The 144179-nt window shown below is 40.3% G+C and overlaps 3 protein-coding genes across 7 annotated transcripts in view; 2 read left to right on the top strand and 1 right to left on the bottom strand.

Annotated features, from left to right (window-relative positions):
• The window catches only part of MAP1B (microtubule associated protein 1B), a 74730-nt gene extending 28498 nt beyond the window's left edge, over positions 1-46232 (top strand). The window contains exons 1-6 of one of the 3 annotated variants that reach the window (XM_027807503.2): positions 20585-20731; positions 23270-23352; positions 27364-27504; positions 31784-38336; positions 40506-40744; positions 41472-46232. In XM_027807503.2, the coding sequence (XP_027663304.2) occupies positions 20677-20731; positions 23270-23352; positions 27364-27504; positions 31784-38336; positions 40506-40744; positions 41472-41627 (7227 nt within the window). In that variant the 5' untranslated portion in view covers positions 20585-20676 and the 3' untranslated portion in view covers positions 41628-46232. Of the gene's footprint in view, positions 1-20584; positions 20732-22653; positions 22973-23269; positions 23353-27363; positions 27505-31783; positions 38337-40505; positions 40745-41471 lie in introns of those variants that run through there. The other 2 variants (XM_027807504.2, XM_055699630.1) reach the window with 2 other exon arrangements.
• A 7741-nt stretch (positions 46233-53973) lies between these two features.
• On the bottom strand, positions 53974-100458 carry MRPS27 (mitochondrial ribosomal protein S27). Of its 2 annotated transcripts, XM_055698511.1 has the most exons (11): positions 100323-100458; positions 98350-98427; positions 92645-92715; positions 90623-90681; positions 69253-69367; positions 68674-68752; positions 67261-67376; positions 64318-64420; positions 61973-62115; positions 58426-58581; positions 53974-54354 (listed from the first exon to the last, which is right to left on the bottom strand). In XM_055698511.1, exons 1-11 carry the CDS (start codon positions 100384-100386, stop codon positions 54115-54117), a joined length of 1224 nt encoding a protein of 407 aa, XP_055554486.1. In that variant the 5' UTR covers positions 100387-100458; the 3' UTR covers positions 53974-54114. The 2 variants fall into 2 exon arrangements, with proteins under 2 accessions (XP_055554486.1, XP_027663300.1); XM_027807499.2 differs by lacking the exons at positions 98350-98427; positions 100323-100458 and adding an exon at positions 97987-98006.
• On the top strand, positions 100452-116381 carry PTCD2 (pentatricopeptide repeat domain 2). Of its 2 annotated transcripts, XM_055698512.1 has the most exons (10): positions 100452-100578; positions 102676-102768; positions 105198-105327; positions 106160-106277; positions 107719-107797; positions 108954-109045; positions 112012-112125; positions 113671-113745; positions 114564-114677; positions 115972-116381. In XM_055698512.1, the coding sequence occupies exons 1-10, from the start codon at positions 100473-100475 to the stop codon at positions 116194-116196; spliced, it is 1146 nt and encodes a 381-aa protein (XP_055554487.1). In that variant the 5' UTR covers positions 100452-100472; the 3' UTR covers positions 116197-116381. The 2 variants fall into 2 exon arrangements, with proteins under 2 accessions (XP_055554487.1, XP_055554488.1); XM_055698513.1 differs by lacking the exon at positions 112012-112125.
• Positions 116382-144179: the final 27798 nt, after the last annotated feature.

Here is a 144179-nt window from a genome sequence, read left to right as displayed (position 1 = left end):
CAGCGCTTCCCTGTGTGCAAACAGCAGGCCCAGCGGGACATCTCCCCTGGCTGGCTCACTGACAGCTGTGTCAGGCAGGCATCTGCCGCACACTCAGGAACCTCCTGGTCTGTGTCCTATCCGCTGTGCTGTATTTCCAGCAGACATTGGTAGGTTGAAGTCCCACACAAGAACAAGGGCTAGTGATCGGGAGACTTCTCCCAGCTGCTTGCAGAATGTTTCAGCTGCCTCTGTCCTGGCTGGGTGGTCTATAACAGACTCTCACCATGATGTCCACCCTGTTGGCCCTTCTGCTGGTCCTTACCCGCAAACAGGCAATCCTACTGTCCCCATCGTTCAGCTTTAGGCACTCAAAACCCTCCCTGACATAGAGAGATACCCCTCTCCTTCCTTGCCTGTCCCTTCTGAGGAGTTTGTAGCCATCCCTTGCAGCACTCTCATTGTGCAAGTTCATTTTAAAGTAGCTCTGTGTAGGAACTGTTGCCTTTTTTATCTATTGACACTCAAGACATCTGAGAACTGGACTAACTACTATTTGCTAGTAGTGCTTGAGGCAGTGCTGCAAGAAGTTGAGAGATGTCAGAAGACAGCAGTATTTGTCTGTGGGGATGAGGGTGGAAGACTGACCAGACAGTTTGTTTATATTTAGCAAAACCCTTTCTCTGCTCTTGTAAAATATTTATTATGCAGGGGGGGTTGTGTGTCATTTGATAAGCTGTATGCTGTACAACAAAAGACAGACATGAATAAAATCAGACATGCTAAGGAGGGTAGGAGAGGAAAGTGAAATAACTTTTCATCTTTCACTTGTCCTGAAGTTGTCACTGGGTAAGTATCTGATATGTTAAACTACAAGGTACTGTTTCTTTGTGGACTGAAGAAGGGTGGCAATCTGGATGGCGATTTGCACATATACTCAGAGAAATAAGCACCTGTGAGAGTTAAAAGGCAGTGATTTAAAATAGTTAGCACCTTCCCAAGTATATTTCTTAAAGATATGTTTTAAACTTTAAGACACAATAAAAAGCTAATACATGGCATGAATAGATATCAAAGCAAGAGATTGTTTTCTGAAATTTTTAGAACATCTTTAGCATCCCAACAGCTATACTAATGCATGGTTGGATCTACTTCTGAACTTCTTGCTCTAGTGACTCATTCAGTGGACTTACAGATTGGCTGGTTCCTGTCCTTCAAAGACTGAAGCATTTGCTTATATTTTTAGCATTATAATTTTACAGAGATTTTTAAAAATAGCACTTTGAAGTGTGTAGTTTTTTAAACTTTCCCTTTGTCTTCTGATTTGTCTCCTTAGTCTGATCTTGTTGAGAAAAGCTTGAATGAGATGATAAAAAAGGACACACATATCTGCAGATGCTTGGACCTAAAGTAGTAAAATTAGACCAATGCCTTTAATTTAAGTTGTTTTTAAGCAATATACTGAAATACTGACTTTTCTTTATACTGTTTACTTACAGCTCTTAATTCATCTGGTAGATGAACAAGAGCATTTATGCTGCGACCACTGCTGCATGTGTATGTTACAAAATTCTGTTCACAGAAGCTGTTTGGTTATTAAAGACATTCTTGAGTGGAATTTCTTAGGCCTATTGCTAAGTGCATGCTAAACACAGGATAACTGTGAATTCACTGTTGCTATGCCAATTTACATTAGGTGGAATCTGAGCCGGGGGTAATTTCCATGTAACTTGCAGATGGGATATAGAACTGTAAGAAAGAGGATGAATAATGTATGCCTGTGTTCACAGTATTAGACCAAGAACCAGAATTAACTTATTCTTGAAGCCGTGGGAAAATTCACATTGTGGTGCATGGTGAATGTATTAAATCTCTGAAAATCTGTCAGCGTTCGTTTCCTCGGTATTGCTAATTAGCAAGTTTAAATGGTTTTGGCAGTGTGAAAAATATTGTATTTTTATCTTGTAATACGTATTTTCTAGACTGTTTTTTTTTAATTACTCTAGTGAGTTTGTCCAGCTCCTACTGAAGTCAGTGGAAAAAGTTATGTTGCCTGAAGACCAGAAGGATCAGCCCTTGATGTTTCTTCTGTTTGCAGCATCTGATAGATGGTGCATGAGAAATATACACAGCTGAATAATCTCTGTACAGAAGAACAGTATCTCATATTTGGTAGTACTTCTATTATGTTTTTTTTACAAATCATGCACAATAGCCATAACTGGAACAAAGCCATTGTGCACAGCAGGTTATAAAATACAAGTACTTCCAAAACGATCATTAAACAACTTTACAAACAGAAATGCAAACAGTAAACAGATGTTGCCTTATTTGAAATGAAGCTGTGAAGCAAAATGGGTGATGACTTCATTAACAGCACCCAGAAAATTAATCACAAAAACTAGCAAATATGTTATCCAGGGAGATACTAAGCAGGTAGAAAACAAACTACTGGGTACAAATTCATTTGTGAGACACAAACTATCATGCCAGATGCCAAGAGGTGCTTTGTGGACGGGGCCTTGGTTTTGTATCTAGCTGAGTCACCACAGCCATAGTGGATCCTGATATCAGTGAAGAGATGAGTCCCTGAAGGATCTAGCTATCCTTTGAACATTTCCCATCACGGACTGAAAGGCAGTCTAGTAACCTGGATTCTGCGACTGTTTTGCAAAGATGATTTGTCTAGGCCTACCTCAACTCTTGAAGAGTTAAAAAAAAAGGGAAAGAGAGTCTAGGGAAGGACTAATGCCTAACTGTTCACACTGAGAGTGCACTGAGAAACCCAGAGGTCCATTAAGGAAAAAAGCACTCTTGCTATTAGTGTCCCAGCCATCAGCTTAAGAGGTTGGGTGTCATAGCCACAAGCTCAGTATGGTAATTTCAAATCCTGGTGCTCCCCCACTGTCCCACTCCCCAGGGAATAGGGTTCTTTTTGCCAGAAATGTTCTTTGGTATTTGGAGGCAATGATGTATATCATTTGGAGGTACAGCAGGGCATGGATGACAGTGCCGTTCGAAAGCAGTGGGGAACAAAAGGGGTTAAGTGACACTCAAGACTGTTATGAGGAGTAGGACCAAATGCTGCCTTTACAGCAAGAGTGGCTGGAGTGGTTAGTTTTGGTAAGGATGGGAGAGTATCTTCATTCTGCTCCCTGCAGAAGATGTGCCCACTTGTAGACATGCTAGCACAGTAGGAACACCTTGCGGAAGTGCTGCCATGCCACAATGAAGCATATAAACTGGGGCTGAGTTTAATCATCGTTACAGTCAACATTCATGAAGTTTGCACAATGATGTCACAGCTTCTCTCTGACTCTGCTGCCTTTTTTATTCCCTTCAAGAATCTTGATTTATAACACTGCCTGCAGTTGCTCTGTTGTATCTGACACTAGCATTCAAAGTTCCAAAGTAAGTTTCCAATTATGGATCAGTGTATGTGAGAAATAGCCTAAAGGACATGGGTATAGGGCTGAGCTAGGTATGAATCTGTGAATTACAAATCAAACTTCCAACTAGGAAATGCAGACTTTATAGCATGTGAAACACTGGGGGAAGAAAAGAGGAAGAGATATTAAGCTTCAATTTCTTTTCTGTTGCACTGTTTTTGGAATCATATTTAATGTGTTTAAGCTGGGCAACAAAAGTGATTACCTATTGAAAACCAGGTTATGACGCGCTGTACAAAAAGTTTCCTTTTTAAATTACAGTTTTTGACACATAAATACTGTTGATCTCACCTGAAGTGGTACTTGGCATTAGGGACTGTGCAATTTTGCCAAGTTTTCCATGTTTCAGTACTTCAGCAGCTGAGTCAGATTAATAAAAGTAATTTGTTCTCTATGCAGAACTTCAATTCATTTTGTAGTTCATTGCTTCCATTGATTCTGTTTGAAATGCAAATAATGGCAGAAATGGTAGGCTAACACTGCAGCTGTGAAATGTGGCACTCCTTCCAAATATAAATGCGGCACACGGGGCCTAACACCCCCACCCTGCCCCGTCCCCGTGGCCTGGAGGGGTTTTGTCAAGAATAAAGCAAGCAAGTGCTCCCAGGAACTAGAGGAGTAAGCTGGGAGGAGCGCTGGAAGGCAACGCAAAAGTAGAGTTTTGACCTGTGTCACTAAAAATTAAGATTGCAAAGCTGGTCAAAGTTTTTAGCTAAGTGTATCTTAATTGAAGATACCCTTTAAATAAAATCCACATTCTGCTAAAATTTCTTTATTTTTCCTTAGATGAATGATTTTTCAGATATAAGCAAAATGTGACAAATCTTATTTTCCTTTTGCTGCCCCTATTGAACATGGTGTAAAAATTCAGTTCCATTTCAAAAATATTACCAGAAAAGTATTGTTTTCCATACCGTGTAAGACTGACATTATCAGGGACATTTGTACCAAGGCTTCCTTTCTCCCAGTCTGTTCAGGGAGTGGGACGAAGGAGGAAGGTCTGCACAGCTGAGGCATGGGCATTTACTCAGGTCATAAAGTAGTAGCAACAGCTGTGGCCTGATCTGCTAATACTGCCCACGCCTACTCCCCTGGGGGACCTGCAGCCAGAGGATGTCCTGGACATCTACGTGGCCTCAACGCACCTAATACGTGCTAGGCTTATGGCCAGCATGTGCTGCTCTGGTGTTACTTGTTTACATTGCACATTTGTGTCAGCTCACATACTTCTCACAAGGGTTTTTGCCCCTGGAAATTACAATTAAGACAGAAAGGAGACAAAGGACAAGTGGAGAAAGGTTGAAAGTTTTGTAATTTACTAGCACAAATGTGTTCAATGTTTTGCACTGCTGGTGGTGCAAAGGAAAGGAAATTCCGGGGCGGGGGGGGTGGGGGTGTGGGGTGGGCATCTCAGCCTCATTGTAAGATAAGAGAGCCATACCTTCCCAGGGGATCTGGTTTCTTACCACTTCCCTGTTTGCTTCCAAGTCACCAGGAGCTGCAGGTGCCCAGCACTGCGTTTGGGCAGTGATCCTTGCAAACCACCAGGCTGTATCTGAATGGTGGCAATTCCTCTGACTAGGGAGGTTCAGACCTTGGGTTTGCAAACAGGTAAGAGGCAAATGCTGGAATCAATTTTTTTAGAGCCAGAAGATCTTTCATGATTCAGAAAGGTCTAGTATTTACTGCCATACAAAGTGTGAAGATGTACTGCAATCCATAATTGAAATGAACCTGTCCTTTAATATATCATCTGATGCCAAGATGGGCAGTGATTTTTCTTGGAGATTACAATGACAGAAGGGGTGGTGCTACAGGAACTGTGAATATGTACATGGATGCAGAATAGGATATATGGTAAGTCTGCCAGTGGTGGGGTGATAAGTGCTTACATATTTGGAGTGGATGGGGAAAATGTAGGCACAGATCAACTTTCAGACAAATGAGAATGAAGCACCATCTCATAGGTATGTTAATATATAGGAATGTTAATACATAAAAGTCAAATGGAGGAAAACAATTTCTGATATAGGATGGACCAAACTGTATCAATGTAATTAAAACTTCAAGTCAGACCTACTGATTGTTTTTGTGATCATGAACATGTCCTTCCCCCAAGCATCGTCTGCATACAAAACTCATGTGGCTTGAAAACTGTCACATACTCTGAAGATATAAATGAGCCCTTAACGCTTTTAAGAACTGTCTGGTCTGCCCTATTTGAATGTTAAAAAGCATTTCTGAGAGTTTCATGCATTAAATGAAATATTACAATGCCAGCTGAATTCTCAGCATCCCAAAGCTGATCATGAAGGTGATTTACAGCATTCAAAGAACAGTGGCATGGGACATTTTATACATAGGTGGAAATAACAGCAACATGCTGTAGCTTGATGATATATCTATAAAGTATAAGTCCACATGTTTTGACCTGTGGTTAAAAGCAGATATGTGCTTATAGTTGCATATCAAGATCTAATATTCAATAACAGCAAGTAGATTAAATCTATACACAATGAAATCTGTGCCAAAGAACTTGTGGTTTTGTTTAATAGGAACCAAGCCAAGGACAGTCTGTAAATAAATGTGCCAGTTTTATTGGGATTCTTTCATTTTGTTGTTGTTGTTGTTGTATTTTGGCACATGACAGAGAAAATATTTCCCTTGGTTGTAACTATCATTATGAGGGTTTTATTGATGAACATATGAAATATTAGTGTCAGGGCCTAATATTCATAGTAGACAATATCTGTGCTTAGAATTTGATTGTACTCTAGCCCATGCTTCTTTGTCTTCTGAATTAAAAAACAAAAGCATATGTACTGTCTCACAATATTTGGGGAAAACAGGGCAAGGAAGACCTGTTAGAAATCTGGGAATTTGCTGAGACCTTCAGGCTTGGAAGTAGGGGGTGCTAGGGAGGAGGCCAGAAGCATTGTTTAGAAATCTAAACCTAACTTATTCCCATGCTGTTGGTGATTACTTAAAGCACTGGAAAGTGTGGCTCTGACCCGACAGGGAAGCAAATTTACCTACCTCAGGAGATCTTTCTCATCACAGCCAAGCCCAGTGCCTATCATCACAGAGGATGGGTCCTGAAACTGGGATGCAATCTCCCAGTGGATTCCTGGTGTGAACTGTCCTGAGGCTGTGACAGGGCCCTCTAACATCTGGGTGCTACATGCTCTCCTTGAGGGTGACCTTGGTTTGTTTCTAAAATCCCCACACCTTGCAGATCAGTAAATGGGTCTTCTGGTTCTCTCCTTTAACTGGGTGTATACAAGCAACTTTAGGATAAGTGCTGAATGTTCCCAGCAGTGCAGTCTCCATGTAAGGGTTTTTCTTTTTGTCTTTCTTAGCTATATGCAAAGAATAAATAACCTCTGTATAAAGATACAATCACATCACTTTCCCTATGACTACTAGCAGTCACAGGCAGTTTTTCCTTAAGCATTCACAGAAAATGAACGAAATTTTGTCCAGTGAGGTATTAAAAATTGAGTAGCAGCATATGGGATTTCACTCACACTGCTAAACTTATGTGGAGAAAGCCACTGTAACTAGCAGCCCTTTTATATTCACTGGGTTTTGGGTTTTTTCCCCAGGTGCTTAAAAATCAGCTATTTCAGCGTTGTGTTATGTCAGTTCTGTTTCAAATGAGGAAGGTACACGCTTGTCAGGACTGGGTGAGGTGTTCCTTGGTCTAGGTAGGACTGTGTAGTAACGGGGGATGTGGGATACGGAGAACATCCTGCAGCACCATGTGGGCTACAAGTTGAATAAGAGAGCCATTTTATGTATCAGCTAAAAACTTAAAACAAAAAAAACCCCAAAAAAACCAAACCTGTGCACTGACTGTTCTTCGAAGAGGAGGTCTCCAGAAACTACTTTTAAGTTAAGCAATGCAGGCAATATAGAATATTCTTTTTCTTAGGAGAACACAGTGAAATCTTGCCCATTGTGCAAAGGTGATGCTGCCTTGCTTTCTGTCATATGTGCAGACCTAGTGCAAACTGTTCACCATAAGACAGATGTGGCTTGAGGCACATTCAGTCTGAATTTTTAAAGCACTTGACTGTCCTAAAGCTACTTTTGGACTGGACTCTCTTCATTTACACTGTACACATCTGTTCTTAGACAACATACAACATAACACCATCATACCCAAATCAGGAAAATGTTTTTCTCTTTATTTTTCAGAGGTCTTCAAAATACCTTGGAATGGGCCTCCTCTTGTGCATGCCTGTCCAAGGGCACGGTATTAAAACTTATGAATATCCTCAGGGAGGCTTGACTAATGCTATAAAATTCCCACTTTAGCTGCTCTAGATTCTGCAGAATTTTGGGGGGAAAACCCTACAGGAATTTTTGAGACAAGCTAGATCAAAATGAAGGTGTTAGTTATTGATAAATAACTTATACGTATAAAATGCCAACAATGCCATCCTCTATCTACCGCGTTTACCACACTCCCTCATTCTCATCTACGTGAGAGCTGAGATATTTTTCCCCTGTTAGCTGGATTTTCGGTGTATCATCTTCTTTTAAGTCACTACCAAGACCTGTTTTATTTCTGGCTTTTGTGCTCCCCAGCTGTTTTATCTGGGTAAACACAGCATGAAGACAATTTCAACCCTGTGATCCTTGGGGCTACAGGGAAGAGCTTCCAGGCTTGAGGACTCCTGGAACATGTTTCCAGGGCAATCAGTGCACAGAGATAAAAGCAAAGCCTGGAGCCTGCTGGGAAGAGGGGCCAGAGACTTGGAGCCCGAGACTTGGAGCCCATCTTTATAAATGAGAAAGTGGGATGACTCTTTAAATATCTGAACTGTTTTAGAACCCCTGATTTAAACAGAACCTTTACATCTCTAGGATCCACCCAGTATTGCTCAAGAGCTACCACTTCAATAAATTATCAATCATTATGAAATCCACAAATGGTATATGGATACAACACATCTTTAAAATACATGAAATAAAACAATGTACATTTCTTTCCTCAGTGTTTCCATTTTAATTGCAGCCCTCATTTCTCTATGTCCATATCAACACATCAGCTCTATCAATAATATTCTGCCAGCACACCTCTAGATTTCAGTTTTGACACATTTGTAAGTGCATCTTCTCTAATTGAGAAAAGTGTCATCTTGGCAATCCATTGCTGGAGCTACTTGGTGTCAATTGCCAGAAGTAATTAGAAAGATGAAATTTGTTTAAAAAGTTGATGATTACCATTCTTCCTGCTTGTACCCTAAAGCATCACAACTGGATGCAAGCCAGAGGAATTAATTCTAATGCCAAGCCTAGTGTGAATGAGTCTTTTTTTTTAGTTTGATTTTTGTAAATTTCTAGATTTCAGATACAGAAACAGGGGTTGCCAGTGGTAATTTTTTTTTTTAACAGCATGATGAAACCAGCTTTAATTATTCGGTTGGTGCCTGCAAACAGTTGCTTAGTGTGCCTGCAAACAGTTGCTTAGTGATTGGTGGCCTTTCTGTTCAAATCTGCAGTAAAACTGATCTGTGGGCTAGGTCACTGGCTGTTTTAAGTCAGCATGACTCTGCTGATTTAACTGGTATGCACTAAGTCAATCCAGATAAAAATACCTCTGTATATTTAAGAATAGTATGGATAGCTTCTATATTCAAGACTGCTGACCATTAAAAGAGACATCTCATAGGGTTTTCAGTGTACTAATTTCTCTTTTACAGATGTCTATTTTCTCTGATTGCTGTCTTGTGGAGTACTTAAAAACAGCCCTGCAGAGATTTTAGTTTTGGCAAGTACTAGGTGGTCGATCGTATGCTAGCTCAAGAAGACAAGCCTGTGTGAAGTTTGCACTGAAAAGCATCACAGTATATTAATTCCTAACTAAACACCTTTGTATCTGAATCTGTGAATCTTAAAAAAAAAAATATTTAAGGATTTGTGTAGTTAAAAATTAATGAAAAATGCTCTATTGTTTAGTTACATATAATCAAACTGAAAATAAAAACACATGTTGTTCTCAGTGGGGGAGAAAGTGTCAGGAGAATAGATTCGTAACAGCTTACAGATTAATCTCCTAAGAAGAGACTGGTCTGTGCATGTGTTGTGGAAACAGCTTTCTAGTTACAGGGCGCCAGGTGGTCACCTATGGTTAACTGAAGAAGCAAACACTGCCATAAATGCTATTAGTAGCGTGTAATGAGATCAACTCCCCGTAGTACTTGCAGTATCCTTAAGGTTTTTCCCTAAAGCAGCACAGGGCTGATCACCACCTCTTAAACAATGAAAAGTTTAATCTTTCCTTGTTGTATGCACACAACTCCTATCGGCATTAATAGTGATTAAGTATGCACCTAAAGGGAGAAATAGACCTAAAAGTTTAAGTAATTGTGGTATGCTAAAGGTTTCCAATTATTTCACAAAGGCCAAAATTGTATGACTTCCCACTGGGTGACGTTAAGTATTTTCAGAGACTTGTATTGTTGAGGCCTAAAGCCTGATTAGAGGTTCCAAAACAACCATGGAGATTTAGGAAAAGGTAAGAAGACTTAGATGCAAGATACAGAACCTGAGACAGAAGTCTTACTTAATCGCTTTCCTTTCTATGACAGAGGGAGCTTTTGCTTTCTTTCATTTTAAAGTAACTAGCTGTGATGTTTGCTGAGCATTGCAGTAGACCTCCTGGGAGTCTGGTGGATGTTTATCTAGAGATGGCACAGTTCTCCGCAGCAGTTCTCGCGTATGCAGGAGGAAGCTGTTTCGCTAGGTGCAGACTCTGTGCCCTCCTGTAAAAGCTTGCTGTAGCTGTGTAAGCAGAAAGGATCCTCCCATTATGGTCATGAACAGAAGTCCTCTGTGCCTCAGCTTAGAGGCCACCTGAACTATTTCTAGGGGCACCTGCTTCTTCCTATGAAGAAGACTGGGAGTACAAAAGGGTATCAGAAATGGTAACTCAAAGACTTGAAGATTAAAACAGGTGTTTTCAGAACTAGATCTGTTCCTCACTTATTTTTCCGTACAGAAGTTGCTGCAGGGACTGTGTACAGGACCAGTAAGGAAAAAAACAATAATCCCAGCTAGACTCTTGACTGGCCTCTGGAGCCTGCCCACTTCATCCTTTAGAGGGCCAGCTTTTGGTTTCACACTTGCTGGGTCACTGATTTCCGATTTCTAAGACCTTTGCCTTCTTTTAGTGGGTATTTTTCACTTGTATCCTATCGGTGGATATGAGCTATCACTATTTGTTGTTCATACATTGCTTTTTGATATTTCTGTTTACACCACTGGTTAGGGTAATAGCTTTGTTAAATTTTAGAGTTTAGGTGTTAGAAGACCTTGACTTTTCAAGATAGTATGTGGAATATGGTTTTCTGTTTCCTGAAGATACTTCTTGGTTTTTTCCTCCCTCCCTGTTTTTGATGTTCTAATTACATGATAGCATTGATTTTTTCATTCTTAGAATGTAGTCCAATTGGTTGTACTTAAGCACACCATCAGAAAAGTTAAGACCAAATACTGGAGGGACTACCTTATGGCTTGTTTTAATTCCAGAAATGAAAGCTAGAAGAACGTTCCCTTTGTGCGGAAATACTAGTTGGCAGGCGTGCCTTCTCATTTTCTTCTTTGTAAAACCTCAAATTAGTTAATAGTACTTGCCTGTATACCTGAGATTAGTTAATAGCACTTGCCTGTATGGTACACAGAGGCAATAAATTTCATATTACGTTTGCTATTTGTATAAAACCATCACAGTGGAGAACTGGACCCATCCAGTAGAGAACTGGAGGATGGAACTGTTTTGAGGCTTTCAAGTGACTCTCTCTCTCTTGGCAGAGCAAGAACTCTGCCTTTGGGTAGAACAGTTGCCCTGCTTTTTCAGACCAGGAAAGCCGTTGCTGCTAGAATAAAGCAGTGAATTCACATCCAGAAGTTGATCAGCAACACTGCTTATCATCATGGCTTTTTTCACTGACTATACATAAAGCAAAATAAAAGCTTTGGGCAAATAGTCCTGTGGAGCTGGGAAGCCAGATGGTTGCCAGGGAAAAAGCTTAAACCTGGTTCTCATTAAGGTCTCACAAACAGAGCATCTTGTTAGTAGTTGCAAAGGCTTGAGGTTATTCCACAGCTGGTAGATTAGTTGATAGTAACTTTTTTTTATTTGTCATTTAAAATCATTTAACAGAAGGACAAGTTTCTAAAGTACACAAAAGTAAACGCAAGTATTAAAAAATATAACTTTTCCACTGTAATACAGTTATTATGATTGTGTGATTCTTCAGGAAACAGCAATAAAGCTGTGATGTTAATTGTGGAAGAAGAACTTCACAGTTCTTCAAAGAGCATCACTAGGTGAATTATGTTTAAGGAGGTATTTTGGCAAACAACCTCAGATTTTTCTTGTACATAATAAACATTGCAGTACAAGTATCAAGGGCAGGTTATAAACTGTGGGTTTCTTCCCAAGAAAATTTACGATTGCCAGATTGTAGCAAGACTCAACCGTAAATAATTTTCTATACTGCTACTGTTAACAAAGTTAAGTGTCTAATCTGGAGTGCAAGGCTCCCTGCAACAGCCCTTAATGCTTGCAAACAGACCTGTCATTCATTATTCATGGACTGCCAAAGCAATGAAATCCTTCTTTGATTTGAACTAAGAGGAAGGACAGAAATTATATTTAAGCTGAGAAACTTTAATAAACACATGTCAAAGAAAATGTGCTTGAGGGAAAGAATGGATTCCCCATGTGTGAAATCCCTATAGGTTGTATTGACTTGTCTGACAGATATGGCAGACGAACTTAAAACTAAGTTGCATATGCAGTAATGACCCCAAGACCAGAAATACCACTCAGAGGATTTTGACTGGAGCTTTGGGTTTGACTTCAGCTGCCATAGTGATGAAAACCCACTAGTAAGTAGGCTGTGGCAATTTGGAAACATTAACAGAGACCTTCTGAAATGATCAAAATTCAGGGACTTCTCCCTGAAGAGAGGGAGTAAAAGACTAAAACTGTATTCACGTAGAGATGTCTACAAAGAGGAATGGCAGACTTCTGAAATTATTTTTTTCTGAAATATTCATTTCAGTATTTATCCCTTTGCTGCACATTTTGCATTGTCATCAGCTTTTCCCTGATGCTGCTGTGCTCCATTTTCCGTATCAAGGTGGGAGTTACAGTGAAGTAAAAGAAAGCGTCTGCACAGTGTACTGCAGAGAAAAGGAAAAAACTGAGCAAACTTCCCTTCCCGACCAGTAAGGATGGTGAGGGCAAAATGGTACAGCCAGGCACTGCAGCACAGGAAGGTAACACAGAAGGATGTAAAAAGGAGGTTATAGCAACAGCAACATCTGAAAGGAAGTAAAGTACATTTACAGAGTTTTTTTGGGTTTTTCAAATACAGGAAGGATCTTGGCTACTGGCTTAAAATCCATGAAGGAGAAACACAGTGCTGATGTTCCCTATCTTATTTTCAACAGCAGACATTTATAATCAGAGAACCTTTACTATTCCTCATTGGCTCTGTAGCAATTTTCCTGTGGCGTGCACTTGGCTTTGAGTTAGACACTGTGTTATTTAATGCAGATTGGCACAATCATATTTTGTATAATCTGATGTTTGTTTTCCATAAAAAGCAGCCCATGGAAAAAGTCCCAAGTACTTTTCCTTTGATACACACATTTGCTTAGCATGTTTAACAGCCTAGTAAATGGTTTTGTTTGCAACGTGAATATACTGGGCAGTTCATATAACAAAAGAACACTTAAGCCTCTGACCAGTCCTGTGAATTATGATACATGTGCTGTTCAATAAACAGTGGAGTGTGAGGTAGTGAGCCACAGAGGTATTAAGAAAGAAGTAGTATTTTTTCCAAATAAGATTTTGTTTGGCTATTTGACGGTTAACACCAAGCTGGGATGTGAAGGAGAGACTCCTTTTCTGAATAAATGAGCAAAGTTAAAAGTTTAACATTGTGAAAGTATCACATTGTAAAAGTATCACATTGTGGGGACTACTGCAAATAAATTATAGTGGGAAGTGGTCTGCTCTGCTCAGGATTATTTTAGTTTCTGGGTTCAAAATGTTTTCCAGTGCTAATAGAAGAAATTTCCTTCATTGTAGACAGAGAATGTTGTTTCTGGAAGTGGTCTGATGTTCTGCAGTTCTCGTTCTCTTCCCTGGTTAGTAATACTCCAAGATGCAGGCTCAGATGAGGACTTTCATTGACCTTCAGGACTGATGAGTCAGCTCTGCATCATCACTGCAGTCTCCCAGTCGTGGTGCATGCTGGCTGCCAGTTTCTACACAGAATGGGGGCAATGTGCTATGCAGCTGAAAACTAAAGCTCCAGATCCATGGATAGTTCTGCAGTGTATCGTAGAGCTGCCCTTGCCATTATCTATACATTTAAGATTTAAGTGTAGGAGACATTAATGTGAGACAATGAAGTGATTACAGCCTAAAAATATATGGGACTGACCATACTATACATGCCATTAATTTACTAACTTGCTGTTAACAGCTTTTTAAGATTATTACTTGTAATGAAGATGTGTAACTCAAGACAACTGCTGACAGAAAAGCTCACATTTGCCTACCTGCTTGCCTCAAGTTTATAAAATACAGAAATTGAGAGAGGAAAAGATGAAACTGTTTTGCTTTTGCCTAGATAGTCCTGCATAAATTTTTCATGAATTGCAGTGGGTGTTTTCTGTTGCCATTTGTAGCTAGTTTCAAGGCCTACAGTGATAACATTATTTTTTAAAATAATATAGATATCTTAATAATCAGGCAAGTGGTTTATGGAAGAGTTTCAGCTCTGGGAAGTAGTTAGAAGTGACTTAGGGGTTCATCTAAAAAGCCAGTTGATTATGCATAGCTTTTTAGGTGTTCAGTATTTTCTGATGCACAACACAGTGATGTACCTTGGAGAACCAAAAGGATTTTGTAGCTGCAGCATTCTGGTTGACTTCAGGTTTTTGTTTCTGTATGACCTTGGAAATTGTTTCCTTATCTCTACTTTATGGGGTTAAAATCCTCTCAGATGTGTTCTAAAGATAAAATTCATTGTGAAAATAGTTCAGAGATCACAGTGTCTCTAGAGTTTTAATCTACAAAACCACTATGTGGAAATATTCCTAAAGAACATTAAAATAGGCATTGCAGGAAGCCACTTGAACTGTGAATATTTTGGAGGAAAGAGCCTAAGTTTTGTTTATATGGAGCATTAATAAGTGCTGCATATTGCCTTAAATAATGGAAAAGACTAAAACATTTATCTTAAAAGTCTTTAAGGGCAAAACAAAGAATAAGAAAAAGGTGCATAAGAAGATGTCCGTGTTGATGGGTGCAGTAGTCTTCCAGCTGAAACCTCTCCTTTCAAGGTTGGAGGGGTGATTTCTGATGGAGGTGGTGAATTCAGGTGAACAAATTGTTGGTAAAAACCCGTGTCAGACACCTGGGATGGGATGAGCTTCTCAAAGCGACACTGACTACAGCCATGACATTGAACAAGGCAGTTCTTATGACTAGGGACATTGCATGCCCCCCTGGTAAAAAGCCCTCACTCTTCCATCTTTCTGCCGAGATGTTAAACTGCTCTGCTTTCTAAACACTTTTTTTTTTTTCTTTCCATAATTACAGATCTTTTCTTGGAGTAGGGTCATCAAGCTGCACTCACCTGTCTGCAAAGCATAATTCCAGCTGTGCCAGTTCAGATTTCTGTCATTCACTTGCCATCCTCTCAGTGAAATTGCAGTGCTGCCAAATAGTGGTGGACAAGGCTTCTGGGATTTGAGCTTTATTCACCATGTGGCTTGTCAATGACACAGGTCAACAAAAGAACAGAAATGGCAGAGTTCAGAGACAGTCAGTGCCTGACCACAGCAACAATTAGGCATCAAATGAGATAGTAAAGACTGCTGTCAGGGGCCCACTATCTTTGCAGCTGGTTCAAGATATTGGGTAGTTCTCCCACAAATAGGAAATCTTAGGTATTGGGAATGATTCGTTATCACAGGATGGTTAAGGAATGTTTGGATTCCTAGTCAAAGAAGTATTCCAATCATTAAAGACAGTAACACACTTCAAGAGGCTTAGCTTTTTCCTGTCGGTAGCGAATTTTTATGCTCGATAGCAATAACTTGCAACTGAACATACTGAACAGATTGGTGCTGCTGACTGACTGCTGGATTTATTTTTTCTTAAGCAAAGTCAGGGGTGAACCCATTTATCAGGAGCATTGTATTCCACTACTGTTGCAACTTCAGTATATAAACAGCAGGTGTATTCTTGTCTTTGACTCTGATTTTATTGAGGTCTTCAGCAATCTTAAATTTCACTCCTGTCCACAGTCTTGGTGAAATCGATAATGAAATCCCTGGGGTATTTGGTTCATTTTTTTGTGGCATATCCCCTTTTGGGGAGATAAACCTATTTTAATAGGCATTAAAAATGCAAGATATAAACTTCTATTGTTATTATTCTTTAGACCAATTTGCTTCAACTTTTTCTTCAGACTACTTTTTGTAGTACTACTTTGTTCAGAAGAGATTTTTAATGCTTTAGCAGTCCTTCATAGAGCCCTGAAATTGCAAAACATCAAAACTTATATGAAAAATACTGTTTCTGAAGGTGAAGAATGACACTTGAGGATAATAATTTCCCCCTGACAGTAACAGATGGGAACACAAGGCCAGCAGTTTGGTTCCACTTGAGAAAGGGCTGTATTTTGAGAGCAAATCAGATGTTACATGAAGTTGGCAAACAGTGTAAGAAATCAGTATTTAGTGTGAGAAGTTGATGCAATTAGCCTGTTGATCAACAGGGTGTGTGGAAACATGATTTAATGTCTTGAATTTACTTTAGGAGATTTCAGTGGGAATGGGTCACACAGCAGTGAAGTCCCCTGCAACCTCTGGTAGTTCTTGCAGCAGCTCCTAGCACAGCTCAGTTTACAAGTCTGCAAGTATTAGAGATTCAAGTTTGAGGCAGAAAGTATGAATCCAGCTACAAATATTAGCACAAAGAGGTTGGCTTTCTTTCCCTCACTGCTGTTCAAGAGTCCTGAGCAAGGATTGGTGGACTGGTTTTGTGTACAGTAACTGGAGGCTAAATCTTGCAGTTACTGTTCAGGCTGCATCATCATCTTCGTCTAGCCTTCCACTTTCAAGGCTCTATTATTACCTGGAAGTATAAACCCAAATGAGATCTGACAGATAAGGACTTACCCAAGAACTAAAGTGAAATTATATGCAACTAGCTTTATTCATTAAATAAACGTGAGCTAAAAAATCCTAAAATACAATACACTGCACAACATTGCTTCTCAGGACTTGTAATTAATGAATTGTTGCAAGTCAGGTACAAGTAGGAAAAATGTTTAACTATCACCAGGCTGCAGCTGAACCATATGAAACTTGCATATGAATTCCATTTATGCAGGGAGAGAGAGAGAGGATAAAATGAGATTTGTGCTTCCTTTGGAGTCACAATAGTTTTGTATTCCAGCAGATCAGATGCAAGAAAGATTAACCTAACTTTGTGGAGACAACACATAATCTGCTTTAAAAAGCATGTAACATTAGATATGGATATGAATATGAACTATCCATTGCAGTCAGAGCAGGCAGGTTTAAATAATTACAAGGAAAACAGTCACAATCTGTCATCACTGTCACTCTTCCAAAATTTTGTCATCATCAGAGGTCTCAGTAGTGTTAGTAGAGCTGACTTTTTGTTCACAGTTGTCGCACCAACTCGGCATCCTAGCAGGTATGTGGAATTTATTTTCACCTAGAAATGTGTAAAGTACTCCAATATTCATACATATGTAAGAGTTCTTGCTAGAAAAAGTTTCTATAGATTCCTCGTACCCAGCTTAAATTTAAGAAGTCAGCAGAGTTGGTGAATTTATCTTCTGTGACGTAAATGGAGTTGTGCCTATGTTATGCACTCCCCATCGGGTCAGCTAGTTACAAGAGTGACTGATAAGCCTCTGCATCCCCTGTCATCACCTGTAGGGCTTTCAGAGCGTGCCTGGAAGGGGCTTTCTGAAGTCAGCTCTCACAATCTGATACTTAGACATTACACAGACATTTCTCCATCAAGTCTGCAAATCATTTTCTTCTTACTTACAGATACCTGAACTCCAGATTTTTACAACATCAGAGTTTGCTTTGGCAACTTAATGCTGTAGACTTACCTATTTCTCAGCTTGCGGTTTAGGTCAGCAGAAAACTTAATGTGCTCTGGTGGCCCAGTCTCAACAGACAAAGTAAAAGGGATGAAGTGCTCCATACCATTATGCAAGATTTCTTCAGATAATTGATAATCTGCTGTAAAAGGAGATCTTGATCCTTTCTCCTTGGTCTGGAATCAGATACTGGTTGCAATGTAGTGCCTCCAGGTTGACAGCAGGGAGGTTTGGGGGCTGGCCACAATTACAGCATTATTTGACACTTTATACCCATTGATTGCTGTGCTGAAAACAAGAAAAAAACCCAGATTTATTCGATTAGTGTAAGGAATAGCAACTGTCAGATGATGAGAACTCTGAATACTCTGTTGATAACATAGAACAACCATGCTGAACACAAAGTTAACACATCATTTTTGGAGGACAAATTTGAAGGTCCCCACTAGAAAAAGAAGATGAAACAATGAGCCATTTGAAGTTATTTTAAAAGTATGGGTTACTGTTGTCTAGGCAAAAAGTTCATTTTTTTCCAAAGGAATTTATTGCTTTAAATATGTCATGTGCAAAGGATATGATAACCTTCCAATAACTTTCATCAGACATGGCAAATCTGAAACAGATGTAATTGGGATGATTCTTGAACATGAGTAACTGCTGTCCAGCATAGTAACCGACAAGCCCCAGTACTGTCTTTCAGAGTCTTAGCAGCTCAAAGACCATGCTTTGTCGGACCTCTTGTTCAGTGGTGAACACCTTCGTTGTGTTCCTCAGGTTATTTATTACTTCTGGTTTTGCTAAAGGCATATTTTCTTATACCAAATTACTTAAATGTAAAAGAGTGTCTGATGTGCCCATGCATTGACCTTTAGTGCTTGGATGCATAGCAATGGAGTGTAAACCCCCTCCTCTCCTCCCCCACCTGGCCTCCACGCCCCCATATACTCACATATATGAAATACTTGTTAGCAATATTTTTCAGTCAACTAGCTCTTGCTTATATGGGTGTAAAGGCAACAAGGACTTAAAGCTATTAAGATGTTACCCTGTGTGGATATCAATAAACGGGGTGTTGTCCTGAGTAAAAGCTAAAATACACCAAGCCTTTCCTGCCACCTAGTCCCAGAAATGTCAAGGAAAAAAGGTTGCATGTTGCTGCTCCTCAAACACAGTGTTGTCCTGTTGGGAAAATGCCTTTTCTTCAGTGATCGTATTTGTCTGTTAAAGACATTTTCTTAGAGCTGAAGAATGAAATCAAGGAATGGACATTCTATGGTTCATTTTGGAATTTTTCTCCCCTCACTGTCCATTTCCTTCGGAAGACAGGGCCAGCTGGGGGGTCATGGGCATTGGCTGGCAAGTGCAGAGCAGTGAATGTTTCCAGCTGCAGAGAGTTCACTGTCTAGTCATAGCTTGTGGGAAATTTTGTTAGCAAGCCTTGAAACCTGTGCCATCGCTAATGCCACCCAGCACAGTGACTAGCGTAACACAGCAGTCATGTCTTCTGACAGTGAAATGATAATTTAAAGTTCTGTACAATGAAAAAAACCCACATGTTCTAAGTAGCCAAAGAGCTGTGTTTGAATGCCAGCTCAGGTGTCAAACATCATCTTCAGGGAAACCATATTCTCCCTTTACCCTTTCTGCCAAGAATCATCACAGGAAAAGATTTGCTTGCTTCTGCTGTGTTTATTTTCTGCAGGAATGGCATTGACGGGGAGCAAGTGAGCAATGGTGTCCATCTGGGGTGGTGGGGAGGGCTGATGGGAACCCCTCTTTTGAGTACCATGTTGCCTACAGCGTGCACACTCATGGGGGTGGTGCTGCACAGGCATGCCAAGTGAGAAGTGTATCGGTAGTGATCCCTGGTTAAACAACACTTGAAGAAGGGCTTCCTGGCTTCCTTCCTTTCCCATGCCCTTCATATACATTTTGTGTTTGCACAAATTTAATGTAATAACTGTTAAAAGTGGGCCTTATGATCGAGCTGCTTGATTGGTCTGAAGAGGTGAACTGTGTAAATTAGGAAATCTGTTCAGTCACTTCTAGGAAATGTTATTGACACCATCTCCATCTCATTAATCGTACTATAAATGCCATTGGTATTTGGCTGCGTAAGGGAGCAATGGGATCCTATGGCAATAGGAACTGGGATGCTGCATGTGGAAATTGCCCTTTAAGCAAATGTCGCATGCTGTTGACTTCTCCTTTCTGTTCTGGTTCTGAATCAAACAGCTGCCAAGACTCTATTTGTGTCTGGTTTTAATTTGAAGCTTTACTTAATGAAATCAAGGATGAGTCAATAAATTAAAAAAAAAATATATTTATTCCAAACACAATGAATATTTATTTTTTAAAGCCTTTAGATAGGACTTCGACTTGCTTTCCAGAAACTATAAGCAGGTAAAATCTATCCACTCAACCACTTCTGTGCAACCTGGAAGTTTCTTCCTTTCTTCCTCTGACACATCACAGAAATGTTCTGTCAAATGTGTAGAGTAGGGCTGCAAGTATCCAGTAGAGTTAATTTAAAGCAACCTGAGATCTTCTCCGATTCAGTGAGTCTCAGGTTCTCCCACTTCATCAGTAGCTTAGTAAGTGGCAGTCTCTCGCTAGTTTGTGAAACGCTGTTGCTGCTTTCTGTTCCCACACTGTGTTAATTCATTTCTGTTTGATAAAACTGTTCCTGTGGGAGACTTTCCTTCACTCTAGCTGAGCATCTCAAGGTATCAATCTGGCCAGTAAGCCTGTGTTTCTCTTACAAAACTGTAAATAGTTTTTTAAAGGACATAATTTTTTATTTTTCAAGCAGTGTTACAGGACCTTCTTACTGATATCAGCAAGCAGACACAAACTTCCCACATTTTACAGTGGGATGGGAGCCCTGGTGGTGACTCACACCCTGCCAGTGCTGGGTCCCCACCCTGTATGATAAGCAGTAACACATGTTGATGCTGAGGAGTTGGAAGGATGAGGCAGTCACGCATGCAGCTCTGAACAGGCACCATGGTGTACATGGTGCAGACCTCTACGCTTGCCTCTGGAAATCAGTCTCAAGCTGCATGACACCATGCAACCACTGGGACCTGTGGTGTCTGGCCCATGGGAGCGCAGGATGTAAGTAACCACCGTTGTCACTGCTGGTCATAGGAGCTGTGACTCCTCATGCCAAATCCCTCCCAGCTACACAGATGCTTGACTCGGAGTAGCTTCGGTTAAGTCCAGAGTGGGTGTTTTGACTCAGGTGGACACTATGCATCATTGTCTAACTTTGCATGTGGCTAAATGCATTTCTTTTCTACCTGTGTTTAAATATGTTAATGCCTAATCATTTGTAAGGCTTATAAATACTTATAAATTCTGGCCTGAACAAAGTGTGTGCTCTGTATCACCAACTATTAAGTGACAAATTTCTGTGGCAACTAAAGGGTGGCAGTTTGTTTACTTAACAACAGTAAAGACAAGATTCAATAAACTGTGCCTAATCTTTAATTTGAAGGAACTCTGCAGAACAACTTAAGTATCAGATCACTGAGCACCTTCTGAAGGTGTCTGTAGTAACACAGCCATCTGGACGTTGAATTGAATATAGCTTTATATATGCATTCCTGTTAGGCAAGTAGAGCTATAAAAATAAATTGAATTACAAAGCGTAATACCAGAACGATGCTGCAGAGAGAGTTGCCCTCCTCTCTTTTCGTAATACACAGTCTGTCTCCTCCTTTCAAGGAAACATAGCAAAAAAAGATGTATGTTAAGAAAACTAGGTTTCTTCAAACAAACCAGACCAGTATCCACAAGTCTCTAGGCACTGTCATGCACAGAGAGTAAACTACACCCCCGTCTCACATTTTACATGAGAACACTGAAGTTTTTTCCTTCTTCACTATGTCATTTGATTGTAAGCTCTCAGGCTTATAAATGCAGAGCTTCCCCCGAGCAACAGCGGAGGACAGCAGGTTGGAAGCCCGGTGGGCGAGGAGCAGGCGGGCAGAGGCTGCCAGGCAGGGCGAGGACGAGCAGGAACAGGAACAGGAGCAGGAGCAGGAGCAGGGCGGCACCGCTGGCGCAGGCGGGGCGGAGGGGGAAGCTGCCCGCCCCTCCCCCAGGCTGCCCATCCCCCCCCCCCCCCCCCCGCACGGCTGCCCATCCCCCCAGAAGGCTGCCCACCCTCCCCCCAGGCTGCCCACCCCCCAAGGCTGGCCGCCCTCCCAGGCTGCCCGCCGCAGCCGGGCTCCCTTCGGCGTGTCCCAGCTCGGTTTTTTGCTTCTCTTTACAGGGTAGTTTTTCTGAGCAGGCAAATAGGTGACTTGTCCTGAATCCCTCGTACACCCTTTTAAGCGCAATTAATTATTTTAATGGATTAATATTACACAGAGCGGTTTGCTTGGAAGGGACGGGTCTTCTGGTTTGGTTGGTGGTTTTTTTGGAACTAATTACCAGACTGGATTTCTGAATGACAGTACGGCTGCTAATTAAGCTCACTGCAAGTTCTTACAGAAAGAGACCTTGATAAGAACTTGCTAATTAACATAACAAAAAAAATATGTCAAGAGTCCTGTTGTGTTTCCCTGGCATCCACTCCCAGTCAGATGAAAATCACTATTGAATACAGGTACTGACTCACTAAGCGTGAAGGCCAGTGGTCTGCGAGGCTGCTCCAGACTTGCCCAGACGTTCTTTCAGGATCTGGCTGGTATTTGTATGCCCATTCACTCTGGTTGCCCAGCGTTGCTCGCCATGGCTTTTGTAAGCAGGAGGAAGATGAAGCAGGGCAGTGCACGTGGGCGTGTGTCCGACCATCCCCATAGGGAGTTTCTCACAGTGTCATCTGTGACATTAATCAATATTAGCAGAAGGCTGAAAGGGGAGTTTTGGCAGGGTGGGTCCCAGCTTTCACTCGATTCATCTGGTGGGGCCGGAGACCTGGCTGGTTTGTCTGGTGCAGCCAGGGACTCAGTGTGTGCATGGCGTGCAGCCCAGCGTGGAGCACTCCCATGGTACATGACGTGCCATACGTGGTGGGACAGTGCTGGTGGTGGTAGGCCAGAGGGACACCCCTGAGCTCCTTTGCTTGTCTCACTAATCATGCTTACTAGCCACCAGCATACAGCGCAAGTATTCACTTTTTTCTTGCAGGGAAAGTTTGCAGCCTGTGTTGACTTTCCTGCTGCTGCAGCTAAGCTGCTAATAGTTCTTGGAAGAGGAACTATTAATTTAAAACTACCTGGGCATGTTATAGAAGTGTGTAATCTCAGCTGTATCTGGTGTAGATACATCCATGAAAATACAGGCCCAGATGTTCAGCTGGTGATCGTTAATCCAGTCCCTGATTCACACCAGCTCTGTGAGACCAAGGTGAGTTACACGGACTCCTCTGGCAAAGGGGAAGGAACAGGACCTGGTGCTGTTACCTGTTTGTTTCATTACCTTGAATTTTCCAGAGCAGTGTTTCTGGCCCGCAGGACCACATGCTATGGGTGCCTCTGAAGAGATGAGCAGCATAGCAGTTGCTGTGGCAGATGTGCACTGTGCTGGGTGACCACAGAGCTGTTGCACGGTAGGACGTGCAACAAGCTCATGGAAAGTGTGGGTTTAAACCATACTGATCTAATTTAATTTCTTTTTTTTTTCTTTTTCTCTCTGTGCTTGCAGGTCAGAAGATTCTCCACCACAGAAGTGATGTCTTGGAAACTGTGGTCCTGATCAATCCCTCAGATGAAGCAGTTAGTACTGAGGTAAATCAGCAATGAATGTGTCATAAAAGCTTCATTAAGCGGAGAGGATGAGAGCAGTGAAGCAGATGTAGTTGAGGTGATAGCTGAACATCAGTTACTGCCTTTGAGCTTAGTGATTGACAAACGCCAGCACTGTCTTTCGCAGTCTTGGCAGACTAAAAGCAGGTCCTAACTAAGGGTGAAAAGACATGTTAGGAGCAAATACTGTTAAAAACATCAGGCATACCTTGATTTTCTCCCGGGTTTCCCAGAACCCTAGTAAAACATCAGAGGCATGGGACAGAAACACACCTCTGATGCCAGCACTCCTTTCCTCATAGTGCTCCAGGTTCCTTCTTGATGAAATGGAGGCAATTATGCTTAAACTGCATCTGCTTTTCTTCTGCTCCACCATTGTTTGGTAGCTCTGGATGCCTATTTTACACATGAAGAAAGTGCCTGAAGGTGCCCTGAGACAAATTTATCTCTTTGAGAGGAATTGTCAGCTTGTGGTGGTGACTCTAGGTTGATCTATCTGGCCTTCAAAAGGCATGTGACATGATCAATGGGCTCTGGAGAGTGTCCCAGCAGAGGACTACCAATTCCTCATGGACTTGCTGGAGCAGCGTCACAGAACTGAGCAAGTAGCTCAAACACAAAATTGCCAAATTTAGCTAGTAAGACTGAAGGTTTAAAAAATAGGGATAATTGCATTACTAGCCTGTGCTGAGAAGCACTGACATAGTACCATTTCTGGTACTATGGGAAGTGAAGTGTATTTTATTATATTCTGAATATATAGTCTGAATAATATATTCAGAATAAATATTCTGGTACTGGGAAGTGAAGTGGCTGTGCTTGCAGTACATAGTGAAACATCTGTTTTGTTGCCAGCCTTGAATGACATTAAACACAAACAGGAGGAAGGACTCTGAAACAAATGACATTTCTGAAGTTGTAGCAGTTTAAGTAAGTCAGTCACTTTAGTTAACGACAGCTCATTCACTAAAAAAAATGTGTGAAAATCTCTTACAAGGCCTTGGAGTTACTTGGTAAGGAAAAGGGACAGCTGGGTAACAGCTCTTAATACGCTCAGGCATTCAGAGCAAAAAGCTGTAATGTGTGTGAGTGTGGAGGGGAGGAAGAGCTGAAGGAACTGCCAAGAGTGTGGAAATGCCGTTTCTGTCGCTGTTGCTTGCCATACCTTTGGTGGATGACCTCATGGAAGAACACGGTCTGGGGCCCATCGATGACTTCTGAACCCTGGCTTTACTCCTTTGGCTCCGGAAGATGTTTGGCTAGGTTATTGTTAATTTCCTCTTGCTGGATGTGGGACACAATCTTTTCTTCGCTTTCGTCTTGCCAAGCTGGTCACAGCCAGAGGTTACAAGCTGAGATTTACCTTGGCTGGCTAAGCAAGACTGACTGAACAGAAGCCAGAAAAAGACAGTAAGAATGAGGCTGGAGAATTAAACTGGAGGTTGGAATATATGTGATTTACCCATTATGGCAAATAGAATGCTTCTCTTCATGTATCAGGAGATCTTCACGTTGCATCTGGGGAGACCATGACATATATACCATGGAGCTCTGACTTCACCAGTAGAGAAACTTGAATCTCTCTGTTCAGGAAAAACAAAGAAAAATGATGCTTTAAGAAATTCCTGGTAATGCGGCTGGTAGTAGCCACAGAGCAGCATGGTTCTGCCCAAAGCTCCTGTCTTGTTCTGTCAAATGCCAAAACACCTCCCAAAAGAGAGAGGCCTAAAGGGAGCGAGACTGTAGTTTCCCAAAGAAAACAAGTTTCTGAAACCCCCATGAACAGTTACTGCCTTCTTAAGAAGACCGACTCTGTTGCTCCCATCTCCTGCAGCTGTACTTTAAGTCTGAGAAACTGCTGATCGGCTGATGCTTCTGTCTCCATTCACATTCCATCTTTCCTCTGTTTTGACTGAGGCTGCATTTTGCTGTTCACTTCCTTCAGACAGTTTGGAACATCAGACAAGGGTAAACTGGAACACAATCACCACCTTGCAGTATTTCTTCTGAAGTGGTGTGGTCTTGAAGTCAGGAGACAAATTTCTGGTCGTCCTTCAGGAAGCCTTTGTTATACCCAGACACAGAATTTATGTGTCTCTTGGTCTTCTGTGTATAGCATAAATTACATGCTGTAGTCTGCAAGTGTTTGTTTACTTTTTTGCCTGCCATAGTTTGCTAGCTCTGCAGAACATATTTCATCATCAATTAATAGTCACGTATCAGTGATTCACAAGTCAGGGAATAATTCTGTGGTTGGAAAACCTGGTGAGTTTACACATAATTTGGCAGACTGTCCAGCACTGCTGCCAGCAACAAGAAAAAAATATACATGAGGAAGCCAGTTCTTTTATGGTTTTAATACAGCTAGAACAGACAAGATTTGAACACCACACATCAGGACAGTCGGCTGCATTTATCTGTATTTTTGTCTGAAGCAGAAATAGATACACTTGATCCAGCAAGGACTTTGCTGAATTTAGAATTATTTAGTGCAATTAGCGACCAGCGAGCATTAGTCCTGTGTTTAATTAAAGGAACTTTCGGCTGCTTAGTATCAGGGTCACTTATTTAATAAAATAACAATGAAAATGTAGAGTTGGGATCTTCTTTCAGGTACATACTTTTCAATGCCTCTTTTCTACTTGTACTGAAAATGCTAGTTATTCACTAGAGATTCAGGTCAAGTCTTCCTGCTCAGCCTCCCTGATGTGTGTGGGAATTACTTAGAGTGACTGATTGCTTAACAATCAATATAAAAATTTGAAAGAATAGCTTGCTAGGAGAGCTGATTATGTCATCTCCATGGAGATGGAGCTTGGATGCAATATCATGTGGAGCTGTTCCAGATGGACTCTGCTCAGTTAGTTTGATACGTGGATAGCCTTGTTCTGGAATCACTATTCTGGTTTAACTGAATTCCTCCTTAAACAGAGGAATTAGTGCACTTGAAATTCATACCTTACCATAGGCTGATGAATTGATTTTTCAGTGTTGGACAAGACTTTTGAAGTATTTGCGAAAAATTTACTCAACTGTACAGAATCTTACACAGGTTTTGTTTAGTTTTGTTCTTAAGTTTAATTCAGCCAACAGGATTATACTGAATACATGGATTTTTCTTAGTATGCAAATAAATCTTCCCCTAGGCGGGGAAACAGGAATTATTAGTAATGTAGTAAGGGTCAAGTAAAGTAAGGAGCATCTACTTGAAAATAGTTAAGAGTTATTTAAAAATGCAGGTTATTTTTCCGTAGCAAGCTCATTTCTGCCATCAGGCATCCACTTAATTTACTACTGTATATTGAAATAGGTCTTGCATTGGCACATTTTAAAAACTTAATGTCCATAGTGACATAATGAGATATCAATAGTGTGTGTGACTGTACCTGAGTGCTTGAAGCTCAAGTTTATCATTATGGTGAAGCAGAATTTTCCCTTGACTTTCTAGATGATTCAGGTTACAGCAGAATGACAGACTAAATATGACGCTTTTATGTGTGATTTGTGGCTGTTACTTTTCAATGACTTTTCTCAACTGTACCCTGGGAAAAGAAAAGCAGCCTCCCAAAACCTGAGTCTAACACATGCAGTTGTCCTTCATTTATGTGGGACACAGTCTACCAAGGCTGCCCTAATACAATGCTATTAAAATTCACCAAGAGTTACACAGGGAATGTATTTGTTCATTGAAAATACTATTTTTTCATTCAGATTTTGTTCTGTTCTGCTCCTTGCTCTTTTTTAACGTGTTATTAGCTTAGTTTATTCATCAGACGTTCTCACTAATTGCTTCTTGTCCCTTCTTTTTTCTCTTTTGCACCTTTCTCATTGTCTTTTGTAAACAGCACTGTAATTTGGTAATTTTTCAACAGCCCTGGGAGACTCTGGTGCAAAATATGTTTTAAATTAGGAGACATAAATTGCACATTCTCAGTGGAATATAGAAACACATGGTAACTCCCATTATTGATGTATTTCTCTCCTTCACTCTAGGTGCGCTTAATGATCACAGACGCTGCAAGACACAAGCTCCTTGTACTAACTGGACAGTGCTTTGAAAACACAGGAGAACTCATTCTTCAGTCAGGGTCCTTCTCCTTCCAGAACTTCATTGAGATCTTCACAGATCAAGAGGTATGTTCAGAAAAGTGTCTTCCATATATTGTCATGTGATGGCAGAGGTTTCTAGAAGACTAAGAGTGGCCCAATGTGTTGTCAGAGTTAGCATCGACAGCCTAATGCTGATGCTCTTTACTCTTCATTATAGTCTTTCTTTCAAAACATTTCTCTAATATACTTCAGATTTGATGTAAATTGCTTAATAACAGAATTAATTTTAAATGTGGGGAATTAAATTGTAATTTCCAGAAACAGAAAATCAAGGAACCTTTTGACAATGGAAGGAGATAGTGCTGTGTTTAAAAGATACATGTTTATCTAAGGTGCACATACAAAGCGGTCAAACTGAACTTGACACCAGATTCTTGGCTGGTGGCACCAAAGTAATAGGTGACATTAAATAAAACAGAGGCTGTCCGTTGGAATAACTGTAGTTTTTTGCACCACTTGCCTGTTTGGCTTCTTTGTAGTAATGTTTAAAATTTGGCCAGTGAAATCTGTAAATCTTGTGATTTTTACATACCAGTAAGATAAGTATGAAATATACCAGTATTTAATGCCATTTTGTTTCATGACTTGTTATTTTGCTTTCTTGCTTAATGTACTGTGTCTGAAAGTTCCCATAGGGCAGGAACCCATAGTAAACAAGCTGTCATAATTAATTTGGCTGCTGTGTAAAGTATATATTTAAATAAACTGTATGGCTGCATCCCTAGGAATTTAGTTTCCAAAATTAATTAGGAGCATGTCAGTGGAGTGAGATTTGAAAGTTCAGTGCTGAAAAAGCAAAGTTTGCCAGAGCTCCAGTGCTATCTTATTGTATCCATTTGATCCTATTCTCAAAGCCTCTTTGTTCAGCATATGGTTGTAGGTTGGGGAAAGAGCTGGATTCCTGCTCTCTGAAACACGCATAACACCTAAAACTCACTGGCAGTTTGCAGAGTTACTTTTCTATGAAATTGCAAACCCAAGCTCCTTGCGTCTGTGGCCAATTAGTGACACATAATTACCTTATGACTACATGCAAAACTAAGGGCAAATCCTGCCATTACTGTTAGGAAGTGAAATCGTTGGCTGGAAAGCAGAAGGCTGTTGGTTGGCCATAGGTTACAGCTGTGGAGGGTTTGCCGCAGTGGAGGGTGCAGGGCATACTGCCGTGGGCTGAGTAAGGCTCACTTGGCTCACCTTTGCAGCTGGCAGCAGGCTCACCGGCCAGCCGGCATGGCTCATAGAAGGTGTTGGCTTCCAGCTTATTATTTCTGAAGCTGTGGACTCTCATGGCTTCTACAAGATTTCACAGAAACAAGGAACGATTGCATTTGCCTGCCATACTGCAGTCTGCATATGCAACATCATTTTTTAAAGGGTCCCATTACCAGGAAATTTTTAGGTGGTCTACAAAATGTTAGGAGAAAGGGCTAGAAAAATGTGGTTAGTCATTTTCTAAGTAGAGATCAGAAGAATTTCTGTGCTGTCCTGACCCTGGTGGTCTTGGCAGTGTTAGGTTTACAGTTGGACTCAATGATCTTAAGGGTCTTTTCCAACCTAAATGAATCTACGATTCTATAAGCATGTAAGGTTTGATGAGCGCTGTGTAGAGTTGGTGTTTCTGGCCTCTGCCCATTTATACTTCACTGGACCAAACCTCAAATGAGGTCAAGGATTATGCTTACAAATAAGTAAATAGCCTTTGGGGGATGGTCTTATGAAGTCTGATTCAGAAATCCATCTCTGGCATGCAGAACCTCCTGCAGGCAATGCCTAGAAGTGGTGTTCTCTACTCCTCCCATGTCAGAAGAATGAAGATGTCCCATTCCACTGCCTCTGCAACAGCAGCTAGCATAGAAAAACCTTTCTTTTTACTTTTGCGGTCCAGGGTAGGAAACAGTCTTGTGTTTTCTCTGAGCAGCCAATTTGCTGTTGACCTTCATGAGCTGCGACACCTTTAAAACGAGGATTCCTCAACAGATGTCTCTCTGTGCTTGAAAAGACGATCAGGCTCACAGATACATGTCTTTGCTCCCAGACTGACTTTGAATCCAGGGAAAAGAAGGAGTGGTTACATCTCTTGCCTTATCAAAAAGCATAAGCAGTAGACCCGTTGATACCCTTGGTGTCATCATTTGAAAAGCAAATCTGTTGAGACCTTTTCTGGGGCATTCCTGAACTTGCTACTCCTAATAGATATGATCTGTGTCTGGTATAATTTTTCTCCAACTTTTCATTGGCCTGCATTACCAGTGGCTTAAACTGTCTGCATTGTGTGTGCCCACTTTTAGGGGAAAAGAATGTTAGAACTTAGGAATACGAAGCAGAAATCCAAATAGTTGCAATATAAACTGGAGAGGACTAACCCCAAACCTTGACCCGGTATATTCACTAGCCCAGTGTATTACCATATGATGTTTTTTATCTAGCCAGAAAATTGGCCCTACATTAGAAACAGTCTGTACTCAAGTTATCTCCTTACGTGTGCAACAGACTTGGATTTATTCATCCAGAGGAAGTAATCTTTTACAATTTTTGTCTGTCCCTAATAAAGCGTTTTCAACCCTGATCAGAGACATAGCATAAGGAGTCCTAAATTCATTTCAGAGCTGTGGTCTCTGCTGCCCTCTTTTCTTATTTCTGCAATAAACAGCAGGAACATTTCTCCTGTTCTCGTCTTTCATTCTTTTCATCCTTTTCTCCTTTTGTTTTGTCTTGCTTTGTTTTTTCCTTTGCTCCTTTTCAAACAAAGCCATGTCTGACAAATGGGTGAGATTTATTTATAGTCCTGTCAAATGGTTTGGATTCGAAGTAAGGCTGACAAAGGAAGATAGAAAGTATTTATTTTCTGCTTTATTTAGGTATTGCTTGGATTATTTTTCTTTGGATAACAGCCACTGCATCTTTGTTGAGTTTTATTTTTGGTAAATGCTGAAAATAAATTAACACCAAGAAAGGAAGTTAGACATACACACATGGAGGCCCAAAGGGATCTAATATGATCAAACATAATTAATTTTTTTATATACTAATTTCTTCTGCTGATTCATCTTGTAGTCCAAGACTTCCCAATTATTCAGCTGTAGCATAATCTGTATCATCTTTATGGAACCTATTCTTACATCTTGAACTGACAATTGAGTCTTTGCAAGGAAAGTTGTGGTATTTTGCACGATGATGAGCTGGCATATTTTGCACTGGTGTTTTATGTCTTAATTACTTCTTCAAGGAAGTAGTTTACATAATTTCGTGGTCTTGTTGTTAAGAACAAATAGAACAGGAAGGGAGTACATTAAACCTAATTGTCAGTAAAACAAAATGTCAAAGTATCTATGGAACTGCCCAAGTTTTAAAATATGTCATAACTTTTCATGTTTGTTTTTCTACCGATCTGGGACCATCAAATACTGTTTTTCAGTTCAGACTGGAACAGAGCAACAGCTCTTCATATGATGGCATAGAACTTATTTTCTGAGCCTTTATTTTAGCAGTTGGTTTTGGTACAAGCATGTTATAAAATACTGTTAAAATTAATGGAGTTGTTCTAGATTTCAGCTTCTGTGGTCCATGAGTTTAAAGTCAAAATAATGACAAGATCATTTTTAACCCTAACACTTTTTTTCTGGTTCTTTCTTCAGCCCATAATCTCAGAAATACAAAACTTGTCGCTGTTTGCATTTCTAAAACAATAACTCATTTCTTAGTGTTCTGGAAAACTCTCCTGCAGTCAGTCGTGCTGATGAGGGAGCACTGCTGGCTTTTCAGGAGCCAGCCTTCAGGAAGGACTGCAGTAATAATGGTGTGGTGGAATACATCCCGTGAGAGAAGGGGTGAGGAAGGTGGCTGCCCGTGAGAGGGTGCTGGCCTCCTTTGAGTTGCAGTTACTCTCTGCCTGTTAGGAGGATGTGCTTTGTCCCTTAGATATTTGACTGGCTCTTCTGGATGGACTGTGGCAGCAGGGAGGCTCATGAGCCAATGGTAGAGATAGTGGCAGCATTAGCTTCATAGTCCTCATACCCTCTAATTATAAAAGCTTGTACCATCCATCTAGAAAGGGTGGAGGAGAGAAGAGGGAACCTCTGGGTACTGTCGCAATAGAACCAGGAAAATGTCCTTCTTTTAAAAAAATACAGTAGTAAACTGATTGTGGTAACAGATTCCTGTAGCTTCTAGGACAGGCAGTCACCAGTGCAGAAGCAAATGAAAATGTTTTATCTGTAATCAGTAAATATTATGGTCTGACCTAAATCATCATTAAAAAATGAATTTACATGCATCTTCTTGTGTTTTTGTTTTACAACCCTAGATTGGTGAATTATTGAGCACCACACACCCTGCCAACAAAGCCAGCCTAACCCTCTTCTGTCCGGAGGAAGGGGACTGGAAAAATTCCAACCTTGACAGACACAACCTTCAAGACTTTATTAACATTAAACTTAACTCAGCTTCCATATTGCCTGAAATGGAAGGACTCTCTGAATTCACAGAGTATCTGTCAGAATCAGTGGAAGTGCCATCACCTTTTGACATTTTGGAACCTCCAATCTCAGGAGGCTTCTTGAAGCTCTCCAAACCCTGCTGTTACATTTTCCCAGGGGGAAGAGGGGACTCTGCATTGTTTGCCGTGAATGGATTCAACATGCTTATTAATGGAGGATCGGAAAGAAAATCCTGCTTTTGGAAGCTTATCCGGCACTTGGACAGGGTAGATTCCATTCTGCTCACTCACATTGGAGATGACAACCTGCCAGGAGTCAATAGCATGCTTCAGCGAAAGATAGCTGAACTAGAAGAGGAACAGTCTCAAGGGTCTACCACCAACAGTGACTGGATGAAGAATCTGATCTCACCTGATTTGGGAGTTGTATTCCTTAATGTACCTGAGAACCTGAAGAACCTGGATCCTAACTTTAGAGTGAAAAGGAGTGTAGAAGAAGCTTGTTTAACTCTCCAGTATTTAAATAAATTGTCTATGAAACCAGAACCTCTTTTCAGAAATGTGGGAAATACCATTGACCCCATTGTTTTATTTGAGAAAATGGGTGTTGGCAAACTTGAGATGTATGTGCTTAATCCTGTCAAAAGCAGCAAAGAGATGCAATATTTTATGCAGCAGTGGAGTGGTACTAACAAAGATAAAGCTGAATTCCTGCTACCAAATGGCCAAGAACTAGACATTCCATTATCCTACTTCACCTCTGTCTCATGCCTGATTGTGTGGCATCCAGCTAATCCTGCAGAAAAAATAATCCGAGTTCTGTTTCCTGGAAACAGCACCCAATATAATATTCTAGAAGGACTAGAAAAACTCAAACACTTAGACTTCCTTAAACAGCCAATGGTTACACAAAAAGACCTAACCGGCAACATCGCTAGTCCAGCTGTGAAACAAGCGAAGCTGAAACAGCGAGCAGATAGCAAGGAGAGTCTCAAGCCTGCTGCAAAGACACCACCAAGCAAGCCTGTCAGAAAAGAATCTAAAGAAGAAACACCAGAGCCTGCAAAGCCCAGTCCGGCACCAGAAAAGCCTCAGAAGCTGGAAAGCAAAGAAAAAGTTACAGTTAAAAAAGAGAAACCAGCAAAAGTGGAGACTAAACCTACAGTGGTGGAAAAAGATATAACAAGTAAAGAAGAACAAATATTAAAATATGAAATTCCTGAAAAACAAGCTACAGATGTAAAACCAAAAGGATCAAAAGATAAGTCAGTGAAAAAGGAAAGCAAAGCAAAACATGAAGAAAAGAAGGAGGAAAGAGAAAAACCAAAGAAAGATATTTCTAAAAAAGAGGAGAAAACAGCCATCAAAAAAGAGGAAAAACCCAAAAAAGAAGAGATCAAGAAAGAAGTTAAAAAAGAGGTGAAAAAGGAAGAGAAGAAGGAGACTAAGAAGGAAGTAAAGAAAGAAACTCCACCAAAGGAAGCTAAAAAGGAAGCTAAAAAAGAAGAGACAAAGGAAATTAAGAAGGAAGAAAAAGAAGCCAAAAAGGACATCAAAAAGGTTCCTAAAGAAACAAAGAAGACACCTGCTCTTTCCACTGAAGCCAAAAAGCCAGCAGCAAAGCCTAAACCACAAAAGAAAGAGGAACCTGCTAAAAAAGAAGCAGTACCTGCTGGAAAGCCAAAGGAAAAAGGAAAAGTTAAGACTGTGAAGAAGGAGATCAAAGTCAGTGGAGCACAAGCTGCCCTTGCAGCAGTTGGAGTTGCTGCCACAACTGTAGCAGCTGTAGCAGCTGCAGAAATTGCAGCCCATGGGAGCGAACTTGAAGCAGAGAGATCCCTTATGTCTTCACCAGAGGATTTAACAAAGGATTTTGAGGAATTAAAAGCTGAAGAAGTAGAAACAACAGAAGAAACAAAACCTCAGGTTGCACTTATAGAGGATGAACTGAAACTCACTGGCACGGTGCAAAAAGAGGCCCTTGAAGCACAAAGAGAAAAATTAGATGAAGGACCTGCTGAGTCCTCTGATGAAGGCATAACTACCACAGAGGCTGAGGGTGAATGTGAACAGTCACCTGAAGAATTGGAACCTGTGGAAAAGCACAGGGTTGATGACAATGAAAAATTTGAAGATGAGGGAACTGGCTTGGAAGAATCGTCTGAAGCAGGAGATTATGAGGAAAAGGCAGAGACGGAAGAAGCTGAAGAACGAGGTGAAAATGAAGAAAAGACACCACTGGACATCACAAAACCTTATATGGAGGAACCAAGAAAAACTGAAGAGAGCTCAGAAGAAATAATGGCTGAAGCAGATGTTAACATCAAAGGTGAAAAGTATGTTGAAAAGGCAGATTATGAGGCATCAGATGAACGGGCTGAGGAAGACAGGGAAGAAGCAATAGAAAAGGCAGAAATGGAAGAGACTGAAGAAGATGAGGAAGACAAAGCAGAAGACATCAGAGATGAAGAAGAAACTGAAAAAATAGAAGCTGAAGAAGATTATGTGATGGCTGTGGTAGACAAAGCTGCTGAAGCTGGTGAAGTTGAAGATAAATATGGCCTACTTATAATTACACCAACAAAATGCTCAGAGCCTCAGTCTCCAGCAATTGAACCAGCCTCTTCTATCCATGATGAGACATTACCTGGTGGTTCAGAAAGTGAAGCCACTGTTTCTGATGAAGAAAATAGAGAGGATCAGCCTGAGGAATTCACTGCTACTTCAGGTTACACACAGTCTACCATTGAAATATCCAGTGAACCAACTCCAATGGATGAAATGTCGACACCCCGGGATGTCATGAGTGATGAAACTAACAATGAGGAAAGTGAGTCACCCTCTCAAGAGTATGTGAACATTACCAAGTACGAGACATCACTGTACTCTCAAGAGTTTGGCAGGCCTAAACTTTCTCCACTTCCAGATGCTTTTAATGGATTATCTGAAGGATCCAAAACAGAGGCCACAGAAGGTAAAGACTACAATGCCTCAGCTTCCACCATCTCACCACCCTCTTCATTAGAGGAAGACAAATTCTGCAAATCTGTATTCCATGATGTATACCGGCAAAAAGAAAGTGAAGTCCAAGGCACTGCCAAATTAGAAATCAAAGAATCCTATCAAGAAGATGTTGCTGGAAAACGTAGTCCAACCAAGAGTCCAGCTGACAGTTTGTCCCCTCCATCACCTGTTGCCAGAACACCACTGAGTGAACGCAGTGTGAACTTTTCACTCACTCCCAATGAGATCAAGGTCTTGCCTGAGCCTGTCCCTGTTGCTGCGTTGCCTGTTGTACATCAAGAAGTTGCTGAAGAGCACTGTGCAAGCCCTGAAGATAAAACGTTAGAAGTAGCATCTCCCTCACAGTCTGCTGCTGGAAGTGCTGGCCACACACCTTATTATCAGTCTCCCACTGATGAAAAGTCCAGCCAGCTTCCCTCTGAAACCAGTGAAAAGTCAACAGACGCTCCTGTTAGCTTTGAATTCAGTGAAGTCAAAGATAAGTCTGCAAAACCCAGAATAAGCCCTATGGATGAGCCTGTGCCAGATTCAGAATCTCCTATTGAAAAGGTTCTCTCACCTCTACGGAGTCCACCACTGATAGGTTCAGAGACCACTTATGATACATTTTTGAGTGCTGATTTGAAGTCTCCCACCAGAGATTATGGAAGTTCTTCTCAAGGGAAACCTGAAAAAGAAAAATCACCTGTTCAGATGAGCCCAGCTTCTGAAGCTAGCTCTGGGGGCATTTTCCAAGAAAAACAAGATGAAAAAAGCGTGGAGTTTATGGTAATTAAGGATAGCTGCAGCCTAGAGAGGAAAATGGAAGATACAGAACCCAGCAGCTCCCAGTCTTCACTGGTCTTGGATGAGCGGAAGTTAGCAGGTGATCTCTCACCTACTCAAATAGATATCAGTCAATTTGGCTCTTTAAAAGAGGATGCCAAAATGTCAATTTCTGAAGGCACTGTTTCTGACAAGTCTGCAACTCCTGTTGATGAGGTTGTAGCTGAGGACACCTATTCCCATATAGAAGGAGTAGCTTCTGTCTCTACAGCATCTGTTGCTACTAGTTCATTTCCAGAACCAACTACTGATGATGTATCTCCTTCCTTGCATGCTGAGGTTGGGTCTCCCCACTCTACTGAAGTTGATGATTCCCTTTCCGTGTCTGTTGTACAGACACCAACAACTTTTCAGGAAACAGAAATGTCTCCATCTAAGGAAGAGTGCCCAAGGCCCATGTCAATTTCTCCACCAGATTTCTCACCTAAAACCGCAAAATCAAGAACACCGGTGCATGATCACAGATCTCCTGAGCAGTCAACTATGTCCGGAGAATTTGGTCAGGAGTCCCCTGAGCAGTCTTTAGCAATGGACTTTAGTAGGCAATCTCCAGAATATCCTACTGTAGGCACTAGTATGCACCATATATCTGAAAATGGCCCAACAGAAGTAGATTATAGCCCTTCAGATATACAGGAGCCTACTTTTGTGCAGAAGATTTCCCCTGTGGAGCAGTCTTCTTACTCTCAGGAGAAAGATATTTCAGAAATTATTTCAGTTTCTCAAATTGAAGCTTCATCCTCAACTTCATCAGCTCATACACCTTCCCAGGTGAGTTCACCACTGCCAGAGGAAACTTTTTCAGGTGCTGTTCCACCCAGAGATATGTCGTTACATTCTTCTTTTACCTCAGAAAAGGTGCAGAGCCTAGGAGAAAAGCTGTCACCAAAGTCTGACCTATCTCCATTTACTCCAAGGGAATCTACTCCTCTGAACTATCCTAGTTTTCCGGATTCATCTCCTGCAATCTCAGAAGTGGTATCAGCTAGTCAAACACCTTTGTGGTCACTACAAGTGTCCTCTGTCAAAGCATTTGGTTACCAGGAACCCGTAACAAAGTACAGTCCAGAAGCTTTACTCAGCCCAGAAAAAGAAGATTCAGAGAAAAGCAGCAGGTCACCAGAAGAACTTAGTTATTCTTATGAGGCTACAGAGAAAACCACTAGGTCACCAGAGGATATTAGCTACTCCTATGAGGCAGCTGGAAAATCTACTAGGTCACCTCAGGCTATGGCTTACTCCTATGAGACAACCAGGAAAACTACTAGGTCACCTGAGGCCACTGATTATTCCTATGACATAATTGCAAAAAATATGAGGTCATCTGAGGCCACAGATTATTCTTATGAGGTGACAGGAAAAACCGCCAGGTCACCAGGGGCCATGGATTATTCTTATGAGATGACTGGGAAAACCACCAGGTCACCAGGGGCCACAGATTATTCCTATGAGACAACGGGGAAAACCACCAAATCACCTGAGGCCACAGGTTATTCCTATGAGAGAATTGGGAAAGCTACCAGATCACCCGATACCATGGATTACTCCTATGAGACCACAGGGAAAACGACTAAGTCACCAGAAGCCATTAGCTACTGCTATGAGACAAATGGGAGAGCCACCATGTCACCAGAGGCCATGGTTTATTCCTGTGAGACAACTGGGAAGGCCTCCAGCTCGCCTGAAGCCACAGATTACTCATTTGAGACAACTGGGAGAGCCACCAGGTCACCTGAAGCTGCTAGATATTCCTATGAAGCAAGCACACATTTCACTCCAGGAAAATCGTTAGCAGAATCCCATCAAGATGTTGACTTATGCCTTGTGTCCTCTTGTGAATATAAACATCCAAAAACTGAACTTTCACCCTCATTTATCAACCCAAACCCCCTGGAGTGGTTTGCAACTGAAGAACAGTCTCAAGATCCAGAGAAACCATTAACTCAGTCTGGGGGAGCTCAGCCACCCTCGGGGGGAAAGCAGCAAGGGCGGCAGTGTGATGAAACCCCTCCCACGTCTGTGAGCGAGTCTGCCCCATCTCAGACAGATTCGGATGTTCCCCCGGAGACCGAGGAATGTCCTTCCATCACTGCAGATGCTAACATTGACTCGGAAGATGAGTCAGAAACCATTCCGACAGACAAGACAATTACCTACAAACACATTGACCCACCACCTGTCCCAATACAAGATCGCAGCCCTTCCCCTAGGCACCCTGATGTTTCCATGGTTGATCCAGAGGCTCTGCCGGTTGATCAGAATTTAGGTAAAGCTTTGAAGAAGGACCTCAAAGAAAAGACAAAGACAAAGAAGCAGGGTACCAAGACCAAGTCATCTTCACCTGTTAAAAAGAGTGATGGTAAATCAAAACAAGTGGCTTCACCAAAGCCAGCTATAAAAGAATCTTTAGACAAAATTTCCAAAACAGCTTCTCCAAAAAAGAAGGAGTCTGTGGAGAAGGCAACCAAAAATATCTCTAGTCCAGAAGTAAAGTCTCGAGCAGAAGAGAAAGATAAGGACACCAAGAATGCAGCAAATACAACATCCAAGTCAGCAAAGACAGCAACTACAGGTAAAAACAGATAGCACTTCCCTAGTGTTGAGATTTTCTTAGTTGTTGCAGTGAAGTTAGTTTGCCTTTTTATCAGCTGAGAATGTGGTTTGTAGCAAATCCCCAAAGTCCAAGTTTTAAATATAAATCCAGCATGTAAAGGCCAATTTAAATGCATGAAACCCACAAATTTAACTTTCTTAATCTGAGAAACTTGATGTGTCAGTTTGCTCAGATAGTACATAAAATATAAATAACTTAATACTAGCTATCTAAGCTGTTAATTAACAAACAGAATTAAAAGTACCACTTTTGCAGGTGAAGTGAAATCAGTAGCAAAGTATACTGCTTTATTCTCTCTAAGAAACAAGTAGGCACAATGCCCTTAACATCATGTGGGATGTAAAGGTATTGTCAGCCACTGGATGCTCTTATTTGCTGGATTAATTTTAAAAGGAGTATTTTAATAAAGTATAGCAGTAATAAGACCGCTTCAAGTGAACTAAGTATGTACATCACATAATCCAGTTAAAGTCTTAAAACCGTCAGTGATGACTAAACGTACAGAAAGTTAATGCCATTTTGAATGACTGTTGTGTATTCTAAGTAGTAATAAAATATGAATTAGATTACCGAAGGAGCCATTGTGTTAATCTCTTGTTTCTAGCAGATCTTGTTAGAGAGTGTCTGGGTGATACTTTGATTTTGCTGTTGTCAGGACTGATGTTCTGTTGAGAGCTTTTTGCAAGGAGCAGGTCTAGGATTCAGTACAAACAAAGCAGCATTCAACTGTCTCTAGCTTCCCCATTTCAAGTGGTCCACTGTTCCTTTGCTACACCATCATTTACATATATCTGTTAGTGGCTGCCTTTCAAAGCAGCAGTATAGTTCCTCATGCTGTACATTTCTCCAGCACTTTAGCTCTAGATAAGATTCTTTGTCCTTAAAGCATAACTCTCAGGCAGGGCAGAAGACAAGGATCTATTTGATAATGACATCGAAGTACAAAAGGCAATGTGTGATATTTTATCCAGTGTCGGTATCCACAATTCAGAAAGGTATGTCACAGAGATTTTATGATGATAGATGATAAAAGATTTTGTAACACAACCAGTAGTAAAAACTCTGTAATTCAGGAAATCGTATCGTATCACAATGCTTATTTGGCATATTACCCTATGATGAACAGCAGGACATGCTAGACAACTGTAATGGACTTTGCTGGCCTTACAGTATGTGACCCTAAATGGAGTGTATTGCTCTGATAACTGCTTACTAAGCTTTTTCCTCTGTAACAACATGAGAAGGCTAATAGAACATAAATGATCATCATCTGGATAAAATAACTGGTCAAATCCTGATTTTCAGTTCACACTATGATTCAGTGCATAGCAAAGGCTGCTTTGGGGGGGGGGGGATAGTGTATTTCATGTGAGTGTTTAAACTTTGAACTTTCTTTCTTTTGACTGAAGCTCTTCTTAGAACAAGTACTACACTATGTACAGCGGCAAAAACACACTTCCCCCTACTTTTTGTGATAAGTGGCTGATTTGCATACGCAAATAAGGATCCAGCAGGCAAACAAACACTTGTTCTCAGTTCCCTCAAGCAATTGCTTTACAGGTTTCTCTGTCCTCCCAGGTTCCTCTTTGACTCTTTTTGTGTTTACGTGTAGTAGCTTCCTGATGCACCTATAAGACAGTCTGAGCTACTGTGTCATGCTATGTGCTGATACCCCAAATCTCAGGACTGCTTCAAATCTGCATGGCTCCCTGTGCGAACCCCAGGTTTTATAATTTGTGTACCCAAGACTTTCAAAAAGCTGTACTTCTTAAAATAAAACTGGAAAATAATACTACCATTTACTGAATGGCAATTCTGTAATCACAGACCTGCATAGTAATTGTTGTGTAATAGTAGATTACTGGGAAAGGTTCAGTCAGTCTTTTGTTATGTGGTAGTGAGGTTTTTTTGTATTATGTAGTTACAGTTGTTCAGGGTTTTCCTCCCATTACAATCATAATTGAGACACAACAATTAGATGTCATTAGACAACAAAGCATGTCATTAGATGTGGGAGTGTAACGCCATAATAGGACACACCTCATCTCAGCAGTTATAACAGTAATTAATAAATGCATGTTTTTAATCAGCCTGTGATAACAGTCTTTTGTTGTTTGATTTCCAAAGGACCTGGGAATACTAAGGTGGCAAAATCCACAGCAGTGCCTCCAGGACCCCCGGTGTATTTGGATCTGGTGTACATTCCCAACCACAGCAATAGCAAGAACGCTGACGTTGAGTTTTTCAAGAGGGTGCGGTCATCCTACTACGTGGTGAGCGGGAACGATTCTGCAGCTGAGGAGCCAAGCAGGGCTGTTCTGGACTCCCTGCTGGAGGGCAAGGCACAGTGGGAGACTAACATGCAGGTAGGCCCTTTACTAGTATCTCTACCTGCAAATTTAACCTACTCTGGGAAGCCAACTAGGAGAGGTCAGAGTGCCTCTGGAGTGGGTAGCAGCTGCCAGGGAATGGGGTCCCCAGGCTGGGCACCTTGTTTCATTGGTGATGTGAGAGGGCACTTGAGAAAAGCACAAAAATGCACCAGATTCAGCCACTCCCCCATTTCTGGCCCTTCTGACCTGTCCCTGGTGAATAAAACTGAGAGCTGGTTTACAGAGCCATTTAGCTGTTTCATCTTCGTTACTATACCATACGCGATCCAAGTTTGGAAAGACTGCAGTTTGTAAGTTGGAAAGAAAAGTGAATGTTTCGTGGTTTATATGGTAATCACATATGCTTGGAAACGTCATGTGCTTTTCCATCATGATCAATAAGTAAACAAAGTATCTGGGCATAATCTGAAGAGCTACCAGTGCAAACTACAGCCTGCTACTTCTCTGGAAAGCTGCATCTCAGCACCTGACAAAACCAAGGTTTTATTTTATTACACTGATTCTTCGCAGTCATTTTACCTTACCTGCATATTTATTTATTTCCTTTTATCTATCCATTTATTCAAGTATTTATTGCATAAAGACCCACTCTCTCCAAAAGAGAAACATACTTGTTGGCTGGGGCTTCTCACAAAGGTATTTTTCTTATTAGCTCTTTCTGTTGTCCGTTCCTCAGGACTTCTCCTGTTTTGTGTTGCAGGTGACCTTAATCCCAACCCATGACTCAGAAGTGATGAGGGAATGGTACCAAGAGACCCACGAGAAACAGCAGGATCTCAACATCATGGTTTTGGCAAGCAGCAGCACTGTTGTTATGCAAGACGAATCTTTTCCCGCATGCAAGATTGAACTGTAAGAACGAGACCACACACCACAAGATTAAACTTTGTTTCCAGAAATTCTTTGGTTTGAAAACACCTTTTCTAAAAATTCAACCCATGTATTTCAACTGCTGAACTATATACCTGCCAAATGCTATACTGTGTCACAGTGATGCAAGTCACTAATATTTTTCAGTCTTTGCTGATTGCTGAGGGAAATAACAGTATTCCTGTAGTAGGGTTCAAATTACTGCAAAAATACAGATCCAGTTTCCTCTCCGCTGAACATTTGGAAACCATGCACTAGCAACCCCAACTGACTTCTGCCAGGTAGAGGCATTTGCCCTCTAAAGAAACACAAAGAGAGAGAAAGAGAGAGAGGGGTAGGAGGAGAAAGTAATAAATAATTAGATCTGCATTAGTCTTACGGCAATAGATGTATCGCTTACTGCAGTCTGCTTATGCTTTTACATGAAAATAAAGATCTACATTTGTATCAATCTGAGCTATTGCAAGGGGGATTCTTTTTTTACGGAATTAAGTTAGCTGGAAAATAAAAAGAAACGGAACGTGGCTAGGAAGGGATGTACAACCTAAACACTCATCAGCAGTTTTCCACTTTAATTTGAACTCCACACACTGACATACCATAACAATCATAGACCAAATATGCACACAGTCTGCACCCCATCCAGAAGTCTAAAATCTTTCTTTCAACATGTAGAATTGTTGGTCTAAGACATGCTCCCAGTGAAAGTCCACTCGCTCCAGCCAGAACTGACCAGTCCACATGCTTGAACACCCATGTCCACTGTCGATTAACTGAAGCAAAATACCAAAGCAGTCAGGAGTACATACAGTAGACAATTTGCCTTAGAAAGTGACTTGAATGTACAAAGAAACTTGATGCACTTATTTTTTAATGTTGAGACAGCAAATTTATAAAACATCTGTGTAGGATCATAGTTACACCAGTAAAGAAGTGTGAGTGTGCATGTGTGGTATGAGAAACCTATCTGACTGGTCAAACAGCTTGGTGCTATGAATTATGTATGTTAGTTATGTGAACTCTTCATTGATGTACTTGGATAACTCAACTAGGCAAGATGAGCATTTTTCTGAAAGCTTATTTTGTACTGTGGAAACAAGATTGATGTGGTGTCCAGTATCAGAGTTACAAAACTTAGCGAAACGTTCAGAATGATGAAAAAGGTCACCTGTGAGCCTGTACAGTATTCAGCCTTCGTTTGTCTTACCTTGTTTTATTTGTTTAATTTAAGAACAAATATGGGAACAAATGTACAGAAACCTTTTTTTTAGTGCTGCGTGAACTTTTAATAGACAAATTTTTAACAAATGTTTTCATTTACAGGAAAATGCGAACAAAAATTTTCAGGTGAAGGCAATTTTTTTAGTAGTTTTGTAAGATAAATGAATAATGTTGTTTAAGATTCTAGTGAGAATGGATATTGTGGTAAAATTTATTGAAAATAGTCAACTGCCAATACCTTGGGGGGGGGGGGGGGGGTGGGAGGGTGAAAGGGAACCCTGGTACTAAAATTAATCTATTGATGATGACAGGAAATGGGATTTGAAAAGTTGATAGCCTGATACTTACAAGAGTGTAACCTACGTTCTCAACCCTGAGAAGATCCTGAAAAAAACATAGAATAAGCAATAAGCTAAAATAAGTCCCTTCCTTTTCCTTTCCCTTTCCCTTTCCCTTTCCCTTTCTTTCTCTTTCCCTTTCTCTCTCCCTTTCTCTCTCCCTTTCTCTCTCCCTTTCTCTCTCCCTTTCCCTTTCCCTTTCCCTTTCCCTTTCCCTTTCCCTTTCCTTTCCTTCCCTTTCCCTTTCCCTTTCCCTTTCCCTTTCCCTTTCCCTTTCCCTTTCCCTTTCCCTTTCCCTTTCCCTTTCCCTTTCCCTTTCCCTTTCCCTTTCCCTTTCCCTTTCCCTTTCCCCTCTTGTTTCTTTGTCTTTTTCTTTTCCTTCCCTTTTCCTTTCCTTGACTCTTCTTTTGCTCTTCCTTTCCTTTCCTACTTCCTCTCCCCCTCAGTTTCTTTCTTTAGACTGCTTGCAGAGGAACAGCATCACTGTTCTGTGATTTAAGTTGGTTTGGGTTTTTTAGCCTTAGAAGTTTTACCCCTATTAAAAACATCTTGTGATACTGTAGAAGGTTTGCAAATCTGTATTTAAAGAAGGCGTAAAGGCCTCCAGAATGGGGATATGTGCTGGTCTGTATGATTCACCACTATGGCTGGTGTGAAGTTTCACAATGACTCAGTGACCTCATTTTACTTTCTTTACTTATAATTTATTTCAGTTTTACATTGTTAGGATATTTTTGTTTAATAGGTATATGTTGCACTCCTAATTTTTATGAGGTTTTTTTTAATACTGCCTTAGGGTCCTTTAAATGTGGGCTCCTGAGGCCCATTTAATGCTGTGAATGATTGTCAGTTGTTGTGAGTTTTGATTTATTTTTAATGTCTCCTCTTTTTAGGTGTTTCTAGCAATGCTGTTTTATTTATTGCTATGCCTTTTAAGTTGGTAAGAATAACTCAGAATGACTATGGCATAAAAGGCATGTGGAAATGTATTGTGAAAACAAGCATGTTTTCTGGGCTTATAATCATTTACTTAAAATTGCTTTTGTAATACATGGTCTACAAAGTTACAGGCAAAATGTCTGGCAGAATAGTTGTACTATTTTTACAATTCTTCCGCTTTGTCTACTTTCTTATATTGGTCAGATTTCAAACTTTTTGGAGTGGAGGGGTACAGATTTTCTGACAATATCTGAAATGGTTTGTATCTGTGCTTCGGTAGAAAATCTGTTGTGCGTTGGTCCTGAGACTAATCTCACTTACACCTCTTCCTCCTGTGAATCAGAGGAATTTTACTACAGTCAGGGAAGTTACAGTCATTTGATCCTATTGTACATGAAATTGGAATCAAGCCTTTTGTGTCCCCAAGCAAGTCTGTGATGGCTCAAGCATTTATTTTAATAATAATAATAATTATAATTACTAAAATAATATTAATAATTAGATAGCTACAGCTGATCTTAAAATGTACGTTCAGTTTTTTGCTGCTACAAGAATATTAAAACCCCAGTCTGGCTATTTCTGAGGTATTGTAATGCCTGTTCCATCCATTCCCTTTCAAATGGCAACGGTGCCCGGGTGCAACGCAGCGATGAACTCCTCCATTAGCTCCTCTTGCCCTTAATGTCTTTCCTGCCTGTGGAACTAATCTAACTGTGCTAGTCCCAGTACTACACAATTAGTTTAGTGTAACAGTCATCAAAATGTACCGTGTACATTAATGATGAGTGCTGTTGATCAGCATAGATTTCTAGGAGCATGGTTTGTTATTGATTAATTACAAAGACTCAATATCTGAGTGTAAAGGACACTCCATTTCCATGACGGTATTATTCATGAATAACAGCATCCCCAGTCATGATCTTTATGATATTACTATACTGCTTCATATAATTCAATGAAGAATTAACTTTGGAGATCCCACCGCACTCCTGAACTCGGGCAGGGCCTCTCTTGCATGCCTTTTCAAAGTCCTGTGGTGGGCCCGACTTCATTGACCTCTATTTTCACCCCATCTTTCAGAGAAATCACTTCTGATTTTTTTTTTTAGATTTTTTTTTTTTACTTACTTTACATACTGTGGTGAATGGAGATAACTGTGTATATGAACATTGGGGTTTTTTAATTGTCTATGATAGCTTATGCATTTTAGGAATTCTGGTACTCATTTACTAAGATTTAATCAATTTGCTAATTGAATTTTCAATCCCTCCCACCACTAGCAAGTCAGCTCCAAAGAGCACTTACTGTGCATTTGGGACATTTCTATCATATGCTTCTCTTTGTTCATGTCGCCAGAGGTTCTTGCTCAGTAATGATGTTTTGAGAGAAATAGTAATTTTGTTGGACTGGATTTACTAGAAAAGGAAAAATGTTTACACTTGAAAGAAACTGTAAGCTTTCATCTTTTCACTTACTAATTGAACAAAACACTAGAAGCAACTAGGGGTAAGCATTTCTTAGGATGCAATTATATTATTCACCTGATTTAAAAATGTTTGGTATTTAAAAGAAAAAAAGTCTGTTTGTTGTGACTCTACAAAAAATCTAAAAAAATTAAGTAACTAAATAAAAAAATGACATAAAAATATAGAAAAAAAATTTCAAAAGCAGCTTCTCCACACTAGACTAGCAAGGAGCTCCTCAGATGGCAGGAGCTACCTCTTCAAGACTGGGCTGTGATCACGACTGTAAAAAAGGAAATCTGAAATATGCTTTCACGCATTTGCATGCAGCCATTATCTTCCAACCTATGGAAAGAAAGTCTTGTTGCTGGCTGAGAAGCACCTCACACACCTCCTCTCTCTTGTTCTGAATGGTGTTTGTGTCAGTCTGCAGCTGTGTATGGTATTATGTCTTATAATCCTGCATCACTTCTATTCTATCCAGTCATATCTAATGTAGAAAATTAGTTTCCAGTGAAAGTAATATGTAGTGCTTTTATGATATTTGTGTGCAATATCCCCTCTTCCATTGAGGATATTTGATGTAAAGGAAACAAACTCAGTTCCACAATAAAATACAAAAGTGGTAAAGTGGTGTTGATATGTTTCTTGTCTTTGTGTATGTATGTATTTTTAAGTTTTCCCTTCAGTCATAGTTAGCTACTACATGGTTTTTTTCTCAAAAAAACAATGACTATTTAATGCTAGACAAGAATCAATCTCTGCTTAGAAACTGGAAAGTAAATGCGAAAGATTACTTTTATACCCTGTGGCGTAAAACATTACCATGATGTACCATGACGTGGCTTCTTTTTGTTGTTCTCATTTCTGTACCCCTCAGCCCCATGAGAAAACACCTCCTTTTCAGCAAGTACATGTTCAACGGGCTGTGTCAGAGACGATACCCAATGAAGTAACATCAAACTGAGCCCACCCTGGCTTGGAAAAGAGGTCATTTCCAAAGCTGTTGCAGTTTTACAAGAGTGCACAGCTTGTCTCCAGTGGACATGGACCCTTCCTGACTGCCGCCGCCCAGTAATCCCAGTGCCGTTAAAGGGATGTTGTAAGATCAGGCTTTCTGGCTGTGTAGTTTTGCTTGCCACTGTGACGCCTGCTGTGGTGAGGTGCAGCAGCCAATACTGATGTTTTTTAGCTTTAGTTTTTATCGGGAGACGGTAAAGACATGAAAGCAGGTAGAGGCTGGGACAGCAGGGAGCGAGGGGTGCTCGTTCCCAGAAGCAGTGGACCTGCAGGATTTCCTTCACTCTCAGGCAGCATGCTGTCTTTTTTTGTGGGCCATTACCCATCTCCAACATCTAAGTTTTCATTTGTAATTTCTAATGACAATAAGAAATACCATGCTTGGCTTGAATTGGGCTAAGCGTGGCAAAATAGAGGCAAATGAAGACCAGATGAGGAGAGTTAGCTGCTGCAAATCTTATTATAATCCTGCATATGTGTATGTCAAGGGTTTTTGAGCTGTTGTGGTAGAGTAGCCTGATGCCACTTAAAATATATTACAATGATTGCCCAGGTCAGGCTTCAACCCGAATCATTCACCTGCAGTCGCAAGGTGAAGTTCTGGATTTGCACTGGTGGGACCACCCACGCTGCCTGTGGGTAGGGGCGGGGCAGCCTGGTCTGTAGTGTTTGGCTTGCTGCTCCCAGATGCCAAATGGAAGCTCCTTTCTTCAACACAGCTGCTGAGGAGGAGAAATTTTATTTACACTAGTGTTGTTAATGAACAAATTCAATCGGCTTGTGAAGTACTTCAGATGGCATGAGAAAACGATAGTCCCTCAGACCTTTTTGGTCTATCTACAAGGGATCTTTCTTGTGGTGTCCTAGACCCGGAGACTGTTTGATACTGATTTCCAGTGTCCTGTGGTTGGGAGGAAATTGTAGCTTTCTGTGGTTCCTAGGATGGGGTGAAAAGATGTGTCCAGAGGTCCCTTGAGTAATACCTATGGTAGCCTCTCATACAGCTGACTCATTCCCAAGCACTGCAGCAAAGCTCCTTGGCTTCCTAGAGGGTGTCTCTGGACATGCAGTACTTCTGCTACATGAGCACTGCCCATGTCCTTCACTGAGCTAACGTTTTTTGGCTACTTGTGGTCCCTACTTTCACCTCCCAAGATATGACCAGTCTACACTACCATGAAGCCCCCAGGACATTGTCCTCTGTTGTGTTCTGTGTGCTTTCTTCAGATTCAGCCCAAAACCACCAGATGCTGAGTGCCCTCTGTTTACCAAGGTGTTTGCTGGTTTTCAACTGCATGCTCGGCATCATTTCCACCAGAAATGAAATACTGAGGAGAACTAAAGAACTAAATCAGCAGGCACTGCAGTCTGCACAAGCTCTGTACGCGGGTTCTCACAGATCCTTACCACTCAATGTCGCTGCTTCTCTGCAGTTCAACAACTCCAGCACTGCTGGCCCCAGTGTGAATAGCTGGCGAGGCAGTGGTGGAGGCTGACTGTGCATCTGCTGCTAGCTTCACTGCCAAAATAATTACATGCCGTGACTTACCCATCATATTGCAGCTTGGGCCATCACCTGTGCTTGTGAATTATACAAAAGGAGATAAGTGAAATGGATGGAAATTATGTCCTAATACAAACAAAGCTAAATATACATATCAATATCTAGATACACTGAGGTTTTACCCTGTACATGTCTTACAGTCCAGAAATTAATTCTGACTGAGCTTTTACAAACTTTATGTTACCTCAGCCCAGCTGTGTTACTGTCTTAGCTTAAAGAGTTAAAGGTAAACTGACCCACAGAGTCACTTAAATACTTCATATGAACCCCCTGGAGTGCAAGTCAGTGTTTCCAGGAACAGTTTATGGTATCCAAAGATGTAATTATAGCAGCAGTTACCATGTGTAAGGACCAGAACAGGCCTGAACGTTTCTTTCCCAATTCATTTAAGGAAGGAACTGTCAGGATTTGCAATATACAAGATATATTGAAGGCTGAATTTTTTCCTGGTAATCTAATGTGCTTGTCAATGGGGCTCTAATGCTATTTCTGTGCCTGGGGCATCTGCAATTTAGAACGGGTTGAGTGGACTTCAGTTTATCAGAAAAGGTTAAGAGCAGCAACAGCGTTAGTACTATGCAACTGCTAGCTGAGTTTGGTGACAACTCTGTGATTACTATAAGAGATATATATATATATATATTTCCATGGGGAGATTGACCCAGAGTAGATGGCCCCATTTTCTATCACATTTAGTATCTCCAGTTACTCTTGAATAGTTTTGTCACTAATTCTTGACCTACACTTCATTCTCCAGTTTTATTTTGAAAGAGTCAATATCCCAAGTTCAAGTTGTTTGTCATTTATGTCATCAGCAGTTTCTCTTCTACAATCAAAAAGCTTTGTTCTTATCTCAACATTTCCTATCACTAAATTTATGGGAATGTAAATTTAACTTTACTTTCCACAAATGTGTTCAAATACTCACTAGAAATAAATTTTGCAAGGTTCCATTGCAGTTTCCACATAAGCACTCCCAGCAAAACCAGCAGCAGTGCTTGCAGAATCAGATGCTGTTAGGTGGGCCATCTTGCAAAGTCAAGGGTGCAGTTCCATTCTGTAACTATGACTCCAGCTTCCTGAGGAGGTGGGGCAAGACAGCACACTTGCCAACCTGTGCCCCAGGCTGTCTTCTGCCTGTCTCAGTGGCAGCAACAGCTGCTTAGGTCAGAAAGCCCCTTGCACCAGCCAACATTCATTTGCAGCTGGGGTAGGTCATCCTTCTGGTCCCACAGTTTTAGGGTGACCAGAGTGCCCTGGGACAGACCAGCCAGCAGCTTGGACAGGCCACTAAAGGAGGGACCAGGTGCTTGAAGCTGTGAGAAGGGGCTCAATACCAGTGCTGTGTGTTGGACACAGCATCTGACCATGTCTGAGAGCATCCCGTAACCTTACCTTGGCAAGGTCAGGTGTTACCATAAATAGGGCCCACCTGTGCAAGGCTTCAGGCAACATTTATTTGAGCTGCAGGGGAATAAACATGTAATTTTCTTCTTGTGAATAATGGATAAGAGCCTTCACTGCCTCGCTGGAAGCGTTCTGCCAGTGACACTTGTGTGGGAGGAAGAACTGCCTATTTGCTTACCTAATCAGCAGCACATTTGGTATCTGCCATGGATTTCAATTGGGAAGCTTCTTTTTTAACTGAAATTAAGAGCTTTCAGTTAAAAGACTCTAAAGTGCTGTTTTTTTCTCCTAAGAGCAGCTGAATTCATGCCAACACACCAAACAGGCTTTGCATGTCTGCTGGTTTCTGTTTCTTTTGGCTAGTGTTGAGGAGAAAAGGGTCTCTCCCATACCTGGGGAACTGCAGAGCTGTTAACACTGCCTAGCATGTGCAAGTCTGGCAGTGCTGTACCAGAAGCGTTATCACAGGCAGGTATTATCACAGAAGGTTATCACAGGCTGCTCATCACCTTGTTTGCTCGCACAGCTCAGTGACCGTGCATGCAAGTGTATAGCTTCTAGCACTGGGAGATCTTACCCTGCCTTTAGCTATACAGCCACCAGGATAATGAGTAGGGAAATTATTCAAAATCTGTCACAAAGAAATATACGGACAAGGGAGACATTGCAATAGCTTTAATCTAAATCACAGCCGTAGTCACAAATGAAAACGGGATGTGAAGCAATATTTCTAGAAGAGGTGATCCAAAAAAAGGCGTTAGTGTTGCTACCAAGAAAGATTTCGGTCTGTCCTCTCCAGCAAATATTTTGTCAGTCCCATCCACATACAGAAAGGCCTAGGCAGCCGTCTGAAACAATGCAGCAAGGAGCAGCATTTCAAAAAGCTCGAGTGTCCTCGTGAGGAAGTGCTCACTGGGTTGTGAGCTTGCATCGAGCCAGTACCAGGACACAGGGCTGGACAAACTCGGAAGCTTTTTGTATTTGTAGATCACAAAAGTTGGTTATTTTATATGCATATATACACACATCCACATTCTTCCCTTAGCATCAGAGCTGATATTCAAGCTACAGAGTAAAAGCTGCTGTATGACTTTGCTTCCCCCCTCCCCCCGCCCACTTATAAATGCGGCCAGCTGCATCACAGCAGGTGATGGATGGCTATCAAGGAGTGCACACAAAGCCACCGGCATCCATACAGAAGGGCTTTTGACTACCTGGGGCTCAGTTTCACTCCTAGGTGTTGCTACAAGTGTCCCTCAAACTTCTTCTCAAACTTCTTTTTCAAAGTAATCCAGCAAGCAGCTGAAAAACAGGTTGTGTGTGCAACATGATTTATGTAATAGGGCAAACAGGTCCATCTTACTTTCCCTGGAGTGGGAAACAGAAAAACAGGGAAGTTAAGCTGAGTTAGTTGTTATTATGTTGCTTTTTCATGCTGCTGCGTTTGTGGTGCACAGCTACTGTCCACATCTCCCTTAGGAAGCCAAACCCATGCCTGAAACCACCCTGGTCTGTGAATTACCCTGGCTCACAATTCGCTTCACTGCTGACCTCGCTCAAAGCAAACAGGTAGGAGAGAGAGCTAAAGAGCAGAGTACTTCCCCCCCCTCCCCTCCCTCAAGCTTCAGCTGCTAAGTCATGTTTCCAACCTCTGGAGGCTGAGCAGTGTCCAAGGTCCTCAAAGCTCAGGGTGCTGACTTAGTACCCCGAGCTGCTTGCTGTCTGCAGAGCTGGGGGCACATTGCTGTTTCAGATGGGCGTGTAGGGCAGGGAGACATGTCCAGCCTCCTTGAGGAAGGGGAACAAATAAATGAGATGATATATGGGAGGAACTTGAAGAGGATCAAGGGTGAGGTCAAAGGGGAAGCAGCAATTAAGATTGCTGGAGAATTCAAGGGTGTGCAGGTAGGCTTGTGGGAAATGTATTTGCAAGGTGAGAAAACACTGGTTTGGCAGAAGCTGGCCGATACTGAGACAGTGGTAAGACCTGAGGTCAGGAGAAGCAAGATGGAGGCTACTGAACCACAGAAAAACACTTGGCTGGGGCATGGGAAGGGAAAAGGGCCCTGGTGTGCGGCCAGTCCAGCTAGTGGAAGTGTCAGAAGTGGCTTCCTGCTCAGGGAGATACCCAGCAGACAGATCAACGAGGGCTTGGCAAAACTTCTGGCTCCTTAAGCCACAAATGGTATGGGCCCTCTGCTGCAAGTCTTGTGTTTGGTGTCCTTCATCTGGTCCCAGGAATGTGCTTTGCTGCCTGCAAGCAGCAAAGGCGGTGAAAGGCTGTATCTACGCTGTTTTAAATTTAGGCTTTGGACAGGGCTCAGAGCATTCAAACCCACAGTGCCTGGAATAAAGCAATGAGGCAACCTATAACACTCATTAACAGGCTGCTCAGAGCTTCCAGGAGGATTTTGTTTTTCCTCCTGTTGCTGTAATTATCAGGTCTAAATAAATGGAAAGGGGGATTAGTTGTGGGGGAAGTGAAGTGTGCTCTGTGAAAGAGCAGGGGGCACGACAGCTGGCAGCTTGCTGGAGCTCAACTAGCACTAGCAGCCCAGCATAGCAGGGTGAGGGAGGGTGGAGGTGGGGCCACAAACAGGGTCCTTGTGCTGCCAAGACACAGATGCCAACAAGAAACAAGGAGAAATTTAGCAGTGCCCATTGTGGCCTAGCCAAATGGTGCTTCATAAGCAACAGGATCAGGAGCTGCAGTGGTTAGAGGCCACGTGTCAGCAAGGAGGGGCTTAAAACTGTGGTGGTGCACAGAAGATCCCAGGATGGAGAGTTGGCATCTGTAGAGGGAAGCTGAGAAAGGGATCAGCACGCAGGAGTGACTGTAAACCCTTGGAGGCACAACCCATGTTCTGATACTGAAGAATTGAAATATGTTGTGAGGGAAGGGACACTTCATTCTCCTGTGGCTGGACTAGGAGTGATGACCTCTTTAAAGCCACCAGCTTTAAGGAAATTGTTCTTAGGAGTGTATTTGACCTACTACCCCCCCTTAAGACTCCCTAACTTCTCCTAGTAATGAGAAAGCATTAAGACCACGAAAAAGAAGAAACTTCAGGAATCTTGGGAAAAGTTGCCCAGGAAAGTCCACTGCTCTTTTAGTTAGGCCAAGGAACAAAATCATCCGCTTACCTGGAAACAGCATTCTCTTACTGCAGTATGGCAGAAACTGTGGGACTTGCTGGCAAGATGCAGGAAAAGACCTTACTGCCAAGTGCTTGGATGTGGAAGAGCCATCAGACTCTTGAGTGCATTTGCTGGGATTAAAAGTATTTAGTGTATGTGGATAAGATGCTTTCCTACATTTATAACAAGTTCACAGATCTGCAACATGTTCTCACTGGATTTACAGTGAGTTTGTGATCTGAGTTTTATCAGTCTATCTGTAAGACTAGACAGGTACATGATAAAACTGGAAATGCTTATCAGACCCTGTGGCGAAGCTCAGTGAGACAACACTGTTGTTGCCATAAGCTGCAATACAGCAGGGCTGTTGCTACTGTCTCCCTGTTTTCAAGGAACCTGCCCTACCATGAACTCCATAGTCACTGGCTGCAGCTGATGAGAGTGGTGACAGGGAACATAAGCAGGAACGGATGCTGATGCATCCCACAACCAATGCACCATGATACTTTCCTCCCTTGCCGTTTCCTTGTGCTGCATGAATAGCTACGCTGTTTTACCAATCTGAAGAATGGGGCATGGGACCAGGTACACAGCTGAGACAGGAAGGGATTTAGGTCAACCACCCCGATGAAACGGCACCGAGACTAAAAAAGGAAACTGCACTGCAGTATGAAGCTTCTCAGTGTGTGCCGAGGTGACTGTGAGTGTCTCTCTACTGATCTTAAAAATGGAGCAGAACAGCATTAGTAAAGTCAGAAATTTCTACCTTCCTTACAGGGAAGGCACATCTGAATGCCTGTGCAAGTGCTAACTCACTGGGCTAAAACTTCTTAGAAGCAGTTTTAGAAACAGTCAGAAGTTAGGCTTCCAAGTATAGCAGGCTTCCAAGTATAGTATAGTCAGGCTTCTATGTATAGTAGTAGTCCAAATTTTCCAAAATGGGTTGGGGAAAAAAAAACCCCAGCAATCAATATATGTTAATCCTCTTAGTGTCTGAAGTTCACAGTAGCTAAGGCATTCTTTCCTGTGAGAAACCCCTACTGAAACAGCTTATGTTTGAAATGCTTCCCTCTTCTTTTGTTCCTTCCACCCTCTACACCTTTCATCACAGGCAAGCTACTTCTCAGGCCTTTGTTTCTTTGTGTTGTCTCCATCCCACCCCCTGCCTGGCTGATGGTAGGAGGAAAATGGCTCACATACAGGATGAGGATTTCTATAAATCACACGTGCTTTACTTCAGGAAACAGGAAAATGGGAAAAGTTTAATTTGCATACAGCAGTCACATTCATACTTGCAGCAGGATTGAAGTGAAATATTAACAATGGTAAGCACTTCAGTGACAGAGGAATGCATCCCACTGCGGTAGTCTCTGAGTTCCAGGACTAAGCAGACGCTTTAGCTAGCTTCCTAGCTTCCATTTCCTGCTTTGCCTTTTCTCTGAACTCTCTCTCTCTCTCAATGAGAAGTGCTTGTTCTTGCTCCCATTCCTTTAGCTTCTGCTCATATTTTGCAATGTCTTCCACTTCACATGCTGGCAGTTTTTCGTTGACAAGCTGGGTGGTCAGGGTTAACAGGCTTTCAGATTCAACCTTGCCAAGTGAATGCAGCTTAGAGTACAGCTCCTGTCATAAAAAGGGATTTGGCAGAGAGTGAGAAGGAGAGAACCAGTCGGTCACAAAATAATCAGCCACAAAATAATTCCCTGTTAACAACCAACACATCACTGTTTCAATCTATTAGCTGAGCTAAGCAGGCCAGGTAACTATTTCACCCCAGCAAAGTGTTTCAACTTTGGTAGCTGGTACTATTTTTTGGAATGCTAACATCAACAACAATTTCTTTGAGCTGCAAAACTAAACCAATGAAGTTTAATTTTCATTAACCATTGAAAGTCTATGTATTTTTCCAAGTTCAATTATCTGTTATTAACAAAGATGAACTGACCAGTCAACTACAATAAATATCATCTGGACACCTCGGGTTTGTGTCTCACCTCAAAACTGACTGAATTATTTGCTTCATGCTGCCTGTATCAGCACCTGTCTCAACAGATGTGCATCACTTTAAATGCTCTCTTGCTAAGGCATACCAAGTAATTCCCATGATTTTCCTTCCCAGCAGTTACTGTGACCTGAGGCTTGACTATGCTTACACAGACTATACAATACTGCTAAAGCAAGGGATGTTTTTTCAGGGACATTCTACTGAAACTAAGAGCAGAGCTTCACTAAGAAACTGTACAGTGTTTCTTTCTCATGCTTTACTTATCTAGATTTCACGCAGCATAAAAATGTTAATTCACTTAAGAAGATGAATCATCCAGTGACACTGTTTCTGGCTTTCTGGAACCTTTAGCCTGATGGCTCACTGACAGTCTGATTAATTGCCTTAAAAGTGCAGATACACAACCAAGGAGGAGTCTTCTGGGGGAGAAAGATGACAAGGCACTGGGAAATTCTTTACCCCTTGCTCACCCATTAGATAGCAATTCGTTTTCCTGATTGTTCTTTTAAATAAAACGTTTACCTAGCCCAGCACTTGCCAAAATATCTGAAGTAAGTACATGCTCCTTTACTGGACCCTTTGAACAAAGCCTATCGTTTTGGACTGCAGGATGATAGAAAGAAGATGTGGGGATCATTCACCTCCAAACAAAAACTCTGGAGCCATGCAGATATCCAGACTTCCAGTTATCAGCGGAAGGTTATGTGCTGTGCTGCTGACCCTCTTACCCTAGTCCATGTTGGCAATATTCTGCAAAGCACTGCTCTTCAGCTGCTGTCCTGAGGCTCCGCTTTGTTCTTAAGCAGGAAACTATGATGTCCCCTTCTGAGGCCTCTCCACTTGTGTCTTAGGCAACACAACTGCAGGCTTTGTTGTGTTTTGCCAGACCCTTGAAGGTTTGTGCTGGACAGACAGCAGATTAAAAGACTCTTTAAGCTAGGCATGCAGGTCTGAAGGGCTTGGGTAGTTGGCTCTGTCTGTTTTTTGATTTTATGATAAAGAATGAAAACAAAAGCAATGGCTTTGAAGCTAACAGGCTAAAACCAAACTCGGCAATATGTGGGTGTATTAGTCTCTATTTTGTTTAAGATGTCAGAAAGTATACAATGCATCAGTGAGAAATATGAAGAGACCGTACAGCTTGCATCTGGGGAAGTAACCTGACAACTATACTCATGTTTACAGATTAGATATTCAGTTTAAACAGAACTGGTTTAGATCCTTCAGACTCTCCCTACTAACTACCACCAAGGATGCGCTGAAAAGGTTTACGCACTGAACCACAGAAAGGGAACAAACTGGAAACTAGCAGGACTTCTAAGCCATTATTAGTACCACTGAACTCCTGGATTCTTCCTTGGTTGATACATTAGTGAAATTAATTTAGGAAAGCAGCAGGATTTATGTCCTGCAGGTACCAAAAGGGCACATTCTTAAGTGGCTAAACGATTGATTTTTATAAGCAATCTCCAGGGCTCTGCATGCAGACAGTTAAAGGAGCACTGCTTTTAGGGAAGGTGTTCCCAGCGTTTAAGTGATGGAAGGAATTGCCTGAGGAACACTGTACTGAGTTGTAAGCCTCAGAGTAAGGAATCTGAAAACAGGTAATTACAACTTGAATGACAATGTAAAACAGAGGGCCTAGATTACAGCTCTAAAGGCTTTATCTGGAGCCAAATGCCCTCAAGTCCTGTTTAGCAGAAGTGAAGGACATGCTGCCTCTCGCACATGGCATCTGTTAGGCCACCATGGCTTTTTCAGGGACTTCCTCCAACTGCTGTTCTGAAGGCTGGTATAAGACATGGAGTCCAAGTATGTGTATAAAAGCCATGCACAACAGGCTACAGTTCCGGACAGGAACTGTATGCCTACAGCAAATCCACATGCTTTCCCTCACATACCCAGGTGTATGACTTTTGAAAGAATTGGGAAACAGGAGACAGAAGCAACTGGTTTTGAGCTCTGTGAGAGAGACTGGGACATGTTGGCTAATAAAGGGCTGGACATAAGTGCAACCAAAGTGTTTCCATCAGCAGAAGTACAAATCTTGTGTTGGGGTTACAGCACATGAGGGGCACATGATCTGTGCTTGGGACAGCAGTTGTGAATGTCAACATCACCAGAGTGCTCCAGAGCTGCCACCTTCCCTCAGACTTGTATAGATTTCTGGTGAACTTCTCTGCCCTGTGAACTACACCCATAGGTGTCCAGGGGTTCAACTGGGAAGACTGGCTGGTGCTGGCCTAAGGGATTTGAGAGGGGTCTGATAACTCCTTCTGGCATAGCTGAAATAGTATTTTGAATTGAGAGCTACTTTTCTCATGCAGACAACCAGAAATCGTGGCTTATTTACATACGCATTACTGCTGGATGCCCAGACTTCACATGGCATGAGGCACCTCACATGAGTGCTATCTCTTCTTATATTCAGACTGTTCTGGTGAGAGCTTAGAGCTAAGCATTGGGACTATAATTTGTTGGCTCAAAGTCCCTGCACACCAAGGAATGCCTGAACTGGAGATAATTACAGAACTTGTGGAAAGGTTGAGGTGAGAAGAAAACGACCCTCTTGGCACTAGTCTGTCCCCAATTTGACATTTAGGCCTTGTTTTGAGCACTCTGCATTATTTTCTTCAAGACTAGACAATGCATAGACAATGACAGACTCATAAAAATGTCTCACTCCCTCCTTCAAAGGGCACTTATGTTTACCTAATTCACTGTAATTCATTCAAGCATTAATTACCACATGCTGAGCACCCACCAATTCCCAAACACTTTAATTAAACAGTTCTAAGTGCCTACAAAGCAAGTTTAATATCTAAAGAGTAATGGCAAACAATTCATGTAAATAAAAATGAAAGAAAGGAAAAGCGTGTGTATGTGAGGTGAAACCATAGATTACTAGTCTTTTAACTTCTGAAATTTCTTTGGAAGAACAATGGTCTGTATCCAGAACAACTGTCCAAGGTTGTGACAGCAACAAGGGAAACTGATGGGCTATGGAAAGTGTACTACTACTGGAACTATAAGCCAGATCAGTTTCAACATGGGATATTTGATTTTTACCACAGATGATAAAATAAAATAAGCTTATTATATAGCTGTGAGATGATCAAATAAAATGCACTCATTATATAGCTATGCCCTAATGAACAACTGTTTCTGTGTTTCACATTGTTACCATCAGCATAATGACCTTAAGATAAAAAGGCAGGTGATACAGCCTTCACTTAATTCCCCAGACTGAAAGTATAGGATACAATGTTCCTACTTAAACATAACATACACAAATGGACAATAAATTCATGATGGTCTCATGCCTATTATAATTCATTTTAATGAACAAGAACCCACACAAGGTCAGATAATGGATCTCTAATGACATACCACTTCTGTGAACAGGACTGCATTTATCATTTTGATGTATGAAAAGTGAAGATAAAATCCCAGCAGACAAACAAAAGACAAGTGGCTTTGAGCATTTATGTCTTTTGTAGACTGCAGCTTCTTGTTTGAAGAAGTGAAAATGTAAGGTGACACCAGTTTCAAACAGGCCAGGTAGGACTCTTAATACACTGAAGCCGTATCAGTCTACTACCCATAATAAGCCAGCATATATATTTTCCAGTACACATTATGGAGATCTACCAGATCTTGGAATATTTAGATAAATGAAACTCTCTTACCTTGAATCGGCTGTAGTACTCGGGTGCTTTAGACTGCTCTGTTTCTTCTGATTCTGCACTCAGTGACTTCTGCTCTAATTCCTTGACTTCTTCAGCTGATTCTGGACCAGGTTTTGCTTCAAGAACAGATTGCAAAATGGTCTCCAGAGCATCAATCTGAACAATGACATTTGTCACTATTGGCATAAACCATTCGGACACACGATCTGAGTAACAGCTGTTACTGTTACAAACTGTCGTGTTTACAAACAATTTCATGAGTTACCATGTATTTTGAGATGACTTCTGTGTATGATAAAAAGAAAACCAAATTCTAAAATGAAATAGGACTTACTCTTGGAAGAATTTTGTACTGTACTGGGGACCTTTGAGGCTGGACATCAAATGCCTGCAAGAGAACAACTCCACCACCACCTCTCAACAGTAAAACTCTCCGTGACTCAGATGCTGACTCATATTTGCAGATACATCAGGCATTAGGCTAATGTGTCCTCTTGGTCTGGTATCTGGCCATAAATACTAATGCTAAATGGTAGTCACATTGGTAACAGCATTAGCATGACATACAGTCACAGATAATGATGATGACACAGATGACAACAATGCCACAGATCATGTCAAGACAAGTTCAAAGAACCTGGGAAATAACCTGTTCAGCAACAAAAACATCCATTCCTATCATTAGTTCCGTAATTTAACAGGAAAAATGGAAATGTAGGCATAATGATACATTGGTATACATGTATTTTTAATGTGACACCACTGCTCTCTTCATGCTTCTGTCTTTCAAGGTAGTAAGAGAACAATCCTCTCATCTAATTACAGTTCTATCAAAAGATGCATTAGTTTCACTAAGGGACTTGGTAAATTATTTCTGTATGTATTATTGATAAAGAAAATTGAAATGCTATATCGATGATGCTGCTGTTTTGGGAATAACATAATCTCAATAACTGGAATTACTGGATGCAGGTTGCCTGCATTTTAAATGCAAATGCAAAGAGCTGTTATCCTTCCATGAATCCTAATTCTGCATGTTTATCAGTAGGATGAAATAACTCTGTATCTGTTTGTATCTGTACAACCTTTAAATCTATAATACTTTCTCCAAGAAAAAGGGATCTTGATACTTAGGATTTCACTTTCCTAGCATAAGTATATAATGCTAAAGGAATAAAAATTAGGCTTATTTGAAACAACATTCTTGACACTGAAATATAATCTTTAAACTAGCAGTACAGAAACAAGATGAAATAAGGAATGAAATAATAACTATGTGCTTGGAAATACATATGTTTATTTAGAGACTTTCTCAGACAAGTGAAAAAAAAACAGAAGTTGTCTTCCTTGTTCACAGTTAAACAATACAGCACAATACTAAACAGAATTTCTACTGTGTTGTTCATATAATAGCAGCAGAGAGAAAAAAAAGACACCTTCCTAGTCAGAAATGAATGGAAGCTTAAAGCCTGAAAGAAAAATGACTTAAAACGATTGGCCAAATCTCTTGAAAATGTTTACACCAAACCTGCACGTTAAATAAGTTAATTTGAAAGCTTCCCTTTTCGATAAGGAAATTTATTCAGCCACAAAATAGTACTACATTTTGGAAAAGAACCAAGTTCACAAAACCAGGGCTGTGGCTCTCTCAAGTAACTCTGTGATGGTGCACGCATGCAACAATGACTTACGACACGGCCCATACTTATCAGTGATACAGATTTATGAGCATGGCATAAAGGGGTCAACCCAGTCCTGCCCAAAAGAGGCTCAGGATACTACAGGAGAAAAAGGTTTATGGCACTTGAGGTTGTCTCCATCAGATCTGCTGCTGAATTCAGTAGAAGTTAACTGACCTCAGTATTGACTTTGTCAGTGCTCTTAGTACTTCACCCTTAGGAATACTGCATTTTAGTGGGAAATAGTAATTAAAAATATCTTCTGTGGATTGTAGCAGTAAAATCATAATGAGTATTTAGGTAGAAAAGGCCAGATCATGGAAATCAATACACTGTAATTACTTCACACCAGATAAGGATATGGACCAACATATTTTGCTTGTTTCTGCATTGGGGTCACAAAAAAACATTAGAGAAAAATTATTCTGATAATAACAGACCATCCAGGCCTGCTCTTGGTACTTAGCTTGGTAAAACCTATGACTTGCACTACTGTTTATTTACTGCTACCTAAAATCCAAATGAGGCCAAGTATCTCTTCAGGGAAGTTTCTGTGTGGCGCTCTCAGTCATTGTTCTCATTGGTTTTGGGGATCTACTACTGGATTTGTACAGAGGTACCTGCAGCATTAGCGAGCAATCAGTAATAACCTCAGTTTATAAGTTCTTAGTTGTTCACTAAACAAAGTGAAGAGTGCCTGTGAAGGAAGCATTGCTAGAGATTACTGGTGTTTACTATTTTTACAGTATTAGTTCACAGAAGGATGGGATCTTCTATGGACCTCTTGTACCACAGACAGATGGAGCCTTGTTTCAACACTAGAAATGTTCATTTACAACCCAGAGCAAGCTGAGAAGTTTTTTGATTTGTCTAGGGTTTGTAAGCAGAAAAAAAATCACATGGTTATTAAGCTGAGTTCTTCACACTTGGAGTAAGAAAGAAACTGCAAAATCACACACCTGAAGAGGTAACTCAAAATGGTGGAAGCTGCAGATGTGATGCTTCCTTCCCTGCACTGACCAGTATTACACAGAGCTGCTTCTGTGCATGGAGCAATGAATAGGAGAATCTGCTGAGCAGTGCCCTGGCCTTTGTCAAGGGAAATGCAGAGAATGCAAGCCTAGTAGTGATGCTAGCAAAAGGGAGACTTCCATGACCACAGACACCTTCATGAAACAGTACCAAGAAGCAAAGGTGAGACCTCAGTGCTGTTTCTATGTTCCAGCCCATGTGGTGCTGGTTTCCTAAGTTAATCGTCCTAAGCTGTCCGATTCCAGGATCAGCCTGACGCCCCACAGCACTCCCAAACCCCAACTCCCTTAATTAGTGCTGACCTCACAAATGGACCAATCTATCCATCCTCCCCAGCTGAGGGCACTACAACCCATCCAGAAATCAATCTGGTTTTGGACCAGCATGACTCAGGACGTGATCTCAGAGGGCACAGAGTACATGAAATTAGTTGGGAGAGGAACAAGATGTGGTATTTCATCCTCACTGCTAAGAAGTGTGCCTCTAAGTGACTTCAAACGCTTGGGAAACAAAGGTGTCTTCCCATCCCCGCAGATGTGTTTCGTATGACACAGAACGATGTGTCTCTATAGGGAGGGGAAGACTCAGGAAACATACTTAAATCCTCTGTGGCAGTAACAAACACTCATTCCCAAGGACATGCCAGTAGACATCATCTCTGGTTGATCAACTGAAGCAGTGGATCTATTCTAAACATTACTTCCCCTGTCTTCCAAAGACCTCTGAAATATTGCTGGGCCTTTTCTCAATAGCAAGGCGCAGAACTCACAGGTTTTAACAGAGTTTCGCTTGTATGAAATTTCCTCTGTTCAGTGGGTTTTAACTTTCATACTTACAGCTTCCTTGCAGATTTTGCTGTCCCCTGACAAAGAAGCAACATTCTCCATCACTTGCAAGGCTCTATTCAAGTATCCAGGTGTCCACATCAGTGGCATTAGATTGTACACAGCTCTCAGCCCTTTATTCAACTCCACTTTCCCTGTGATAAAAAAAAAACACAACACTTTAGCAGTAGTACTTCAACACTTGAGACTTAATGAAATGCATATGGGTTGGCTCTGTTTTCCAGAAGTGTCTTCACTTCTGTGGTAAAAACAACATGCTCTTCTACAAAGCTGCTGTGACAGAACAGCTATTACCTTATTTTATTAAGGTGCCTTCTTTTTCCCCAACTTCACAGCTATTACATGTTTGTTTCTGATTCTTCCCCATTTCCCCTACACCTTTACCTACAAATCTTGTCCAGATAGAAAAGAGGAAAGGTGGTCAGGTTTTCTGGTTGTCTGGAAGTTGTAACAGCAGCTCTGAGCAAGACACCTGAAGACCTTAGACAACTGTCTCCTTTGCCTTCAGGGACTGATTGTGTAGAACGTGTGCACTAAATGTGAGACTCTGGATTCATCTCTGTGGCTTTTAGGGCCTACTCACGCATGTATCGTGGACAGACTGTACAGTATTTACAATACACGCTCTGGCTAACTATAGGGCTTAGTATACCTATTTCTGCTAGAGCTTCCTAAGAGGAAATACGGGAGACCTGCCAAAATGAAATTTTTGTTCTTGATTTAGGACATTCTGTGCAACAAGGTCTTCACTGACTTTAGCAGGACCTGTGTCACTCAGCGCCAATAATATGTTTTTTCCTCTGATGGTAATTACTAGAGAACATGAAATTCCTACATAACAGAGGAAATGGACACCATGTTGCAGTTGGTGAGTACTAATTTACAATGATTGCTACTCTAAGGTTTTGATTTTGTCATTGTCAATGTTACGAATAATACCACTTCAGTGTAGCTTACATGAATTGCATCCAAGCTCTTAATCTAATTTGCACTCTGGCTATAATGACAGAAAAGCATGGAACACACCTTACTCTTCTTTACATGGAAGAGAATGCTTTAGGAAAAGGAGTAAGTGCACAAGGCTTATGGGCTGTGGCTAAATTAAAATAGCTGAGGTGCTTGAGGCCACACTGTACTCATAAACATCTTTCACTCTCTCAGAGGTCGGTTCCATCAGCATTGGCAAGACTGTGGAATATGTGACATAACAGTAAATAGCTTTTGATCTACTGGATGTCAATGTCATGGAACAAGTACTACTGCTCACAGACAACAGTAAAGTGCATTTTTAAAATACTCAACCGATCTACATGACATAAAAACCACTCCAAACTGCATGCCAACTGTACAGCAAAGACCCTGTTTGTATCAGTATCTCCACTGGATAAGAAACTACAGTTCTATGGAAAATCCTGCTTTCAAACTGATTTTCTCATCTTCCCCCCTTTTTGACTGAAAATGACCTTGTTGTCCTACAGTCATGATAAATCTTTATCAGCATCCTAACTCTGCCATTACACACTGTATTTTGAGGCCACATTTTAAAAATAAGTCCACTTTTTATTACCCTCAATAAATTAAAGCATAAAATACAATGAAGTAAGTAAGTTCCAAATTAATTAATTTCAAGTAAATAATTATCTTGTAGAGAAGGACAAAACCTGTATGCACTGTATTTCACTAAAGGTTAGAGGATATTCAAGGATTATTTACCCCATTCCCCTTCCCTCCAATTCTGGATATACTCTTAATTGCTCTTGAATAACAAAGTATATCATTAGGAGTGAAGACTCCCTAGAAGACACAGTCCCTAACATTTAGCACTGCTATCTGCTGTTCACAACAGAAACATTAACTTTACAGTGACCAGCAAATGTTCTAAACATAGTGCTTTTCAGGCTGTGCTCTCTGAAGTTCTTGAGGTTTAAAGATTATTTTGAGAAACCCGCTAAGAAAAGTCTATTGTTCATAAACTTACGTTTGTGTTAGGGAACTCTGCACTTTTGGTTGTTTTGAAAATTTGTCGGTCCACAAACCAACCAATCCTAGATTTCTTTAAGAAGGTCTTCTTTCTTTCAACTGCCAATCCAAACCTGCAGGGAGCCCTAAAGGAGGTTTTGAAGCTGTCTGACAAAGGGCATACCGTTCAAACCAGTACCACCCTCAAGGCTTACAAAACAGATTCAGTATTAACTCTGAAAGTGTTCCTTCCACTATTTCTGCCTTTTTTTCCCTCAGCTTTCTCATTGATTAATTTCAATAAAGCAAAGAGGCCAGTTTAATTCAGCCACTGAAGACAAGAGGGAAAAGACGACTCTGAGGGACATAAAACTTACCAAGGAATGCATAGCCATACAGCTGGGAGCTAAAACCCACAGTGTTTGTTTGCTTTAGACCCGTAAGCATTAGCGATGCTCCAAGATTTCTCTCCTCTTCCCACTGCAAACAATGTAAACTAAGTAAGTGTTCCTTGACAATCACAAACACAAAATGGCAGCAGCCAAAGACAACACAGGCAGCTTTCATCAGATGTCTTTGCAATAAAGTAAAGAATCATTAAACACATCTAGTGTTCAGTTACAGTATATGTATCCTGAGGAATAGTACACATTATAGTGAGGAACACCTCTCTTTCCAAAAGACAGTAAATGTGAGCAGTTGACGTTTTGCATGGAAGTCAATCAGTGCATCTCCTTCAGGACAGAGGGTTACGTTCATTTAACATTGGCCAAGCTCTCTCTGTCCTGTATGTCCTACCACTTGCTTCAGGCTAACAACACTGAAGAAAAAAATTACATGGCTTCTGTACTAGAGCAGCCTTTTCTTTTAAGTATGTGGGAAGATACATTCCCTATCCCTGACAGGAACAGAACAGGAGAATGCTGAGAGAAGAATATGCTGCCAATGGCTGCTGCTCTTGAGTCCAAAATGCGCACTGTGAAAAGAACATACGCAATTCACCAAGACCACTGCACACCCCAGGATTAAAAATACAGCTGTCTTTCCAGCTACAGAGGGGTACCAGCCGTCTGAGCCAGATGACCAGTGATAGCTAAAGAAGGGCACCCAATCAGAACGTACATTAAAACCACAAGAGTAATGTAAATTTTGTTTTGCTATAGGATAGTACAGCACCTCTTTCAACACCAGAAAAGCACAAACATCAAGGATAAATGCCTCTACAGCACATAAAAGGAGCTGAACAATTCCCATTGCTAAGAAAATGAGGAAAAAGAAGCTATAAAAGGAAATAGATTGGAGGAAGCCTGATTCTCTTAACACATGGGTTTTGTGGCAGGGTACTTCAGTGTCTTGTTTATTACCTTATAACCTGAAACAAATACCCGTGGAGAAAGGAAGAAGCTTTCTGAAAAATTCCCTGAGGTACACTGAGTCTTAAAAAGCACAAAGGTTCGACCTTCTGGTTTAATGCATTATTCAGAGATGTCTTTTCAAGGTATGGCATTTTTTTGTGTCTCCATTCGGGTGCTACAAAAATTTGCATGTTATCATCTGACACAAAATACCATCACCTGACAGCCAGGCAAGGTATTTCCTTGAGCCAGAAAAAGGATACAAGGAGACAGGGCTGTTTTGTGCTGAATTCAGCACCCTAGCTGAATGTTACAGAAAAACCAGATGCAACTGGAAAAAGTGCTTTTAGCGGTTTAGGTTCATTTGGGAGCTAGCCCATTTGGCTCCAAGAGCTGGAGGAACTGCAAGAATTTAATGTTTAACACCTTTGCAGTGGAAGGTAGCAATCATCCTGCTTGTTTGCAGCAGTCAAGGAGGAAACTTTCTGGGGAGAGCCAAGACTAGTCAGGCTTTCAGTGGTGTTTACAACAGCAGAAAAATGGAAGCTCTCTATCACCACTGCTATACACACAAAGGACTAACAGAGTAACATTGTCCAAGATTTAGCTCTTAAAAGTAAAAAACATTTCATCAGGCTGCTGAACCCTAAGCTATGGCCAAAGGCCTCTCTGCAACAGGACACTGGCTGACCTGTCTCACACCTTTGGAAAAGGGAATGGGATTTTCAGGAGTAGCTGAGCATATCTCATACCTCTTAAATCCACTTCTTAAATCAAACACAGAAAATTGGTACTGATCATTATGAGGTGCTGAATAGTACTCAGGATGGTGTATACATATAAAAACATGACTGATTGCTGTTGGATGGGGTTATTTCAAAATGCGTATTAAGTAAGTCACAGCAATATAAATATGCTTGCCTCAAATGTGTCATATGTCCACACAACCCTTTCATGATGTCCACATTCAGCTTTCATGAAATGCTACACACTGTTAACGAGTGCTTGTCTTTGTAGTGAGGATACACAAAAATGGACAAACACAGTGGGAAAATGAGATTTTGGTCCCCCTGCTTTTCATAGATAAGTAGTGATTGAGCATACTTGAATTCTGGGGAATGAAAGCTAATACTGAATAGGGCAAATGCACATCTGCTTTCTATAGCGAAAACTGAAATTATCACCCAATTGAGCAAAACCTTAAGGCATTTGTATTACACATTTTGGAAGATGCTTCATGTAAGACAAATGGACGCATGAAGTACTTTTGCTACTGAAGGCTTGTGGCAAACTACATGAAAAGTAGCTACCTAAAGTGATGGGCATGGCAGAACCCTTTGCCGATACCTAACTGAGCTCCTCCTGAAAAGGTAGAATAAAGCCACTTCCAAGAGCCTGAACTGTCATATTGGCCTAAGCAAGCAAGATGTGAATAAGAAACCCCTAAGCCTTGGATACAGGAAGTATGTAACAAATTCAGTTTTAAAACAAATACCTACTAGAAACAACACACCCAAAGCCAAAGGGGATAGTAAAAATCTTAGTGAAAATGCTTTGTAATTCTGCAACTTCACCATTACCAAACTCTAATGGTAAGCAATACTCAGCAGGATCCTGTAAAATAGGTGAGACAGGTCTTTTGCTAAAAGCCCTCTTTGAACTGAACAGAAATGTCATTTCATTACTTTCCAATGGACCACACTACATCTGAAAACCCCAACATACCTTCCCTTCCAGAGAAAGGAGCAAAAGGGGTATCAAGTTATTCGATGGCTTTCATATTTTGTTGTTTCTTTTTTTTCTTTCTTCTGCAGTTGTGAAAAAAAATTTAAAAAATTGAGTATTTATTTTTTCCAAGTAAACTTAGGGGAAATAAAATACATTCAAGACTGAATGCCCAACTGACTGCACCACAACACTTAGAAATGGAGGCTTTGTGTATCATTTTGAGTGTGGTCAGCTTACCGTATGTTCGGACTTCATTGCCAGGTACTGGTATAAAACATAGAGAGAGAGAAGCTGTGTTGATAATTCATCAAAACTTTCTTGCAACATGATCTCCGTTACCACTGACATAGCATCTATGGAGGAAAACAAAAACATAATCAGCAAGTACAAATTTACACAGCTCCCTTTTGCATTCATTCATGTTCACTGATAATTTATTGCTGTAGTATGTTTTGAAGTAGTTAGGGAAAAAGTTAAAAGATTTCTATGACTGGTAGTACACAGAATTAGTCTTACTTGCTTGGGTCACTCAAACACACTGCAAGAAGGAAGAATGGGTTGACTAGCATGAGACCACAGCAAAGAAGCTTTCCAAACTCATCTTAGTGCCACACTCTTCAATTGGCTCTTCTTCGCTCAGCCTTTCAAACATTAACTTCTAAAAAGTATCTATAAACTACTTCTCTGTTCTTCTGTTTAGATTAGAAACAAGAGATGACTGCTTTTAAGGTTATCAGGAGAGTTTAATGAGGCAGAAATATTGCCATTGATCACCCACAGCACTCACTGTGTTCAGCAAACAGTGCTCTGGAGGAGCTCTACAAGGAGTTCCAGTGACACTCCCTGTCAGGAAGCAGAGTTTGTTAAACAAAAGGCCTTCAGCTTGTCACAGAAAAGAAATACAGATGGAATAAGGGGGAATTCACAGATTAAGTGGGCTCTAAAAATAAAACATATGTATTATATCACCATTTAGCAAAACATTCATGATAAAAGCGACAGAAAAGTACTGCAATTCTATTGACCCTTCAGTTACTTTTTTTACAAGGGGCTTATGCAAAGAATAGCTCACTGCAAGCCTACAGTACCAGAAAACCTGCAGTGAAAACCTGCAGTGAAATGAAAATCATAAATACCTGTCATCAAACATGACAAACACTTAAACAGTCAATAGTGAAAGAAGGCACCCAGGCACCTCAACATGGTAATTCAGCACAGCTGGCTCTCTGCAGTGACAGACAAGAGTCTCTAAACAGTTCAGACATGTAGCTTTCTGAGTAGCTACATGCAATTAAGATGAACTCTACCAACATGCATTTAAATTTTTATAACACTCTAATTGTCACTAATAACTCCTATGATGGTGTTAGTATGTAAGTGAGACTTGTAAATACTGGAGAAATTGGTTTACATTTGGAATGGGATAGATCAGAGCAGAAACCATGAATTAGATGTGGTTTGAAATTATATAATGAATTAAATCAACAGAAGTGAGATATAAACATGCAGAAGAGTAGTTGCAAGGAAGGATAAGGTGTGTTTTTAAGGTGAATTCAGAGAAAATATGGCTGAAAGTTTTTAATTAAAAAATCGCTCTGCTGATATAAGAGCACAGAACTAAGGATGCAGAATTGGTACATATTTTCTTACCTTCGTATTTCTTCTGCTTTATGAAACAATCCAACAAAATATTGAATGTAAAATTATCTGGGAAAACTCCATACTGCACCTGAAGAGAAGTAGGGGGGGAAAAAATCAGTGTGAAAATCTGCTGTTCAAATCTCTCAAGCATAGGACTGCAGGTATCAAAAAATCAGAACCATGGCATTATACACTGCTGCCATATGACAGCTAGTCAAGCAACACAAGGAGATAAGCACTGCTCCTTTATGGAGACCTTCTAAAGTTTCAATGTACTGGATTTGTTTCAGGCATTTTAACTGATTAGGCATTGCCTATCAGGTTTTTATGCCTCTCCTGCATCTAGCTGGTTTTGGACACCAACACTGTTTAAAACCAAAAAGGTTCTTGGGAAAGGAGAGGAAATAAAAGCTGTAAAAACCTTTAGCTAGAATTCAACTGCAACATTAATTGTTATTTCAACAAAGAAATATCTGAACTTAAAACCACAGTCTACAAGGTCTGGCTGCAATAGGAATTCCAGGTAAGCCACACCTGTCTCAAAAAGCTGATCGAATATATTCATGGCTTTTCCTTCTAAAAATTTACCTTGTTTTTTAATGTGTATAAGGCTTTGTCTTGTGCACCGTATTTTAAGCATTGTCTGATCCAGCTGTGGATGGTCCAGTCTCTCAAGTACCAGCAATTTGGACTATGCCGAAACCTAAAGGATGATAAACAGTTCATGTGACAATATGACTCTCTGTTATCACAGAAACAAATTCTGTAATCCACAAACCATGAACTTCAGAAAACCTGCCTTTCATGATCTCAAATGTAAATCTGTCTGTATTTGACTTTGCAGTCAACCACTGTTCTCCAAAGAGCTCCAGCTAGTCTTTCAAGTGAAGGAAACAAAAGTGTGATACACTTTAATAGTGTGTATATAAAAAGGGGAATCTGATGCACAATATGCTCACAAACACTTATTTTAAAATTCTCACTTCCCAGAAAGCCGAGTTTTTTTCCCTTGAAAAGATCAATACTGTAAAATAACAGCATGTCGTATTTAGGAAGGCCAACTGAGATTGCTACAAACACTGCAGTACTTCTTAAGCTTGTCCTTCTGATGATGTAACACTGCGTTCTTGCTGGTCTTGCCAAAGAGCCATGCTGCTCCATGACTGATGGCATCAACAAGTATCAGAATGACATAAAAATACAGCTGGGTCTGAACCTTTGGAACTTGTGTAATCTGGTGTCTCCCACACTGTCTAACTCACTCCTCACTTCAACTGCTGAAGAATTCATTGTGCTGCAGGACAGGCATGCTTCATTTGCTTTAGAAATGCTTTACAAGAGAGGCAGCCTCAAGCAAGGGGAAACTGCTGGAGAGCCCTCCCCTGCCCCCCTGCACCGGCTTGCTTCCTTCCCAGAGCATGTTTCGTTAACCTGTTCTCATGTCACAGCTTCAGCAGTCTTCTCAGGCAACCCACTCCAGTGCTCAACCAATTTGTAAAATTAAACAGTTTTAAGTTCAGCCTCTTTTATGTCATCCTCATTCAGACATACACACTTTTCTCTGTATTTGGAGAAGTGGTGACAAAAAGCTTATGGAGCTTTACCTTTGGCAAAGACCCAAAAACCAATTAAAGAGTCCTGTGTTAGGAGCTGCCGGCTCGGTCCTGGGCTGAGTTTCACACCCCAGTGTGAAGAGATGCACACAACCTTTCTCAATTCAAATTGTACACATGAAAAATGGGTTCAGTCCCCAGCACAGAAGTGACTGCCACTTCCTGCAGAAAATGCTGATGACCGAGCTGGGACCTCGTGCAGATGCCTGCAGCCTCAAGCCAAGCTGCAGCAGAATGTAGTGGCAGGGTTGGCTCTTCCATCTGAGTGAGCATACTTTCCAGAACATTTATCAGATTAACATGGCCACCAACTCTCCTGCCCGCTCACTGAATCTCCATGTATTGCATCCCACAGCAGAGGGCTACACACATGACCAAGCCTGGAAAAGTACAGCAGCCTAGAGAGCCTTCAGAATGCAGAAGACATCCGTACCAAAAGTAGAGCTAAACAACTACACAAAGTCTAAATACGCAGTTTTGTAAGTGGCACGTGAAATCTCCCCATTAAATCAGAATTTAACACAAAAAGAAAAGCATGCTCTGAAAATTAAATTACAAACATACATTTTGCTGCTCTAATTGCTTTCCATTTTCTTCCCTCTGGAGTTCAAATATTGGGAACAGCAAGAATGTCTATTTGCTTTCATTAAAGTCCTGTTTCAATAATGCTTACAGGAAGCATCAATTACAGGCATTTGGATTTAATCATAACTTGATGAAACAACTATCTAATTGCTACAGACTGTTTCACCAGCCATTTAAGACAGGTCAGAGTGCAACACCAGCATCCAGCATTAAAGATGCCAGCATTTTTTAAAGTTGCTTCATTAAATGGTTAGTTTTGTTTTACAAGTGGACAACAACAGACTTTCTTAAAAAAACATAATACTAATGGTCTCAAAGACTTAGGCCTTGTTTTGATACAATCTTTGGCATTCTTCCTACTAATCAGTTACACAGCAGGGAAGCAAATACTAACAAAACAACAAAAAAAAAAAAGGCAAAACCCACCAACCCATAGGTTTTAATGGGTTTGAATAGTCATCTTTTTGCAGAGCTGTATTTATTCACTTGAGTACATGACAGTGCCTGAGAGTGCTCCAATACCTCCTGCACCTTGGGAATGCTACAGTCTACTGTAACTGTGAAATGTTTCTCAGTTTCCAAGTCAAATTGCACTTGGACAATAAAAGCCTAACAGGGATGCGCTGCAGTCTAGAATCAGGATGAAACTGATCCTCAGTCAACGTAAGTTTCTGGAATCAATAATTCAGAGGCATGTTATAAAAAACTCTTTTATAAAAAAAACCAACTTTGCATGAGCTTTGTATTGCTGGGACTGATTAGAGAGTGTGTGTAAGTGGACAACCACAGGATCTATCAGTATAATCACTGTTTGTTACTATTAAGACCTTAATGCTCTGACTAGGTCTCCACTATGCTAGGTACTATGCAAATAAAGAGCAAAAAACTTCTCAGCCAGAGAATTTGCTAGTTTATTCTAATAATTAATTACAAAACAGTTGCCTGGGAGTGAAGAGAGGGGACTGGTGCCAAAATTCTTCTGTTTCCATGTCAACAAGAATGCAATACATATCCATGTACACAACCCCTCGACACTACACACTTCCATTAATCCACGATATGGTAGGAGAATGGGCAAGTGAAAGGGAAACAGGTACGCTGCAATCTTTTAATTGTTTCTGATCTATATAATTCTGGGATGAACTCTGTCTCTATTCTACTAGCTGAGAAGAGAAGACAACAGAGTATCTGTTTTTACAGCTAGCCTAGACAAACTAATCAAATGTTGTGGCAGACATTTTTATTTGAAAAGGAATTGGGGAGAAGAGGAAATTGCTGGCCATTCTGACAAGCGTCAGCATCTTCCCCCTCCTCCTTCTCCACAAGACACAAAACAGGATATAATTAAGCAAGGCAATGTGTTCAGGGACAGATGAAAAAACAGAAGGAAGCTACAACTACATAAAGCAGAGGATTCAGAGTAAATTAAATAAAGGAGGCCTCTAGCAATTGCTGTTTGTTTAATGGAAAGACCTGGAAGTTACCTTGCTGATACCTGCTGCTGAAACTCAGAACTAATAAAAACCTGAGAAGCACAAGGCTCTTCTAATGCGTTCTGAAAAGACAAGGAGAAGCATCCGTAATACTATTAGGGGAACTCCCTGTTGGTACACTTTAATCTTAATGGCTGAAGGATCAATATGGTCATCCTTCCAGTCACTGAACTGAGAACATCTGGCCCACAGGGAACAAGAACAGGAAAATTTGTAAGACAAGTAGTTCCTGCAATAGGAAGGTCACTGTGACACTAACAGTACACGGTGCAATGGTACTAGAATTCCCTTTATTTTGGAAAATTTTTCAAATTATGCAGTCCATAAACATGATTTTCATTAAACCACTGCTCTGTATTTGCAAAATCATTATAACTTGGAAGAGATACAGTGTACACACAGCCTCCACACAAGGCAACCAGAGCATTTTTAGCCAAGCAAGTGCACACTTTCCCTTGCTCACTGACCAGCACACTGGGCTAAGAACTGAACTTCCCCAGCAAACTGACGAGCACACTGGGCTAAGAACACATTTTTAGTTTAGTAATTTCCTGTACAAGGCCCTATCGCTCATTACTTACAGCAGTGCCCAAGTACTCATGCTGTGCTGAAGAAACTAACAATGGACAAGTTTATCAGATACTAAGGGTGCTTTATGGAGTCCTCTACTAATACATCAGGCATGCCTCCCTCCTATAGGTGCACTCCCACACCACAGAAAAGCAGAGTTGCTTCCCTTTTAAGTGGTCTTTCAAATTTGTTTGGTGCCATCAAGCGGTGATGCAGTCTAGTGTTGCTGTCACGTACCTTGTACTCCCAAGGGAAGTAATATAGCAACCCTGAGAGCAAACAGAAGCACCAAGGTGGACTGTACTCTTTTGCCTAGGTTTGGTACAGGGCAGTTGAGTGCTTTGAGGACAGTCACAAATAAGGAAGACAGTAAAGGCAAATTCGCTGGATTACAGAAGAACAAGTGCTGCAGAAGTAATATGCTACCAGAACAGCTCTGTTGTACAGAGGGAAAGCCAGCTCAGCAGATCTGTTCTAATTCTTTAGTAAGCTGATCAGAAGCTGCCATTTTGTACTCTGTGGCCTTCTTAAGGGTCGATCCAATTCCTGGTACTGCCAGAGGCTACCCATCCACATGCAACACATTATTTTTTCTTTTTCCCCCATCCATGAGACACAACAAGTAGTCCCCTTCCTTTCTCCAACTTTGACCTAATGAGAAAGTATTTTGCAATGATCTAAACATCCATTGCGCAGAACTGTGTCTCTTAGGCCTTCAGATTTCTTCCAGACTTTCTAGATTTCACCTGCATTTTGCTTCATGATACATAAAACCAACTTCCTAAATAAAACCTTTTGTACTGTAATGTTCTTATGCTTTAGAGATTCCTGTACAATCTTCTGCTACATTAAATGCACTGATTAACAACAGGACACTGAGCAATCTCCATTCTTTCATTATTTTTAACATACATAATTTAGATGTGTTACTGTGCTTTCCTCAATGTTAAAACCAAAAAAGTTTGTTTCGTACGTTGCTAGTCCCCTTGTAGGAACTGGTTTAGGAAAGGAAGGCACTTATTTAATGGTAGTTGCTGTAACAAATTTATTCCACCTATACTTCAGATCTTCCTTCTTCTAGAACTAGAGAGAAATATGGGTTTGTGCTCATTTGCTTTAATCAGGAGGCGAGAGTGCCAGGTTTCTCATCCACTTAAAATTCTAGAGTCCTGAAGCAAATGTAAGGAGACAATATGAACAAATATTGTGGGAAGCCAGGAAGAAGCTCTCTCAATGGAATGAATCCAAAGCCACTCCACATTTTACACAAGTCATACAGGGCTGTGAAGTTCCTTGGCATGCCATGTATTTTTCTTCCCAGGCACACTTTTTAAGCTACATTGATTCCAGGTAGGCTTAGCTTGGAAACTGGGAGGCTAAGGAAACATCACCCAAAACTCTCCCTCTGTCATTTCAAGTCACAGGCCCTGGGAAAAATCATCTGCATTTTAAATTGACCCAGAGGCATTGCTCATGTGTCAGCATCAGAGGCAACAACCCTGAAAAAAATCTGTGTTGATTGAAATTTCCTTTTAAATAGGAACAAAACTTTGATTTTTCTCTCTTCTTTGCCTGCATCTTAGCCTACACCTTTCTTTGTATATATCCTTTCAAATATTTCACATAAAAACATATCAGGCCTATACAAAATGTGTCATGCATTAACTGCCTATACTCGAGCAAAACCAGAGGGAACACTTTCCTTTTATGTTGAAATAAAAAAACCAACTCGCATACATAGTATAAGAAATGAAATATCAAAAGCAGAAACAGAACAGGTTTAAAATATTAGATGAGTCAATTGTAACAGAGGATAGTGTAAAGCTGAGGCAGAATTGTGCTCCTACACAAGAAGAGAAATGGTCTGCAGACATGATGGAGAAAGCACACATTTGGCCCTTACTCTGTTTTAATCTTTGTTGACCTTCCCCCATCTTTGATTTTGAACTAGTTTAGTTCTTGATCACTTTGACCATAAATTAAGTCTGCTAAACTAGGCTAGCTCCACCTCCACATGAATGTGTATTTCTTGCAGTTTCTTTTGTTCAGAAGTTACACAGAGCTCTAACACCACTGACAAATGCAGCCTCCAAACAGGCCTAAATGATCAGGTTTTAGATAGAGAAACTACAGTACAGAAGCACAGGCAAACATCAAGGCTGAACAAAAGACTTAAGGAATACTTTTAGTACCAGGTCTTGTTTTCCAGTTATAGCAAATTCAGCTTTTATTTCTGTCAACCCTGATGTTACAGGTTTACCTGTTCCTTAACCCTTATGCTTGCTAAAAGGACCAGATCTGGGAGAGGTATTTTGAGTAGAACTACATACTACGCAGTCATTTAGGAAAAGTCTCAGGATATCACCCTGGCAACCACCCTCTCCTAACAACTGAAAGGACAGAATTCACTTCAGAGTAGCTATTGCATTGCTGCACAGAAAGCTAGAACAGCAAAGTTAGAAGCAATTTATCAGGACTCCTGGCTCTGAAAAGTACCTGAATTACTTATCTGTCCTTCCATCCACAGGCAGTGAACAGTGAACAGAACTGGAGCGGAGCAGCTTTTCCAACCCTCTGCCATCAGGTTACACCAGGCAGCCTTGAATCTCTCTAGAATCATTAGCAAAACACAGCGAGGAAGAATCCTTCAGCTAGCTCAATCCACAAGTATCCCATAGGCTTGCCTTGAATGTCTGTAACCTTTATACTCATTAGTTCATAACCAGACTGACAAAGTGAAGCCCAGGCTCAAACAACATACTGCTTCTCAGTACAGTCCTTGGCCCTGGGAAAACTCCTCCAGGCTGTTAAATGTGTTTCATTAAAAGCTCCTCCATCCACGTAGCTTCAAAATACTCCATAACTATGCACATCCTGGCAGGACACCAAGAAAAGTTCACTTCTCAGAAGAACACAAGTCAGGATCTTCTGTTTGGCATGCCTCAACCTGACATAATAAAACATCAGTCACAAGCCTTGTCTAGCTAGAAACTAAGGGTCTTAACACTTAGAAACCCAGTATCAACATGGTTCTTTGGTCTAAGCATAATATTCAAACAAGACAGGTAAAAGGGAAGGCCACTAGCTAACTCACTAAAGCTAAAACTGGCCTTCTGGTGATCCCCAGAATGACTGGTAGAGAAAACACCATTTTCATGGTACAAATATTGCTTCCAAGAATAGGTGGTGATGCCCAGTTTAGATTCATGCAGAAAATAAAACCAGGTAATTTTATCAACGTTCAGAAGTTTTACTTCAAAAGTGAACTATGAAACTTTTCTCTATGAAGCTTTACTCCTTTATGGTCAAGACAGAAAGATAAGGTGAAGAGCATGGGAGATTTACTTCACTTCTTGTTGCTTATAGATAGATGCCCAGTGAAAGAAACCCAATAAACAGACACTTTAAAATCATATTTCTATTTTTGTCCTCCTCCTTGGATAGCAGAGTATCTTGTTACTCAACACCCTTCACCTCTCCTACTCCTTTTGGAAAAGACAGGCAGGAAAATCAAATTTTCTTCTCACACACACAAAAGAAGCCACACTAATTTCACCATAAAGCCGAAATCCACTCAAAGAGCAAGAGTTAACAAGAAAAATTGTTCTTATTATCTTGCCCTAATAGTAACAATAACAAAAAGCCCAAAATTTCCCCAAATTACTGCCTGTAAAGAACACAGCACCTAGGATTTCTCTGTTAAAAATACTTCTGGGCTTACAGTTGAAATTACTGGTTTTGAATATAAATGCCATTAATAATCCCGTTGGTTTTTTTTAATTGAACAGCGACTATCATAGGTTGATGAAAACACAGGGAATGATGAGGTGAGCTGTTGCTATAGTGAGTCTGGTAGGATACTCTCTAGTGCCTTTCCTTGTCCCATGCAACCACAAGTGTCTGATTTAAACCCGGTTCTTCCTTTAATTTTATCTTTTCCTGGTATCCTGGCATACAAAAACATACATAGAGAAATTAAGAACGGTACAACACACTACATTTCTTGCTCTGGGGAGATTCTTGAATCTCAGCAATTTCTAAGTGTATCAGGTTAAAACTTGCTGTGTTAAAGCTCAACAAAGGGTTAATTCTGCTGGAAATCTTCTCTCATGTCTCCAAAACCCAATTAACACAAAGGCTGTTAAAAATGGCATATGTAAGTAAAGTACTGATTTGAGTGTTGCCACTTTACTAGCCCAGCAATGCCCATCATCACTTCAATTAATTCTCCACTTGCCTGAAAGCTAGTACACAAGTTACTGACTAGATTCATTTTTCAAAATGAAAAATGTTTGCAAAAGCCCATTTGTAATTCGTAATTGCTGAAATCACCTTTGCACCTGGTTCACTTTGCAGTACAAGGTCCCCTGCTAAAGACTGCCAGAAAGTCTGTTCCCAGCAGAAAGCTAGGTATGTGTGTTGGAAGTAAGTTTAAAACCTTCTGGGGCTTTCTTCAACTAGAGATATCTGCAAGATTATGTTACTTCAGGGAATAAACTGCTTCAAAGCTTGTTAGATGTTTGATTTTTAAGAATAAATAAATGACTGCAGATGTTTAGAAAAATCTCCATCTCTTAGCCATCAACTATTGCAGGGATGTCATAGTGAAGCCTGCATTCCAGTAACCATTAACCAAGCCAGCCAGAGATGTAGCACCAAAGGCTTTTCAAGCTGACAAGACAGCAACTCCAAGTTTTTTAATAGTTAATTCAGTGTCAGAGGGAACTGAATCAGTTAGGACCGCTGTTCAGGAGTTTCTGCCTTCTAACAGTAAACTTAAATAGAATTTTCACATTATATTAAAAAGGAATACTTTATGGGTATGGATAAAAACTGCTGTCAACGAAAGCCAATAATGACTTATTTTAAGAGTAGGAAAAACATCCAACCTGTAACTAGACACTGCTATTACTGTATTTGCAAACAGCAACTTTTTAATGGTGCCTAATATGCAGCCTAAATTTAACCTGAGACAAAATTAACGTAATTTTGTCAGAGATCTACTTCACTGATAGCTGGAGTCCACATTGTAACGGTGTTGTATTTTTCATTTATCCTACACAAATTCTTTATGCTTCACAAAATATCTCCCAGAAATATATCACACACTAGCTTCCAACTACTCTAATGTTACACCCACTAACACAACCCTTGACACTTTTCTGCTTGATCACAGTTCACCTTGCACAGATTACAAGCAATGTATTCTCCTGGCTTGAGTATCAAAGGCTGCAATACAGAAGCATATGAGCCAAACCGTTTCTTCTGCAAAGTTGTTCAGTTTCGTACCACATCTTAACATAAGCAAAAAGGCAGTGCAGGCAAAAGTGCTGCAGGAACACAAATACTGAATGGATCTTAGTAGCCAGCTTAAGGAAGGGAAGAGCCAAACCTTACATTTTCTGCTAAACATTTTAAAAACGGGATTTGCACAGTCCAGGTTTCATCTTTTCAGATTTGCTGCCACAGTCCCATAGTTCAAGTTAACCTAATTTTAACCTGCTACCTGTGCCGTTTTCATTCTTCACTGGAGGAGTCTGATTTCCTTGCGCATTGCTGTCTTTCTACAACCCCATGCCCAAAGGGGAGACAGAGCTACATGATAAGCTGTTCAAGTAAACAATTAATATTAAGCATAAACACCTGCAACAGAGGGGACAAAACACCTGATGCTCAATTCTAGTTACAGCCACAGCCACTGTCAAAAAGGCAACCACTTCCAAAAAGTAAACCATGAGTACATAGCCAGATCCTGGCTACTGGGTAGCCCACCATGAATGGGTTTTTATTTAATGTCATGTCTGAAAGATCAACAGCTTATTGGTATTTTTTTGTTCTTCCAACCATGCATTTTCCTGAGAAAAATGTTTTTAACAATGAAAACAAAAAATCCCCAGTCCTTCCTGATACACTTTTAACCGTTCCCTAACCACAGTAAGTTACCCAATCTCCTCAGTAATTCAGAGGCTAACTTATAATAAGCATATCTCTTAGTGTATCTAACTTCTTCCAAGGCCGGTGGGACAGAAGTGTCCTTTATTCCACTGCGTATGACATCAAGCACATGGACCAGTAAGCAAATGAAGGATAAACATGGCAAAACTGACTCATGCATTCTGTCAGGCAGTCTGAAGTTTGTGGGCTCTTACCAGCTGACTGTTTCATTCTTTTTCTTTTCAGAGAAATGTTGTACCATCAGATCTGTTATTTGAAGAGAGAGACAGTAGGTACCTCACTTTACATACTGCATGTCCTGCAGTACAAATGCTCCCTTCTGTAGGTAGATACAAACTGCACAGGAAAATGAGGTTGTGCTGTTCAAAAAAGGCAGAGCATTTCAAAATGCAAGGGGATATTTTTTTGGTTTGTCCCCTTTTGAGATAGGAATGCAGCCGAGACTGTTAGTTATAAATATAAACCACAACTGGTTTTGCTTCTGCTGAGAAGCAGCACATGATTCAAGGCCAGGATGCCCCGCCACTCCGCCTTGTTGCAGTGGCCTACTCAGACCCTGTATTCAGGCTCTGAACTGACACTTACAAGCATTCAGTTCTCTAAGGCACACAGAATGCAGGAGGCTTGTCACCCACTGCGCAAGGTAACAGAGAAGACAAGGGGAGGAAAAGACTGCAACTATGGGCAGTTATGTACTACATGTGTTTCAGTCTGGCTTTTTTTTATGATATCCCTCCAAAGAATCATGATTTCCAAAACACAACAGTTATCTCACATGAGATGAAATTGCTGCTTTGATTTAACCTGGACAAGGAAAACCGTGAAAAGGAGTGATCACTGCAGGATAGTAACTTCAATGGAAGACAAAAATAGAAACCTCTTTGCAGAGAAAGCAGTGTACCACTTCTGCTGCAAATGCTCCTGTCATGCTCTCACCGTAGCCGCTATACCTTGTCCACTCCCAGTTACATGCTCCAGCAGCCAGTCTGGTTTGTCAGAGCTCTGGCACAGGCAGTGTAGGCAAGGGAACGGGGAGGGGTGTCCATTTTACTTCCAGCTGTCTGCTGCCAGAGGCCACCTACTTTGCTTCTGGCTGGATTTAGAGCTGCTCTGCTCACTCTCCAATAAAGCAAAGTAGAGAGTGGCTGATTAGACTGAAGAAAGGAGTATTTTTTCCCTTTGTTACATGGAAACAGTAGTGAAAGAGGAGAGATCAGGATTAAATAAGAGACAATCTGAAGAGGATAATCATAAAGTTGACTTCAGAGATTAAACCCAGCTTTATATCGCACCAATTCTTGGGAAAAGATATTACTCACAGAAGTGCAAAGCTGCTTGCAAAGCCAGTTATCCACATCTGCACACTTTTGTCTTGACAAGCTCTACAGTGAAGGGTGAAAACAAAATAAAACAAAAATCCCCATTCATTTTTCAACAAAAGAAAGAATGCTTACTGTTGTAGAAGAATGACTGCAGAAGCGTGGCCTTAGAATCTCTGAAGATCTGCACAATCCAGGCCTGGTATTAGAATAGGCCTGTAATCAGAACTGTACTGAAGTTGCTGTGCTGAAGTTAACAAGAAAGGTAGCCTTGAGCTATTCTTGAGTCCTGAGACCAAGTAATTATGTTGTGCCAACAGGCCGTGGCTGTAACAAGCTACAGCTGCTGGCAAAGCAGGTGCAGGGCCAAGAAAGATGGGGACCGGTCTGGCAATAGAGGGAGTAACAAACTACAAGGCTGCAGCACAGCAACACAATTAGCTACATGGATAGAATGCTCATTTTAGTCATGATAACTAGGGGTGTGAGAACCGTGCGCGTTTAGAGACTACTACCCAATTATATCTCTGCTTTACGAATATGCATGTGTATCGGCTCTATGTAAGCAGTGTTAGAAACTAATAAAGTTGAGCAAGATGCATAACTCATATTGAGTGTCTTCTTGACTCCGGTGAACCCTTCTTCCAACATACTGTGTCTACATTTACAGCTGAGAAAAATGGGTTTCTACCAGCTGCTCTCCTGTACACCCCTTCCAATCTTAACACCACACCCAGGAAAGCATTCTTTGTTGGCTGTTCAAATGCTCCCCGAACTACGCCCTGGATCAAATCCTCACCTGTGGGTCCAAAGAGACAGTACATGGTTCCCTCAGCTACCAGGAACCTGCCTCAATCTGCTGAGGACCTGGCACACATGCAGGTGGCCATGCACCCCACATGCACATGGATCAATAAACTATACAATAAACTATATAATAAATACAAAAAAACTATACAATAAAACTAGGAGGCAAGGACAACTCTAGCACCTTTCAAGGATGTGCAGCTCAGCATCCCACAAAAACTGTCAGGGCAGAGAAGATGGAAACCAAATGCTGTGAGCTGCCGCAGCATTACTGCTGAAATCACCAACTCCACATTTAACAGAGCTCCCCTCAGGCTTTCAAACTGAGGTAGCAAAGGGAGACAGGGAGGTAGCTGAAAAGCCTCTAGGACACTCTCCTTCAGGGACAAGGGACACACCAGGATTTTAGGAAATAGGTAAAGAGGATATCATCATCTCATAGGATGGGCTTAGGCTTCTGTCTAAGCTTTCCCCACTCCTTCCTGTCCTACTCCCCACCACACACACCCCCAAAATAAGACTAAGGAATGCATTATTCTGCCTAGGAACCAAAGATTTAGCAAGTAAAGGACAGAAACAGAAAAGAGGTAACAGGGACTCTGCCAAAAGGAACAGTCACATGTAGCTGAGCAGAGCGACTGGAGCGTTTGGTACAGATAAGCACTGAAAATGCAACTGGCCTCATTTAAGCAGTCAGTATAGATACGTATCTGGAGCACGCAGCTTTAAAAATAGCTCACTATTAAAACAGCATTTAAACAACCAAAAAAGCCCCACCGACCCCACCCCCCCCCCCCAAAATAGGCCCTCTGAATAACAATTTTATTTTTCACTTGGTTACTGAGCATCTTACATTCAAAAATCTGCACCTTGATTTCCCATTTCTGGAAACCAGAGGGAGTAATAACCTTCAATATCACCCGAGGAAAATGTTACAACTTTATGAGCTTTGCTTATCAGTACCTCTAATCAATTACAGCAAAGCATTGTTTTGTGGGTCTGTTTGCAATACAAGCTGTTTCTCCCCTTAGGGACTAGAACACTTTTTCACAGGCATGAAATATATCTATGCATAAGCAGCCATAAAAGTTGAGCAAATGTACCTACACATTTTCATTTTTGTTCTGCACTTTAACACTTTTGGAGATTTCTGAAGAAGATGCAAGTTATTTAGAAAAAATGAACTATTGGAATCAAGCAACATAAGCTGACAGACTGGGCCCAAAAAGACATCTACGGCCTGATGCATATAATCAGGTAATTTTCTGAATGTTCAGTAACTGATTGTTGACCAAACATTTTCAGTCCTACAAAAGCATAAAAATCCATTTCCATAAATAAAAACAGCCAGCTATTTGAAAATTAACATTCCAAATAATTTTTAAGCCCAAGAAAGATCTATGCTGAAGTAGGTTTCTCCTCCCTTTCACAGCAACTTTGAGTTTGCTACAACCATTCTGTCTGTAACTGCATGTAACAGAACCAAGGAAGATCAGATCTGTACCTGTGATGCATTACTTCAGCCCTTGTCATGGTCATCTTAAGTGTTTTTTCCATTTCCAAAGGTTTTCACTTTCTGGAACCTGCATCAAATCTGCCACCTGTTACTACATACCATGCAGCAACATGCATCAAAACCACAGATACTCTCAGTGCACCACAAAACAGATACTTTACTGGATCACTGGATTACTAAGTTGAACATCCTCTCTGTTACCAACAAAGCACAGAACACTTTTCTTGACTACTAGGAAGTCCAATAAGATGGTGTAAACCTTTTTTACTTACTTGATCGGCCTGTGTTCATCTTACATGCACTGTGGAACACACCAAGCTTATACATAATTATAGTATGTTTAAAATTAAGATCATTTTAAAATAATCACAACCACTGGCATTCCTAAGAATTTTCCTGCCTCATCTGGAAGCCTTTCAATGACTGCTCTGTCTTGTGACATTTAAACTGTTCAGCATTTTGAGTACATGCTGGTTCCAGTAGCACAAAAACCCGTAGTTCCCAAAGTACAGGATAAATGCTCTCCCATCTTTAGTCTATTTTGTTATTTTATATATGATGTGTGAAGATAGATGAAGTTAAAATCGCCTAACGTTTCCATATGAATGGCTACCCCCACTTTTGCTCACACCACAATCTAGTACTACTCAGCAGTGTGACTCAGTTAAGTTAAAGCTAAGAAACACTTAACAGAATTTCTATTTGAAATAAACTGCTCACAAAAAAACCGCCCCAAACCCCCTAAAACCCAAACCACCACCCACCTACTGTAATTCAAAAATTTGCATTAAGTATCTTTTTTCCTCAAGAAACATGTATTTTACAGCTAATTTTACCAGCAGGCTACCACAGACTAGACAAAGTTACTAGCTAAGCAACTGAAACCAGAATTTTTAATGACTGTTGTGCCTTCTACAGCTGCAATTGTAATATATTCTTTATTCTCCTATGTTATGTTTAGTTCAGCTCAATAATGAGCAATTTGTGACTGAAAACTGCAGGAATGCATGTGTGCTTGCCTCTTCTAAATAAAAAAGGAATGCAAACTGGCACCCACAAATACTAAAATCCTGACATCTTCAGAATCTGTTTAATTTCACCAAATAAAACCAAGATTTCCTGCAGTTGATAATTTTTAAATGCAAAACATGTTCTGATAAATGCTTTCCACATCTAAAATAATTAATGTTTACATAATCATTAAAATGTCTACATTTGCAAAAAAGTAATATTTTCATTCAAGTTTCTTTCTCAAGAGTTGCTCACATCAATGAAAAAGAGCAGTCTGCTAAATGCTTTTCTTTTAAAAGATAATCAAATACACAAATGAAATGTGTATATAAGCACCCGTTAACCTAGTAAGTACTTACACAAGATTGTCTCTTCGCCCAGTAAAAACACAGTTCCAAATTTGGTACAATCATTCCAAAGAAAATCAGAATAGTTTAAAGGGTTACCAAAAAGCAACAATAAGGCTTTGTTTAGAAAGATAAATAAAATTATAATCATGAAACATCTTTAAAGTCTTTTACTTGAATTAAAGTTTCTTGCTTGCTGATTTAAACAGAGCTAAGATAATTCTAATTCTAATCAATTTATCTGTTAAAAACCAGCTCTGGTCTACAGCATGTCAAGATTATTCCAACACTGTAGTTCATCATTATTTTTCCTGCTTATTTATTTTGATTCAAAAAGGAATAAATACTTGCACCCTAAAAGAATTAATTAGGTTGACTGCTAGAATAACCACAAAGTTAGTAGTTCCCAAAGAAAGGATCGTGGCAGCTCTGGGTAGGGTTGTAAGCCTAATAAAAAGTCAGTTTTTTATCCTAGTAGTTGTTATCTTTAACACCACTTAAAGGGAAAAGATTACTGTACTGCTTAACACAACTTGGGGAAGCTCTAAGAAAGGGAACTCAACAGAAACAATAGCTTTATATGCTTTTTTCTTCTATTTACGTGGATTTGGAGCTGCTGCTGGCTCTGGCTGCTATTATTGCTCAGAGGCTGTAATGGAACCTGAAGTTCCTTTCAGGGGAAGCCGGATGGTGATAATTCTCAAGTGTATCTTTACAATTATTAGTCATCAAAGCTAGAAAAGGAATAAATGCCTGCTTGTGCTTGTGTTTTAAATTCTGAAGCTTATAAAAGGCTTTATTCTGTCTTGGTCATTTGTATTCATATGAACGGCTCACTCTACATTTTTTCTGCAATTCAACCTCTGTCTAGACTTTCAGTATTTCTAAAACATAATGCAAGATCTGCCTCCAGATAGGCTTTTTGTTGGTGCAGCAATTTACAAAACCACCTTTAGAATGCCATTGGATATAGTGAAATTGACCTTTAAGGTGAGCATGAGTCAAACTCTGAGACAAAATTGCCTTTCCTCCTTCAAAATATACTAAGCATAACATTAAAGATCTGTTCCTAAATACTTACTGCTTACATTGTACTTCAGTCTATTTCCAATACTATCTACTAGATGGAATGCTCTGAGCTGTTGGCAAGAAAGATGCTGGTTGAAAGATACGAAAATTCTGCTAATATTATATACAAAAATTCTGCTAATACTCTTTTCTTGCAAGAATAGTAATGAAAGCCCTTCTCCCAATACTAAACGAAAAGTCTGTCTACATGGGATGTGGACTGAGTCAGTTCTTTCCATTTCTGAATCTGACTGGTTTTATCTTTGTATCTACTCCAGAAATATTGGGGGGAGGGGAGGTGGGTGTGTTTGCCCATACATGTGCAAACATACGGTCTGTTTGTAGAAGGCTCCTTCTTTTCCTCGTTTTAAATATAAAATCCAAATGCTTATCCCTTTAGCATTGTAACATGAAAAAACTAAAAGATCAGTGTTGAAGGGAAGTCTTCCAACATTTTCTGCTTTATTATGCAGTGACTAGAAAATTCTTGTCCACTTTCTACCAAGCTTAAAGGAAAGCGCAGACAAAAGGAGAGAGAAACTATGAAAAGCAGATGGCTGAACAGGCCTGTGTTAAAGGAAGAAACCTTTCTGAATGCTTTTCAGTGTTGTATCTTTACCGATGGTTCTCCCCCTTTACAGCACAGTTACACTGACTGAGCACACCTACCCGAATGAGTTGTGGTTACAGGATTAGGCTGGCTGAAACTTGGCTCTGGGTTGAAATGTAGTTGCTAGTTATTTTCTCCAAAGATTCCTACAGCTCAAACTCTGAGAAACCGTGGACAGACAATGACAACAAAGAAACTGTGAAAGATGACAGGGAGAGTAAGCACATGCGCCCTTCTGTGCAGAAATGAGTGAATGCTGTAGCCAGAAGACAGTGGAGTCAGTAAGACCAGAACACTTAAATCTGACAGCACTAGCTTGGACAGTGATCAACAGTTCTTCCCATGCAGCAGCATCACACACTGGCCACCATAATGGAACAACATTAAACACAGGTATTTCTGTCATTCACATGCAAATTACTGGAACATTATATATAACATTGCAAATGAAGTTATTTTGGATCGCTCAGCTGAGGCAGGTGTCCAAACTGGTGAAACATGCCATTCTGGCTACAAAGTGTATTTTTCTCTCACATGCTTCCACCACTTCTCAGTATCATTTCACAACACAATTGCTATATAACTTGAATAACAGGCAGAAAATTATGACTAATTTTTTTAATATATCTTATGGGTTTTTTTCACCTATGTATTTCTCTGGAGGTAGCAAAAGCCAAGACCTGATGGACTCATGAAGTCTATGTCAGCTACAGCCATAGCACAATGAAAACATCAGAAACAATACGTTGTAGTATTGTCTCTACATCTCTTCTCCTTTTTCTGTTTCTGCTGGAACAAGTTAATGGTATTCATTACATTCTGTAGATTTACATACAAGAAGAAAATACCATATTAGTGGGAATGAATGCCATGCAAAGTATATTTCAGGAGTTAATATTTTTTTCCATTGTGATCATTTATTACAAGCAATACTTCAGAGTAACTGAACATTTTCAGATGCTAAACTGCTTGATAGGCATTAAAGTATCAAAAACTGCAACCCCTGCACCCACAGAACAGACATGCAGATACTGATAGTGCGGGTGAAACCTATACGTGATGTTGGACTAACTACTAATACACTGGCATGATAAGGAATAAGCACAATTTCAGATATATATGGAGAACACTACAGTCCCAAAATGATTCAATGGATGAAATTTGGCCTAACAACTGTAACTTGCTACCATGAAAGATATAACAGCATATCCAAGAGTAACTTCTAAAAGTCTGCTATTACCCCATTTTGCGGTTATAATAAAGTACTGAGCCCAGGTAACAAATCCTGAAATCTGGAAAAAACCCTCCATTTCCAAAAAAGCAATTATCAATCAAGGAAAGGCAATGAAAAAATCTAGGTAGATTGTGCAAGAAATTTGCAGAGCACATGCATGCACAAACATTAACATTTTACAGACAGTATGTATACTTTTTTCTACATAGGGGGTCATGAGTTTAATGCAATTAAAAATCCTCCTGAGGAATCTCAACATAAACTTCCCCAATTACTTTCAAACACATTGAAGATCTTTGTTAACATAAAACCTACACACAGAAACAGTAGTTACCTCACCACAAAACCTCTCTCCATTATGCTAACTTTTCTATGATACAAAAAACACCCTGACTTGAGAAATAGTGACATCTCGGTGAGACAGGACAAAGTAAGGAGAACTGCAGGTCTTTGATCTGGCTGAAAGTGCTCTGCATTCTGATTAGCATTTCTGCTGGGATCCTAGGAGATGAAAGGATTTTTTAAAGTATGACAGTTAATGGAGGGGGGGAGGTATTCAGAAGAGAACAAAAAGAGGAGCACTGAAAGCAGATGATGTCATGCCTCAAAACGGCCTTCACCATCTTACTGACATGTTCCACAATGTAGCACAGAAGTTTCCACACAGCTATTCTTGACAGCTCAAGATCCTCTGTGGAGACCATATGGCTGGAGATCCACTGCTTTAAAAGGATGAAAAGTTGAAACAGGTCTAAATTTTGCATTTTGCATTTAAGGACCCTAAATGCATTATGGGAATGCTCCAGGATACTACTTTTTGACACTATGTTCTACCTGACACATAAAGAAAGTCTCCAGTCTACAAAGCCTACATTACACTCTCATTTTCAAGAAAACCCCACACAGCAAGCATGGACATGCCATTTACTTCCCCCTGATTCTTCCCACAGGCACAGTTTACCCTTGTGTACCAGGAACACCTTCCAACCCTGTAAGCGGCCTTGGAACTGACCACCCTTCACCTCAGATTGCCAGAGGCACCCACCAGTGGGGAGAGGCATCAAAATCTCCCCCCTATACTCTACAAGCAGTTAAGGGGAAAAACACTGGACTCTGGGAGCATTCTGCTTATTTACTTTCCGACAAATCCACATACAGCCAACTTACCAGGCCATGTACATGCAATGGATACCCTGGAAGATATAAAAAAGCTTTTTGCTGATAGTTTCTCTTTTTTCAGAAGCTTACTCACCTTAAATAAGTATACAAATTGTGCTTTACACTGTTTTTCATTAAGCCAGAAAAAGATATTTCTTGTCAAAGTTTCTCTGTTTTTTAATTCTCCCTCTCTACACCTCCTTTATGTCTCATGGTGTGGCCACTTTTGTAGGACTTTCTCTGTGTTACAACATCCTCCTAGCTGCAAAGAGGTATTTTTATAAGCATGTCCTCCATTTGAATTCCAGCCTAAGTACAAAATGTAAAGAACAATAAAAGGGGCCTTGCTGGTACCAACCACATCTCCTATTTCCGGAAGTCAGCACACTTATTTTCATTTGAAAAGGGAAACCGATGTTATAATTGGGATTTTTTCATTTTCACATGAATTACAGACCTTTGTATACTGTTTCACTACCTGCATATAAATGCATTTTGAAAACAGTTTCATGGGTCACACTGAAATGCAGTCTTCTGGAAAACTGATGCTAACATCACTAAAAGACTACGCATTTTGCAGCACCAAAACAAAGCAGAATTACAGGGACACACACAAAAAAATTCCAATCAAAGCATGTCTGACAAGCCATGCAACCCATCAGTACCTCCCTATTCTCTCCACACAGACTACTAAAATCTGTATCATTTACAAATGGTCATACTTGATGTGCACATAACTATACTCTCACCAGCTGCAGGAGAATTATTTCTTAGAGAAACAAGCAAATGACTGTAATTACTCTTGAACTGCAAATTTCTCCTTTAGAATGTGTTTTTAAGGATAACCCCCTGTATTTTAAACTGATGTACCATTCAGGCACAAATGAAGAGTAGGGAGGATATTTACATGTTAGAGATTCCTATTCTATTCTCTCACTCTTACTACAGAACATACTTTATGCCTCTAATTTTTTGTCATTCTCTCTGAACCTCTTTTTTCAAGAAGAACCAACCTGTAAGACACAGTACACATGAACACCTCAATCTGACTATCTCGGTTTTTTTCTGTACCGTTTTGAGACGCTGCAATTAAACTACCAAACTTTCCTCTTGGCGTCAGGGCATTCAAAGGTCTTGTCACATCCCTTACTGTACAGGGCCCAACTCTGTCAAAGAGAACTTAAAGTCTGTGTGGCACAATGTACATTACAATCTTCACAATTAATAGCAAAATGTACTAATAGCACATCTGAAAAAAAGAAAAAAAAAAAAAAAGGCTTGTCTTAAACTGCCTTTACTTTCTCTTGTTTTCATCTCACATATTGCAAGACTGATTTCTGACCCCAGATTCTTACAGGACTAATGAAATCTTGATCAGAGGAATGAAAGCTCCACTAATCTCCTCTGTGAAAGAGATTCTTCTTCCTCCTTTTATTTTTTTCATTGCAGCATATTGCTAGTATTAGCAAATTGTTTTTCTCGTATTTCCATCTTGAAGCTCTGAGGTTCAGATACTGTCCCAGCAGTACCAGAGAGTCACAGAGATCTGAAGCCTAATGCAGTCATGCACTTACAACTATGCATATACTTAAAACAGCCATCCAGTAAACTTCTTCATTACAATAACAACCATTATTATTTACAAAAAACAACCTGACATTATTTTTAAAGGTGCTCTCTCATGCACTTTTGACAGGCTGTTACCTTCTCCACCACAAAACCTGGGTCTCAAAATGTGTGTGCAAACATCTGTAAAAGAACTAATTTATTTTAGTGATCAGCAAGAATTACTGCCCTCTTAAAGTCAATATTGAGGTGTATTGACTTGAAGCAAGCAAACACTCACCCTGACACTAGCAGAAAAGGTACCCAATATACTAACATAAAAAGAGTTGCAGCAAACCCTAACAACCCATGCATAAAGTGAACTAATAGCTTACCTGGGAATATAAAGTATTAAGGGGATAAAACCCAAAACTACACAAAGTTTCTTCACTGTAACAGGCTGTGCAGAGAAGTGGTAGAGCCATCATCCCTGCAGGTATCTAAAGACTTGTAGATGTAGCATTTCAGGGCATGGTTTAGTTGTGCACTTGGCAGTGCTTGGTTAATGGCAGTACTTGATGATCTTAAAGGCACTCGATGATCTTAAAGACTTTTTCCAACTTAAACAATTCTATGATTCTGTTTAGCCTTGCTGACTTCATCATTACCACAGCATGCCTGTTCTCATTTCTGTTCTTTCTAAGGGAACAAGCTTCCTTGAGTCCTACACTTACACATGCAAATACGCATACAGCCAATTTAGTTAAATTATGACTTAAGAGAACAACAAAGTATCTGAAGGGAAAAAACTGTAAACAAACATAATTCCATATAATTTCAGCATCTCTAATGTAAATCATAGCTGGAGATTTTATTAGCCACTCAGTGGCTCAGACTAACATTCTGGACAGGAGTCCAATGCCAAACATCCAGGAGGGTAGCCATAACAAAGGAGAAGTTAACAAGAAGGCCCTTAGCTGCAAGTAATAACACAAACAGCTGAACATACTTTGCAAAAGAGAAATGAAAAGCAGTAAAGCTGGAAAGCATCAGCCTTAAAAGGGCAATACTTTGTGGTATTTACTTGTATGTCTCCCAAGTTCCTGTTGTGGGGAAAAGATGCTTACTTGTAAAGGTAGTATTCGGCTTGATCCACTTCTTCTCGTGAAGAAATGTTGTCAACAAACTGTTTAAAAAATAAGAAATAAAAGCTTCAAAGGGAGCATTTGCAAAATATATTATAAGAAAATGCCACTTCAGTAAACAAAATACATTTGTTTGGCATATTTAGGTGCCTGACAGTACTGGAAGTCTTCAAGTCTTTGCTTGCTCCTACTCAGGTTTGGTCTAGACTTCTCCAAGTCCAATATTTTTAAACTGAGACAACTCCCCTCCTCACCTCTAAGAAATGTTACAAACCTTGAAAACATGGAGACTATAATATAATTATATCCATATAGCTCAGTACCCCATATTTTTGCTACTTCTCTCTGAATTCTTTTGCTCTTTAATCACAACCTTTGAGAATACATTCAGTTCCTTACTTTTTCCCCCCAATTCTGAATGAGTTTAGACATGCCTTAACTTCTTTTTCTAAAAAGTATTCTTTTCCCTAAAGTTTGCCTGTTGTGCCTATTCATACTAAAAATTCTGAAGGACAGGGGCAACAGCATTTTTTATTTCACCACACATACAAATAACGGTAAGAAAATAAAATCACGTCCCATGCTGTAAAGTTTAAAAAGCCCTCATTTAAAACCTTGTCTACTCCAGGCAATCTTCCAAATTCACAGTGCTATCAATTACTTAAATAAAGGCCAAGTTTTCAATCAGACTTCGTCTTACAGTAATACTGAATCCTGTTTTCCTGTAGGTTTTATTAACATAAAGATGCTGGAACACTCAAGTCTTCCTAACATAACACCTTTAGCTCAGAATACATAAACGTGTTCTCAAGGTCAGTACTTCTCTTTATCCTAAGCATAAGCTAAAAATAAGTTTCAGCTGACTAGTACTTGCTCTCCAGTTTCTTAATTCTCCTTGCACACTGTATACATGTAGGTCTCATCATCTGAGTGTGGCATTAGCATGCCTGTGCACTTAGTTTATGTTTTAGAAAACAAGACTCTGATGTGACCTCCAGGTATTTGAAAGTGGGACTTTTTGACAGTCTAGAAATGCCACTTCTCCAGGGAAAAGGTCAGCCCAAAGCAGGAACATGAACAAAGGGAATAAAGCTGGTTAAGCAATAAAAGGCAGAGGAACCCATTTCCCCCACAGACACTGTCTCAGAAGCAATGATCAAGAATCCCTGATCTGTATAAATGCTTTATCTTGTAACTGTCCAAAATTTCTGTGACTCCCCAGTTAACGGTATCAATGATCCTAATTAGTGGTGTTACTGAGGAATCAGGGTGGTGACTTAACTTTTTTGGATAATCCTGGAGATTGAAATTAACTTGTGGGTTTGTTTTAAAAAACAAGTGACATTTATTCTCCTTCTTCAGTACAAACACACAGGGAACTTCAAACCACATCTCACATCCCTGCCTTCATTCCCATTCCCTAGATTAACACATCCAGAGGACAGAACTGGTCACTAAATCCAGTAAAAATAATGGGTTTGCTTATCCCATGGCCAGCATTTGTCCTGCCTTGGTCTGCTAAGCCAAGGAAAAAAACCACTGTAAAGGCAAAATGTATCCCTATCCACCTCTGCCTCACTCTGAAAGGAGCGTGGAAGTGGAGGAAGATGCACACAGACGGGCAGTGTAATAACTCACTGTGTTCCCTTAGCAGCCTGGGTTCTTATGAAATGCCTGAGGAGGCACTAAGCTCTCACCAAGACAGAAACCACACGAAGGCAGGGAACATATATTAGGGAAATACATAGCTCAGTAACAGAGAGGCCTGATTTTACTGAGAGAAAAACAAATACTGTTTTGAAGACCCCACAGTCCAGGTACTAACTAATGAGTACAAAGTAACAATAAAACAGCTTTACACAGCAATTTAACAGCATTACAAGACATACATGATCCCAGAGCTCCCAGCAGAGGTGATACCATTCATCCTCTCTTTACTCACTTGATTTCATAAACATTTCACTGTCATTTCCATTACTTTATGATTGGGATTTATTTCCTTACCCGGGCTATTGTCAAAGAGCTGACAGGCAGCTTTCTTTCATAGGTTCTGTCCATTAAGTGGGCTAAGTCAGCTGGAGAAAACAGAAAAAAGAGTGCGTTTAATCAACTAGCATTACATGAAAATCTGCAGAGCTATCGTATAACCTAGAATAGAACCTCTGCCCATGAAATAAAATACTGGCTCCTTATTAACATCTTATTTTGAAGGTGTATGAAAACAGTACTTCCAATTATTGTTAAAATATTTTAACATGGAAAGGTTCTTAACACAATGATTTTAACTTATTAGAAAGAATGGGAGGAAAAGCAAACTACCCTATAATGCGTTGGATGAAATTAGTGTAACAAATATAACTCATCCAAAAAGACTGAGCAGATGTCTTTAAAATTCACACTTGCTTTCAATCTTAGCACATGCTGGACTGTTCTTTTGGCATGGGTTTGTCCTTTATTTTATGGTAAAACAATGAGACACAGAAGCAAGACACATTCACAAACAGCAGTCCAAAGAAATCCTGTTACTCAAACTGGACACTGTGCCAGTACCTAATTTTATAGCATCCTGCTCCAACAGCCATGTAACAATGTAAATTTGACCATACAGGAACTTTAAGCTTCTGACTGTTGAACAGGTAGCCAACCATTGCATTTAATGAATTTAATTGGAAGTTAAATTAATTTAGTTTTGAATTTTAGTTTTGTACTTTTCCTGGAAAATAATGACGACTCAGGAAAAGTAAGCTGTTTATTGTATGCTTACTGTCAGCTGTTTGATTCTTAGCTGAGACATGAACTGATGATATTCAATCTATAAAATTTAGACCTCAAGCATTTTCTTTTTCTATTCTCCTGCACCTTGCAGGACCAGGGCTTCAAAATATTCTCTCTGCATCATTAACACCTTACTTCATCCTTTGCACCCCAAGACTTCAAGTCAACCAGCCTCTCAAACTCATTTTCCAAAAAGGTCACCTGGCCTCCATACCTGTCAATGAGATGTGAGGTGTGTACAGCTTGAAGCAGCACATCAGAATTGACTAAACTTCTACTCCTGCCAAGCTGTCAGGGGCAAGATGCAGCACTAGCAACATGCTGCATCTCTGAGGAATGCAGTTCATGTATGGTCTGTCCGCAAAACACGTGACATCACTATTCTTCATTTTAAAAGCACATCTGCATAGCCAGTGGAAGTCTACAGGTAGTATACATTTCTAACAGTATGAATGGCATTCAGAGCTACTCTGATCTTAATACTGTCAAATTTCAACACATATGCAAAGATCTTTACAGTAAAATGACAGAGCCTTGATTTGGAATAAAATGGTTGACTCTTAGTCTGTACAATGCTGCTGTCCACCACACAGCAGCCTTTCATGTTTACGTAATACCTTCCTTCTTCAGGCACTTCAAGGTGTTCTTCAAAACACAAAAAGAGCATTTATCTCTGGCTGAGGGAAGGCAAGCATTTCATCACCATGAAAGCAAAGGGAAATCTGGGATGAAGTTACTGAGGCAATTACCAGCTCCTATGACATACAATCCAGAATGCTGAGCTGATGCAGGCCACCAAGGCTGTGCTATACCAGATAACCACTAAAACAGCAAATAAACTTTTTTTAATGGTAAAGAAATCTCTGCAGGAATATCCTTACAAGTGTATGTATTTGAATGTATATTCCCTGTCTCTCCAGCACTCACAGAGGTCATGATGGAGCATGTAGGTAAAGACTTTGGGGTACTCCCAGTAGCACTAGAAGTTAGACAGAATGGATGCTTTGGCAAAGTCCACTTGTCAGGAATCAACAACTGGCTAGATCCTTGCCTAAACATACTAAGCTAACTGTCATCTGACATTATCCATCTGCATTTTGAGATAGCTGGAAAAAAGTATCCATTCTGGCATCTGCTATGTTTGATGACATAGTAACATCGACCTGAAACAGACAACTGCATGGGCTGGGAATTCACTTATCTATTCCAGAACTGGGTTTGTTATGCATTATCCTCTGAAAACTAAGATGATACCATTTTGGGCTGTACTCAATGCCTGTGCTTGGCACTTTAGGTGCTCATGAAAATGAAACGTCCATTTCAGGAAACACTGAGTACTTTAAGTAGAATATAAACCAAATGAATACAACACTATGAGTGGAAGATCCCAAGACTGGTAGCTATTTACACATTTACACACAAGCCTCCTTTGGGAGAGTTCACACATACAATTTTAATGACTGACATTTTATGCTGTCTACAAAGCTGGAACTTTCCATCAGAACTTCAGCATGGAAAGCAACATGAAGCACTTAGCCATCAGCTCCAGTACAGGAGTCACAACAAAATGAAGGCTGATCAAACCTTAAAGAATAGAAGACAAATCAAATTAATAGGAAATCTAGCTTTGTTTCCAGACAAATTGCCATGTCTGCTGTAGTTTCTAGATAGGAATCATTTGCAGTAATTCCTCCCTGTTTTTTTTTCTCTGAAGAGCACCTAAAACCAGACTATTTTTCTCATGTTTATGATTTAAAATAATACAGCTACCTTTTGTAAACCAAGTTTTTGCTCTGTAAGTTGCTATTCAATAATCAAGACTAAAGCTTCTTCTTAGTTAAAAACATCCTGATAGAAGTACTAGAATGCAGGAACATGAATGCCCAAGTCTCCTAGCACTGTTGATAGTAAAACCTGAGCACTAACACTGGTTTATAAACCAAGTGTTTTAATGGCCAAAGCAAAATTAGATGTACATTCTAACAGACACATGTTATTAGTGCTTTCATCTAATAGTCATTACCAAAGATGACACTAGTGGGTGTAATCTCTCATACATATTTCTACAAGATGAACTTTTACAAAACTTCCATTTATCTAAAAATATATTTCTGCATATTGCAGAATCTCATAACAAACCAACAAAACAAACCGTAAGTCTGAGCTGAGGTCATTTAACTTCTAGACAGCACTTCAAAGTTGTCTCTACAATACTGGTATCTGAGATTTCACATTCACTTTTATTGTCATTTGTTCATAGAAACTCAATGTCTTGCTGCCTGCAGCAGGGTGATTCAGGACAATGACTGGTAAAATATTGACCCTCACCTGCTAAGTCAGTGGTTATGACATATAATACCAGTTTGGTAGCCTAAGAAATCCACACAGTTTCAATTTGATTCACAGTGTATCTATCCACAGCAAGCAGCCACATTATGTGGCACATGTGGTAACCATGTAAGGTCACTACCCTCTTATTCTTAAAAGTGGTCCATCCAGGACAGGGTTGAAATCCAGGCAGCAACAGGAAAGTGGATACAACTGTGACGCGAAGCTTACCTGTCCTGGAAAGCAGCACTAATGCCTTAACTTACAGGCCAACATTCCACTTTCTATATAAAGAAAGCCTTAATTTATTTTAAAGGCTCAATTAAATTATAAAGGAAAGCTGAGAAAAGTACTTTTTTTTCTTTTTATGTTTCACATTCCTCAGTATTTCCACATCTCAAGCAGCTTCTGGGAAGAACCACAGCTATATACCCAAGAAGGATTTGAATGGAAATTATTCCCGTCCACAAGGGCAGCACTGCCACCTGGTGTTGTGGATGAGCCATTTTGGGTACCGTTAGTTTTTCTAACAAAAAGATACTTCCTATCTCACTTGGATTCTGTCATTCCTGGGATTCTGGCAATTGCTGTTCTTCCATCAAGATGCTTACTGTCACTTAGTTTTACCCTTGTTAGTGAATAAGCCAACTGAAACACTGGAGAATCTAAATCCAGGCATGCCTTCCATTTCTTCAGTAAGTGGAGTACAAATTACTGCTACTCAGGTATCTTCCTACCAGCAAGCGGTTCGTAAATTCCAAATTAACACATTTTCAATTCCTACCTATTTGAAAAAATGTGCTTCTGTATGCTAAATACAGTTTCATTCTTTCCCACACTTTTTTCAGTACTGAATTTTGCTAAACTCATTCACAGTTGGAATGCTAAAGTGAGACTATGGAGAGGAGAATAAAGCCAATCTTATACAGACACAGTAAATGAGTTTGAGTCTGGAATGGCACCACATCACTGCAGCACAGAAATAGAACTGACTTTAAATAAAAAATACTTCTTTTCCCTTTAAATGTATTCTCACAACGTAGTTTTGCAGAGTAACAGTTCTGAAACAGTGTTTGAAATAAATAAAAAAGCATCTCCTCAACACAAGGAATTCACTCTAGCTAAACCACCAGTTACTACACACAAGATAATATGTGCAACCATATAACTGACATACAGGAAGGAGGTCTGCAGGGCTGTGTCTTTGAAAATGCTAATACAGCTGACACCATGTTAACTCTTCTTTTTTCTGTGAACACAAAATGAACATGCAAAGCAGTTCTTTGAAAAGCATAGAACAGACATCTGCTTTGGATCAAGATCATCACCAAAGCAGCAACAAGAACTGTGCCTGCCAAACCATCACAACAGGTCTTGACAGGCTGGGGAAAACCAAACATGGACTGTACCAGCACTTGTACAAAAATGTTTTCTTCTATGGTGAATTTCTATTGTCTATGTTTGTTAAAGTAAGAACCTTTTTTCATCTGGAGATGACTGGTTCAAATGCATCCCAGGGCACTAGCCTATGGCTCCAGCCCAAAAAACCACTGCACTGCATGAGGAGTCCTATTGGTAGTAAAGGGTTACAAGGTATTAACAGTCTTTGCAGGACTCAAGCTATAGTAATGAGCACCTACTGGCTGCTTCTGGCCCATCTGCAGTAAAACACATTGACAATCCCAACTTAGCTGTGTAGACACAAGCAACAGAAACAAATTAGTCCATAAAAAACCCCATCACTTATGTGATCATTTGGTCTGTCTTCCTGCCTGACAAAAGCCCTTGAATTTCACACAATTCTTTCAGCCTGATAATCCGTGTTACAATTAACAAGCACAGTTCAGGGGCCCAGGAATGCAAAATGTAAGACAAAGACTATGCATTAAGGCATCTCCAAAACACTTGTGGTATAAAATAATGCTTATGTACCTTTAGGACAGAAAAATGTTTTGCTTGATGCTTTCCATTTAACATAAGCCACCAAAAAGATGGTTGTATATAATTTCAAATGTATTCTAGTCGAAGAATTTAACTATGAAATTTGCACAAGAGAACTCAGTACCATATGCAGATACAGTTTAACGTACAACTTCTTGGAAATAAAATACTCAGTTTAATTTTTCCTCAAAAGAAAATATCTACAATTTCAAAAAGAAATGCAGCTTCCCCTCTTGCAAAACTCTTAAGGAAAATGTTCTTCTAAAAAATGTTTTTAAACAGGAATGCCCTGTAATACTTACAGAATAAGTCTTCTTTCACACTGCATTACAATTTAAATAATATCAATGAAGAGAACCCTTGGAGAGTCTTAACTGTCAGACACAAAACTATGACATTCATAAAAGTTTTGGATTTTCTGAAAGAAAAAAAATCAGCTTGTAGAAACCAAATATTAATTAAACAGGCAAATTTAACTTTTTTCTGCATCACAGCTTTGAATACATATGACATTTTTAACATGTTGAGCAGATTTTGACATAGAACCTCGGAAGCATATTGCCACAAGTATCTTTTTATTTTGCAGTATTTACAGATGACAAGCTAGTCTAAAATGAGTTCAGGTTGCAAATAGTCAAAGCAGAGAAAAACAGAACTTTTCTCACCCAGGCTATGCTCCTCTTTTTGTCTCTCTTCCCATTTTGAGCTGTCCACATAGGCTGCAGAAAGAAGAGATCTTCTACCTAATGCAGAAAGAAATCACTACATAAGTCAGGTTGCCTATGTATTTTTAAATAAATTAACATTTAATTAGATCTCACCGTTTCCTGTCACGTTTACTGAAATGATGCATTAAACTGTCTTTACGACACAGCTGTCACCAGCAGCTACTTAACAGTTCAGATTCCTTGTATGTGGATGAGCCATTACCCTGTCATTTTTAAAAAAGAGTATCTTTTCCCTAAGTTTTTTTTCAGCATGAAACAAATCTTCCCAAACCTGAATACTGTATTTAAGCAAATAATAAATTTGTAAAGGTAGGAAAAACCCCAAACAATAAAGGAGAGCTTCTTTGTGCACACAGACGTTTTTCATAAATGCTAGCAATTAAGTAAATGTGGGCATAAAAGCATAAGCAAAAAATATGAATACACACAAACAGGCTTTTTGGTTGTTGTTGTATGGTTATTCTTTCCACCTGTACAGATCCGTCTCACTGGAAATGAAACGTAGATGCTTATCCGGAAATACCCCATTTTTGACCATCTCCTTTTTCTGCATACGCTGTGAACTGCACTCCAGTGCTTTTGAAAGTTTTTTCTAAATACTCTTTGTACCACCTTTGAATTCTGCTCAAGACACTGTTCTATCTTTTGAAACAAAATGGAAGATGTTTCAGCTGGAAGAACAAGCCATGTTGCGCATCACTCAGACGATGAAGCCTTGAAGAAGCATGAGGAACATCTGGATAAAATTTGTTGAAAGAGCATACAGAAATACACGCAGAAGGTTGTAGAAATCAATGTTAAGAAATATGAAATATTTTAAAAACAGACATTACTATGCTACTTGGAATTCTTAGCAGCTACCTTAAAGCCTTTATCTGAAAATCCGCTACCACTGAAAGTTTTTCATGGGGATGGAACAGTTTTTCTCCTTATCATCCTTCTGACATGGCATTAGACACACATGTCCAGCTCTATACATCTTTGTACATATTTGTCAAAAAGACCTGGTACACAGAATTTCACAGTCAGAATATGAAAATACATACAATGCTTCACCAAAGAGTTGGAAAATAAGAAAAAGAGATATTTTTGTTTGGTTGTTCAAAGCTATTTTTCACTATGTCGACAAAAGAGGCACCCTAAAGATCTGGGTTGGGGGTTTTTTTGGATAAACTTCTGGAAGCTCGTTGACAGCTAAGGATACCACTAGCAAGCACGAGGCTTTAAAGAACTATTTTCTATAGCACAAACAACTGAGGTCAGTCTGAGCTCTTCACACCGGGTCAGTGCCGAGCGGCTCCAGCGCCAGAGGACAGGGCTGCGGTTCCGAGACACGGGCATTTAGCTACCAGGAAGCAGCGCTGAGGTAAATTTCTGCATGTGGATGCTGAAAAGGCACAATGAAGTTACCCATCACCACCACACTTCAAGTAAACATTTCTGCGTTCAGTTCCTCCCAAAGGTCGGGTTTTTTGGAAAGGCGGCTTTTGAAAACCATCAGTCTTGTGGCACTTGTGTCACCTGCGTTACCAGGTTTCTGCCGAACGCTTAGTGCCGCGGGTTTGGCGGCCTCCACACAGCTCCGCGTGCCGTCCCATGGCCCAAAAGGGAAGGTACCAAGCTATGAATTCGACACGGTAGAATTTAACTAGGAAAAGTCTCCCGCACCGCGCCGTTCTCCGAGCCGTCTCCGGTTTTCTATCTCCGTACAAAGGCGAAGGAAAAGTCCCCCCGCAGCACCCCGTCCCTGCTCACGCTCCCCGCGGCGCCGGCCACCGAAGCCAGGGCCCCTCGTGGGCGCGTCCCGCCAGGGCTGTCCCCCGCCGCCCCGGGCCGTCCCTCAGCACGCCCCGCCACCCCCGCCTCGCCGCCGCAGCGAGCCCGGCTGCCGCCCGCCAAGGACCACCGACCTGCCGCAGCGCCGAGGGCCCTCCGGCTCCAGAGCACGCCTCGCCGCAGCACGGGGGCGGCCATGGCGCCGAGAGAGGACGCGAGCGGCGGGCCGAGTCAGGCCTGCGAGCGCTCCGCCCTCGGCCGCCTCCGGCGAGCCCGAGCACAAGATGGCGGCGGTGCTTGGCGGCCGCGGCCCGCGCATGGTGCGGGGGGCGGTGTGGCGCTCGGCCGTTCTCCCGCCCGCCGCGGGCTGCTGGGGCTGCGCGTCTGGAGGTACCGCGGGCTGCGCGGCGGGAGCGGGCGGCGCGGTGGGGCCGGGGCCCCGGGCTGCCTCCGGCTGGGTGCCCGACCGGAGCACTACAACTCCCGGCAGGCCTGGCAAGCGCCGCCGGCCTTGTGCTTGACGGGAGCTACAGTGCCTGCGGGGGCGCCCCTCTGGGCGCGGGGTGCGGCGGGGGCTGCCGGCGGGTGCGGAGCGGGCCCGTGTGTGCTGCGGGGGGCAGGCCGAGCTGGTGCGGCAGGATTGACCCGCGGGGAGGGCTGGCAGCAGCGGTATGCGGTGTATCCCGTGACTTGCAGCTGGCTGGATACCAGGCCTTAAAAGAACCGCACAGACACCGCTTTGTGAATGCATATTTACTCTTGAGAGGACGACAACGTTATCCAGACCCTGGGCTGCACCTGCTGGTTGTCACCAGCACCGCGCCGGGGCTTCAGGGGCTTTCAGGGGTGCATGGAAAGGTGTATGGTAGAGGGGTCCCCACTGTAGTCTCGTCTAGGCTCATGGCCTTCTGTGCCAACGCCAATGAAGTTTTGCTGGGCTACATGCTGTTAGACCACTTGGACACATGAAGGTGCCCCCTGCATGGTGGTCTGCCCAGCACTCTTCACTGACCTTCCTTTCAGAGGGCTGCACCCCATCTGAGGTAAAGCAGGTTGGATGGGCTAAGTTCTCCAGGATGACCTGCACCGCTTGCACACTCCAGCCATCATATCCATCTCCCTTCTTCTTCCTTGGAGGCTCTCTTACTTGGTTTTACACTCGTTTGTTTCTATAACACACTGAGGTATGAATTTAAGGCAGCAATAGATTTCAGCAAATTGAATTCACAATGGATGAAATTCTGCTGCCCCAGGCTCTCTGCTGACGCTGCCAGTGACTGTTGCATGTCCATGCAGCGTGGTGTACCTGTCCAACCCCAGGCACCAGCACAATTCCCACATCAGCTCTGGAAAGGCTTGGGACAGGGATGGTCTTTCGGTCTTAGATCAGCTGAGAATTTTCATGGAAGTAAATGACAGAGTAATCCAGGCCAGTTTTATGCTGGATGGAGTGTATTTGTTTCACCATTGGAACTGTTTCTGTCAGGTTTAATGGCTAAAGGTGCTATTTAATGGATTTTTTTCTTCAGATTTTATGAAGTGTGTCATTAGCATGCTTCACTTGCATAGAAAGCAAGTGTTTTTATTTGCACGGCCTGTTACGTTTTGCTAGGGAGATGCAGAAGGACAATAAATTACCTAACTCAGGTCAGTACTTGCTCTTTTCCTGTCATGATTAGAATCAGTCTTAAGAAGCCAAAAAATTAGAAGATTAGATAGTGACAACGTAAACTTATTACTGTGACACTGTTAGAAAAGCACTGGTTGCAAATAAAAATCTGCTGGAGAACTGGGTTTACAACAGTAGAAACTTCACAAATAGCATTTGCGTGACACTTTTGTTAAAGGAGCTTACAACACAGTACAGTTGAGGTCAGCACCCAAAGTTAATTTTTAGATTCTAGACTCAATGACTGTCTCACCTCTGATACCTGTACTGCATCAGAACTTTACTAGGTCTCTTGACTGTTGCTACTTTTGAAATAATAAGCTTTGTGGTTTTTTCCTTTTGTCTTCCTGCTGTGTTTGGAGCTTCCAGAATGATTCATTCTGCAATAATGAGGACATCACATGTGAGGAAAGGAAACTGTGCAACTAATGAATGTGGTGAATAAAGAGATGACAAGATAAATCATTATAAAAGCACGAAAGGGGAGAAAGACCTGGAGAAAGACCTTATTCTTGTACAGAATCCTTTTGTACCTGGGCTAGGTGGAGAGGAATGGTGTTTCTAGTTTTTTTCTTATGCACCTCCAATAAACACATACTTCATCTTTTTAACTCTGGAAAGCTGTGACATAGTGCTTGGGTTCTTTAGTCAACTACATGAACAACTGCAATATTGGCAGTCTTTTTTTTTTTAGTGTGATGCTGCCCGTGGTCCAGCATCACACAGTGATTAACAGCAGTAATTCATAAATGCAAAGTTCAATTGTATTAAAACAGTGTGACATAAAACTCAACCTTCCTTTTTCTTTCTTATGGTAGGGAAGCGATACCTGCTAACAGAAGATGATATAAAGTTACAAGAATTTCAGCAGATGAAAGTGGCAATTAGAAATGAAGTTCACGGCAATAAAGGTATTAGTACTTACTTCATAATCAGCACTCTCAATTTTAGCAAGAGTCCTTGGAAGCAAGACAGAGTCATTATAACATGACACCAATTGACCCCATTTAAAGCAAGAGCTTTTGCCCTACTCTTGCAAATTTTTTGTTGTTAAAACTGGAAGATCTAAGACTTGGTGGAATGAAACAATATTGGTTATGCTGTGTTGGAAAAAAACTTTCAAGTATGCAGGGTGTTTACATAAGACCTGAAATCTTTGTGTCCTTGCTTTTCCAATTTTGTCAGATAGTCTAATAGAAAATACTGTTTCAGTCTATAAATGTTGCTTCAAATACATCATCAGCAGAGAAAGATAATACAAAGCTTAGTAGCTACGTAACTATCCAGGGAAGTCCTATGCCAGTAACTCTCTTAATTTGCTCTGTAAAATTACTTAGTTTATTTTTTTGGATTTTTTTCCTTTTACCTAACCTAAATTTTCAGTTGTACATTCAATTCCAGATGACATATGCTTATTCAGAATATGAAAAACAAAAAAATTCAGGTTTTCCAAACTAATGAATGAGCAAGATCCATGGATCTTTTTTCTCATGGAGGCTTTGTCATGCTGTTTTAAATATATACATATTCTTTTCGTTAAGGAAAATAATATATAAATATAAACATAAATCTGCCCTTAATATGTAATAAGAAAGGTTAGGTAAAACTCCATTTCCTGCACCTGTTTAATTACGTGCAGCCATTCTAGTGATACAAATTGGCAATCGTTCCAAAGGCTGTAGTTAATTTTAATTTTTTGTGTGTTGCAAGGGAGAGACAAATAATCAAATTTAGTTTTATATAAACCGGTCTTCTGAAACAGAGAGGGAGATAAAGTCAACATGACAGTTCTTTGATATTAAGTAAAAGTAGAATTTAATTTGGGCAGTGGTAAAGTGATAAAATTATTACATTTTGCTGTGATGATGTTGTACTTATATTGGGGCTTATTCATCCTGTACTTGAGATGCATTGAATTTATTGCTATGAGTCAATCACTCTTGCTAAAACAGGTGTGTAAAAGCCAAATAACTTGGCTTTACAGATCACAGGGTTTGTTTTGTACAAATGGTAGCCTCTGAGAACTGATGAAAATGTGCTAAGCACCTATTTGTGTGTATGTGTGCATGGTTTCTGTACTCAGTGTTAAGTCTAATAATTGAAAAATGAGAGTAAGTAATTAGGGTTAATAATAAACTTGGTTTAGAAATTGAAAAAGCAATAATAACTTACACAGAATATATAATAGCTATTATTTAGTATAGTTACAATGCAACTATGAACTGTAATAGTTATAACTACAGCAGTGAAACAGTTACCTACAGTTGAAAGATGAAAATAAGTAATTAGGGCTAGTAATAAACATCGTTTAGAAGTGGAAAAAGCAGTAACTTACCCAGAATATGTAATGGCTGCTATTTGTTATAGTTATAATGCAACTATTAACTGTAACAGTTATACTGTTAACTACAGCAGTTAGTTACCTACAGTAATACAAATACAGTTCAGATCCCAGATGCTTTTTAAATTTCTGCACACCTTTGAACACATCCCAACTATTACATAGGTATACTTATGTATGTACATGCTTCTGACTTCACAGGAGTCAGCACTGCATCTCAAGTCTTAAGTAAGGACCTGTATTGCATGTAGCAACAGATATGCATCCAGTAGCTGAATATATTGTTCGCTGGGGTGCTTACATGGCACCTGTTGTGTAGGTTACTAGCTTGCAAACGGTGACTCAGCAACTGCTACAAAAAAGTTCACTTCCCAGCCCAAGACATGATACACGTGATTTTAATCTTGTGTATGTCTGAATCAGAGGCTTGAGATCGCCAAATGAAGGACTTATCTTTGTGCTTGTTTTGTCTTAGGAAAATCTGCTGGAGAGAGAAACCTCTTTTTTGCATGGGAAGGGAAGCAACTCTTAAGTTTATGGCTACACGTAGAAATACAAAGATTATGTAGGAGACTCTTTGTGTTTGCATCAGTTGTGATCTTAAATCTTCTGTTAAGACTAGTGTTGAGTAGAAGTTCTTATGGTAATTTGAATGCTGAGTGAGTTCTGCTTGCTTGCTTGCTTTTTACAGTAAGAACCTAAGGCAGAAAATGTCACTTAACAAAACTTCCTTCCTCTTTAAAATTTTTTAATTACCCGATGTGTTCCATAACATACACAATGAAATAAGTCACAGTAAGCAACTGCTTGGTTTTCCAAGTCTGAGATGACTTCATGGGGACACCTAGACATGCTTGTCTGTGAGAAGCTTTATGCACTTTTCTTGGTGAGAAAACCAAGCTTTCTGCTTCATTGAATCTCCATGTTTCAGGTACCAGGTATGCAACATGGGTAATGGAATTGTCTATAGACTGCTGCTATAATGTTTTTTATTTTCAGATCCATATTTTAAAAGTATTAAAGAAAAACTAAAGCAAAATGGAATGATTCTCAAAAATGAATTAAAAAATTTGCTGCATTTATGTCAGACTTCATCTGATGTGGAACTAGCCAGAAAAGTTATTTACAGGTATTTTTAACAATCCAGGTAAAACTCTTTTCTGTCTTTATTTTTTTGCTTTTGGTAGGTTATCAGGTGATGTCTGCAGTTGAGAGCTTGCCCTAATTCAGTTGCTATATACATAGTTAATCCCTTAAATTATGGCTGTATTTTCATTTACTTGGGATCTTCCATACCTTCAAAGACTCAGATCAAAGGAGAGTCAAGCTGCAGGAGCAAAGTGGTGTCCTATTGTATGCAGATGAATGCGGAGCCACATAGAAATGTCATCTCGCAGCTGAGAGAGTAGTGTCTTCAGTGGCATTTTCCAGCTGAGACACGCCTGGTTATAAACTGGTCTGGACCCAGCAGTGGCAGGTCAGGAGGTTTTGTGAATGAAAGCCTTCCCAGCAATTACAGTGTAGGAGCTACAGAGAAAGAAATGAAATTTTTATCCGTATTTTTATCTTTTTATTTATTTTTTAGTGTAGGAGAGAAAAAGTGAGGTACTTTAGCAGGTACTGCTGCTAATATAGACTGTTGCAACTTCTTGTGCTATTACTGTGTGTACAGAAGGTAAAGTAGCTGGGAATTTTCATGGCAGAGATCCCATTCTATTACTAATCCAATGCAGGTTACTTCATTGGAAATAGACGATATTACATATTGCTAGTTAATTTATTCTTTTAATCAAAACAATTTTTTTTTCCATAAAATTAACCTTTTGTTATCTAAATGTCATTGGCTGGTGCAGATGGAGAACTGTCATTGCCCATACAGATCTTTCTGTCTGTTTAAAGCTTTTTTCTCTTGATAGATTTCATGCCCTTGTGTGATTAACTTTTTCTAATCTTTCCATTAGGTACCACAAACAGAATGGAATCACAGCCTTACATAATTTTAAATTTGGGCCCCTCTTTATGAGGCTATGTTATGAGCTGGACCTTGAAAGGCCTGCAGTAGAACTTATTAAAGATCAGGTAATTCCCCAATGTATTTTGAAGATACTATTGTCATTATTATTAGTCCAGTATGACTAATTGGTATGCTACACATGAGCCTTGTATGAGCTTGCAGACTAGAAATACGCATGTTGCAGTAGTAAGGATGTCTATGACATTAATGTTAGTATACAGATTGCATGGTTTGTGTTTTAAAAATAGCAAAAAAGTAATTAAAATTAAATGCTAGTTTGACTGATAACTTTATTATTGTATTTATGTATATTTGCATAATTTGAATAAAAAGTACTGATCAAAAAATAAGTCCTTGAATGAACACAGGTGATGCATGTTTTCCTGCATCCTGTGTTGCATTAGATCATTCTTGGAAATGAATACTTCTGAGATTTTATGTAGTAGTCCTCTGAAATCCCTTGGGTTATTTGCACCAACAGATTTATCACGTTACTCTGTACTGAAACTCCCTCTGAACCCTGTATAATATTCATCAGCTCAGGAACTTGGCCATTTTAGTGCTGAAGAAACTTAAGGACTGGTTTTTGAACATCTGTAAAATGCTGTGTGTGCTATTATGACAAGATACTAATCATGCTTAGTGTATAATAAAGAAATTCTGTGCAAAAAAGTTATGTCTTCAAAAATCTCTGTCAGACAGTGCAAAGTCATCTCTGTGATGTTAATTCTTTAAGGCACAAGATATGCTTAGCCAGAAATGGGAGTACTTGGGCTACTATTCTTAAATTAGGCACGTGTAAGAGGATGTGTGGTTTTTGTTTTGGTTTGGATTTTGTTGGGGGGTTTTTTGATTGATGTTTATGTCATTAAGACAGGTCCTGCAGTACTTGCAGGACTTAGTAACTGATGAATAGTAAGTACAGTACCACTTCTTGAGACTCCACTGTAGAAATTTACACTTAATGCCTCTGGCATTTTATTTGGCTGTTTCCAACACACAGTGTGATTGGAATGGAATGTAAAATATACTTGCGCTTTCTTCTCCTACTCTGTTTGTCATCACTCCATTCCTTGTGTTGATCTGTTCCTCATTTGATACTGTGATGAGCAAAAAAATGCTTTCAGTTTCATGATGGTGGTATTTTACCCCAAAGATACTGTTAATCAGCTGCAAGCTGTATTTCTGCTGAGCTTTTGGAGTTGCCATTAGTTGACTTCTGCTTTCTTTAACGTAGAGGTCACAATCTGTCATTAAAAAAAAATCATAGTGGGAATCTCTGGGAAATTTCTGTTTCATTTTAGTAAGCTTTTGACCATGATGAGTCACTGGTATTTGAGAAGTCACTTGACAGAGTGACAGTCAGGGAACCCGTGGAATTAAATGTTGAACTTGTGAAGATGGGGCTTATTCCAGCAGGAAGACCTGCTAAACGCGGTGCATGGGAAAAACGCTCACTGTCCTAGCTTTCTTTACACTTCCTCTGTTTGTATGTTTCTTCTCCAGAATTTGCGTGGTTTTTTCTCAGAAAGTACATCATTCCATATTTTGATGACTATGTTGTTTAAAAAGGGCCATTTTGAAAGTAAGTATTGTGTTTGCTAAGGCAAATGCATTTTGAGAAGGATGCTTCTCACTGTAAGTCTGTGTGTATATAAATATATATCTTTTTCATGAACATTGCTGATGGGTTTATGGGTTTAGAAGGCCAAACATCATGTAAATCAGTGTAGATGTAAATGAGCTGTACTGTAGTGTGTAATAAAAAGAGGGCTGTATTTGTTTTATACTTCCAATGCTATTCTTACCATTCCTAGTTGCACAGAGTTGTGATTGTCCAGGGAGGCTTTTTTCCTAAACCCTCTTCTCTGAAGGCTTAACTTCTCTTTGGTTTGTAATTTCCTATAGCTTTTTATTTTCTTTATTCAAAGTTTGGTTTACGTGGGCTTTAGAACAGTAAGTTCTTCAACAGGTTTCTTGGCAGTTCTGCATTTGTGTCAAAGCAGGGAAGCGTACCCCTTTTCATTTGATAACAAAACCAGATGTTCTTGATCTGTTTTACTAGTGTGCCCACACAGAGTAGCTACTGCAATATTTAGGTCAAATGCTTCACATCAGTTTGGCCCTTTGTGAGGGTAAGGGGGAATTATCTGACCTGACTCAAAAGACTTTTCATGAGAGAATCTTAAATTGAGTGTGGAGTAAGCTTTTCAAGCAAATCCCTTAATTTGAATTTTGTTGAACACGCAGCTCTTTGTCTCTTGACATGTGGCAAATTTAAGTCCAATAGTTGTCCTAAAAGTTGAGACTGATCTACTGTAAAAATAATTAGATCAGAGCCTAAAGGCAGTGTTGTGGTACGGTGTGTGTACTGAGGAGCTGTTAGTTTACCTAAAATGGTGGAAGCTTTGATCAAGCTTGCTTCCTGAGCAGCTAGGAAGAATGGCAGTGGCTTTGTCAAGTATCTGATTTTTAGATTTGTATGAAAATTATAGAACAAGCCAGACACAAATGTAGATAGAAAATCTCCATGCTGGGAAGAAATATTTACGTCCAACTGACCCTAAATTAAACTTTTAAAAATGTATTAACTTCCTAAACAATAAACAGATTTCAGTTTACATTCTTACTTTAAAATAGAATTACTGAGCTCATACTATGTTGAAATTATTTTTTTTTTCAGTTACTAAATGTACAGCCTTAAATTTCTGAAGAGAGTAACACTAATGTATTTTTGATAGGTGCCTTGGAAATTCTGGTAGAAATGAAAAAACAAGGTATACCATTCAACAAAGAAACCTACCTACTTGCATTTGCAATATGCTACAAGTTGGTAAGTATTTTCATATTACATTATGAAAAACTACTTGAAATGCCTTCTCTGTGTCTTCCTTCTTTTTGGATTTTAAAATTTATGTATGTTCCCAGTCATGATTTCTTACCTACTGCAAACATTTTAGACATATTTAAGTCTTAACTTGCTTCATTTTCCATGATACAGTGCACATAATATAGCCTCCCATACAAACTAATGTTGCAAAACAAATCTCAAAAAAATTACATGGACATAAGCACTAAGGGACAATTTGATACAGCCTTTGATTAGCTGATAGTGTTCTTTCTCTGGGATCTTTGCATCTCTTCAGACTATACTCTGTGCTTCAGCCTCAATATTGGTTTTATAGCCTGACTTCCTTAAGAGGCAAGGCATATATATATATATTCTGTTTGTCAAACATCTCCCATCCATTTCTCCCCTCGCCCTCCAAATAACCTTGAGCCCTTCCTGTTGTTGCACTAAAATTTGACAAGGATTAGAATTCTTAGAAGTAGGCTGTTCCTACATGCCTAATGAAAATGGGCAGCTGAGTAGATAAAAGAAACCTAAACTAATGCTTTCAGTGAGAAACAGGCAGCCCCTCAAGTTTAACTGTGTTTTTAGGTTAGTGAAAAAGGAGTATAGACACAGTAAGAAACTAGGCTACATGTGTTCTACGAGTGTTTCCTTGGAGCTGTTTCCCTTTTGTAACAAAGTGAGACCTACAAACTTTTTTATTTTGATCTTCCTCTCCAGATGTGAATCAATTCTGTACTTTGAAATACTAACTTAGGCCCTTCCCAAACTTAGAAGGAAACTCTTCTTCAATTTCTCTGTTTTTAGAAAGCAAGACACTACCTGAGAAAAAATACACCTCTGAACTTCCTCAGACTTCTCAGTTGACCATACAATGAAATCGAGTACATACGTGATAAGAATGAGTTGGCCTAAAATGGTAACTCAGCAGTAGTTGGTGTGGTGCTTCTGAAATTCTCAGTTCTAATGAGTCAGGGCTGCCTTTAGGTCAGGGGAAATAGAAACAGCCGTGTGGCTTTGGTGTTTGAAAGTGGGGTAGTAGACAGAGCTGAGAGCAAGCTGTGGAAATTGTCTGCCAGTAAAAACAGCTAGAGATTGATGGTTACGGTCTCTCAGCTTATTTCCATGGCCTACTGCCAGAAGTCTTCGATCCATGGCATGTGCAATGGGAAGAGGTCTTTGAGACTTCTGTTTTCTACTGCTTCTCACCCTACCCGTGTTTTCAATAGAGAATATGGCCCATCATTACTTTATTAGCAAATTGATAAAAATAAAGGCGGAATGATTCTAAACTGTCACCCTGTTGTTTTAACAGCCACAATAAATTTGTGGGTTTTTTTTTATTAAAATAAAATACTGTCCATCAGGGAATAAGCTGTAGTAACTCTTTAAGCACTGGAGAAGATTAGGTGGAGCTCTTTCAAAAGCTTACTTTGTTGATTCAGCTGTTAGTGGTAGAAGGAGAAACCATGAAGCTCAAAGGCGTATTTACTCATGATGCAACACAAGAAACTTCAGGAAAAAAAAAACTTGAATGGAAATATCTTCAAGGTGCACTACCTAAATACTGGAAATAATGGTGCTGGTATCATGAAGAGCAGTGCTGGATTTTTACTAGGTTAATTCTTGGTTACTTTTGAATAGCTGTGCTGGAGACCGGTACAGAAAAATGTACACAAGGCTTAAAGCTTATATTATTTTTAGTGCAGAAACAAAGGAATTAAATGTTTCATCTTTGTACAGAAGTGTTTTAGAGGTCAACTCTAAAATTCTTCTGGAATGTTTTAAATCATTGTAAGGCACTGCTGTCCTCTAAGGTAACAAATGGTCCTTCTTTATGTGCAGGAAAAGGATATAGGCCTTTTGATGACAACAAATTATTTATGTAATAATCAATCTTCTGGTGGTCAGAATGTTTCTAATTGTCAAAGAACACGTTTTAAGTCGCAGTTTTTTTGTGTGGTTTAAAAGGTATTTTTACAAGCTGTGCAGACCATGCAGCAGTGGCATGGAAAAGCATTCCTTGAACACCCAAAGGATGACCCTGTCCCTTAAATCATGGCAAGTATTTTGCAGGAATGACACTTTGAACAGTAGGAGCTGAAATCAACACCAATTAGCAGGAAGGAATATGGAGACTCTTATCCATATTGGTGGTACCAGTTGTTACAAAATCTTCTTGCTGCCAGCTTTTAAGTTTGACACGTATTTTTGTTTGGGGTCCAGTCAGCTCAAATCATAATTTCCAGTGTGAGGAGCATTGCTTTTGAGAGTTGGTGATATGTGAGAAAACACGCAGGTCATTGGCTTTTATGATAGACTTCTATTGAAAATAGTGCCAGCAATAATGGAAGCTGTGTGCGTTTCTGGCAAATGTCTAAGCTATCATATTAGAATATATAATTTGGAAATGTCTTGCAAGATTTAATCTGCAAGAGAGGCTAAAAATTGCTGAACGTTCAAATTTGCATATACACAGATTTCTGTAGTGTAATGGTGCTGAGTAATTCAGTGTTTAGAAAACATTGATTTTTATTAACTATCAAATGTAGCTTTTAGAATAAAGTAAGGACAAAAAATCAGCTTTCTTCCTGATTTGGGAGTCATTGCAAAGTGCAAAGGCAAGTGTCTTCTGGTTTTAGCATGCTGCTAGGGTTGTTTTATCTCTTGTAGAAGCCAAAACAGGTAGGGTAAGGTGTCGTTGCTAAAATAATGTAAGTTATTTTTACTCCCTTTTGAACTCTCTGGCTTTGAATATCTTACTTTGATGTGTTTTTCAAGAAGTACTACACAGAATCTGCTTGGTTGGGTTCAGGTATGGATTACTTTGGTTATCTTAGGGTATGTTGACTTCTTAATGCCTTCTTAATGTGATTGCAATTGCCTACAGTCCTTTCAGATAACAAGAATAACAAGTGCAACTTAGATTTGAAATTTCTGTGCAGGACAACCTGGATTCTTGCAAAATCTGTGCGAAACTGCTTGAAGAAGCACAGCTAAAAGGTGAAACATTACCTCCACAAGTGTTATGCTTTGCTGTGGCAACTGCTCTGAAGCGGGTACGGTACCTTTTGTTTGGTTTGTGCCTGCATCTCTTAGAGTTTTATTGTAGTAAGGTACTCAATGAAAGGAAGCTAACACAGAGGAAGCATAACTGATCTATGTAATAACTTCAAGTACTAGAACTTGTAGACCCTCAAAAGAGTAGGATTATAGACAAATCCTACATGTGGAAGTGAATGTGGAAGTTCTTAAATCTAAACATATGTCTTGAGTCTAATGCACAGGCATTTTGTGCTAGTGACAATGCCATGTAGAATATTTTTAGAAAATAAGAGTTGGGCCAGCAGGTTAGATGTAACCATGGGCCAAGTCCTGCAGATACTGCTTTTTAGTGATGCTTTCCTTCAAATATAATTAAAATGACAGTTTAAAATATTTGCACAATCATCTCATTAAAATGTTTATCTTGGGAGGCAAACTCAAAGGCTATGATGGGTATTGCCCTACTGCCTGGGAGATGGCCTGTCATTCTCCACATGTTTCTTCAGGGGAAGGTGTTCATATACCTCATGTACCTAAGCACTGATATGAAGAGGCTCTGAGGCAGTACAGGGTGAAAGACTGAGCAGGCGAATAAGTTGGGAAGTTCTAAAGTCTAGCATTTCCTCTGTTGTTAATCTGTGTGTATACAGCTTGAGGAAATTCTGAACCTTCTCTGAAGAGAGGTCAGAGGCACTGTAAGAGCTAACATTTTGATGTTGTTCAAGTATTTGAATGAATGAAGTAGAATTGCTAAAATTTTCGTATGCGCTCTTGGTTTTTTTGCACTGTCTCTTTGAACAGAGGCACTGAACAATAGCATCGTTGAAATTAATTTATTCGTGTGCATGATGGCATGACAGGGCTTCTCATTGGCGTTGAGGTTAAAAAACAAAATCTCTGTGTCTGAAACAACTTGAAATATCCTTGATGCTGCTGTTTTATGCAAAAATCAGTTAAAATTCTTGTTTTGCAAACAGAATAACGCCCCGCATTACACTTTACTGTTCGTTAAGCTGCATGTTCTTTGACAGTACATCTTGCTGTGAGATGTTTCTTGATCCCAAGTAACAGTGCTTGGTCTAGTAAATGTCACTGTAACATTTACTGTGTATACAAATCAGTTGATGGCATAGATACAGTACTGTAAATGTGTATGCCCAAAATGTTAAAAGCGCTGGGCAGACAAATACCCACATTAACATATGCTGCACTTCATTCAAGTACTCTGATATGTGCCAAACCGAGCATGCGTGTAAATCTTTTCTCTTTTAGGTGATGTCATGTTCGGTGTTGGTTACATGCTTCCTTTCCCTGCTGATCTGAGGCAGGGAGCACTGCCTGATGTGCTAAGGAGCTGGATGATATGGGAACCCCAGTGTGGGCTATTCCTTTGACAGGCTGGATGCTGTTTGGAGTTTATGGGTCTTGTTGAAGGGGTTCTAGATGCTAGTTTGTGATTCCTTGAAAAATCGTGAATGACTATTGTTTTTCTTGAACTTGTATTGTGGAAGTGTGTCACGTGTAACCATATTTTTTTATTATTTATAATTCCTTCCTAGAATGATGTAGTGCAAGCCAAATTGTATTGTTCCCAGATTATGAAAACAGAGAACAAACTATACAATAATCTTAAAGTAAGTATGCTTACTTTGTAGTAGAATCTTGCAAAGAAGTATGCTATGCTGGACAAAAAACTCCCATGTGCAAAGTAAGAGAAGGCCAGCTTCTAAGTAGCACAGGCATGTATCAGTACTGTTCCCGAGCTTGTTTTTTGAGCCAACCCACAATTTCTGTCAGTTGCATGAGTTACATTCTGAATTGTTAACATGCTCCCCCCATTATTTAAGATCACTTCTTACCATAGATGGGAATGGACAGTAGACCAGTCCTACCTCTTTGAGTATAGGCCTATGAACATTTTTTAATTATGTCATTGTAGCTTTTTGCTTTCTCACTGTAAGAGATTTCAAAAAACACAGCTCCAAGTAAATGCCTTGCTTAGGTGTGCCCTGCCCACTTCAGACCTCCTTCAGCCCTACGAACCTTAACCACATATGTACATACAACAATTTTTTTCTTTAATTGCATGGTCTACAACCTGAGAAAAAGTGAAACCTGCAGAAAACACTGCATGTGCCCTGTAAGTGACTTCTCTAAGCTATAGAAAAAAACACTTTATTTAAGAACAGCTAATGCAGCTCCATCAGAGGAGCTCTGCCTCCAGGCTTACCCTTCCTTTGCAGGTCCCATCTGTGACAAAAACCCAAACCTCTGTGGAAACTGATCATTCCTTCTGCTTTATTTGTGATTAGTGGATTTTCATCAGCACAGCATCTAGAAATGTATTTTGTCCTGCTTTGCTTCATGTCTTCCTCAAACACTTGTTTTTTTTAAAAAATTGCATTCTGTTGAGAAGTGCTATTTGTGTGGTATGGTTTGTTTTATTTTTAAGGTTCTTGTCCAGCTCAGATCTGGTTTGCTAGAAGAAGTAATAAAGACATTAGAAGCAGCAGTGGAAGAAGATACTCCTCCCTTTGTGAAAAAGATCAAGTTTTCTGAGCAGGTGGTAAGTCAGCTACAGAACTTCAGGTGCCTGAGTTCACCCTACTAAAGTTGTTTGGGTTCTGATGCATTCAGATGCCAAAGCAGCTGGCTGGCTTTCTGCACTGTTGGACAAAGCACTTAGCTGTCCACTTTCTTTTTTTTACTGTGGATATTGCTTTTATAAGCTCAAATTTCATCTGAATGTACATGAAGCGTTCCCTAGTGGCATTAAATAATCCCTTGCCTTCTATGCTATTGTCATTTGATGTAAAAATGAGATTAAAGTTCTGATCACAGCAGTATTGTGAGGTTGCTAATATTTGCAAAAACCTGTTATGCTATAGAGGGAAGTGTGATATGGGAAATCATAGCTTTTCTATTTTACTATATTTTACTGTAAAAAAATAGTTTTGACAGTATTGATCACCAAGAAGGCTTCCTTCGGAGCACATATGTGCTATATGTAGTTTCAGCTTGGCAGCATTCCTGTGGCTTTTCCTGAAACTTACTGGTGTATTAGTCTTGAACATGTCTACAGAACATGATATTTTAAGACTGTGTTAATAATTAAATACTTAGCCTTTCACTGCTGCCTATTAAACAAAATGAATAACTGATATGTAAAATAACAAACGCCATAGAAGGAGGGTGTATCTTTCAAAATGTAGCCCATGTATATTAACTGCTATGTTGAAAAGAAAAAAATTTAATCATCATTTAATTTTGTAAATTTATTGCAAGAAATGTTGCTTGTGTCAGTGTTGTATTTTGATTTTTTTTGGCAAATTTGTGACCGTTCCTAAGAAGACTAAGCATTAGCGCTAACCCATTCATTCCACAAAATGTTATTGATCAATAAAGTTTTTAAGGAATTTACTTATACTTGAGCTTGTGCTCTTGTGTATGGCATACAGAACTTCTCAGTGTTACATAGTCTGACTTCTTGTACATATAGTGTGGTACATAATAATAATTAGAATTGTGCTGATCTGGAAAGTAGATTCCAGGAAGCAATTAAGTTTCCTGGGTTTAAATAGAAAATAATTGTCTTAGTCTGTACTAGGACTGAAAATAGGACTATGCAACTTTGAGGAAGTTTTAAATCTAATAAACTCTAATAGGTATCAAGTGTATTTCCACCATTGTCTGGTGATATATAATGTGTGCTGCATCAAATCCTCTTCTTATGAGTCATTGCATTAACCACGTATCTTAGTGTATTTTTTTTGTTGTTTGAATGATTGCTGGTCTTCAGTATGGTGGTTGAATGAAATTTTCCTTTGCTAACTGTAACAGTGTCATTTTCTCCTCCTTAGCTGGCTATGGTTAGAGAAAAGATGGAAGAAACCCCTGACCTTTCTGCCAAATTAGGAGATACTTACGTGAAACTACAAGCTTCAGGACAGATAACCATGTGCACACTGGAGGACATGCTTTTCCAGATTCCAAGTTCAAAGAAGACCCTTGCAAAATTTTTAAATCAGAAGCAACAGGGCTATCAGGCTGTTAAACCACTTCGGTCAAATCTATTGTTAGAATAGTGCAATATTTGATGTCAAACTGAACTGCTGTTAGCATCTCTTAGAAGCCAGGTTCAAATAAAATGTCTTCTCACCTCCTCCACAATAAGCAATTGTTGAAGTTGTTTGTGTGAAACCACATTTTAAATCAGATCATGTAGCTTCCATGTCTCAATTTTGATGCTAATAAAAAAAACATGACGGTGGGCGTTTGTGTGTTGTTCAGAAATGGAGTGATAGAACTAATTTGAAGTTTTTCCTCAGGCACATAAAGCAGGATTTTCCTATGCTAAATGTCCTGATGGAAGTGAGCAAAATAGTATGCATATCTGACCTGACATCTGTGGTTCATGAAAAGAAAATTCAGTCTTCATCAGATGTAATGTTGTGACTGAAAGGATAGATGCAGCACTGAGCCCAGATAAAAAGAGTATGGAAGTGCTTTAGCTGTTGATTTAAATTCTGTACATCTCAAGAGAACTAGAGAGCAAGCATCTTTTAATCCCTTTACTATCTTTTCCTTTAGAAGCAATATATTAGTATGTTTTTTCATGTCAAATGGGATCATGGACATGCTATGGGAGGTAGCATGGTAACCAGCTGATCGTTTACGCACTTGAAGGAGATTCCTGAACAACAGTCGGAGTCTTAGAGTGGCCCTACATATTGCTTCCTTGAAATTTTCTGATATTAGGCCTCCCAGGACAAGCAGATCTTGACATAATGCAACCAATTCCTAACAAGTTTCTTAGAGCAAGTACGATCACTTTTTTGGAGTAGAATTACATATCAGCTGCATAATTCACTCACATGTAGAGCAAGTGATCATGAAAACAGTACAAAGAAGCTTCACATTGACCAAGCTTTAATGACTCCAGGCCAAACGCACTTGGTTCTGGTAATAATGGGTATAATGTAACTATGGGTCCTGTATACCCAAAAAATCCTTCTCATTCACCATCCAGAATAAAAGGAACTGGAAGCAGCTATACCTTGGCTGGCACTCAGGCACTTTTGGTTTATTTCTGCATACGAAATACGACCTTGTTGACACAGAACTTCACAGTCTTGTGAGCGAGTACAAGACAAGGTGGAGGCCAGCTTGGTACTCTCCAGGTTAGGCCACCTTATCTTTCCTTTGGCTTCTGTTCTTTTTATTTTTTTATATTGTCTCCACACCCCCACACCCCACCACATGAAGTGACTGTCGGAACTCAAAGGATTCTTTCTGGAATTAATCTGTGCATGCTATGTGAAACTTTGTTGAAGCCACTGGGTCACTGAAGAAACAAGAATCCATTCATGCAGATACACATCTTTAGTCTTCAAAGCAAATGTGGCTAGAGCAGGTCAGAGGTTTCCTTCTGAGGCTGTTAACGCTGTAATTCATGTAAGTGAACAATAATTTTGAAGTGTGTCACATTTTTGTGAAGTGCCAGTATGCACAGTTATGAGTGCTTGCATAGCTCCAAGTAAAAGTGTGATGATGAGATGCACATGTTTGTTTTTATCTGAATTGGTTAGGTTCCTGACTGAGGCTCTACCCACCTGCAGCTGAAGTAGTAACTTCTGTTACAATTGTCAATATAGCTGCTTTTTTCCGTTCTTTGTTCCTCGATTGCTTATTTTTGTGAAGCCGATTTACTCAAGCTTACTAAGTTGATGATTTGTTTTAAAGAAACACCATTTCTTTGCCTTGAGAGAAAAGGGGAATGCCCTTTAACTAGGAATACTTCAGTAGAAGAAAGAAAATTCAGACAATTAAACATTAGAATATTGAAGGTTGCTCTGTAGGTGGTGTAGAAAACTGGTATCATCATCCTTCCTTAGGAAAAAAAGGTAGGAGAAAAGAGCAAGTTCTAACATTTATGCAGCTGATTTCAAACGAAGTCTGAGTTGTTTCATGTAAGTCACACAGAGGCTTGTTAATCGGGAAAACTTGAATTTGAATGTGTGTTTATAAATCTACTTTTTGGTGTGTCAAGGTTGTGAGCACACAGCCTTTTGTGCAAAAGAGTCTTCAGCCATGTGCTTAGTTTACTGTATTTAGGTGTGGTTGGCTTTTAGTTTCCCAGCGCCCAAGATCAGGGAGCCAGACTTGTCTAAAATTAAGCAAATACTTAGGGATTTTGCTGGGTCAGAGTGGCTGGAATGTCAAGAGCTGAGTTACCAGCGATCATTTCTTGGAGGCAGCCTCAGAGAATAGGATGTGCAGTCAGTAGAATAATTTTGCTTTGTTTATGCAGAGTTTTATGCTCAAGGATGAGCCTGGAAATTAAAGTGAAGCCAACGCTGTTCCATTTTTTTTTTTGTCTTTGTTTCTGAACAATCTGGGAAAAAAAGAAGGCCTTTGCATTTCAGGGTGAATCCCTGCATTTTTTTTCCCCCCAAGGTTTCGCTGCAGTAGACTCATGTAGGAAAAGCTGCTGAACGCTTTACGTAGTAGGTGGCTCCGATGAGGACCTGATGGCTCTTCCGGGCACCGTGATGTGGGAAGGGGTTGCTGCTCACCCTGCTCAAATACCCTCCCCGCAGCGAAAGGAGGTTGGCGCGGCACTGCCCGCAGCAGCTCTCCGCGGGCGGCAGGGGGCGCCCGAGCTCGCGCTTTCCCACCGACGCCATTTGCAGGGGCGGCCGCCGGCGGCCCGGCCTCCCCCGGCGGGGCAGGGCGCGGCGGGCACCGGCTGCACGCCCGGAGGTCTGCGGCGTTGGATTTGAAACCGAGCGCGTGTATTGCAACAGCTCACCCTTGCCGGTGATCACAATGCAGTTTTTACAGTATTCTGTGGAAATACTGATGGATGACCTGGGAGACAGGCTGTGGATGTTAGTTCTGGTACACCAGTGGCAATTGTAAAGGCTTACTTTGCTATACATTTAAGAGAAAGTTGGGCAGCTCTTCCAGCTTGAATGGTGAAAGCATTCATTTTTACATTCACATGGGATCTGGACAGTGTGCAGTCTTCAAGGAACTGGTGTTCCTCTGCTGTAGTTGCTTCTGCTTTTCTCCATGAGTTAATACCTCTTTCATATTTCTTTCCACAAGCATCTTGAGTCTTGGTAAAGAAGGCTCACTTCCTCTGTGCTTCTCCCAAGTTAATTTTCTGCTTAAAAAAAAAAAAAAGATGAAAGGCTTAGTCATTGCAGGGGATCTCAGGAATGCTTGCAGTCCTCAAGAAGAGTGTTGACATATTTCACGCACCTTCTACACAAGTTTAAATAACTTTTGAAACATAGACTTGCCGTAACTTTATAGTACTACGGGAAGTAGTTGACCTATAGTGTATAGGTCTAGAGCTATTCAGCTTTGGGTTTGTTTGGATTTTTTCTCAGGGTTGTTTCAGATCGCATCCTTCTAAAAATTTTACTGAAAAAAAAAGCAGAGGCTTGTTTGTTTTAAAGCTACGTCTGTTGTGGCTGCTTACATGCCTTTGTGCTGCCACATACTCCTTCACAAGTTTATTAAAAGTAAATGCTGCTCATACACCCTCTTCCTTCTCTGCTTCTTTTCTTCTGCTGCTTATGGACAGCATTTTGAACTCAGCGAATGTCTGATCATCTGCTCCCCTTCCAGGCTACTTTTTAAGTCACCTTATTTTCATCTGATAAATTTAAGCAGAGAGAGGGACTAGAAAGGCTTAAAACTACTACTGGTACTGGCCCTAGGTTTTGTAATGTGAAATATGATGCTGTTTTCATATCAATCTTTGCTTGTTGTTTTGAAGATAGTTGACTGAAGACCTTCAGGAGCTTTTGTTTTGTCTTTGCTCAGTGCAGTTGTCTGGACAACCTAATAATTCCAGCATGTACAGTGAAAACAGAGATAACCTGACTTTAACTCCCCAAGCACAAATACTGGTTTTTCCAAGTACTGATGCTCTAACTACAAACCCTTTTGTATACTGCCAGGTAAGGTCAGCTCCCAAGTCCCTATGCCAAGCAGCAACTCAAAATAAATGCAGGAGCACTGACAACAGAGGAAAGATGAGTTAGGGACTAACTAGGGACAAATCAGATGTATGGGATCAGAGTCAGCTGAACCTGAACATGGTGTCCACATGAAGGGTAAAAAAGGTGTGACGGTTATAGGAGACTCTGTCCTGTGGAGATGAAGGCAGCAATCTGACAAGCCATCTGGAAGTTGTGGAGGTGCTGCCCAGGCTTGTTCATCCTTTGGGCTACTACCCCTTACTGATCTTCCATGGGAGCACTGGTGATGCTGCTGGGAGTAGCCTGGAGTGCATTAAGGATGGCTACAGAACACTGGGTGTGAGGGTGAAGGGCAAGGATGGCACATGGTGTCTCCTCAGTCCTGTCAGTGACAGAGGGAAAGCCCTGAGCAGAAGGGGACTCATCCAGGGTGTCACAGCTTGTCTGCATGGCTGCTGTCACAGACAGGGCTTCGGATTCTATGACCACAATCACAGCAAGGGCTACAGAGCTGGGATAGGGTATGCTTGACAAAACATGGCAAGAGTGTTTTTGCAAAGAGGCTTCCTAACTTAATGAGGCTGACTTTACATGAGGTATGCCAGGGAGGGTTACCATAACCTGGAGAGAACTGAGGGCATAAGAGGCGCAGCAGATGCATTTGGGAAACAGCATGACAGGGAAGGCTCTCACACTTCCCCTGTAAAAGCAGCACAACTTGGGACCCATCTCAAATGCTTGTACACAAATCTGTGTAGCATGAGAAACCAGCAGGAGGACAGTCTATGCACAGTAGCAGAGCTAAGACAGCATTAGGATCGTGGTGATGTGATGGAGTAGCTCCCATGACTGAAATGCTGCAATGGAGGGATGCAGGAAAGACAGACATGTGTGGGGATGGCAGAGAGGTTGAGCTCTGTACAAAGAAGTTGTGTGCATGGAACTTTGTCTTGGGACAGATGATGAGCCAGTTGCAACCTTGTGGATAGGACAGACCAGCACAGGTGATGCTGCAATGGGTATCTGCTACATCCTATCTGAAAAACAAGAGAGGGCAGTTGAAGCATTCTTTAGACAGCTGGAGAAAGTCTCAGTCACAGACCCTGCCGCTCATCAGTGCCTTTAACCACTCTGCTGAAAGGGCAATGTGGCTGGACACAATTGATCCAGGAGACTTCTAGAGCATATTGAAGTGCATTTCTTGATGTACATGACTGATGAACTGGTGAGGGAAGGTGCTTTGTTGGACCTGTGACTCACAAGTGAGCAACAACTGGTGGGTAACGTAAAGGGCAAGGGCAAACTTTGCTGCAGCAACAATGAGACTTGTGGAGTTTAAGATCCTGAAAGAAGTAAGCTTCAGAAGAATCAGTTTTAGCTTGTTCAGGGATCTGCTTGCAGGATCTTGTAGGAAACTTTCCTGGAAGGAAAGGGGCTGGGAAACCTGGTTGATCTTCAAAGACAGCCTCCTCAGAGCACAGGAATTATCTGTCTCAACGTGCAGAAAGGCAAGCAAGCTGGCAAAAGGCCAGCATGGATAAACACAGAGCTCCTGGCTGCGCTCAAACATAAAAAATATTCGCACACAAGGTGGAAGCAGGGATAGACTACCCGGGAGGAATGCAAAGACATTGCTCATGCATCTAGAGATGGAGTCAGGAAAGCCAAAACTTAGCTTTAGTTGAACTAGCAAGGGAGGTGAAGGATGATAAGAAAGGTTTTTCTAGGAATATTGGCAGCAAGAGAAAGGTTAAGGAGAATGTGGGCCTACTGGTCAGTGCGGCAGGGGAACTAGTGACAAGTGACAGAGAAAAGACTGAGGTCCTCTGCCCTTTTGCCACCAAGCTGACCGGGGAAGACAAGCTGAGAGAAATCAGTTTGCTCAACCTTAAGAAGAGAAGGCTCAGGAAAAACCTTATTCCTGTCCACAGCAACCTAAACGGAAGACAAAGAGAAGGTGAAGCTAGACCCTTTTCAGAGATGTGTGATGATAGGACATGGGGCAATGGGCACAAATTACAACATGGGACATTCAGATTAGGTGTTAAGATTTAAAAAGTTGTCATAAGAGTGAGCAAACTGTGCAACAGGTTTCCCAGAGAGGTTGCAAAATCTCTACTCTCGGAGGTCTTCAAGACTCAACTGGACATGGCCCTAAGCAACCTTACCTGATTAGACCCCCTCTGAGCTGGGATTTGGACTATTTGACCTTTGGAGGTTCATTCCAAACTGAATAGTTCTGTTATACACCTGAGTGAGCTACTAACCACCTTGGCTTGCATTCCCCAACTGTCCTATAAGGAACAAATGCATGTGAAGATTTCAAACTCCTGGCATGCCACCATGTAGCTGCCTTAGTAGTTGGCTTCTACACATTTGTGTAGACAAGGCTCTCTTTTTAGTCTCTTCCAGACTGATGACAGTGATCACCCAGCTGCAAGGTTGCCTGGTCCCCATACTCACTTGGAGTGCCAGGATTGTGAGTTACAATGAAAGTTCTGGACTCAAAACTGGCGTGTCTGCTCTCTCTTTGCTACCCAGAGCATAGGAGTGCAAATTTCCAAATCATACGACAGGCTCAAGCTGTACAAATAGGCAAGATGACAGCTAGTCTGGCTAATCCCACGCTTCAGACTGGGAATCACCAGATTTAGCTAGGTGTGGTATAATAACCAGGTGGCCTTGGGAACCAATAGTCAGCAATGATCTGGTAGACGTCCTGAATGGGCTTGAATAGTTGTTTCACCAGTTCCTTATAGAACTTGTGTTATGTGGTCAAACATTACTCTTTTTTGGTGGCAAACACCTCTAAAATCAAATGTCAAAAAGTCTTTGAGGAGAGATTTAAAATGAGTTCAAGAAAACTGTCAGATACTTTCATCTATGGTGGAACTGTAGCACATTTTAATCCTGTTCTGATTCATACTGTAAAATCTAAGACTGAAAGGGGTAAGATCAACATAGTGTTGCTGCCTGGATTGTTCTAGACAGAACTGGTGTCCTCAGCCTCTAATTCAAATACTCAATCAGTAGATTCTCCATCGAGACCCAGAATTATTACTGCTTCTCTGGTTTGTTTGAATATGATGCACTTCCTGGTATTTCGGCTCGAGATGCTGGTAGAAAGTTTTCACAGAGAGCTTATGTGTGTAGTCTTTTAATTTCATATATCAGCCTTTATCTGGCTTCTGAAACTTGCCAAGATAAAAGAAAATACACATCTCAAATGAACTTTGCTTTACCGTATCAGTAAGGACAGGCCATTAGAGCAATAGTCTTAATGTTTCTTACCATCTTTGGAGTAATTTAAGATGTCTCCTTTTCACATATAATAACCAAGCAGAAAATGATGTAGACTAACACCATGTTTCCAGCAGTCTGCTCTCATTTTCTTATCAAATAGGCACAGCTCTATGCCATACCCACTGCCTGCTTCAGGAACAAGGCAGAAGTAAAAAAGTGCATTCACTTCTGTCAAACACAAAGCTTTGACTTAGCTGCTTGGACTGATGGTGTCCTTGGAGAGGCAACGTGACTGTTGTTTGTCTGAAATATCTGGGGCATTTTGTTCCTGGAGTCCCAAGGGCATGGGTGCTTGCAGTGACCTGCCCCGGCATCCACTCCGACTCCTACTGCAAAGAAGTGATTGTCCTTCTGGTTCATGTTAAAGTATTATTTTTTTTCAGGGTTTTGTACTCAAAGTAGATTGTAAGATGTGTTTTTCATGTCCACTTTCCTAAGTCCTGAGCTAGTCCTTGCTTTCAGTTTCTATGCAGTTAGGGGAAGTTTGTGGGGTCTCAGTCCCATTGACCTTTGTGAGATGCTTGAAGAGAGATTAGGACCTTGGCCACATCCAGCAGAAACTGCAACATCAAAATAAAATAGAAAATCACCTACCTCCAGTCTCATCTGTGCTAACTACCATGCAAGAAATTACCACATTTACTTTAGGAAAAGGAAATGTCTTGTAGCAGGAGACTCGGCAGCCCCAATCTTGATGGAAAATTTTAGAGAAGAATAATGGAAAAATAAACTTATAACATTTGGAACAGCAGAGAGGATGCAGTGTGAATTCCAAGGCAACAGCTCCCTGGCAATCTCTTCATCTATAACAACTTACAAGTGCTGTAACACTTCTTTTAGCTTTATGGCAGTAAATGGACCTTGCTCTGCATGGCAGGTTTTTAATGACTATTTTTTTTGTTGCTGGCTTAACCATTATAAAGAGTACTCCTGAACTCCTTTCAGGCACCAAGTGCTGCAGAACTGGAGCTAGGGAGTCCAGCATAACTTGTTAGAACAGGAAGGGAATTAGTTTACAGATTCGCTTTACCAAATCAAAAAAGTCCTAAGTGTATGGTTAAACAGTAGGAAAACGGTTTGAGAAACTTCTCATCCTCCTTCTCTATAATACTATCACTTGGGGAGGGGTAAAGGGAAGGAAGGAAAAAAGAAAGGAGAAATAAAAGGCAGAGGCATTGTTGAGAACTTCTTCTTTATGTTAGAAGCTTTATCAGTTCTCACATCAGAATGACAGAAAAAGAGAACTGTGATGGAGAAAGGATGATACATCTACAAAATTGCCCTAGTGGTTAAGTACTTTCAGGGGAAATTCAGACCACAGAATCTGCTCTGCTGCACTTTTACTACCCTTTGGAAGGGCTTAAGATTTGTAAGCACTGGCAAATGAAAGCTTTGAAAGATGACACACAAAATGCCAGAAAAAGTGTATCCTTCATTTTAGAGAAGAGCCTGTCTTGGCTGTTGCCCTAATGCAACTCTATGGCCAGCCACACAGATGAAAATGTCAGCATGAAAATTTTCAGGCCTGAAATTTTACGAAGTGCGCACCTTTGTACGCATGGGCAGAACTGGTCAGGCTGCAAGTTGTTTCTCCCTTGGGTTGCTGTGTATCTTTCTCTGTGGTGGGTATCCAGACGGAACAGTTTGCTGCCTTGAAGAATGTAATGGAAAAAATGTGATATCTTGTCATACTTGTATTACCAAAGCCAGTTTTAGGTTTTTTGTTTGTTTTACATATATTTGTTCTTATCTTAGTGACACCTATGTCTTGAGTTTTGTTTTTTTTCTTGCAAACCAACCATAGAACTGTGGAACAGCTTACATTGGAAGAGATTTCTGGAGGTCACCTTGTTGCACCCCCATTAGATATCAGCAGAGAATAGCACTGAAATGTTAAGTCAGAGAAAAGAAATTCAAATCCTTGCCTGTGCAAATGTAGCCATATGTAACTCCCTTTTCTCCCGTTGAAACCAAGCTTGTTCTTTCACTTTTTATTAATTTTAAGTCATATATTTTCAGTTAATTGTATTACTTCATACTTGGATAAGTTAGGTCCTGTTCCTGCCCACTCCTAAAATGACTATGCTCCAGACTTAATGTTGAGTGCTTTAAGCATGGGCCAAGAACCTCTCTGAATCAGGGTCTGTGCTAGTAACTAGCTTTTACTGTTTTCTTCCTAAGCAGAGGTGCCTAAAAATATCCTCTGACCTCCAAAGACTGGAGCAAAGAAATGTTCTTCCATCGATAGATGATTTTAAGTATCTCACTTCCATAACATCATTTTATTCTGTCCACAGTCTATTTCTTATCTACAGAGTCATATAACCAGTCACCCTCAGGCGGTTCTTTCCTATCAACTAGCATACAATTTGAAGTCCCATTTATTTCATTAACATTCTTTTCATATTTACACTGTTCTTTTAGGGTCAGAGTGGATGTACAGCTTCCTGAACCAAGTCAGGACTTCCTACGTCAGTTATTTAATGGAGTACTTATGTGATTATCCACTTTTAATTTCCTCATAAGTCCTAGGGATGGGGGTCGTAGTGATATCTTTCCCAAGGATATTTGTCTAAAGACCTCTTGCCAAGTCCTGATGAGATACCTAGAAATGTCCAGATCACAGAAAGAGTTTGCATACTGCCAAAATAGCAGCAATAAGCAGCAATATCCCAGTATGGTTCTGATTATTCAGAAGTGTAAGATGTATGCTATGTATAAGACGTATAAGCAATGTAGGACTTGCTGTGCTTTCTCTTCTCCCTTGCTCAGATTTGGATGTCCAAAAAGCAAACGGTTTTCTACGCGAAGTGACCTTGAGCATTCAGACATTTTCAGTGGTCCCAAGGTGACATGTTGGTGTGTTTCTTATCCCTTGTGCTCACATAAAAAGCCAGGTGTGATTTTTATCCCTGCATTGTGTTCTGCTTTGTCCTGTTCCTTCCCTGTCATTTAGTGAGAGGTGTAACACTGTGCTCAGTTTGCCAATGAGAGTATCATGCGTGTTATTATAATATTTTGCTTGCATAAATGCTCTGTCTTCCTGTTAACTGCATGGAATAATTTACACATGTGGTTTTTGTCTTATAAATATTCAAGGTCAGTCTTATAAACAGTGAGTCAGGCCATTAGTGTGTGTTTTCAGCAAGACTGCTCATTTAATCAGTCTGGACATTCATGCAGACAGCCTGGAAGCTACAAGTTAGAGTCATACTGTGCTGGTTTTCTGTTTGGTTTCTTAATATTTCTTTCCTTAAACTTGCACATTCAGAAAGGAGACCATGAGAACAGAGTAGAGGGAAAGAAGAAGTGAGAACTGCTTCTCCATATCAGAAGAAAGCGACATCCGTGGTTGTTTACTTCATCAGACCGGTTTTCTTATCCTGGATGCAGTCACAATTCCTGAAGTGAATTAGGGCAAATCGGAGAAATATGGAAGGGTAGTAACAAATCTGCTGGTTCATAGGTATTCCAAGAATTTTTCCCAGCTGTTTCAACACGTGTGGTATCCTATTAAATAGCCCAGTATGCTTCTGATTAATATATTCTTTAAAAAGAAAGCACATAGAAAATTACCATAGTACTGAATAATTGAATCAGTTCCACTACGTAATGAAATAACTCAGAACATTTCCTGTGAATGACATGAGGGACTGCCATCTCTGTTCTGAGCATAAGCAGCGTTACATCCTCTGTATGCTGCAGCGACCTTAATCAATAGCTCATGTGAGAACTGAAACCTGTTCCTTAGAAACACCTAAGGTAATTTAGCCAACTTGATTCCCAAGCTGCTAGCCAGAAAGACTGAAGGGCTAAGAAATAAAATTTATGTGATGGGGCTATTCCATGTATTTTATAGACAAATATGTACTTATAGCCAAACTTCTGATAATTTGACTCAGTTTTGGAGAGGCTATCTCTGGAAATTTAGGGACAGATTTTCAGATGCTGTTTCACATGGATTTTCTTGCTTTTGGCAGCACAGAAAGTCAGGTACAAGGTAGAGTGTCCCAGAAATGAGGCATCTCAGACTGGATGCCTTTTGTAAAAGTGCTGTTGACAGTTTTGGTTGGTAGCTATACAGTATCTCAGTGACTTCCAGCTGTGAAATTAATTAATAGCTCCTGGCAATCAAGTCACATACCCACTGTAAATGTTCTTAACCAAGCTGTTTTACTTCCAAAGCCGTTCCTCATGCCAGAAATAGAAGTGTAGGAGGATGATGAGAAGCAATGTGATCTTGTAATTTTCCTACATGCCTCACAAATCCAAAGATCCTAAGATCTTGGCAGTTTTTTAATTCCAGCACAATTAACCTGAAAACTTCACAAAACCCAGGGTGTTTGAATGTTTCCATAAAACATGCCTCATCTTGGAACAGAGTTACCTTTGTGTTAAAACATCCCAATAGGCTTCATTCAGATATGTGAAGCTCCAGGACTTCTCTAGAAACTCAAGAAAATACAGAAGCCAGACCTCCACTGGTATAAATTGTTGGTGTCACGTTGCTTCAGCTCAGCATTGATTGCTTCTGCTGTTAGAGAATTTTCCATTGGGTTTCAACACCAAGCACCCAGTCTGTAGACTTTGTAAGTGTGGCTAAAAGGGCAGCTCAGAGAATGCCATTGTTTAAACAATAAGCAGAAACATAATGAATGAGAATGCTTCCTGTTTCCCTAAATGACCCTAAGGGAAAAAATGAAGGTATAAAACTGAAAATGTCAGACATGTTTTGTAAAGTGCCTTTTTGAGTAATAGAGACAAATTCCATCCAGAAGCACAGAGAAGCCCATAGCAGATTTGCAATTTATTGCACAAAGCTCATAGTGACTTCGTCTAATTTAACTTATTTTCTTCTTTGTACAAGAGAATAAACCCCACATTTTTTGTAACATTCATGCCTTTTCATTGGCGAGGTTATTTCGGTATGCCCTGACCAGCAAGGAAGCCATTCTCCTTGTATTGGTCTTTCTCTATGAACATAATTTTCTCTTCTGCTGGTGCGGCAGTATTACCATTGACCACGCACCTCATCTTCTGCCAGGTAAGGCAGGAGGCAGGCACCTTAACCTTTGTTAGAGGTGGTCTTTACTTGTGCCTCTCATGATTGCTACTACTGCCTGTAGCTGCAGCCATTTTTGATTGTTTTTCATTCCTTTGCAGTTATGGAATAAAGTGAGACTCTGAATTCACCATTTCTACAGCAAACTGGTGGTGAAGGTGTCTTGCTAAATCTGGGTCCATCTCTGTCATGTTTTTGAAGCTAGAGCGAGGCTGTGAGTATTTTTACTGATGGACTCCAATATTTGAAAACTAGTAAGTCCGAAGGGTTTTCTGAGAAGAGAAAATATTCTTGCATACTCTACTGAAAGGCAGCTGGTGCTTTTTGCACTTCCTCTAGCTCATGATAAATGTGATACTGCTTTTCTGGCATAGAACAATTTTTTGTGTGTGTAAACTACATAATGTAGTTGTAGGCTATAAATTTCAGCAGCATGAACAGGAACTGGGCAAATACACAGAACAGTATTTTGCTGTTTCATGGGAGCAGAGAGTTGCACGTGCACTTTGCAGCATGGTAGATGAAATCACATGAGATCAGCTCACAGTATTACAAAGCATTTACAGCTGGAATCAAATGTGGTAATACAGATATCATCATGCTGAATCAGCAACAGCAGAAGGCAAGACAAAGTAATAACTGTTCAAGCATTGCAAAAAGGACTGTATCTCAAAATCCTGTTTGTTAAATATGGAGCGACAAGTTCAAGCAAACTCTATGTACACTGGAGAAAATTCTGAGGGTCTAGATAGAAAGCACTAGTTATGCTGGCTATTCTACAAAACAAAATCTATTAATATACTCCAGAAAAAGTAATTTATTAATAGGAGAATAAGTTTCACCTAGGCTATAATTACTCAAAATTTACCAAGTCTATGGTGTATGATGCAAAAATAAAATTCCTTACATACTGTGGATGTAATGAAGTATATAGCTATATATTTCTGATGTATTAGGAGGACAACTGCAAGTTTTTCACTGACCCCATAAGCACTGTTTCACCTAAGTCCAACTACTTGATATATTTTAGATATTTTCAACATAGTTCTGTTCTGTGTTCAGCATCTGTACGACAGAATTTCTCTTATGGATATTCTTTGCAAGTAAATACAACTTTTGATTCATGTTGCATACCTACTGAATTCTGTACTGCACTTGTTGGTACTCCAGTGTACAGCAGGCATCTACTGGATACACTGAACTTGCATGGACTTAAAAGATGCTCTGCTTCAACTCTGCTACGGGTTTTGCTACTTCATTTGACTATGACCTTTCAGCTATCAGAAGAGATAACACTGAGGAAACACCTTGTTGTGTAAAAGGTTATATTCACAGAATTAAAATTTGTCTTACTGTGACACTGATACAATAAAAATATGCCTTCTATCATTTTCAGCATAAGATGCTAACCCTCAAGAACTTCGCAAACTATTACTCTATCAAAGTGATTGCATCTTTGGAATGGCTTCAAAGAGTAATGGAAATACAGGATAATGTTGAAGTTATTTATGTATTGTTTTAAAAAAATCCCTGGAGGTCATAGTGACCTTCATCCATCCACCTCTATACATAAAAGAATAATTAGAAGAAAATTTGTTGTTGAAGATACTTTCTACTCTTGACTCACAGTAGGCACATTACCAAATTGCTAAATAAAAAAACAAATATCCCATCATACTTATTAAACATGATGGACTTTTCTATTCTGAATCCATGTTATACTGTTTTGCATTGGTACCCCAAGTCTGGTACCCACAGCTCTCAGTAGCCAGAAGTCCGGTATTACCTCAACGACACTGTATTTAGGAAAACTCCTGAAATGTCGGGAAAATTCCCACATGCTACACCAACACATTACAGTCAACACAACTGAAACTGAACTTCACTAAATGCAAAATCAGAAAGTCAGTTACGTGTTCTTGCACCTTTTCGCTGCAGCAGGACAGAAAATAGATCTTCATATGTTACTGTAGTTATGAAAGTTTCATCACTGAAGGAATGATAGTCCTTATGCTCTTTCTGAGATCTTACATCATCATATGAAAGCATTTTTCAAATATATTTAAGATGCTCAGCCATGAAAAGTGGTATTGTGTGAAGTGTGCAGCTTGTCTAGACAGGTACTGGTGTCCTCCCATGCATTTTCTACAGTGACAGCTAGAGATGTTTTAGACTCCACATCAGAAAGCTTAACCATTCCAATCACTTTCTACCAATACTTTGAAAATAAAATTTTTGCAACTTGTAATTTCAAAATTATTCCTCTGGAGTATGTGACTGGGGGGCGGGGTGGGGTGGGGGTGGGGGTGGAGGTGGTTTTCCTGAAGATAAGCAGCTATGAAAAATAGTCATACTTTTCCAATTAAGAGGCAATAGACACCAAGACACTTGGACTATTTCTACTTGCCTCCACAACAGCAAATCTTGAAATTTGTCATTAGACCATGAAAAAAACTTTAAGTATCCTTGATTATGTGCCCAAATTTTGCCTTTTCTCATTTTTTCTAGCTTCCAAGCATGCTGTTAGCTGTTTATCTATTACATTTAGTGAAGATCATGATGAATTATTTCAGTTCTTTTTGTAGCTCACCAATAACAACAATTACAATAACAATTTGTAATATTTTTTCCAGGCCTTGGATTATTGTTGGCATTACAGTGGACAGCTTTCAGATCAGTTTCGTTCACAGAAGGTGAGAAATATAGGCTGGTGGTCATGCAGTCCCATTTGCTACTTGAAGTAAGGCTGTTTCTCAGACTAAGTCACATCAGCCACAGCTTTTTCTAGCCGATCTTGAAAACCTCAATGGACTAAGAAGCAACTCCGGACAACCTGTTCCAGTGCTGTACTAGTTTTTGCTAGCAAAACCATGCTTTCTAATGCCCCTAATGTACAACCTGAACCTCCCAAGCCACAGTTTCTGGTCACTGTCTGTTGTATCATCTAGCACTACCAAGAATTGGTCTGTCATCTTTGCAACTCTAAGAAGTGACAGGTAGCTGTTATATCACCCCTTAGCTTTCTCTTCCCCAGATTAAGTAAATCCTTCAGCCTTTTTTCACAGATATATGCGGTAGGCCCCTCGTCCTGTTGGTAACCCTCCACTGGAACCTTTCTATTTTGTCCACATGCTTCTTGAAAGCAGATGAATAAAACTGGATGCAATATTTCCAAGCCAGCCTCACCAGCACAGAACACCGTGCGATTATAAATCTCCTTGACCTGCTGGCTATAACCCTCCTAAAGCAGCCCAGCATATTAACCAGGTTTGCCTAATGTGCAACAAGAGTGCTCTTAGCCAGTCCATTCCCAGCCATACCAGTGCATGGGCTCTTCCACTTGTCTTTATTGAAACTTACGAGCCAGCTGTTGGCCCAGCCCTTAAATTTATCAAGATGTCCCTTCATTGATACTCTGCGATTCATTGCGTCAGACACTTACCTTTGGTTAGTGCCACATTTCAATTATGTCGCTCAAGATGTTTCTCTGCATGTGGAGGTCCTTTTGTTTGAATCCACCACGGCTCCACCACTACTGATTTAAAGCTTCTCTCATCGATGTGGTACGTAATTCCTCATGATTAATGACGTACACGGGGACTTTAAATAAATAGAATGTATAATTTATATGCCCTCTTTTTCTTCACAGATTTCATCGGTGCTGTAGAAAGAAAACAAGCACATTGCCATTGAGTGAAATAGTAACTAGATGTAGACTACATGCAAAGAAGAACAGATACCTGCAATTTATGAAAAAATGCCTTTGATAATGAGGACTGGATTTTTTTCTCTAGCAAACTTGGGCACTTGCTAACACATTTATTATTAATGTGCTTTTCCAATATACATTAATGTAATTTCCTTTACAAGTTTTACATTCTGGATCTTCATACTTTTCCTATATGGGAGAACAATAGCAGGAAGGAGAAATATGTGTGTATTATTTAAACTGAGGAAGGGACAGGTGCAAAATTAAGTGACTTCTAGTTCAATAGCACAAAATGTTTACACAAATTCAAATGGGAACCACTTAGATATGTGCTAAGAAGGTATTTGCAAGAACTGATGTCATGAAAGGGTAATAATACACGAGCTACTATTCTAATATTTTTACTGCAAGGTACAAGGAAGTAACTACAATATCCTGAGAAAGAATGCAGTGGAGAATTGTTAGAGCACATCAGGCATTTATGAGGTCACAGGGCAAACAGCTCTGAGGTCTGATGAATCAGAGATTTGGGGCAATTATTTTACATGCTCCCCCTAACATCACCCAGTTATTGCTAACATTTGTAAATTTGTGTGGCTCTCCTCCATTACAGGAATTTGTAAGGAAACATATGGACTAACCACACTGTTCTATGTGTGTTGTAATAATAACAACAATTTATTCAAAGATATACTGGAAATGTTAATTTGAATAATTTTGCCTAAAGTTTTAATAGCAGCCTGCAAGCAGACATTTTATTAGAGGGATTTGAGGCATTTTACAAACTGTAGGTAAGTGCCATTAGTTCTATCTTCACTTGTAAATGACGGGACTTAATTTTCATCTAGGTTACAGTGACTCACCACACCTAGCTTTAGCTGACAGATTAGAAATATTTTCTAGCTAAACTGCTCTTCAGCAGAAAACTAATGTTTTGATGAAATTTCCCCCAAAAGATTTTTTGTCTTCCATGTAGAAGGATAAACAATTTTTTTTTGCCAAATCATGGAGTTCCTTGAAATCAGTAAAGGTTTGCTTTGAGGTTGAAGTTTATTATATTTCATCTGAAATTAAAGACGTTTTCTGATGGTGTCTTGCAAAGTGTTGTCTATCAGCAATGAATAAAACACATCTTCTGTCGTACATCTTGGTTCTGCAAGCATAATACATGATTTCCCTTCTTTTCTAAGGAGGAGAGCATGAAGTGCCTTCCCAGAGGCTTCAGCCAGCTATGGATCCTGGTCAGTAAAGAAAAATAGCATTCTGACTGAAAAATCTGTTTCTAATGTAACTGTGTTGCACCACGTAGCAGAAGCCATAAGACAGTGCTGGTCTTCTTTCATGGTCTCCTTTCACTCACTTGACATGATCTTTGAGTTTTTTAATAGTGCTAAGTCAACTGGACAACAGAAACCAGAAGCTTTAACTGAGTATAAATAGAAGGGTCAAAACTACTGATGAAAAGAAACAGGCAAAAATCAATAAAACTATATGAATCTTTAGCAGCTCAAAGGTCACTCCACTAAACTGACTGACTCCTACGAATAGATGCTATGATGACTGCACCACACTTTGCAAGGCTTTTGACATGGTCTTCCATAGTATCCTAGTACCCAAATTGGTGAGCTATGGATTAGATACATAAATGGTCGAGCAGGTGGGAAAATGGCAGGATTGCTGGGCTCAGACGTTTGTGGGTCCATGAGTATGAAGTCCAACTCTTGGCTGGTTAATCACTATGTCCCTCAGGGACAGACACTGAGACCCATACTGTTTAACATCTCTGTAATTACCTGGATGATAGGAAGCTCGCCCTCAACAACACTGCCAATAATACTAAGCCAGGGGATGGTAGATATGCTAGAGGGCATGCTGAGAGGAGCCGGAAATTCCGAACAGTGGGGAGAAATAGGGTGGCAGGAGTCTTGGAAAGTTTAACAAGGACAAGTGCAAAGTCCTGGTAGAGAATAACCTCCTGCAACACTACAGAAAGTGGCTGGAAATTAACTTTGCAGAGAATATTGAAGTGCTATCTGCAACTGCCTCATGAGAAGATACAGAGAAGACAGAGACAGACTCTTCCTGGAAGTGCACATTAACAGGACTGTGGAGGCAATAAGCACAAATCAGAACTTGGGAATAAGAAACCATTTATCACTGGAAAATTTCCATTGCACTTGAACAGGTTTCCCTGAATGACTGTAGGGCCTTCATCCTTGGGAGATACTCAAAACTCAATCGATTAATGTCCTGAGCCATCTGATCTAGTTGGACCCATTTTGAACAAGAAGTTGGACTAGATGGCATTCAGAGGTCCCTTCCAACCTCAGTTGTCCTGTGATTCTCCAAATCTATAAATATTGTGTCCTCTTCAGCTGCTGAAGTTACTAATACAACAAATCTATTTTCCTTTGTCAATCAAACAAATTATAATTTCCATACTAACAAGGGGAATTCCTCTTTCTCCAGTTTTCCTACTTGTTAGATTAACTACCATATCTTAAGAAGACCTAACTGAAGGTGGAGGAATTCCTGTTACTATAGGATTATCTTTTTTTCTCACCATGCTGTACTACAGGGTTACTTATCAGGTAGGGATTTTAGAAGACAACATTCAGCAAGTTCTCTGCACAGTGGCTGTTGGTGTCAGTAAAAAACGTGGAGAGACATTTCATGTTCTGCATGTTGTTTTTTGCACAAAAATAGCTAGAGAAAAGGAAACTGCTCTCATCTGCTTTACCAAAGTCTGGTTAGCAACCTCCCACATGAGAACAATGCAACTTCAAATGAGTTATTCCTGGTTTACACCATAAGAAGGCAATCAAGTTCACCATAAGAAGGCAATCAAGTTATATTCCTGGGTTTAACCAACAAATAGTTAAATATTTAACATGTCTTGCTGTGTAGAGGATCAATTAGGCTTTATATATCTACTGAAGTACTTTATTGCATTGTTCTGACTTTGTGTTGCTTTCTAACTGATTTAGAAAGATACTCAATTTCAGCAGTGTCTGCTGTGCTGTAAAATGAAGGCTTCGCTAACTGCTATTTACCTTAATAGTTTTCAGATTGCGTCCCACATAGCTACAAAAAGGGAAACATCAGCTATATTTACAATGTCAAGAAAGACAACATTTTTTTCCTTAAGCTTTCATCTTGTTTGCTCCTTTAAAAGCACTAAAAATGAATAGAAAAGAATTTCCTGGGGAAAACTCTGAAACACTTAGATAAAATAGAAGGAAATGACAGTGAAAGAGAATGACAAGCCTGTGTGTCATGGATGGGGGTGGGAGACTTCAAATTATGAAGCAGAGGGTAAGAAGTAAAGTGTTTCTTCATAATCAGTGGCTAAAAAGTCATGACATTATTAATCATTTGTATAGGACAAGAAATGTGCATGGCTCTGTACTGTGAAAGATAAACAAATAGATGGATCTGTCATGGGTTTACATTTTAAAGGAAGGGGAAAAGTCAAAGGAACACAGTACTGCACATGTAACCATCACAGCTTTCAAGTTTAAGAGAACTTGTTGAAGTTTTTATAAGGTCAGGAGTGGCTACAGTTGAGAAACCCTTTCTGAGTAACTTCTGTCAGAAAAAACTGTTTCAAATCAACGTATTTCTCTCCTGCAAAGCTGTATTGATTTCGGTGAAGATTTTTGCAGTCAGAAAGGATTTTGTTTCAGAAAAGATTCAGATTGCATTTTGGAATCTATTTGGAAAATATTATTGTTATTTGATGTCATTAGATTATACTACGTAATTGTGCTTGTAAATGTTTCTGGGCACCTGCTAGCTTATGTTTCTTGCCATCACTAGATCTTAATTTATCTAGTGTAACATATGACTTAGATTTGGTTTATAATGAAACATTTTGGGGAGAAGTTAGTATATATGCTACTTACCTTTATCCAAGTACGTTGGCTGTTCACTAGTAAGCCAGCCTCCTTGCACAGCCAGCAAGGAAAGAGATGTGTCTTTATTTTCTGTGATGGTGATTCACGAGATCTGGAGGCTGAAACAGTTATTGACCTTCATTTGCTTAAAGGGAGTCCTACAAAAGCTTGAGCTCAGAATGTATTTTTCTAAGGCAATGTGTGAAATTACTTTTCAGTGACACCAGCAATAAAACATCAAACTGCCACTCTCATTAAAGTGGGTTCCAGCCAGCTTTAGGACCAGCCAAGCAGCTTGCTCTGTCCCTTTCCCACTGACGAATTAAGTTAACGCTCCCATTTGATCCCTAAACTAGACCAGCTAGGTATATGCCACACTCCCAAGCAGCAAAGCATTTACTAAATCACAGTGTTTGTGAGTCACATCTAACAACTGCTGCTGCTAAGAGCAAATTTGGCAGAGGAATTGCATTGTTATACCCTTCTGTTTTGTATATCATCAACTGGAGTTATTTTTCAGAACAATGCTGAATGCCTATTACATATCGCTTCAAGCATGTCAGTATATATTAATATTACACTGACCAGCCATATTTCATTTTCATGGATGTCATGAAATAAATCAGGGAGGTAATATTTATATTTTAGACATAGAAGGTGATCCTCAGGAATATGAAACTAAATTAATTGTAAAGTAGATTAGGTAAACTGTGTTTAATTCTTTTTTATACTACTTTTAAGAATTAAATTTTTATGTAGCTTAATTCAGATTCAAAGGGTATTTAATCAAATCAATTTCCACTACCTTAGCACCTAACAATTTAAAGCTGTAAGGATACTCCACTTGAAATGCACACCTTTAAATAATTCTGATTCACCTCCTCAATTCTGATCGTGTTGTCAACCTGCCGGTTGCATTCCTGCATATTCTAACTTATTTTCTTTCCATGAATACAACACTTCTAGGCTGGAAGATGCTGGCAATTGTCAGGAGTTCATAATTTTGACATATCGGTGATCTCAGACATCAGTATAGCTGGCTAGTAGACTCTCACATAATGTCACTGAGAAAATAATTATATACCCTTTTGCTTAGCAACAAATGAAACAGTAGAAACTGTCAAGTCACAGACCACTGAGGTGCTAAGGAAAGCCTGGACTGTACCAATCAAAAAAGTTTTCTCTGGGACATTCTGGAAGCACAGATGATGGGTTCAAGCTAGATCATAAAGGTGCATATGTGTGTGAAGTGAACCTAACAAAAATGCAGTCAAAAAAGAGCAAGGAGCAGCCAAGGAAGTACCAGCAGCATGGGCCTGGAAGAAATCCAAAGTGGGAGAGAAAGTTCTAATTTTGGACAGAATGCTGGCTTGAAACAGGTTTGATTTTCTGAACAAAGAAACTGCCTCCTGTTGTTTGTCCCTACTGTATTCAAAGAGAGAGAATTCTGTGTACTTTCTTTGTAAATAGAGAGCAACACCACACACACCCCCAAATCTCAAGCTCTCCAAATTTAAGTTGCTGTTGGTTATTGATGAACTTCCCATGATTTTAATTTCTCCGTACACTTTCTTATCACTGACTTTAATTTCCAGTTACTCAGCTGAACAGTGTGGTAGATTTGCAGTGCTTACCACCTTGCTTTCAGCTTTGGAATATAAACCAGTCCCACAGCTACACCCATGATACAATTGTGTAACAAACAGTGAGAATGAGTAAAAATTGAGAGTTTAAGGGTATGAGTGCTAACAGAACATCTTTGCTCCAGTTGGAAACTAAAATATAGGCTCCCCATTGCTTTCCTTTTGCTGTTCCAAGCCTCTCCTTCCCCTTCAGATAACATGCTAAGGAGAGCCTTATATAAACACAAAGCTTGTATTGGTGCTTTGGTGTTCTTAGGTCAGATAGACAGTTCTTCTAACTTGCTGTCCTCCAGGAATAATATTATACATCAGATCAAGTGGCCAGGCTAATGAAACACATCGCAGGTTGATGTAGATTTTTTAAAAAATATGATTTAGAGTTTCCATGAGGACAAAAAGGGAGAGGAAGTGATCTCTTATAAGCAGTTTAACCTGCAGATGATGAAGCCCTTTCTAATAAGTTAGCATTCTTGACAGCAAGATGAATGTAATCAAACTCTGCAGTGGCACCTTGAATTCCAGTTTAGATTACCTCCCGTAGCCCATTTTATTTACCTAGGATTTCCAGGGCACACATGGGCATCTGAATATGGAGTAAGTGCTGCTATAGGAGCTGTAACAGCAATTCTCTATTACAAGAACTCTTTTCTGTCTTTTCAGGATTTGCCGTTAGTAATGGTAATTTTTGCTGCTGGCTAGCACAATGAAGCTGAAGTACAGCCTTGGGTCAAGACCCATATCTTTACAGGGTCAAATTGTTCTTTATCTAGCTCAGCATCTTGACTGCCTGCACTGCTGCTCAGGCAAAATAAGAAGGAAGTCTGCATGTCAGGAAGATTGCTTCCTATTGCAGCATGAATAACCTAACTGGTAGCAAGTTGGCTGTGTGCCATCCAAAATTGAGCAGCCAAGTCAAACTGGGTCAGGTTTGCATGTTGCCAGGGTAGTGCTGTCTAGTCAGGCACCAGAATAGGAGCATTTTCAGATCAGAGTCTGCTCAACCATGGAAGGAGGAAGAGACAGCAAAGGAAATTTGTCTGTCAGAAACCTTGTTTTATCTTCTACTGTTAATAGCCAACTGGCAGTTGGTCAGGCGTTCACAGTTGAAAGGTCTAGTGGCACCTGTTTTGGGGTACATCCCTTCCTCAGTTAATGGGCTGAAAGCATAAGCATTAGGCAGCAACCTTAACTGACAGCTAAACCCATTTTCCATTTCAGCTGTGCAGTGGACTACGTGGTTCTGTAAGTTCTGTGTGTACGCTTTGCCTATGGGCACACGGTTCAGGTTGATATTGTCATCGCTGGTGGATGGGGCAGCCATTGTTCTGGCTGTCAGACACAATCTGCTGCCTGTTTAAAGACAGGGAAGTAAAGTTCTCTTTACTCTCATATGTGTTACAATTGGTTTGTGGTAAGGTGAAAGTCAGTTCTAAAAGTCAGTTAAACCTTCCTGTGGATTATGGTTTTAAAATTTACCATTTTAAAAACAGCATCCTCGAGACGGCTGAAGACAAGAGAATAAAACCTTTCATTTAAAGGTGGAGAGTGCAATCACCTCCATCATAAATACAAAGCTCCTATTAGTTTCTTGCACAGAGAACCTTAACGTGCACAGTTAGGGCAGCATGCAGTTTTGCTCTATATTTTCATTTGATCTTATAGTCTGACTAACATGGTCACCTACTGCTTCCCACCTGAAGAGGTGATGTGTCAGTTGCATCTGCCTAGAGGGAAGAATAAAAAAACAAGCAAGAGGAAGAGAGAGAAAAAGAGAAAAAAGATTGCTAGTGAAGACAGTCTGATGGCACTTGAGGGGAGTGATGCTACTACTTCTCTCACAAAGGAGAGCTCCATAACAACAAAATGTATACCCTAACAGGGCATTTATTCAAGAAACTCAAAACCCAAAGGTTAGCAGGAGACAAAGACATTGTGAGGAGGTGGGTTCTGGCCAGGCCAGGAATGGGTTCAAGTGCCTCCATCGGCATGGAAGCCACGTGAGCTCACCCACCCAGTGAGGGAGATCCATCAGTGGGAGCAGCATGGTGGAGCAGGGCACTCAGGGGGTCTGGAGGGAAGAAGTCTTGTTTCTCCAGTGCTAGGAGGAAAAACTGAAGGTTTGATAGACAACTTTGCTTTAAAGATGTTGGAAACCTGTAACAAAAAATGAGGATCATAAGGACGGACTATCCTTGCCAGATGGTTACTGGAGGCTTTGTAAGAAGGGCTTGTACCCTGCAGTAGTGAAGGACCTCAAAAAATGGAGGTAGGGCTAAGTGCAAGGACAAGCTAGAAGTGAAATATGCCTCCCCATTATGTCTCATGTTACCACTGCATGTTTCTCCCCTAATGAGCTCTGGGGCTCATTTTCAACAGAGCTGGCTGCTCCCAAGAGTATTCATGCTCTCCTGAAAGGCACATTTCTTAAAATAATTGCTGCCCAATTCACAAAGCAGGTTGAATCAAGACCCTATCTCTTGCATTCCCTCAGACTGAGCTTTATGGAAGAAAGTATAAGTGGTTACTCATGGTAACGGTGATGCACAGGCATAGTGTAGTCCCTTTTTGTACGCCTTTTACATACACTTCTTACCTTTCTCCTACTAGTGGAAGGCTGACCCGAGTGCCCCTACCTGGGCAGCCCTGACAGCTGTCCTGTGGCTGCTTTGACCCAGAGAGCCTTTGGGTCCATTTGAAGGTTGTCACCCTCTTAAAAGCAGGGAAAAACTTCATGTCTTTTCTGTAAAACCAATTGCAATGGTTTGCACCCCACAAGATGAAGCTGGAAATCTTTTGCTCAGTAACCAGTTTGCAAAATGCAGTGGTCAGGAGGTACCATCTGAGGAGACACCTTGGATGGAGAGGACAGGGCTGCAGGGTGAGGAAGGTGTGGTTGCTCCTGGTTGCTCCGATGGCCTTGCCTCCAGGCACGCGTTTGTGTAACTGATTCAGAAAGCAGCAGGAGGGTCAGTAATGTGGAAGTACTAACAAAATCTAACAAAAAACCTGCAGAATAAGGCTTGAAAAGCTGCATATTTAATTAAATGTTTCTGGAGGATTTTCAGGTTTGAACAGTGTAGGATAGCTTTCTACTGGCTGGGCAGCTAGGCCTCGTCTTCATGTTAACATCATAAAGTAGCTCTGGAATGAAGGAAATTTTAGGGATATTTAATGCACAGATTGGAAGGTGTTTAATATTGGTAAGATTACATTTTTTTTTATCAACCTTGATCTCCAGAATGATTACGCTGTTTGTCCCTGTTCCCCTAACTCTTGTTTGTGTGACTCATGGCAATTCAGGTTAAGATTTTAAGGTCAAAAGCTGATGACAGTTGAAATAAAAAAATTAAACTGAAGAAAATCTTCTGATGTACAAGCAGATGTTCTGCTCGTTTTGACAACACTGTAATCAAGGTGCTCGAGCTGCAGAAGACAGGAGGCATATTATCTTTGGCAATGGGATCTTTAACTATGCACTTACAACCCCACATTTGTACAACAAAAGCAAACCTAGGTTTGCTGACTATGCTGCTTTATGAAGCTGTTGTTTTGGGATGACATGAATGGGATGAGATGACCTTCATACCCTGATTAGCAAGATTTTATGGTTGCTGTCAATCCAAAGGGATTTTTTCTTGTGTCATTGGAAGAACTCATATATGGAAACAGCCGCATCATAAATATACTCTGGTTGACTAGACTGCTAATTCATGGGACATAAAGATAAAAGGATGATTAACAATCTTTGTCCACTATGAGTGAATCTGCATGTTCCCACTGCCTGCTATTACTCACATATTCAGTCCGTAATCCGAAGAGTGCAAACCCTGAAACACTGAAACAGTGTTTCAAAATTAATCTAAAAATATGTAAATCTACATCTTGCTTAGAAGTGAGGACTAATGTGCTGTACTTATGGTGCTCTTGGAAATGATACTAAGTGCACCTGGGTCTGTCATTCTGCGTGCCTGTCCATCACACTGGGGTATTCTTCTTTGTTTCAAGCACTCCCTAAAAAATGATGGGAAATGGCTCTGCAGTAGTGGTCTCAGAGTAGATCACCCTGAACACTTAGGGTCCCCTGTAGGAAGCTGATTAGTGGTCTGCGCACTAGGGTCCTAAAGAATTAATCAGAAAAAAAATACAATGAAAAAAGAGGAAACATATTGTAAACAATTCAAAATAAAAAAGTAAGAAAATATAATGTGCTAGTCTGCTACTATCTGTCAAAAATGCATGCAAGTCATCACTTGCATTTACTTCCCTCAGTATGCATGATAAGATTTACACAAAACCTGGTTCTACACAGAAGCTTAAAAATGCAGAACCAAAGCCCTGGAAAAATAAACCTGCAAGGTTGTGATTGCAAGGAACTGAGGAAGCAGATCAAACCATCTGCAAGGTTATTAGACTCCCACTTTGAGACTACTGGAGCAATGGAAATGGATAAGCCCTACATCAACCAATAGGGTATGAGTAGTTGGGTGGTTTCATGCTGTACAGGGGCTGGATTTGCTAATACAATTAGGGTGGGTAGAAGGACCACTGACCTCACTGCTGAAATCAAACATGTTAGTGAAGTCCTTCATTAGACGCTCCTTAGTGAAATGGGTGCAGCTATTCAAAATGTGTTTGTCCCACAGCTGCATGTTACAGAAGAGTGGGTGGAACAGGCTGCACAAGCATGCCTCATTCCCTCCAAAGTGAAATTACACAGGTTTGTTTAACCTGGGGATGATATAATTAAAATGGAGTTACTTCACTGGAGTGGGTGACATTTGCACAAATCCTCTCTCATGATCCATTCTGCTGGTTGACTCTAGGGTGGTTGCCTCCTGCAGAGTGAAGGTGACAAGCATGTATAAGCGACTGTTATCATAAACAATTCCAGACATTTCTGTAGGAGACATTTCAGAGTGGCATTATTTTGCTGGGGTCTAGTCTCAACTGATTGCTCATGTGAAACCTGCCTCATACAATCCTTTTGGAACCTCCAATGTAATTACTCCCAGTTTAAGAAAAACTCTCATTATGGAACAGCTTTTAATTTTTTTCCCTTAAGATCACATTTCATTCTAAGCTCCCAGGGAGTGTTTGCATGTGCATTTCCCAGACCTATACCATCTTGGACTTGTCTGGTCTCGGTTCTGCTCTCATAGACTTCCAAGATAGATTGTACTAGGCACAATCCTGCCTCAATTTTAATGTAACTTTCTTCACAGCAAGACTTCACGATTGTTGTCAGTTTTCACTATATTTATGTGGCTGGCTAGAGTGTTGATTCCCCCTCTTGTACAAATGCTTTATATACTGATTTTAAAAAAATATCTTGGCCTATGAAACAAAAAAGATCAGGATTCAGTGTTTCTAGAAAAGTCCTGTATCTTGTAGTAGACAATGGCAAGGTCTGCAAAGAATTAAGCAGCTTGCAGAATTCCCTGACACAGATATCACTCTATTGATAGGTATCTTTCTGGGTTGTATCTGCCACTTACCTTTCTAAACTACATTTCTTTTAGAGACATTACTATGATGCTTTATCTGTCATCTGAATCCTATTCCCATCTCCGTTCATTTTATAATATCTTTTCAGAGGATAGAAATAGATTTCTTGCTTTCACACAACTCCATCATTCTCATTTTACTGCACCCTGTCTTTTATTTGGCTAATTAGTCTCTCAATCATAATTTATTCTTTAATGATCTTCCATTCAGAACTGTAAGGGTACTTAAGTACTGAGAAAGTACAGTACAAGCAGAAGATCCCAGCTTCAAAACCACAAGCCAACATTCTCCCCTGATGTAAATTTACAGAGTTCTGTTGAACAAAATTTTCGCATTACAGAGATTTTTCAGTCCAATGAGTAATTCACTGAAGAACAGTGGTGTCTGGATCTTTCCAAATTAAATCATTTATGTAATTGGACTGGATACACAGTATTTTTTCAGACAGGGTAAACAGAACGACAGGACACCGAAGGTTTATTCACAAAGAGGATGTTCTTGGTTCAGCTGTACTTTCTTTGCAGGCTGATCATTAGGGAAATTTATGCTGTGTGATCCAACACACCACCATACCATATCTAGGGACAGCGTTAGCAGTGATCCCTGTTCAGTGTTTCACCATTTCCAGTTGCTGGAATGACGGACTCCCTGCATGTGTTTATTTATTTTTTTTAATATATATTTTTTAATTATTTTATTATTATTATTTTTTATTATGGACCTGTGGGCAAACACATTTATCTGTATCAAAGTACACAAGCTATAGAGTGTATTAATGGGATGAATTTGGCAAGAGGTTGTGTATGCGGCCTTGTTACTTAAACTAGGATTTTAATTTCTTAAAGGTCTAACACACTGCAGCTTAACAGAGACTTGCTCTTCTCAGAGATATCCCATATAATTTGTATCTTACTAGGGTTGGTTTTCCTTTTCATGATTCAACACTTCTTGTCATA

The sequence above is a fragment of the Falco cherrug genome, chromosome Z (genome assembly GCF_023634085.1).
Source record: "Falco cherrug isolate bFalChe1 chromosome Z, bFalChe1.pri, whole genome shotgun sequence".
NCBI lineage: Eukaryota > Metazoa > Chordata > Aves > Falconiformes > Falconidae > Falco > Falco cherrug.
This window is presented reverse-complemented; position numbering and strand designations above follow the sequence as displayed.

What these genes read in the sequence shown, in the direction of transcription:
- MRPS27 (XM_055698511.1), bottom strand. Translation starts at nt 100,386, where the DNA reads ATGGCCGCCCCCGTGCTGCGGCGAGGCGTGCTCTGGAGCCGGAGGGCC. An exon ending in GGCCCTCGGCGCTGCGGCAG is followed by an intron (nt 98,428 to 100,322) that starts GTCGGTGGTCCT and finishes TTTCTGCATTAG; the next exon opens with GTAGAAGATCTCTTCTTTCT. An exon ending in GTATGGCTATGCATTCCTTG is followed by an intron (nt 62,116 to 64,317) that starts GTAAGTTTTATG and finishes TTTTTATCACAG; the next exon opens with GGAAAGTGGAGTTGAATAAA.
- PTCD2 (XM_055698512.1), top strand. Translation starts at nt 100,473, where the DNA reads ATGGCGGCGGTGCTTGGCGGCCGCGGCCCGCGCATGGTGCGGGGGGCG. An exon ending in GCCAGAAAAGTTATTTACAG is followed by an intron (nt 105,328 to 106,159) that starts GTATTTTTAACA and finishes TCTTTCCATTAG; the next exon opens with GTACCACAAACAGAATGGAA. An exon ending in AACTATACAATAATCTTAAA is followed by an intron (nt 113,746 to 114,563) that starts GTAAGTATGCTT and finishes TTTATTTTTAAG; the next exon opens with GTTCTTGTCCAGCTCAGATC.